This window comes from Mytilus galloprovincialis, chromosome 9 (genome assembly GCF_965363235.1).
Source record: "Mytilus galloprovincialis chromosome 9, xbMytGall1.hap1.1, whole genome shotgun sequence".
NCBI lineage: Eukaryota > Metazoa > Mollusca > Bivalvia > Mytilida > Mytilidae > Mytilus > Mytilus galloprovincialis.
Genome location: NC_134846.1, coordinates 36,697,643 through 36,821,968, shown reverse-complemented (window position 1 = coordinate 36,821,968; position 124,326 = coordinate 36,697,643). Strand labels below are relative to the sequence as shown.

The window sequence follows — 124,326 nt, the reverse complement described above, 5'->3', positions numbered from 1 at the left end:
ACATCTCCTTAATTTTATGCTGGATGCGTCCTCTCCTTTTTACAGATTGGTTGTGTTACAAAGTTTCAATTTGCCATATGTTCATTTATTGTCCTAGACTTTATTTTCATGTATTAACATCTGCTAAATTAACTGAATAGTGTTTTTTTTTTTGTCATGTAAAATTCTCACTTATAATGAGTAATAGGATAACAATATTTGGTAGATGCGATTCTTGCAAGGTCTACATGTCTAATGGACAGTTCACCTAATTATGGATCAGTGATTGTCAAAGTTTTCATTGTAAAATCAACAGTATTTGGTAGATACGATCCTTGCAAGGTGTACACGTCTAGCGAAAGTTCACCTTATAATGGATCAATAATCTTCAAAGATTTAGTTGTAAAATCCATATTTCAGATACTATAAGCAGTGGTTTACAGAATGAGGTGCATTTAGGTATGGCAGATTTTATCTTGCATTGAGGTAATTTTCATGGGTCATTTGGTGAAGTTTCTTTTGTTTTGTTTTCTTGGTTCGGTCTGTATATCGTATACTATCAGCAATGGGTTAACTATATTTGGGGACTTAGTGTATAGAATGGTTCATCTAACCTTAACCACATTTACATGGATCATAGATGATTTGTCAATTTTTTGTTATACATGTATAACCCTCTCGCAATACTTTCAGCATTAGTTCTGTCATGTTCAGTAAAACAGGCTCTGTGCTCTTCTTTTCTACATTTACCTGATTCATATGAGACCGACATTATACACGAGTAAGAGGATTATCATCTAACTTCACGTTCTGCTTGATGGATGAAGTTATTTTATCAAAATTTGCAGGTTTGTTGACGCTATTGCATCAATCTACCCATAACACTTAAAACTACATATATCACATATACAGTGAAGTCTATCATATATTTTTACCAAAATATAAAAAGTGACACTGAGGGTTGGTTGAGAACAAAAATTTACGATAAACGATATGATTTCAGTTAACTTTATAAGTCCTTTACAAGATGTTATTTCTGGTGTGAAATGCAATATAATTGACGTATACCCTCTTCAAAACAGAAGCAGCACCTCAAATGATCTGTTATTTAAGCACGTCTTTATTTTGTTACATTATAAAGATCAAATAACATAGCCATTTGCATATTATAATCAAGTATTGTTATATCATCTATATGACTTGCAATACAAGATTAATTTGTACTTGTTATATAACAGGAGTGCATATTACATTCGCCTTGTCAACAAATACACAAGTATTTGCTTAAATATGACTACTAGGCCAGAAGTTGAGTGACTGTGAGATCGTTACTATTACATTCCGTAAAAGGATACGACTTATGATTGAAACTTTTCTGAAGTTTAAAAATGCCTTCTATAAATTGACAAATCTTATTTAATAATTCAGTAACTATATCCTTCACACATAAATGTAAAACATTCTTGTATCTCAAAAATCTAAAACAGAACAGCTTTGCTCTGTATCATTTACCATCATTTTGAATGTTCTCTATTCATATAAAAGAGCATAGATTCCAAATATTCTATTTTAACGACTGTGGACATAATTGTTCATTTATACTTAAAATGTATACGAATGTGTGTGACTTAATAAGCGGGTTTAATACTTATAGTTCATGACATGCCTTGGAAAATATTCCAACAACATAATTAAGAGAATGCATGTCATTGGTTTAAAACAATTATAACTGATTAAACCCATTGGTACATATTTGTATAATGACGAGTTAAAATAAATAGAAATATATATATAAGCCAAACACGTCACCTTCTAGTTCATAGTAACGAACCAAAAACTATCCGAACCAATATGTTCGTTCTATTTATAATTGTATGTTTGCATTCATATATTAATTTGTCACAAACTTATTGTTAAGAGTTTATATGACCTTAGATATTTGATTTTAATTTTTTTTAAATTCAAATGATCCTATACTTATAAAAATAACCCTTCAAACTATTTTCAATTTTGATAACTTAAATGAGTATTGTCTGAAGTGTTATAATGCAAATTTATTTAACGTGAACTACAATACTGTAAACAAAAAATCTATAGAATTATTTTCCTGGAAAGCAGACAATAAACGTTCCAGAAAATGAAGCCGTGATAATCAAATGTCCACATATAACATAATAACATTTGTTTTAATATTTTTTTGTTCTTTATTTGGAAGGAATGCAATTTCAATTTCTAAAGTAATGAAACTGCCTTCAAGGTGTTTAGATATTTAAGCTGAAACTAGTAGATGCTTTTGGTCCCAGATTTGAGAGGGTTTATCGTTTTGTAAACATTATTGTAAATAAGATGATAAGTATGCATAACTTTACTTTGATATTGGTTTTATGAAAATAATATGAATTGACATTCAGAGGTGAACATTAAATTTTAGTAACGTTATTTTATTTTTCAAACACACCTTCTAGGAATCGAATCAAAACATCTGTGGATTTATGAATATACAATTTTTTCTAGTTTTGAAATTATTTGAACATACTGGATAAAAAGATATATTAAAATGTGTTAATATGGATCTGATCATTGTCATTCAAAACGTGACTACCTTGAAAAATTCTGTTTCTATTGTTTAATATCAAGAGTATATCAGCCTGTAAGGCAAATCACGTAAATACAATAAAATTTCATAAAAATGATTCATCTGGTACAGAATTGTAAATGGAAAAGAGAATAAAACATCACAAAAAGAGTTATACCAATATTTTCTGACCATCTGAATGCACGCGATGAAAATTTTAAAGCTTATTAGTTGACCTTAGGTGAATTTCTCCTTTTTAGTCAGTTAACTCATATTGTTTCTACGTATCATCAACATAATTGTCGTCCTCATCCTCCCCTTCCTCCTTCTCCTCAACTTCCTCCTCGTCGTCATCATCAACATGATTACCGTCAACTCTATATTCAATTTAAATCTATTCCAAAATATTTTCGTTCTATTTATAAAGGTTCATTAAATAATTTTCTTTTGTGCATATTTTTACTCACTTTTTAAAAATAATTATCAAGAGCCGGTGTTAATCAATTTGGGCAATTCAGTGCAATGCTATTATACCAGTTTGGCGATTCGAAACCCGAACTCTTACAACCACCAAACCCTGTTTTCCATGCTTCTTTACTTGGGGTTAAATTATCTGATGTGTAGAATTCAAACAGGGAGTTAGTCTTTGTAGGGTTTAAGTGATATTGAATATTTTCCATCGATTTTGCAGAGAAGTATTTTAAATTTACTTCACTACATGTTTTTAGGTTTTCAGAACAATCCTCAGATGTTATGTAACAAGCGTTATACTGTACATCTCCCATCAAACGATAACGAGTTGGAGTAAGGAACCGGAAATGTATCCATATTTCCACTACGTCTGTACTGTTAATTAAAGTTAGGCATTCTGATTCATCGACCTTCCGAAACAAAAGTTTCCTTGTTTCATTGTAGCATTCAGATTTGACATTTTGGAAATCAGCACTGTTATTTTTAGGTAGGAACGTTTGAATCATTAACCTCGTGTTTGTTTTCCTTTCAAATTTAATGTTCTGCAACTGGGATGGTTTATTTATTAAAGATGTAAGGTTGATCATTTTCAACCACGAGTTATTGAAATTTGATTGTGTAGATTCCTTATGTAGTTCTGCTACATTTATATATATTCCCGCGCTTCCAAAAAACCTTGAAGGGTCACTTCTTGTTTCAAGTTCAGTTGATGCTTGAAATTTAAAACTCCAACCATCATGTTTGATATTTGAGAAAACAAAAACAGATATTGCAAAAATGAGGGCTAAGATTGATCCTGCGACTAATATAAAAGAAGAAAATAAAAATAAACATGTTTTGGAATCCTCTTGTCTTCGTAAGCAGAGTCGTACACCAACAATGATTAAACGCAGTATGCATCCGGCTATTAACAATGATGCTTTTATTAACTGAACTAAGCTTGTACCTTCCTCACGACAACTTGCAATGTATGCATTCATGCCAATCTGTGGTAATTCTTCGCACCATAGCACTATGGTAGAAAGATAAACAACGTCAATGCAACAGTTGTTATCATGATTAAAAATGTGTAGTTGATTATAGACCATTTCCACTATGAAAGTCACAACGCCTATACAGCAAAAAGCCAGTATAGCATGCAAGAACATTGCGTCAATGGGCCCAAACACTATTCCTTTCTCTTGTTTACTCATTTCGGCGTAAAATAACCAGTCGAAAATTAAGTCTGCAACTTCTAATATTGCAATGAGAATAAAGACAAATAGCTTAAAACACTTTGTATCACACATTTTGATTTTCTGAAAAGGAAAAAAAAAACATATGAATAATTTAATATACAAATTAAGAAAAGTTAATTATTCGTCATTGGTTAGTTAGGTCAAGGTAGTGATGTCTGTATTAAAAAAAACAGGGAGGTGGGATGCTTGTCGATTTTTTCAAATCATTTTGTTGGCATTATGCCTTTTGCTTCATTCGTCAAAAATATTTTCGTTTTCAACTTGACAGTTTTTGAAAACTTTTGGCACAACTTTTTGGAAATTTGGATCCTCAATGCTCTTCAACTTTGTACTTGTTTTGGCTTTATAAATATTTTGATTTGAGCTTCACTGATGAGTCTTATGTAGACGAAACGCGCGTCTAGCGTACTAAATTATAATCCTGGTACCTTTGATAACTATTTACACCACTGGGTCGATGCCACTGCTGGTGGACGTTTTGTCCCCGAGGTTATCACCAGCCCAGTAGTCAACACTTCGGTGTTGACATGAATTTCAATAATGTGGTCATTTCGAAAAACTAAGGATTTTCTTATCCCAGGCATAGATTACCTTAGCCGTATTTGGCACAACTTTTTGGAATTTCGGATCATCAATGCTTTACAACTTTGTACTTGTTTTGGCTTTATAAATATTTTGAGCGTCACTGATGAGTCTTATGTAGACAAAACGCGCGTCTGGCGTACTAAATTATAAACCTGGTACCTTTGATAACTATTTTATGCATTTTTGAAATTTCTATTGGAGCATTCCAAGGTCGTTAACTTTCTGGTTCATCTAGCTAAAGATTTCAGGTCGAAACTGGTCCTTTCATATTTTACGCTATAAAATACTTTCTAGCAGGTGCTGGCCTTATCTAGAACATTTTAATGTATTGGTAATGTAAATTTCCCCACAAAATGGTCAAGTTTTCAAAGAGGCATGTAACATCATTTGATCAACGGAGATATAAGATGGTGATTGTTGTTTTGCAAAGTAACGCAGCTAAATGATACATGTAGAACGGGAGCTACCTTCACCTTCTTAGTACAGGATTTCCTACGGAATGTAACAACTAATGAAAAGAAATTGCGTCCTGGGTACCCAAGTAGTTGATAAAGCTTGACAACCTTTTTTCCTTGATTGTTTTAAAATTATGTCATACACACCTATATCCTTTGATTAATATTCTTCAACTTTTTTTAGGGGGAGGCTATGATGGGCCGATACGCATGATGTATTAATAAGCGGTAGTTATCTAAGATGGGACCCAATTTAGTTCCACATTTTTAATATAAAAATAAGGAGCCATAGTATGATTGTCAATGAGACAACTATCCACAAGAGTTCAACTTACGTCGATGTACGATTTTATATCAACCATACATCCTTCAACAATGAGAAAACTCCATACTGTGTAGAGTCAGCTATGAAAGGCCCAGACATGAAAAATATGAATCAAATTAAACGAGAAAGTAGCTATATAAATCTCACATAAAGTTATGATAATCGGAACCAGCAACGGATACAACATATCAGATTTATTTTACGTAATTAATAACTTTGAAATATTTACTTGCCTGTAATTCAGTGCTACACAGTATCAACCCTATAGACTTCTTGAAAAGAACATGTACCGATACTTTCTATTTAAAAGCCTTTATAAAGGTACACAAAGCGTTACGTTATTTTATTTTTAACTCTTTGGGATTTTTTAATTTGCCAGAAAGAATAGCTAATTATTCTAAATATTTATAGAGAGGTATTGTGCTATAAATACAGACATGCAATGGATCATACAAAATTGGAAGCGAACAAAAGGAACGTAGTTATTACTCTAATCTAACCTTATACTTTAGTATTGTTCAAATTCATTTAAAGTATAATTTAAAGTTAAGTGACTAAAACAGGATATGCTTCACCAATACTATGTATTGGTTTTATGCCAAAAGTTGAGTTTACCGAAAGCATATATGTATAAATGTTAATTAAGGCCTTTAAATATACATGGGCATAATAAACCGATGATACGTTTCGTCCCCGAGGGTATCAACTAGTATATACGAAGGTCCCACAAGGTCGGTGATATAATAACCTTTAACTGACGTAATGATGGAAAAAAATTCTGAACTCCAAGGAAAACTCAAAACGGCAAGTCCCTAAACAAGCTGAAAGTTTGTTTTTTCTTACTTTTGAAATTAAATTTGCTATACTTGATTGGTTTTGGTTTTACTTTGAGGTATATTTCATATTTCGGTTAATAATGAAAAGTAAATGAAAATTGGGTAAAATGGCATGGAATATTCAGTTAAAGAAAATAAATTGTTACACATTTTTCTTCCTCACTTATTTCATAAGAATAGTGAATAACTTACAAAAATGCATAGGATGTTTCACGTTGTTTTGATATCCTCGTTTGTATTTCGAAGTTATAAAGCAAAAAAACTCATCATATATACCAGTATTGAAATTTTATTTTTGCGCCAGACGCGCGTTTCGTCTTCAAAAGACTCATCAGTGAAGCTCAAATAAAAAAATGTCAAGGAGGCCATATGAAGTAACTGGTATATACACACACATAACAATGAACTTAAGGGCCTTTTTCAAAAAATGTGGATTTTCTTGTACAATCAATATTTCTAAAAAAGTATAAATATTTTTATCCAATTTTTAGATACACCATTTAGTTTTTGGTGTGTGTAACAAGTTCCAGCAAATTCAATATGAAATTTAGCTACAGAAATTGCTTCCAGTGGGGTTCAAAGGGTCCAAAAACCCCAAAATTGCTTGTACGAAATTGAAAAACTAGTCTTTTTTAAATGCTGGTTTTAATACCCAGCGGAAATTATTATTTTTCTTTTGTTATTATAAATATATAGGTATCACTGCAGGTATGTATACACAAATACAGGGAATTATTAGATTTTATTAGCATTTTTTTTTTACTTTTCATTTCGTACTTAAAAAAATGTCAACTACATAACACAAATGAAATAATGTTGCCAATAAACAACTGATTATATCCCTTGTAACTAAGGAAGTGCTCTCTACTTACTCTTCATCCTCTGATGACGTGCTTAAAGTTACAGGATGACATCATTGATTCATTTCATTATAGATTAGTTTTGGTGAGTACAAATTACTCCGTAATTTTATTCTATGTCAACTTTGTAACGGCAAAAACATTGATAAATTTTGGCATAAATATTTTTTTTTACATAAATCATTCAAAGTCTATAATACTGACTCTAATTCAATAAAAACCATTTATCTGGTAGTATTAGGGTCAAGAAAAACATCCAAAAACCACAAATAGGTCAACTACATAACGGTCAACTACATAACGTTATGTAGTTGACAAAAGGCGTTATGTAGTTGACAATGCTGAATTAAATTCACTTTAAAATATGTTTCTAAAAAGTGTTATTTTAACCATGTTAACTGTTTTGAAAAAAGTGTGATGATTTTTATGGAAATATATATCAAGCAAAATGTAAATATTATTAAAAAAAAATTGGGGACCGAAACTAAATCCGTTATGTAGTTGACATATGTCCCATACTTGTTTCTATGTTATTTTTTAAAATATTTTTGTAGTAGCATTTAAGATTGCATATTTTTATTTCAGGTTGTATTGTTGTTAAACTATTCAATTTCATATATTAAAATTGAAAATTGAATATTTTTTTGTATTGTTATTTCACAACTGAAATATCCACATTTTTTGAAAATGACCCTTAAAGAGAGGTGGAATATATCAAAGATATATTCAAACTCATTAGACCAAAGACAAAATGTATTGAAGAACTTCAATACAACGGTGTTACGTTAGTTTAACTACTAGTATACCATTATTAGATTTAACTTTGAACAGATAGCAATTGTATATATTACACATATTTGGGAGTGATGTTTGGAAGACCTGTGGAACTTAAGTATACTATTACACTACTTGAGCGTTAATTGAACTCATAAGTTGATGACGAATTCGAACTGATGACGTCATGACAAAAAATGTAAAACGACCAAAAGAAAATCAGCACACAAAACAAAACATAGAAACCTAAACCTGAGCAATACGAACCATTTAAAACCCCGAGGGGATACCAGCTGCCTCTGAAGGGTACACATGTTGCACTTGTTGCGTTGATAATGTAAAACTAGTTGAAAAGTCAAAAGAAGACCGGGAAATGTAACGGAACATATCCGTCGTCGTACGGAAAGAAATATTTCAAAAACGGTCAAACCAACTCATGATGGCATCCGGGTGACTTATTCTTTGGAACCCTTGGCTTAATAATTTTCTTGTAAGCAGCAATTCTGTTGATATGAAATGTAAGCTCTGGAATCTCGTATCATCTGGGAATAAAAATACTCCAATTGGAGGTGCTGCCAGAATGTTGCTACTTAGAAATTGAAAGTTGGGAAAAGGATTAATTTCGGTGGTCATGAAATTGCTCTCAAGTGGATCGGGACCCTTATTGTCTCATTTCTATATGTAAGTCATAATAAAAGGCAGTTTCAATCGTAATTGTTTTTCCTTTTTTCAGTTCGCTTGGATAGATGCGTTCAAAACTAACCAAACTTTGAAAACTTCAGTGAGAGGGTATCATCTTTTTAACAGAACTTGAAGTTAATGGATAATTTCAGCTCCTTATCATTCCTCCTAAGATACTCCTGTACGAAGTCAGCCTGATATGAATTAAAGACCCAGTCGACACAATAGACCACTTTCGTGTTTGTCATTCACCTGAACAAAAAAAACTCGTCTATTATGCGCGCCTTTATGACGTCATTTACCAGATAGAGGGGATCGCCTGTTTTCCTGCACTATTAACGATCATCAAGCGTCTTGGTGATATTCATTGTGCAGGATTATCTCGAAATAATTTTTTTTTTGTAGGTACTTAATCACAATTCCCTAATAACAGCAGTGCTGATTGTCAATTATCATAATTCAATTTGCCGAATAATTCATCATAGTTTTCCAACCACCTGCTCAACATTGGAACGGAAGTGACGACAACCCTAAACGTACGAATGATGTTTTTGACGGCAATGCACCGAACTCGAAAGTTGTTTGGTTCACATTGGAACGGCGAGTTTTTTGTGGTAAACACGTTCCCTAAACGAAACAAGTATGTTGCTAATTAGATAATCAAGCATCTTATTAACGTCAAGTTTTTTTGGTATCTCCTAGTAAATTGCATGAACAATCTACCAAAATGTCACAATCAGAAATAGAACACAATCAAGAATAGGACAAAACAAGTTTAAATTACAGATTAGATGACTTAATCAGTTGACACATAATACCGACGTGCACGGTGGTCTCAGCAGTTTTCAACTATGGTGAGTGTATTATAGCTGGCAGGATGTTCCAATGAATTATAATCTGTGGAGAAAATACTACCTTCATGTTTCCTTTGTAGTTGTCATACATCTACAACTTTTGTGTTGTTCTATAAATCTACAAAAACATTATTTCAAACGGTATGTATCACCAGCTCAATAGTCAGGAATTTTGTGCTTACAAGAATTCTTATTTACTAGTCATATATGTTATGATGGTATGATACTAAACCCCTAACGGGAAGGATTGTGCCTGATGTTCATATGATGAAATCATAATCTTTCAGTCAGTTAAATTGAAGTCTGGAGCTGGCATGTCAGTTAACTGCTAGTAGTCTGTTGTTATTTATGTATTATTGTCATTTTGTTTATTTTCTTTGGTTACATCTTCTGACATCAGACTCGGAATTCTCTTGAACTGAATTTTAATGTGCGTATTGTTATGCGTTTACTTTTCTACATTGGCTAGAGGTATAGGGGGAGGGTTGAGATCTCACAAACATGTTTAGCCCCGCCGCATTTTTGCGCCTGTCCCAAGTCAGGAGCCTCTGGCCTTTGTTAGTCTTGTATTATTTTAATTTTAGTTTCTTGTGTACAATTTGGAAATTAGTATGGCGTTCATTATCACTGAACTAGTATATATTTGTTTAGGGGCCAGTTGAAGGACGCCTCCGGGTGCGGGAATTTCTCGCTACATTGAAGACCTGTTGGTGACCTTCTGTTGTTGTTTTTTTCTATGGTCGGGTTGTTGTCTCTTTGGCACATTCCCCATTTCCATTCTCAATTGTATAGTATATAATTATAATTATGAGTTGACTGTTAACAAAACTTAAGTTTTATTTTGAATTTACAGGTTTACGTGTTTCGGCGTTTTTATATGCTGGAACAATAATTCCAATCTCAAGGTACCTATTGGTTTACTATTGGTTTACTTTATATTAAGTGTTGGCGATGTTTGCCTTTTATCGTCTGTAAGTCATACAATTAATTATTAGATCCACATCCAGACAACATATTTTTAAGTTATGTCACAATGATGTTTTATCTCGAAATTTGTTAATATCAAAACAATTATTTACATATTATCTATTAATATTAGAAAATACAGGTTCATTATATTAGTAACTAATAACACAATTACGCAAACTTAGCAATATAAAAATGTAACAGCATTAAAAGGTTGAATAATTATATTTCCTGACATGCCTTTTCAATGTAATCGAACAATAGATTTTAAAATTGAATGCATGACCTTGGTATACAATTGTTTTAAATGACATAACCCAATGCCATTGATACATATTTATTCAATTTGACAATATCTATATAACAAACATTTCTTCTCCTTTTACTCAAATACCCTGTTATATTCAGTTTTCTTCATAAAGAAACCCTTCTTAGGAACGAACCACCAATGATCTGAAACAATATGTTATGGTTTAAGTTAGTGTCTAGAGAAGTTTCTACTTCGGTATAATTTGTCTTCCGTTAAAAAAAAGTGACTTTAATAAAAAGGCGTTTTCAGTATAGGCTAGCTGTTTAAACAGAAGAATATAAAAATATATAAATTTAAAAAGGATAAGTCCATAATATATGACAATCAAACGTTTTCAACCAACGGAAATGGTGGAAAACAACTGCCATTATAAGAAAAGATGGGATTATCATGGTTTTATATCTAAACCAACCTCCCACTTAATTAACAAGTGGGTCTGTATTTTCTGCAATAATGTACCAAAATTATCGGTTGTTTCACTTGAACAAATTTGTTTGATTTCTGGAGATTACAAAATGTCATTTTTCAAGATAAAAATACTTTCACATTTTTCGATGCTTATATATTTTGATTTTACTAAAGTATTTTAATTTGAAATCATTTGAGTTGCTTCTCAGCACAGATTATTTTAGTTAAAACTTGAGACGGAAAATATTTCATAATGTAAAAAATGTGTGTTCGTTTTGCGTTAACCAAAGTAAAATAAACCAAACTGTGTGTGTAAATTTAAAATATGTGTACAAATAGAAAAAAATATTAAAATTGATTGTACAAATGAGAAATATATTATAACTGTTTGAAAAAATTAAAAATATATCAAAAGTGTTTGTACAAATTAAACATATAGCAAAACTGTGTGTACACATTAAAAATGTATCTTTACTCACGTTATTTGTAGCAAGTCAAAGAAGTCTCTGTTTATTAATTAAGACATCTCACTTCAATGTTATTATCCAAATTCGGCGCTTCGAATCCAGAACTTTGACAGCGAACCAAACCTGTTTTCCATGCTTCATTCGTTGGGGTTAGATTGTCTGATCCAAAAAAATCAAAGATAGAAGTATCATTCGTTGGTTTTAAATGATATTGATAATTCTCCCCAGATTCAATAGAAAAATATTTCAAATTAAGTTCAGCACATTTTTTTAGGTTTTCAGAACAATTCTGGGATGTTCTGCGACAAGCGTTATATTGTACATCTCCAATCAGACGATAACATGTTTGTGGAAGAAACCTGAAATGTATCCATATTTCTTCTACATCTGCAGTATTGTTTAGATTTAAACAATCTGATTCGTTGACTTGACTAAGTGAAAGGTTTTTAGTTTCGAAGTAGCATTCAGTGTTAACCTTTCGGAAATCAGAATCATTATTCCAAGGAACGAAGGTTTGAATTAATATCTTCAATTTTTCTTCTCTCTCAAATTTTATTTTTTGCAACTGAGATGGATTATTCATTAAAAATGTTAGGTTTACCATTTTCAACCATGCGTTATTTAGATTTGAATTTGTATACTCCGCTTGTAGTTCCATCCCATTTATATATATTCCCGCATTTTCAAAATACCTGGAAGGGTCAACTCCACTAGTTTCAAGTTCAGTTGGTACTTTGAATTTAAAATTCCATTCATCGTCGACATTTTTGAAAGCAAGAATAGCTATTGCAAGAAAGAGAGCCAAGATTGATCCATATACTAATGCAGTAGAACAAAATACACATAATCTTTCTTCTAAAACCTTCTTTGAACAGATTTTTATCATAGCCATGATTATTCGCACTATGCACCCAACTATTAATACAGAAGCTTTTGTTAACTGAATCAAGCTTGGACCTTCCTCTCGACAACCTGCAATCCATGCACTGATGCCAATCTGTGGTAATTCTTCAATCCAGAGTACTATTGCAGAAAGGTAAATAACGTTAAAAGATTTTTTGGGATTGCTTATTTCTAGAAAATCATCCACAATTTCGACTAAGCATGTGCAAATGCCAACAAAACAAAAGGCCAGTGTAGCAGATAATAACCTTTTGTCAATTGGTCCAAACACTATTCCTCTTTCTTGTTTACTCATCTCTATGTAAAACCTCCAGTCACTGACTAAGTCTACAACTTCTAATATTACAAAAATAGAAAAGAAAATCCATTGACAGGTTTTTTTTCGTCCTAAATTACACATCTTCATTTCTGAAATGATATATAATTAATCAGAGGCGCCCGAATCAAAACCGTTTGATGGCTAGATCAAATACAAATCCAAACTCCGGACAGTGATCGTTTCCGTTCCGGAACTGTTTTCCTTTACTCCATCAGTGTAGAGTAGTATTCGGGCCCGTATGCGGATCGGAACTGGAACTGCCGGGGAGTTTGATACAAATCATGAGACCACTGTATAAAAATCAAAAGTTTAAATAAGTGGTGACAACAACTGTTCGGGCCATCTATGTCTTGCTGTAGAAAAACCTTTGCGTTTAAAAGAATTCATTGTTATATTAACAGTAAATTAACGGAGGATAAATGTGTATCAATGACATTTCGTGTTAATACAGGACCACTGGAATGTTGATACATCGGGGACGAAACGACCACCATCAGTGGCATCAACCAAGAGGTTGAAAGAAACTACCAAATGTAACGGGCTTATAATTATCTGGAACACCAGAAACGTTATCGTGTTGTAGATCTCTAGATTTGAGATACGGACAATTGTTAATGTTAATAAAACTTAAAATGAGAATTTATATTTTCTCATCGACTTCTGGTAATGCACATACATTTTGCATTAGCATTGGTTGTCTACAATGGCTAGTGCAGGTACCGTGGTTTAAATGATACCAAAATTCGGTAGTTGTGGTAAATCGAACTTTGTGTATATTTATATTTCGCTTTAATATCCAACATACAATTTAAAAAAACGTAATTAATAAAACAAAATGGAAAGATTAAATACTTGCCTGCGAACCAATTCCAGCAGTACTCAAGGTATTAATCAGTTGAGTTTGTTGAAAAGATTGTATGCAAGTAGGCATAAATGTATATGTGAAGCATTGTGTCGCTTTATTTCAACGTGTCAATAAATGTTTAAGACTAATATAATTTTGTTCAACATGACCTACTGCGATAACATAGAACGGTTAAGAATATAAATATGTAGTGGATTATTCAAAATTAGTAGTGTGCAATAAAAATGTATCGAATTCCCCACTTATAACGTTACGTTATATATCCAAATAAAAGTTCAGTTTAAAAAGACCATATTGTTAAAACTATTTGAAAGTCCTTTGAAATTATCGTTGGAAAACAAGTAAAAAACATGGTTATTTTTGTTAGTTTTTAGTAAAAGAGGTACAATTAGATGGATTACATCACAGGGTGCAGCAGTTATGGAAAAAAACATTAGGTTATTGTTACCAATTCTTCTTCCTTAGCTATTCACATGTTCAGCGAGTATAGCAGCTGGGTCAATATTCGTTATTGTTTCTCAATGGCGGTAATGGTAACGTTTTCTTCTGTAGCTCAGTCCATATCACAAACTTAGATATGTATGATGGCTCGTTTCGAAGCTGAGACATTTTCACATATGTGGTTAAATTTCGGGGTACGGAGTGAGATTACTTTTTCTATGAATTAGAATACCCCGACAACCCTTTTTAACACAATAAGTTCTTTGGAAATTTTATACTTTGAACACAGTTAATTACTCCATAGTTTTTATACATTTATTCTATGTTCCCTTACTTTCCAAATCAACACCAATGGTTAAGCGCAGTCAATTGTTAAAATTGAAAGATAACCAATATAATTACACAGAGATCTTTTTTTATTTACACACAACTTTTAGGGATATTGACCAAGCTAGAGTTACCTATCTCAAATTGATTTTTATAAATTTGGTGGTGGTGTTCTCTTTTCGGTTATAATAGACCTTTCAACTTCAATTGATAATTGGCAAAAGAAGCATCATCACAGCCATACTTAAAGATGGACCAGTTCTCGGTATCAAGAATAATAGCTTGAATACATATGCAAAGTACATTAATGTTCAAACATTTCGGATGAATTTGTAACGACCTACTAAGAAGAAATATATTTGTTCAGTGCCAAGAGCAGGAGTATTTAATGAAACCAAGAAGAATATAAAACAAACCCAAACAAATCGAAGGTTATGGTAACACATGTAGGTAAGAAGAAATAAAGTCACATTCAGTTTTTATATTTATACTTCTGAAATAATAGAAAGAATTGTTTTCCTGAATATTAATATAATTGATCACTTTGTAAAGAAGACATATTGTCAACTTTTAACTGATAAAAAAATCAGAAATCCATTAACTATAAATTATCATTTCAGGAACAATAACTCTATCTATTGAATTTATTATTTCTGAATAATATCTGTATGTTAACACACTTTTGGCTGCTTGATCCCAATTATTGTCACATTAACCTGTTATGTTTGTTTAAATTGCTCACCCCAATTTAACGATGCAACAGAACCATACCCAACTGTCATTCTAGTAGGAGGTTCAGCTTGCTATAAAACCAGGTGTAACCATCATATTCTTTGGTCAGGAATGGAAGATGTTTTTCACTTATTCTGTTATTGAATTTGTCATTTTTATTGACTTCCTCTATTTTAATTTGCCTCAGTTTGGTATTTTTGTAATGTATTTTTACTTTTAACATTTAGACAAAATTTGCTGACAGTTTGATTGTCATACAATTAAGAGGTATAGCTAGCAATAAAACCAGGTTTAATCCACCATTTTCTACATAAGAAAATGACTGTACCAGGTCAGGAATATGACAGTTGTTATCCATTCGTTTTGAGCTTTTGATTTTGGCATTTGATTAGGGACTTTTCTTTTAATTTTCCTGGAAGTTCAGTACTGTAAATTCAGAAATTATTGCATGCATTTATTATTGTGATTTTGTCATTTTAGACTTAAATGCGATTTTAATCTTTACAATTTTGAGAAAAATCCTGTTAAATTCATATAAAATATTTCAAAATGCGAGTTTAAATTATTGCGTTTACAACTCAGTCGCATTTTTTGCAATAATAAAAACCTCGCATTAATTTCTGAATTTACAGTATTTTTGTGATTTACTTTGTATTCGAAACTTCAGAGAAGAAAATTTTGTAAAAGGTTTGAACAAAAAACAAGAAGTAATTGCAAAAGCTCACATGGCTACTAGACCATGTGTGTTTAAAAGTATCGACAACTGATTTTTCAAGCAATTTTCTATATCCAAGCGCCACAACTTCCACAAAAAGAAGGAACTTAATGAAATTTGGCTGGTGGTAGGTATCTATCGAAGTCCATGTGACAAAGAAAAATGGCATGCCAAAATCCAGACAGACAAAACTTTTGATTTTGAATACACTAAAATATCAAGCTAATGCAGTACCTTTAGGCATAGTACAGCAGTTTGTTGTATATCATACTGATCAGGTCAAGGAGTAAAATAATGCTAAATTTTCAAATAAACAATAGTTTATTTACATTTACACATAATCAATTAAACATTAACAGATAAATATACAGTCATTGTATGACCAAACAACATGATTCATATAATACATGTATTTATAATATCACTACAAATGATCATTTAGAATGTTGTTACAACCACAAACTGTGTAAAAATAAATAAGTAAATAAAATGCCTGGAATGAAGATTCATGTGTAAAAATGAGATTGCTTTTAAGGGAAAAAGATTAAGATCTCCTTTTCAAATAATAAATCACAAAGAAGAGCATTTAAAGATTTTCTTTTTTACACAATAATTGGCCTTTTCAGTATCTAAAAGACTATGGGTAATATCATTGTTGATGCACCAAAAACAAAATAAAGGTACATCATTGATTCAATTTCAATTGTTTAAGATGTTTTAACCAATCATAATGTTTTGGTGCAAGTTTTTTTGAAAATATTACCCAGAATGCATCAGACTCTGAAATGGAGAATTGTCCATCTGCATCAAGATTAATCCACACCTTTCAATAGAATGAAAAATGATAATTAACAATTATAACATGATATCCAAATACAAGATTAATTGTACTGATTGGATGTTATTGGGCATGTGATATTTTCTACTATTGTGTGAACTTTTCCTTAGGCAATTAAGAATAAAATAATTCATCTTCTTATGCTGTATTTACTTAAATAAGAAGCCTATTCGAAAATTACCTATCCATTTCCCAGTGCCAAATAAAAGCAATTTTTCATATAACCTTAAACTTTCTATTGGACTGTTGAAACTGTGCAAATTCTTTTAAATTGAAACATGTAAAGATAACATTTTTTCTTAGAAATTGTCCAAAAATGTAAATTTTGACACAAGATTTTTTTCTATATAAACATAGAACTTGGTAAATTAATAAGTTGGCACTCAAATTCAACTCTATATTTGTGGTTGTAAAATATATTTGAAAAAAAAATATATGTACTTTTTTAATAAAAACATGAATTTTTTATGACTGTATAAATACATTTATCCTGACATTTTGATCCTAAATTAAACTACTTGTTTTTAATTTTGTAAAACCTCAACCTAAATTACATATATATGAAAATCTTTGAATTAATGTTCAAATTTCTAAGACATATCAACCAAAACAAAACCTTAATCATATCCTGTACTTTTCTTTAAATCATTAGAAAGAATGTGAGATGCGGATACATAAACAGACACCACATTCCCTACAAAAGGATCTAAACATAGAATGCCTGGTTGTAAATCTGTAAAACAAGAAAAAAATGCCTTTCCATATAAAAATTCTTATTGCACCTTATAAATTGAGGTTATGGGTTATATTTGTTAACAAGATAAGTATATGTTAGATTAATTTATTATAATTAGTACTTTTTATATCTGATGGAATAAGTGACAAAAAATTATATAAAAAAAAAGCGATCTCAAGCTGAAATATTTGAGGAAATTGCAAATTATTATTAATCATTCAAATATCTGGCAGATCATAAAAGGCAAGCATAATAAAACATGCTACAAAAACAATTGATAGTAAATAACTGAACATGTTTGAAAATGTAAAATGATTTTTTGGGAGTAATTTTTCCAAAAATATAGACTTTATTTGAATGATTAATCAAATAGCAAAGAATTACTCCTTAAGAGTTACTCTACTAAAAGGGCATAAACTGCTGATTTCATTACCACCAAGTTGACTCAAACTCTTTCATAGTATTCATAACATACTAAAAATGCCAAATTTCCCTAGTTATTAATAATATACATGGAATAGTAATTAAATGTCAGTATTTAGTTTGCATTTTAGACTAGACCCCATCTAATTAACTATAGAGATGACAACCTCCAGCTAAAGGTAAAATTATAGACTACATTACAAGCAGATACAAATGAGATTGAATTTTTGTCTTGCAAGACAATAATATATCAACAAACTCAATTGATAACTAATAAATTAAACATTGACTTTTTCAAATATTAACAAACCAACTTGAAAATTTTTCAAATAAACAACAATTTCATGGAATGCTTAAAAAAAAAATAGTACAACATAAATAGATATACTTTATAGCAAATATCTTGTATTACTCTTTATATTATCACAGGAACAAGGAAGTAAAATAATTGAACGAGAGATTCTTGTTATGAACAGGGTATACATCAGTCTGGCAATATTACACTGAAACAACAACATTTATGGTAAGGGCTATTCCATTAAAATGTATTTGGGAGGGTAGGAAGGGAAGTTTAATTATTGAATGTGGGTCATGGTTCTTTTTTCAGTATGAGTTTGTTTACTTTGTTCCCATTATGCAAAATAAGCTTTAAAAAATGGTTTTCATGGTTGAAGGGATATTTTGAAAGTGTCTTCCTACCCTCCGCAAAATATTTGACTGGAATAGCCGTAACAGGTATGTAAACAGGCTATCTTTTATAAATTGTTTGCATGGAACTAGAAAAAATTGAAATGCCTTTGAATAAAACTGTATCATCTATAATATTTACTGATATTTAAACAGAAATTACAGAATAAATAAAAGTCAAATTATTGATCTTTAAGCTTCAATTTACGCAAATTCAACACTTAAATGCTAAATTAAAATATAATTCTAGTCAGTGGATAACATATAGTTTGCCTGTTATCCCCCCTTTTTTTAACAATTTACAGAACATTCTATGCAATTCATATGTAAGTTCAAAACATGAAAAATCAAAATAAATATCATCTTTGTATATAGCTATATATTCCTCAATCTATCAATATTAATTTGCACTGATTTCCCCAACATTTTTATCACTAGATGATTCATTCAAAGAATTTCAATTTAAAACATAACATCACATTCATAAATAATTTCCCCTCCCCTAAATGCACAAACTATAATATCAATATATTCATTTAAATTATTGTAGAAGGCAATATACATAAAAATAATAAGTGTCAGGTATCTACATTATATCCTTGAAAGCATTTAACTAGAATTCTTGATAAGCAATGAACAATGAGTTAATATGTATAACAACAATACTATTATATGAACATGTATATAAAGATGTATTTTATAATGAATTCTAGCACCAAGTTGTGCATTCTTTTTTCTTTTTACAAATATATCTGTACAATGTGTGTTTAACAGGTGGAATACAAATAACCTTTTTATTATGACATTTTTTGAATTCATAAATGAACAATTAATCAAATGCTGTCTTGAATAATAAAAATGAAGGGAGGCAATTCACTAAGTGCAAAGGGAGACAAATTACTAAAATGAAGGGAGACAATTCATTAAAAATGATTTTAAAACTATATCCATCTCATTGTTTTAAATAGTCATCTCTTTTTTGCTTCATAACATGTTCTATTTTACAGGGAATTAATGATTAACAACATAATATCAAAACAACTTGTAAAAGTTCAACCTTGCTAAAATATATTTCCGTTTCCATTCTTACCTCACGGAAATTAGTGTTGTAATTGAAATATACTAATAAGGCATTAAAAATAATATTGCACTAAAAATACCCTAAAATTAAACAAATATTGCAACATAATTTAAAAATGATGAACGAAAAACTTAAATTCATGTAAGAATAAGTCATGTTCCAGTAATGTTAGTCTCCGACAGGTGACTATCTGGATTTTTGGTCAACAATCACTGTCCTGGCATACTGTGTAAAACATGAGTAGGAGATGTTGGGTTGCTATGGTAAGGACAAATGCCATCGACATGGTTACCCGCACATTCCACAATAGGTACATGTCCACTGTCCCACATCCCAGGTCCACATAGAGAACAAAGTCCATGTAGTGTACATGGTATCTTTGGTATCTGACGGAAGTCATGTAGCAATCCTCTTGCCTGAAATTATTAATTTGAATAAATGGATAATCCATAGAAAACAAGAATGTGTCCCCAGTACACGAATGCCCCACTCGCACTATCATTTTCTATGTTCAGTGGACCGTGAAATTGGGGTAAACCCTCTAATTTTGGCATTAAAATTAAAAAGATCATATCATAAGGAACATGTATACTAAGTTTGAAGTCGATTGGACTTCAACTTCATCAAAAACTACCTTGACCAAAAACTTTAACCTGAAGCGGGACAGACGGACGAACGAACGAACAGACGGACGGACGCACAGACCAGAAAACATAATGCCCCTCTACTATCGTAGGTGGGGCATAATAAAAATTCAGATATGTATATCAAAGGGAATAGAACATTGTGAAATGACAAATAACAGCAACGATTTCAAATGATTTATAGCACAAAACAATTTGATAACCATTTTAATAAATTTGTGAAAAACATATGGAATGTTTGCCATTACAAAAAGATGAACTGTGAGCTGTTGATCACTAAAGATACTCCTGCTGGAAGTATGTGATTAACAGGAATTTGATCAGAAATGGATGTGAAAACATGTCACGGAGCAAGGCAAGCTCACATGAAGCTTAATTTAAACATCCTTGTTGACTATGTTCGGGTAAAACCCTGGACTGAATCAAATTAACAATATTTTTCAGAATTTATTCAGTTTCAGTTTAAAATCCAAATTAGGTAAAAACATTGATAAAATCTTAATAATTCAACTTAAATTTTATAATGTTCATGGAAAACAAAAGAAATCTGCATAAAATAAATCATGAATTTTAGACCTATAAAAGATATGAAAATTCACAAATCAAATTAATTTTTACCTTTCTAAGCACAAGATCCCCATTCATGTGCATGGCCAGACTACTGAAATGTAGAAGTATCTCGTCTGATGGAAGTCCTTGGTCAATGACATCATCGCCATAGATACTCACTATGGCAACACATATAAACAAATGGAAGTAATCCGTCTGATAATGTGACCAACAGGCCTCCCAAATTCTCAATGCATCAATTTCAGGAAATTCTCTTTTGAAACATAATAAAATCCACCTGTTGAATAAATAACTGCATAAATAAATTCCTTTTAAACTTAGTGACTTTGAGATGAAGAGCGGCAATAAAATTTCTGTTCCTTTGGTTTTTGTGTTTCTTGCTGTGCATGTACTGATTTTGTGCTATGGATGGATACCCAATATCTTTTGTTTTTCTATCAGTAATTTATACAAGCAAACTGTACAATCAATGGTAATCATTGCCAAGAATCTGTCTGGTTTAAGGGAGATAACTCAATTTGAAAACAATTATTTTTATCGACAAGGACGATAACCTTTCCTCACTCCATATGGGAATCATATGGGGTCACTTGTTAATTTATCATATGCGATAAGATGCACAATTAAGGGGTTGAACACCTGCTGTTTTGTAAAGATAACTTCAGTGAAAACCAATACCAGATGTTATCTATAAAATAATTTTGTATCATGTTTTCTGTATTTTGGTGCAGTTTGTTAAATTGATTGAAGGCGTGATTCCGATATTGGCAATTCTTCATCTTGACAATGTCTGAGCATTTGGGTTTACAATCTTGGTTCTGGTTGATACAGGTAAGATATTGATAAAAGCCATATGATATTCTCCTTTTATCCATTATTTATTGAAATCACTGTACTGTGACCTAAAGTTGTTAATATCTGTGTCATTTGGTCCCTTGTGGAGAGTTGTCTCATTGGCAATCATACCATATCTTCTTTTTTATTTGTACTGATTTGTTTTCCAAATTATACATAAATCTATTTCGTATAATGTGAAAGTGCTTTAATGGCAGTGTACTAATGTTCATAAAACTTTAAGTGAATCAACCATTTATTTTTATACCCAATATATGCATATTTTCTACTTATTTGTAATGTCCAGTGTTTGAAGTATGAGTTCATCTTTTTCTGAATCTATTCAATAGATTGATTGTTTGTGTTTAAGCACCATTGCCCATATTGTGATGGTCAGTTTTTGTAAGTAATGGATGCCAGAGTGCCTAGTGAGAACAACTGAGGATCAGAAGTCAAACTGACAATCTAAATTAATTAACATTGGAGTCAAAAGTACAATCAACGTGCAGAGTTTTGAAACACAAAACCTCTGTGTTCACAAGCGTAGATTTTCTTGCATATTTTAAAAGCTGTACCTGTGACAAAACAGGAGTTCCATAGCATCTTCACCAAGTCGGTTTAAGTGGTAATAAAAATCAGATTGCATCATCCGTAACAATTCTTTGAGGTAATTCTGAAATTCAGAAATATGAGATTAATTATTGGAATTTCAGAAAATGGTACATCAAAATCAAAGTGCAAGTTTGTATGATTGCAATACTTCAATAATGTTGAATATCTTTGAAATTTCATAAAAAAAAGAATTTCTAATATTTTACAATAAGCACTGTTTATCATCTCTGATATTTTTTACAAAAAATTACCTCTGCATAGTTTTTTTTACATTAATATAATTTTTCATGTACTGTGGATTCATTTATTTTCGTGAGTAACAATTTTCGTGGATTGAGGAAAACATGAATTTTCATGGATATCTAATTTCCTGGTTTTGCCAAAATCTGCATACATTCATTCCTATGGAAAAATTTTAATTTGTTGTACATTGGAATTCCTGGTTACTGGGTAATCACAAAATTCCAGTAACTTTGAAATCCACAAAAGTTTGTATCCAACGAATAAAAAATCAATCCACAGTATCAGTTTCTAAAGTCAATGACGAATCTAAATGCATACCAATTGTTTGTCCATGTCATTGTCTTTTGGAGAACTGACAAATAATGTCCTCTGCATCAATCCCACAAAGCACCAGTATGCATCAGCCTCATTCTGGATTTCTGCCAAGACTGGGGCCAAAAGGTCAGACATTCCTTGTGTGTAGCCAAGTTGTGGATTTGCAACTGCATAGTTCAATAAAATATTTCTGAAATGAAAAAAATAAACTATTTTACTCAAGCATGTCAAAGGAATGGAATTATCTCTCTTTGTATGAAAAATAAAGTTTCTCAAATGTGATGTGTAATTGCAAAAAAAAAAAGGGTTTATTTCATTTGTTATGATGAATATGGTACACAGATAAATATACTGTAAATTCAGGGCTTTTTTGTGATCTTTTCAACATTACAAAAATTGCAAATGGATATGTTTCGCAATAAAACAAAAACTCACATTTTAAATTTAGATAGCATTACTGATACACAGCATTACCTTGTTTATAATCAATCTAGCATTTTAGTCCATTTAAAATTGTACAACAATTGTAAAAATAATCACAAGATAAATGCAAACAAAATTTTCTAAATTTACAGTTATTGATGTAGGTTTCACTTCGTAAATACGCCTGTTTCACTAGCAATGCCTCTTTTTGGGGAGATATACTTGACTCCGCTGAGAAAGGAAATTATTAGTCAGTAAGATCAAAGGAAAATTTCGTAAAATAGCGATAATTTATTTTATTTACATACTGATTCCTAGATATGATCTCTATGTTTCAATTCATAGAGACATAACTTCGGAATGTAACCAGTATAAAAACACATGGTAGCAACGAAAATTGAATTCTGAGGAAAACCTAAAATGAAGGTAGGGGTGGTATAGAATTAAAGTAAAAGTAGAACATTTTAGAAATTTAGGGCATACATGTATGAATGTTGAAAATATGTTGCACATTCCTATGTTTTGAGATTTGAATAAAATAGTAGAGCATATTAATTTTCTTTTCTAGGATATAATTTTTATTGAAACTTAATAGTAAAAATTGGCGAAGTTTTAACCACAAAGGGAATTCTTTTTGAAAATTGCATTGTCTATACAGGTATTTACAGAAGTACAACCTTGAATATTAAAACCAATCATGTTTTTTGTTGTTTAAAAATGTCAAATGACTTTAAAACAAGAGGCCTAGGCAGCTACTTACTGTAAAACTTCTATGTTAGGGTTATCTTCCCCTTTGAAATAACTATGACTCCTGTCTGTACGGATTACATCCTTCTCTACGGTTGACTGAATTCTTCTCCAAAACTGTTCTTGTTCTTCATCATTCATTGATTCTCTATATAGTAAAATTGTTGAAAACATTATTTGTTTATATTCAATAACAACCCAAGTTCAAATGTGTGAATTCTTACCAATGATTTAAGGTCGAGTTGCAATAAACAAGTCATTTTATCATTTTTATAAGATTTTTGCAACTGTAACAGAGACGGATTTAGGGGGGGGCAGGGGCCCAGCCCCCCCCCCCCCTTTTTGAGAAAAAAATTTGGTTGCTTATATAGGGATTTACTGAAGCGTGAAGCAATCGGGCCCCCTCTTAGGCAGCCAGTTGGCCCCCACTTATGAAAATTTCTGGATCGGCCACTCTGTAATATGTTAAACCAGACCAAAAAATTTTGCATTTATTTACTCATGTTTCTGACATATTATTGAATTCCTTTAAAAATTAATGTACAATACTCAAGAACTCAATGAAAGATTTTCCTCAAATTGCCTTACTGGGTGAAGAGAAGGAAAGATTTTTAAGATAAATTTGACATAGTTTTTAACCGACTTTATGAGATTATATGAGCTGTTTCAAGTATCTTTAGGGTTTTCATCCAATAATATCTTAGCAAGTTGATTTTCAGTTCAATTTAAGAATGTTGAGCTCAACACTTTAAAAAAGTTGTATGCAAAATTGAACAATGTTATTAGACAATGTTAGACAATGTTAGATAATGTTAGATATGGTTTGATATTGATATATATATAAAACAAAGGCAAAACAAAAGAAAACCATGGAAAACTAATGTCCTAATTGAACTCTGACTGATGAAGAATTGAAAACAAGCAAACCATAAATTCACCAAGAAAATAAATAACTCTTTAATCAAGTTAAAAGATGGAAAAATTGCAACTATTTACTTAAAGGGGCACTAGCTACGAGATATATAAAAAATCTAAATTTTGATTTTTTTCTGTTCAATCAATAATGAAAGTGAAATAGTGAAATAACAATTCTCTTTTTGCAGCCAAAAAGGTTCAATTTTGTCAAATTACGCTAAGAAACATTGATAATTAGTAATTCACTTGCAAGTGAATGAGCCGACCTCTTTAAATCCGTATTCATGTGAACTTCAATTTAACCCCTAGCTAGAGATTGACAACGCATGCATTGTACGTGTACTGCTTATTTAAAGAAAAATAATGTCAACAATGAAAGTGAAACTACGGTAAATCATTTGATTACTAATTCGATGCATATAAAATCATTTCTTATACGGTTAAAACAATGAGAAACATCTATTTTTAATCTATAAAATCAAATCAAACAGACCTATAAAAATCCAATCGCACGTGTTGGTTTAATCTAGTCATATCTTTATTTATGTTTACATCGCTTATATGGTCATCTGAGGTCAAATCGATAGGTAATTAGATGGCGTCTGGACCAAAATACACAAGAAACGAACCTATATATTGTCTACCCCATGCTCTGTAAACTGTTTATTTTAGACTTTTGATAGTTTGGATAAATGTTTTACATTGTTATAAATCAAATATGAGAATTTTAGTCAAATCGGTGACCATGAATTTGACAGCTAGTGCCCCTTTAAGCTATGAATTTAAGTGTTTAGTGATGGGTTGGTTTTGTTATTTATATATATATCGAACGTAAATCTTACCAAAATAGTTAATAGAGAACATAACAATAATTCATGCTTAGTTTTCAAAAAGATGTTCTTTTATTCTACTAAAATTGACAGATTAACTTTGAAAAGAAAATGAAATATTATATTTCTTTCCAAAACACAAGTGATTTGTAGGCTCAAAGATTTCATAATATCTATCATTACCTTAATTAGAAACACGATTATTTGAAAATGGATCATTCAGTTTGAAGTATAATCTTGTTTTCCACAAAGAATTCTAAGGCCTCAAAAGGATAGTATGTCTTTTGATGAAGAGAAAACAAAGACGAAATCACAGCTGAGGATTACATAATAAAATATTTTTGTGACCACGTTTTTGAAAATCAAAAACAAAGCAGGTGTTACATTTATCAAAAGCAAATTTCAGCTTAAATTAACGATATGTTTCTATAGTTTGTACTTCGTATAAAATATGTATAAAGCTTTGCTAGTGTTTTTTATCATTAAAGCCTTCAGATGTTATTTAAATCTTAAAACACAATTAAATAAACTGTTGACACAGAAATATGTCTTGAATTTTGAATTTTCGATAGTATAATGGTGTGTTAATATATGTACATGTAGTAAAATAGTGACATTAAACATGTAAACTGTGCAATGTTTTAAAGTCAATAAACCAAGACTGAAAGTGCAGGGCCATATAATCCACATGGAAATGTGAAATGACAATTCTTATAAAACTGCACAACCGAATACCATTGACGTATCGCAAGTGGTTCCATTTAAACTAACCTTAACACAAACTATTGAAAAGTTTTATAGTCAACGATTCATGATGAGGAGGTGGGGTCATATAATTCCATGGAAATGAGACATGCAAATGCCCATACAACTGCATATAAAATACCATTGACTCATAAACATTAGTCTTTGTCTTAAACTGATCTAATCACAAACTTTAATTTGTATACTAAACAAATGTTTCAAGGTCAATAAACCAATGTGCCAATGCTAATATAACTGCATACCAAATATCAATAAGATACCACTAATGGTTCCCAATAAACTTCTCAGATATCATATATTCAACTGATATGTCATTTGTGCACAGAAGTAGGTTTGTGTGCAAGCATGTTCCCATATATCCCATGTTCAAATCTTGGTTAAAATAAAATCATACGCATGTATACTCTTGCTAGATTATGAATCAAATATCAAAGTTTTTTTTTCTCTATATATAGATCAAGGAAAATAATTGTATGAAAGTAAATCTCTGGATTTCAAGAAATATCAGAAAATTAATCAAAAATTCAATACCTTTGTTTTCTAATATTTTGGTATTCTATGTATCTGTCATTTCTAATGTGCTCTCGTTCATCAAAGGTTGAGTCGTAAGGATAGTAATGGAGAAGGAAAGGCCAAGCTTCATGTTGTAGACCAGGTTCTAAACCTCCAAAAAATATATGCTGAAAAATAAAAAAATAAAAATGACAAAATATGTAAGGATTTTATGAAGAAAATTAAATCACATATAAAATTTCACAAATATGGGTGTTATACCCAATATTGGGTATCAATTTACAGTGATAACCAGATGCTCCACAGGGTGCAGCTTTATACGACCGCAGAGGTTGAACCCTGAACGGTTGGGGCAAGTATGGACACAACATTCAAGCTGGATTCAGCTCTAAATTTGGATTGTGATTAAATAGTTGACACAGTATAGGTTTTGGACACAGAATGAATGTGGTCTAATGAACTTAAAATATTTTTTTTGTCTTTGAGCAATCACTATGCTGTTGAATATTAATCCTCTCAAAAAAATGTTTGAAGAAATTTTCTTTTTATTTAATGAGAAAAATTTAACACCCCCCCCCCCCCCCCCACCATTTTTTTTTCACATCCCCCTTTCCCTTTTTTCAAAACTGATCTTAATTCAAATTTCTAATGGAGTTTGCAACAATAACTACTCATTTAAATACATCATAAAATATTAAAATGTAACAAAAAGTGCTTGTTATCACTGAATGGTAAAGATTGTTTTGATTTATCAGTTGGTAGTAAAAGTGAATATACATTATGTATTGTATAAAACAATGATTTAAGTTGATTCAACTAATATTCTGGACAAAGAAAGATAACTCCAATCAATTGAAAATTTCTTGCTATTGCACAATATTGTGCAATTAGATATTTCTTGCTATTGCGTAATACTGTGCAATTGAAAATATTTGCTATTGCACAATACTGTGCAATTGAAGATTTCTTGCTATTGCACAATACTGTGCAATTGAAAATTTCTTGCTATTGCACAATACTGTGCAATTGAAGATTTCTTGCTATTGCTGAATACTGTGCAATTGAAAATTTCTTGCTATTGCACAATACTTAATATAATAATTTTGGATCCTGATTTGAACCAACTTGAAAACTGGGCCCATAATCAAAAATCTAAGTACATGATTAAATTCAGCATATCAAAAAAGCCAAAGAATTCAATTTTTATTAAAATCAAACTTAGTTTAATTTTGGTCCCTTTGGTATTTAATGTAGACCAATTTGAAAACGGGACTAAAAATTAAGAATCTACATACACAAGTTAGATTTGGCATATCAAAGAACCCCAATTATTCAATTTTTGATGAAATCAAACATAGTTTTATTTTGGACCCCGATTTGGACCAACTTGAAAACTGGGCCAATAATCAAAAATCTAAGTACATTTTTAGATTCAGCATATCAAAGAACCCCAAGGATTCAATTTTTGTTAAAAGCAAACTAAGTTTAATTTTGGACCCTTTGGACCTTAATGTAGACCAATTGGAAAAACGGGACCAAAAATTAAGAATCTACATACACAGTTAGATCCGGCATATCAAAGAACCCCAATTATTCAATTTTTGATGAAATCAAACAAAGTTCAATTTTGGGCCCTTTGGGCCCTTTATTCCTAAAAACCTGTTGGGACCAAAACTCCCAAAATCAAACCCTACCTTCCTTTTATGGTCATAAACCTTGTGTTTAAATTTCAAAGATTTCTATTTACTTATACTAAAGTTATGGTGCGAAAACCAAGAATAATGCTTACTTGGGCCCCTTTTTGGCCCCTAATTCCTAAACCGTTCAGACCTCAACTCCCAAAATCAATCCCAACCTTCCTTTTGTGGTCATAAACCTTGTGTTTAAATTTCATTGATTTCTATTTACTTATACTAAAGTTATTGTGCGAAAACCAAGAATAATGCTTATTTGGGCCCTTTTTTGGCCCCTAATTCCTAAACTGTTTGAACTAAAACTCCCAAAATCAATCCCAACCTTCCTTTTGTGGTCATAAACCTTGTGTCAAAATTTCATAGATTTCTATTTACTTAAACTAAAGTTATAGTGCGAAAACCAAGAAAATGCTTATTTGGGCCCTTTTTGGCCCCTAATTCCTAAAATTTTGGGAGCAAAACTCCCAAAATCAATCGCAACCTTCCTTTTGTGGTTATAAACCTTGTGTTAAAATTTCATAGATTTCTATTCACTTTTACTAAAGTTAGAGTACGAAAACTAAAAGTATTCGGACGACGACGACGACGCAAGACGATGACGACGCCAACGTGATAGCAATATACGACGAAAAATTAAAATTTTTGCGGTCGTATAAAAAAATCAAATTTTGTATTGCATCATGCATAAATAGCTGTTATTGAGCAAATATTCATATAAATGACATTGTCTGTCACATTTGTCCCTTTTTAAAAGACCATAGTTCTTAATGAGAACTTGATATAAAGATAATAATCTCCAAAAATACTGCATTTAAAGGCTGTTAATTTTTATCCTGATGATATTTCAGTCATGCGTCTTTAGGGAAAATGTTGTCCTTTGCCGAATGTTTAGGCCACGACATAAAAATTTCTTAAATCCAAAGTTTATATTTATATCACTGAAAATTAATACCTATTTTGGGCAATATTAGCTATAAATGAGAATAGTACCCATTTATGAGGATTCTACCCTACCTGGACACTTGTTTAGGGTCTCATCCACAAAGTTTTTCATAACTAGTATGACATTTAAAGTATTGAAGATTAGAGAACCAAAAAGTATAAGCTATATGCTTTGACCATGACACAAGAAAACTTCCATTTACAAAAAAACATAAATCATAAGAAATGCATACAGGCAGGGATCAAAAATCAAATTTATCTTTCTCAGAACTGAATATAAACATTTTAAGAATACATACACTCAAACAGAACTAATGTGTCAATGCAGCAATAATTTTAAAACAATGACTGTATAATTTGTCAGGTTTTATTCCTTCAGGGTAAACTTTAATGTAATATTCACACAAATAACGGTGGATTCCAATAGAATAAATTGGACATTGCTGTGTGCTGTTATCTAAGTTTGAGATAATGGTTTGTAGCACTTGTTGACTCAATCAAAGCGCTAAAATCTCATTTCTTCAGGCTATTTATCTGATTCCTAGCAGACGGTACAACAAAACTTTATTGCATCAATCTTTTTAGAATTGAAATTCATGGACTGAGCGTAGATTTTCAATCCGGAAAAGCTGTAAATTAAAATCTTTTATATAAAAGCACTGCAATATGAAGTATTTGTGCTTTTCTTTTTAGATCTTTTTATACTTGTTTACTAATTTTGTGTTTGTGAAATCATTGATTTTTAAAAGTGTGGATTTTATTTAGAGGTAAACATGTTTCCATGCATTCGTAAAACTAAAGGACTATTATAACTTTAAAATCAAATAACAACAAGTCCTATTGATTTCTATTATTATCTTTGTAAAGTTGGTTCTATCTACCTACATTGACCCTTTATTGCGGAAAATAGTGACTACAGCAGATCAAACCTCCTGTAATATTTCAAGTACAATTCTAAAGTGTAACCTAGCATTAGATTTGATCTACTGTGAATTCATTAATATACCAATTTTTAGTAGTAAAGGGAAATCATGAATTTTTAAAAATATTCAACAAAAAAATCGAAATTTTCTTGAAAAATTTGTACCCATGAAAATAAATGAATCCACAGTAAATTCAAATCATCTTCAATTTTAAACTTGTAGCCTGATCTTTAAAATACTGTTAACAAACTTAACTTTATTTCGTGTTAAGCCCCTTCTAACCCTTCGCAGCAATTTAATTTTGCATTTGAAAAATTTACTCTATGAAGATAAATAAGAAAAAATGCAAATTTTATTCATGAAAATTTTTTTCACGTTAACTTTCAACTCTCGTAAGTGGCAAAATTAAATTGCTCGCAAAAAATAAGTTAGTTTACAGACCCCACCAGAAACATCCTGGCAAACAGATTTGTAAATGTACCTTTCTTAATTGATAATCTTCCTCTATTTGTCCGTCTACAATCATATGTCTCTTCCACATCTCATCGTCGACCATACTATATACCCCTTCCTCTGGGTGGCACTGGTCATCAGTTAACTGGGGACGTACTATCAAAAACTGCTTGTATGGCCGCGATTCTTTACTCTAGAAAATAAAAACACTCAATCTAAACTCTTTTATCATAAGAATGTCAACCGTACTATCAAAAACTGCATGAAGGGGGCGGGATTTTTTACTCTACAAAATAAAAACACTCAATCTAAACTCTTTTATCAAAACAATTTCAACCGTACTATCAAAAACTGCTTGTATGGGCTGGATTCTTTACTCTGAAAAATGGAAAACACTTAATCTAAACTATTTTATCATAATAATGTCACTAGTATTGCCTACCAGATCACTAGGAAATACAAGAAATAAAGTCACTAGTATTGCCAACCAGATCACTAGGAAATACAAGAAATAAAGTCACTAGTATTGCCAACCAGATCACTAGGAAATACAAGAAATAATGTCACTAGTATTGCCAACCAGATCACTTGGAAATACAAGAAATAATGTCACTAGTATTGCCAACCAGATCAATAGGAAATACAAGAAATAAAGTCACTAGTATTGCCAACCAGATCACTAGGAAATACAAGATATAATGTCACTAGTATTGCCAACCAGATCAATAGGAAATACAAGAAATAAAGTCACTAGTATTGCCAACCAGATCACTAGGAAATACAAGAAATAATGTCACTAGTATTGCCAACCAGATCACTAGGAAATACAAGAAATAAAGTCACTAGTATTGCCAACCAGATCACTAGGAAATACAAGAAATAATGTCACTAGTATTGACAACCAGATCACTAGGAAATACAAGAAATAATGTCACTAGTATTGCCAACCAGATCACTAGGAAATACAAGAAATAATGTCACTAGAATTGCCAACCAGATCACTAGGAAATACAAGAAATAATGTCACTAGTATTGCCAACCAGATCACTAGGACATACAAGAAATAATGTCACTAGTATTGCCAACCATTTCTAGGAAATACAAGAAATAATGTCACTAGTATTGCCAACCAGATCACTAGGAAATACAAGAAATAAAGTCACTAGTATTGCCAACCAGATCACGAGGAAATACAAGAAATAATGTCACTAGTATTGCCAACCAGATCACTAGGAAATACAAGAAATAAAGTCACACAACTCTTTAATTCATTTGACACTCAGACAGCATGGAAAGGTAAAATTAAGAATGGAAATGGGGAATGTGTCAAAGAGACAACAACTCGACCAAGGGGCAGAAAACAACTGAACTGCCAGCAATGGGTCTTCAACACAGCAAGACTGAGCATCAGTAACTCCACAAAAAAGCAGGAGAAGTCTCCAGAGTTCTGGAAGGGAGGTACAATTAGAAGAAACACCATTAAGGAATTATGTCAAATGCATGCATCTAGTTAAAACTAAGATATTGTGCAAAATCGTAGATTCAAATATCTATCAAGTATGGAAGAAAGTCTTTGAGCATCTTGACCTCATGTCAAGGAAAAGAGACAATGCAAGATATCCAATAACATTTAATGACACATGGGAGAAAGTTCTATTAAAACTGTCTTATGACTGACATATACTGAATCCATCGTTTGTGTTATTACTGCCCATGACCCCATACACAATGAGTTTTTTAATGACTTTTTCTCAAATATTGTAAATAAGTTCCAGAAAAATTGTCAAAGTAACAGAACAAAATAACAGATCAAATTATGGTTAAATGATTTTCTAGGATAAGTGGAAAGTTCATGTGATTTACTCATTTCAAACTAAAGATATCTGTAATTACTAAACAATTGGTCTTAATGAAGCAATCGTTTCATACAATTATCTGAGTAATTTTTTTCTAACAACCGTCTTCCATAAAACCAAACACTTGACAAATTGAACGTGACAAGCAAATTTACTTGTAGTCATGTAATTAACAAAGGAGCTTCCACTGTCGTTTATACACTGACAAATTGGAAACAGCAGCGAAACGTTTTTCTTTGAAAAGATAAGCAATTAACTAAGAAATTTTGATTGTCAGTTGTTATTATCAACCCTTACCGATAAATTTCTGAGGGAAAACTAGTGTCAAAAGTGCATGTATCAAAAGAAGCGTCATTCAAATAATCGGATTATTTTCAGTTCCGCAAATAACAAAATTTAAACATCTTTTAAGTCTTTATTAACAAATATATATATATATATATATATATATACTGTGTATTTCATCCTATTGTATTGATTGATTGATTAGTTGATTGGTGTTTAATGCCACTTTCAACAATATTGTGTTATTTTGTGGCAGTCAGTTGTTGTAAGTTGAAGAGGGCCCAGACTACCTGCCTTTGTGGGTATAAGTATGCATATATGTAGATATAGGTTGTATTGAATTATATAACAAGAATGTGTCCCAAGTACACGGATGCCCCACTCGCACTATCATTTTCTATGTTCAGTGGACCGTGAAATTGGGTTAATCTCTAATTTGGCAGTAAAATTAGAAAGATCATATCATATAGGGAATATGTACTAAGTTTCAAGTTGATTGGACTTCAACTTCATCAAAAACTTCCTTGACTAAAAAATTTAACCTGAACGGACGAACGGACAGTGCAACGAACGAACGGACCCACAGACCAGAAAACATAATGCCCCTCTACTATCGTAGGTGGGGCATAAAAATGAGTATCATTTCACTAGAATCTTTTAGTATTTGATAGTTTTATGCTCTTACATATCATTTGGCTAAATACTTATATGAGAGTGTTTCATGTTTTTATATATTACATTGCTTTACGAAATCTAATGTTATATATCATATACAATGGATTATGCTGTGAACCTGATGGTTAAGTTAAGCTGATGATATATAGAAACCAAACCATAAAATGACAGTTATATCTCAATAAACCATAATACCCTATGATCCTATATATGATTGTAGTCAGCAGCTATTACTATGAGTTTAGTCATACTTTGATATGCTGCTCATCTCCCCAGGGAGGTAAAAATGTAATTGCATGAATTCAATTTATGGGAAAATATTTGGAAATCTCAATAACTTTGATCAGGGTTTTTTCATGCATTTTCAATATAATAACTGATTTTGGATACAAAGCATCTAGTGAATATAAGGAAACAATATTTCAGAGAATTTTCATTTGAAACTTTTTACCTTTTTTTTAAAAAAACTTTGATTGAATTGATATAAAATTGTAAGGGCTGAATTTTTACGATTTAAGACAGTTAATAAATAATAATATTGATAAATATTTAAAAATCTTTTGAATGGCACAATTTGATTGGACAGACAAGTTGGATTCTATTTACGAACCCTTTTATAATTAGGGATATAAAATGTGAAAAAATATTAGCTGCTGACAATACAGCTACATGTGTATACAAATACTACTTATTTCAAAACTATTCCACTTCATGACTAATAATAAAATAGCCTTTAAACAAAAGTGTAACCAACATGAAACACAACAGAGGGTAAAAATGGACACCAAACAAACTTGTATGCAGTCTTAATTTTAAAATTAATTTTCTATGTCACATTGTGTCCAAAAACTAACAAAACAGTCATAGTCACATTTAAAATTGAAGACAATTAAAGAAGTTCATGATTTTGAATTTAACATTTTTAAACTAATTAAGACTGCATGTTTTAACAAAACCAACCAGATGCTCCGCAGGGCACAGCTTTATACGACTACAAAGGTTGAACCCTGAACGGTTGGGGCAAGTATGGACACAACATTCAAGCTGGATTCAGCTCTAAATTTGGATTGTGATTAAATAGTTGACACAGCATAGGTTTCTGACACAGAATGAATGTGGTCTAATGAACTTAAAAATTTTTTTTTGTCTTTGAGCAATTCACTATGCTGTTGAATATTAATCCTCTCAAAAAAATGTTTGAAGAAATTTTATTTCTATTTATGAAATCTGAAATGAGAAAATTTGAACCACCCCCACCCCCCACCCCCCAATTTTTTTTTTCACATCCTCCTTTCCCTTATTCCAAAACTGGTCTCAATTCAACTACTCATTTAAATACACCATAAAATATTAAAATGTAAATGCTGCTTGTTATCACTGAATGGTAAAGATCAGTTGGTAGTCAAAGTGAATATACATTGTATATTGTGTAAAACAATGATTTAAGTTTATTCAACTACTATTCTGGACAAAGAAAGATAATTCCAATTGAAAAATTCTTGCGATTGTGCAATATTGTGCAATTAGATATTTCTTGCTATTGCGCAATACTGTGCAATTGAAAATAATTGCTATTGCACATTACTGTGCAATTGAAGATTTCTTGCTATTGCACAATACTCTGTAATTGAAAATTTCTTGCTATTGCACAATACTGTGCAATTGAAGATTTCTTGCTATTGCGCAATACTGTGCAATTGAAAATACTTGCTATTGCACAATACTGTGCAATTGAAGATTTCTTGCTATTGCACAATACTGTGCAATTGAAAATTTCTTGCTATTGCACAATACTGTGCAATTGAAAATTTCTTGCTATTGGTAAATACTGTGCAACTGAAAATTTCTTGCTATTGCACAATACTTAATATAATAATTTTTGATCCTGATTTGGACCAACTTGAAAACTTGGCCCATAATTAAAAATCTAAGTACATGTTTAGATTCAGCATATCAAAGAAGCCCAAGAATTCTATTTTTGTTAAAATCAAACTTATTTTAATTTTGGACCCTTTGGACTTTAATGTAGACCAACTTGAAAACGGGACCAAAAATTAAGAATTTACATACACAGTTAGATTTGGCATATCAAAGAACCCCAATTATTCAATTTTTGATGAAATCAAACAAAGTTTAACTTTGGACCCCGATTTGGCCCAACTTGAAAACTGGGCCAATAATTAAAAATCTAAGTACATTTTTAGATTCAGCATATCAAAGAACCCCAAGGATTCAATTTTTGTTAAAATCAAACTTAAAGTTTAATTTTGGACCCTTTGGACCTTAATGTAGACCAATTTGAAAACCGGACCAAAAATTAAGAATCTACATACACAGTTAGAACGACATATCAAAGAACCCCAATTATTCAACTTTTGATGAAATCAAACAAAGTTTAATTTTGGACCCTTTGGGTCCCTTATTCCTAAACTATTGGGACCAAAACTCCCAAAATCAATCCCAACCTTCCTTTTATAGTCATAAACCTTGTGTTTAAATTTCTTAGATTTCTATTTACATATACTAAAGTTATGGTGCGAAAACCAAGAAAAATGCTTATTTGGGCCCCTTTTTGGCCCCTATTCCTAAATTGTTTGGACCTCAACTTTAAAAATCAATCCCAACCTTCCTTTTGTGGTCATAAACCTTGTGTTTAAATTTCATTGATTTCTATTTACTTATACTAAAGTTATTGTGCAAAAACCAAGAATAATGCTTATTTGGGCCCTTTTTGGCCCCTAATTCCTAAACTGTTCGGACCATAACTCCCAAAATCATTCCCAACCTTCCTTTTGTGGTCATAAACCTTGTGTCAAAATTTCATAGATTTCTATTTACTTAAACTAAAGTTATAGTGCGAAAACCAAGAAAATGCTTATTTGGGCCCTTTTTGGCCCCTAATTCCTAAACTGTTGGGACCAAAACTCCCAAAATCAATCCCAATCTTTCTTTTATGGTCATAAACCTTGTGTTAAAATTTAATAGATTTCTATTTACTTATTCTAAAGTTATAGTGTGAAAACCAAATGCCTTCAGACGATGACGACGCCAACGTGATGCCAATATATACGACCAAAAAATTTTCAATTTTTGCGGTCGTATAAAAATTATAGAAATTCAACAACCAAATAAAAGGTAAACATCGAGTTATCTCCCTTCAAACCTTTATTCTTTTAGTAGGGGATAATACAAGGACCATAATACTAATACTCACTCTTTTGTGCTGTAAAATTCAAAACAAATGTATAAAAGGAAGATGAGGTATGACTGCCACAGGGAAAACTTTTCACAAGAGACAAAATGATCTTCAAACTTGTCTTAAGACATTGCTTATATAAATCTATGATATACCTTTTATAAATCTGTCAAGAACTTTCCACACATGAAAGTACTTACAAGACTAGATGGACGACAGTTAGACAGACAAAGCGTGTTTCTATGTTCCCTACCATGCATTGCACAGGGGAAAATAAATAAACTTATGTCTGACTTGTATGTAATTTATGAAAATTGGAGATACCAAGGCAATACAAAATACACCTCAATTGTACCTTTTAAACTGACTTATTCAAAAATTTTAACAGTTGTTCAGTCACCACTCACATTTATCTTCTGAAACAGCACAAAAAATAAAAAAAAAAAAACACTGAACTCTACGGTAAATTCAAAGTCCATAAAAACTACCAAAATCAAATGTAAGACTTTATCAACCAACGGAACAAATGGAAAGCAACTGTTATATTTCTGATTTACTATAATCATTGTCCAAAGAAAATGTTGGGTTTCACCTGGTTTTAAAGTTTGCTTAACCTCTGAACTTTTGCTACAGCCACTTCAATGCACTGACAAGACAACAACAACAAATATGACACATTTTAATATTGAATATGACACCAAATCTAGATAAATTATGCCATGGATCATAGTGTCACATATCAGTAGATTCAGTACTGTATTTTGTGTTCAACATAAACAAAAGACAGCATGAATAATGTTGGCCTTATTCACACTGTAGATTCAAATTACCTGTAAATGTAGTGATTTATATATCATATACATTGTGACACAAAAGCTTTATAATGCATTATAGAGAAATATCAGATATTGGTTGAAATTGTCCTTAATAAGCTTGTGTTTGCTAATAATCTACTAAACACATCCATTATCAATATTGATGCAATTGCGCTGAATTATTTACCGGTATATATATTTCAGCAAAATAGCAATTGATGTTCTATCTTCCATTTTTTTGTATTATTTCGATGGCACCAAAATACATTTGAGCATGAATAATTCATCAAAGGGTTAATGAAACAGAATTTCCGCAACACTACTATTAATGTAATTTGTTAAACAGGAAATGAAGATAATCAACAAAATGAAATTTATAAAAATTTACGATGTTTTCATATCATTTATAATGTGCCGATTCTATTGCAAAAAATTGATTTTTTGTAAATATTAACCAATCTATAGTATTGACAGCCATTAAACGTATAAATGAAATGCTTGTGAAGTGGTAGATATTAATTTGAGATTGGTTAACAATTAGTAATAACCATTCTGCTGCGTCCTCATAAAATCATTGTTAACATGCATGTGGAGATTATGAACAAACAGAATAATATTTCTATTGGGAAATTTGTTGATCGTTTAGATTACAAAAAAATAGACTGCTTTGCAATTGTAACTAAAGAATTACTTATATATTATTAAAACATGCTCAAAAACTTATAATCAATTCAATCATAAACATTTCTAATAAATGGTTCCCAATTGGAAAGTTTTCACCGAAAGGAAAAGAAATTGAAACATTTCTCTATATATAAGGCAAAGCCAAAATATGTATAAGCTTTTGCTTTCATAACAGATTTTAATAAGTTAAAAAAAAGCAAGTCCTAGGCCCTCTGTCATAAAACTTAACTTGGTGCTTGAAATACCAAATCCAGCATTTTGATTGGTTGAATTATGTGTTGTGATAACTATAATCATACTACTAATGTCAATAACCAGAAAATCTCTCGTTACAATTTGCTTATTTCTGACATTTGTTTACGTTTTATGTGCAGACCAGGGGTTGAAGTTATAAAAATTTGCTCAGTGCTTGGAGCACAAAAATCATGCTCGAAACATGAAATCCAGCATTTTGATTGGTTAATTTTAGAGTATGAGTACAAAAAAACTGACTTCAATGCCAGATCACTGCACCCTTGAACTGATAAGGTTGTTACGCCAGATTTATGTGTTCATGGATCTATCAAAAATCATATGTCCATTATATAACAATTTCTACTGAAATATATCCTCCATTCCGATATTTTTTTATCAATGTTCTGGCAAGGCTTTATGTACATCCAATACCAAAAAGACATAATATTGAGTCACTTTAAATAAATACAGAATCAAATCTTATAATATACTTTCAAGTATTGGACTTTGAGCATTTGTAATGAAGGTAAATTCAGAGAAGAGCACTACATTCACATTGAACAATTTATGGAGTGTTATTTTCATTTTTTCCAAGCAATACATGTACATGGAAATGGAAGATAAATAGTGTTTTATTGGTACACAATGAATGCAAATAGTACCCATTTTTCAACAAATCTTTCAGAAGGGTTAAGATTCTAATTTATGACACCTATCTGCCACATGGTAATGTTCCCACATTCCCTAAGCTTTTTATAGACTTGACAAATAATACATTAAATTTCAAAACTTTTATAAATGTTGAAAAATCTACGTTCAGACTTTAGTTTTTCAAAGTAAGCAATACTTCAAAATATAATGACTAGATTAATTATAGCGATGTATGAAACTGTAATAAGAAATTATAGTCTATTGATTAAGTGAAACTATCATTTATAACTATCAGTAACTATAATATTACTTGAACAAGCAAACTATAAATCATCATAGAATATGTTGTATTAGAGATTTTTTATTGCTGATTAATATGAAGTTCTCTAGTAGATTCCTGAATTAGCTGTATCTGAGTTTAGTTTGATGTGGCCATCTTAAATGCAATGAAATGTTTTTATAAAAAATGTTTTCTTTCCTGTTTGAATTTTACATTTGTCATTTATAGTTGACTATAGGGTATAGGCTTAGCTCATTGTTGAAGGCTGTACAATGACCCTATAGTTGTTAACTTCTGAGTCATTTGGTCTCTTGTGGATAGTTGTTTCATTTACGATTATACCACATCTTTTTTTTTCTATTGTATACAAATGTCATAAAATGGTTATTCCAACAAAACCAAAGTGTCAATTCCAAATCAGAAACCAGTTGGTGTCTCCCTTCAGTTGGTTCTTAATGTTCATTGGAGAATTTTAAGAAGAAGGCATATCTCTGCTAAAATTATAAACTTTTTTTTCTATATAGGCATTTGAGATTTTATGTTCATTTGTTTATTCTTGATAACAGTACTATGTTAAGGTGGTACCTAACACTACAGGGAGATAACTCTGTAAAGTCAGTTAAACGTTTTAATTACGTTGTGTTGTAAAAGGAATATTAAGCTTCTCAATGATCAAAATTGGTGTTTGTCAAACTGCTAATTAACCAGTGTAATTTTTCTGACAGAACGGTTGGTTCAAAATTTTTTAAATTTTTATATTTTTGTTAAAGGGTCAAAGTAAATAAATTGACAAAATTTTATGAAAATTAAACGAGCCAAATTAATTTTAGTGAAAGTGTTGGATACCACCTTAACTTATCATCAGATTGTCTTTTCTAGTTGTTGAGTTGCTGCTGTTGCATACCCTATATATTTTTATCATGTCTTAAAGATGCTTGGTCAAAATACCAGTACTAGTAAAAGTTTCAAATGTTTAAGGATTCTATAATACTTTGTGTACTACACCATACTGATAATCAGTAGAAAACAGAATTAAGAAATTATAGTTTATTGATCAAATGATGTTCTATCCTCTACATCGGTAACCACTGCTATAACAAGAGATCAATCATCATTATATACTGTCTATGTTTTATTAAAGAATCAAACAGTCAGTTTTGTTTACTTTCAAATTCTTCTCCGACAAGCCAATTATTCCCACTATGGGGAGTATTTTGTAATTTCTACCGAAAGTCAAATTATCTTTATAATTTCTTACATATCAGCTTGTGATGTAATTTTGAACAATTTTTCTTCCAATTATTTTCAAAAATAATTTTTTCTAAGCATGTTCGTAATTGACTTACAATCATGACAACAGACATATAATTGAAGTGGTTGTGAGAGTAATAGATCTAATTACACCTTTACGTCTGTAGACAAATTCTATATGCAGTTTCTTCAAAATGGGGAATTCCAGTTTGAATCATGGTTTAAACAACACGCTGTGGTTTATTTTCTATCCTTGGTGAACCCACATTGAATTAAGAAATTTAAATATTATAATTTAAATGAATAAAACTAGTTTTACCTTTTTCAGTACAGTTTTATAAAACAAAGCACTCAGGAGCATAGCAAACTTTGCCATTTTACTTTATATGCTTTAGTAGGTTAATGTAAAGATAGAAGCAATTCAACATGATATAAAAGGTAATATATAAACAAATAAATATAATAAAAAGAATAAAAAAAAATTATAGAGGTAACATGCAACATACAGACTACAAAATATGTCAAGCTAAAATATCCCCACATTTGAGACCAATTAATCAATACAATTTATTTTGCTACTACACTTACTCTATTCCCGAACAATGTTGAGTGATACATATAGATTCTACTACTGCATCAAGTGTGATACAATATTTATCCACTCAAGACAGGTAAATTTTCAAATTTAAAACGGGAGGCTCGCCGCCAAGCGTTTTTAAAAATTCAAAATTTAACTGTCAAGAGTGGATAAATATCGTATTACAAGATAAGATAAGATAAATTTTATTTCTAATAGTGGACCCATTATAGGTGTAATCAGTAAATTGATTTTTTACATGAGATTTGGTGGTGGAATCTGTTTCTCTAATGATTTTCTAACAATATGCAGGCAAACTACTTATTCCTTCTTTTCGAATGATCTGCAAAAAGATGTGCTCTTTCTATGTGACGTCATCAGACGTTGTAGCCTTTGTTCATGCCGTCACAATAAGAAATTTAGAGGAAAGCAAGAAAATTTGATGTCATAATAGAATTTTAACAAATGAAGAACTGAGATCAAACGAACCGCACGTTGATTAATTTTTTTTATACAATGGGTAAAGAAAGGAATTGACGAAGAGTTAGAGAAAGTTATTTATAACTGGTTGATCCTGTTGCTGTAAAAAAATCATACATACTTGATCCTGAGCAAACAGATTCCAATCCTTGAATATTTCTGCCAGTTTATCTAGTCCCCCGGTATGGAAATGTAAGATTTTATACTGACTCTCACGACTAGCTATCACTACTTGTCCTTTAGTGCAGTCTGGATCACTGTAAAACAACCGTAACGATCGCATCTGACCTGAAAATAGTAATGGAAATGTAAGATTTTATACTGACTCTCACGACTAGCTATCACTACTTGTCCTTTAGTGCAGTCTGGATCACTGTAAAACAACCGTAACGATCGCATCTGACCTGAAAATAGTAATGGAAATGTAAGATTTTATACTGACTCTCATGGCTAGCTATCACTACTTGTCCTTTAGTGCATTCTGGGTCACTGTAAAACAATCGCAATGATCGCATTTGACCTGAAAATATAGAACTCCTTGCATTATACATATATTCAGGATATTTCAGTTGCATAAGTTAGATTTGGAGGTACATGTATTTGGTCGACACACATAAAACCCTCAACATATTTTTTTTTGAAAGGGCAAAAACATTTTGACAGAGAAGATTTCATTTTCCCCTGGATCTTTGCAGGGATGAGGAGAAACAAACATATTTCATTTGGCCACAGTAGCAAAAATAGTAAGTTGCTCTTTGCAAAGTGTATGAAAGTCAGCTTACCATGCATATATAGTACAGAGATGCAACTAATCGTCAGACCTGTCGGACCTAAGGGGCAGAATTTATGCAGGTCCGGCAAAACTCGTTGCTGTGCAGGACCTGATGGCCGGCAATATTTTAGTCTGCTTGGGTCAGCCAAAACTTAATTCTCTGTCAGTCCCAGCAGAGTATTTTGTTTTTAAAATTGTGATTTTACAACCACGTTGCATGATTAGATAGAACAACATTCAAGGCTTCGATTACATAATAGAAATCGGGAGTTCAAACTGTTTTAATGATAAATATTATAGCCTGGCATAACTTTCTCCTTCCTTAAAAATAAAAAGTAAACCTTTTGCAGTATAAATTATCAGTTTTGAAATCGTATGTTTGACATCGTTAATTCATTGAAATATTTATATCAAACGCAGTTGATTAGTTGTAACAGAGAATACACACGATTGGTTTGAAAAAAATGATGTAACCTCCGTAGCAGAGTTCAAAAAATATATGGGTCACTGAGTATTCATAATATATTTCAGATCGTCTGTTGTTTTGATGTCAAAGATTATTTTATTTTTTAAACTTTTCTTTCAAATTAGTATTAATCCAGAAAATAGTAAAAACATTGCCTGACTGTACCTAAGTTGAATATCTATATCCAAATTCAATTAATTAAAGCTGTTATCCATGATCACAAATTGAATGCTTTGTTTACAATTGTTAAAGGCCATGTGCTTTTTGGCGTGAAAATTTGGAAAACCCCTTAACAGGAAACAGTTATATTTCATTGTTATTAATAAACAGTAAGAATTTTTTATTTTTATTAACTGCTAACATTTATATACTTTTTATACTCTATATAGAGGGGAGGGTGGGGGGGGGGGTGCTTTTTTTCATAATATTACGAAAATAGATTTTTGTGAGTGAAAATATAGGTCTGGCAGAAATGTGATGGGTCTGGCAATACTTGGTACCCTGTAGGCCCCAATGTCTGACAGGAAAAAAAAACTGTTTGCATCTCTGATAGTAAATAAACTCATCATAGATACCAGGACTAAATTTAGTATATACGCCAGACGCGCATTATAGGCTATCCAGTTTCCTCCATCAAGAAAACTACTTACCATAAGTATTCAACCCAATTAACCATGTGTTAACATGCATAAGCAAATAAATCTTCCTTTTACACAAAGTAAGACCTTTACTCACCTAGATCTACAGAAAAAACACCACAAACTTGATCCTTGCCATTTTTACGTAGACCCTTGCTTCGAGAGTATGTTACTGAATTATTTGGGAATGATAAATTATGTGAGTATAATGAAGAATCACAACTTGACGGAGATTCAATGAAGTTGGGATCTAATGATGGATAGTTCTCCGGTGATGAACTTAAACTTGGTGGTTTTGAGTCTGGTCCTGAAGTAGTTGTTGAAGACGTGGATTCTGACATTGTCCTATATCTTGTCACGGAAATATCGGGAGTAGTTCCAGAAGTTTCTATTGCATCTTCATCACTTTTCCTTCTATAATTTAAGTCCGTTGGAACTTTTGATCTTTCATGAGGTATTTTTTCATTGATATAATTTGTATCATTTGATTTTAAGTCACTAGATTCAGTCAGATGATCACAATGACCGTTTTCTGTCACATTTTTATGAACATTTTCTTTGAGTTCGTTTAACATTTGATTGTAATGAGCACCTGAAGGGCTTGGATGTGTTGAATCTGAACTGAGACTAATACCTTCCCCGTCTGTTGATTGTGACATACTAGAACTACTATTCGTTTCAAATTTACTCTCATTCTTGTTGATATTATGTTCCTCGCTATATTTGTCATGATCTACTATTGGATCTTTTTCTAATTCTTCCGTCACAATCACAATATTGTCTCCTTCCATCTCAATACTGACTGATTTATGTCGTATCTTGTTTTCTTTCACTTTTGCACGAAGTTTATTTCTATTTAACATGGCTGCCAACTGCTCTTCAGCCGTCAAACTATCACTTGTATCAGGAGAAGACAACTCCTCTGCTTCTGTTTTTTTAACCGAACTGCAGTTGTTTCCCTTACTGGTTTGTAAATTGTTTACATTCACCCCTATTTTATTCATTCTAACATATTCACCTCTGAAATTTTTCTCATTATTTTGAACAATTTCTTCATGATCAGGTCCTAGTCCTGAATCGGTTTGTGATTTACTACTCAAACTACACTTTCTCCCACTTTCATCAAATTGAGACCAGCTTTCTCCACTGGCAAATTCATCTCGAGATCCAACAGAAACTTCTGAATTAATACTAGAATTATCTAGACTGTGTTTTTTCTTTGACTTTACTGGTCCCCTGTCCAAATAATACTCATACACATCACTGTTAACAGATGATCCTCTGGGAGAACTGACTGGTGATGGTGTGGTGACCTTGCTAAATTCAGGTCGCGGTTGTCTGCGTGGGCTTGGTTTTAATATAGTATCATCTGTTTTATTTGGACTGTTTTCTATACTCCTTGGGTTTTTCTTCAAACTTGAATTAGGGATCCAGGTTAAAATAAGCGTTGGTCCTCTCGACTGTAAAATAAAAAAAGATAACGATGAATTGAAGAGAAATGAAAAAATATTGAGTACAAAGTTATTAATTAAAGACTAGTACTATCTAAAGTCAAATTGATTTCTATAGGTGGTGGATTTCATTCTTAATTCGGACTGCATCAATGCCTGCAAAATTTAAAACAGTTGATTCTTTTATAAAAAAAAATCTTCAAAAATATCTAAGAGATCCATGATTTTGTAAAACTTCCAACTATTGAAGTAATACAACAGAAATGGCTGACAAGATGTGTTATTCAGTATGTAATCTTCTGTTCTATTACTGAGTTTGATAACATATATATCAAAGTGATACAATTAGGTATTTGCTGGTTTGGTTGAACTATACCTCATTGATTTTTAATCACATTAATTGTTGGTTTAATATCTTGTTAACATCTCTCCATTCATATTTACCATATGCATGCATGCACAAACACAACAACTTGAACAAGTACAATATATAACAGGAAATTTTCATGTGTGTCTGATTTTTTATTTTTTCAAGATAGACATTTTATAGCAAAATTTACCCTACTCAAACTTTTCTATGTAGATCTTTTAAAATGCAATACATTTACAAGGTCATAAAAACCTCCAATTGAAATAGTCAACAAAGGACATATTTTCTGTAGACTTTGGATAAACAATAAAGTCATATATCAATGAAAAATTCCATTTTTCTTCAGTCAAATAAAATAGGTACCCACAAAAAAAAATTGAATCCATAATACATTATTCATCTTCTCTATCTGTGATTTAATATCAAACAAGAATGTGTCCCTAGTACACGGATGCCCCATCTGCACTATCATTTTCTATGTTCAATGGACTGTAAAAATGGGGGGAAATCTCTAATTTGGTATTAAAATTAGAAAGATCATATCATAAGGAACATGTGTACTAAATTTCAAATTGATTGGACTTCAACTTCATAAAAAACTTTAACCTGAAACGGGACAGACAGACAGACGGGCATACAGACGAACGAACAAACGAACAGACGGACGCACAGACCAGAAAAAATAATGCCCCTCTACTATCGTAGGTGGGGCATAAAAAGCTAGCTGTAGCACACCTCTAGCTGCAAGATTATCTCATTGTGTTGAAAACCCATTGGTGGCCTTCGGCTGTTTTCTGCTCTTTGGTCGGGTTGTTCTCTCTTTGACACATTCCCCATTTTCATTCTCAATTTAAAATAAGGAGTAATACATGCATAAACAATACACATTATTACCTTGTCCATTTGAGATCTTATATTCAGGTAGCCAGGATGATGTTCCGAGTCCATGGTCAGTGGTGCTGGTGGGTGAACACATACATTATTCTTACAATAAATAATCTCTCCATCAAGAGGAGGAGGCTTTAAATCACTACCTCCTATACCTAACAAGTTGGTAGCTTTCTTAAATATGGTACTGAATGCCATGACTGGATCCATGAAACTTGTCACTGTGCTATCTGTTCATGCTGATTCTGAAAAATAATAAAATAAACCTATGATTTAATGAAAATAAATCCCAAAAAGAGGCTCTAAGGAGTCTGTGTCACTCACATTGGTCTATGTGCATATTCGAATTCAACAACGGAACTCACCAACATTGTAGATGAGTACCATATAGAATTCTAAAGTCTCTATTTTAGTGATCTTGTATTGCTAATCATGTGAGCTAAAAAGGTGAGTTTATAGTCTTTTCCTCTTTTAATATCAGTTCTCATCCCCTTGTGTCTCTCAGTATTTCAAGACTGAGGCTTTCCTGCAGATGTTCTCTCTGGCTTCTACTTCCAATAAAAACTGGCTCTACTATCAAGGCATGAGTGGCATTAACACTTAAAATCTATCAATCCAGATAAAGGCTAAAACCTCATACATATCAGCTCCTAATACAAACTAAGACCTCATACACATCAGCTCCTAATACAAACAGATAAAGGCTAAAACCTCATACACATCAGCTCCTAATACAAACAGATAAAGGCTAAAACCTCATACACATCAGCTCCTTATACAAACAGATAAAGGCTAAAACCTCATACACATCAGCTCCCAATACAAACAGATAAAGGCTAAAACCTCATACACATCAGCTCCTAATACAAACAGATAAAGGCTAAAACCTCATACACATCAGCTCCTAATACAAACAGATAAAGGCTAAAACCTCATACACATCAGCTCCCAATACAAACAGATAAAGGCTAAAACCTCATACACATCAGCTCCCAATACAAACAGATAAAGGTTAAAACCTCATACACATCAGCTCCTAATACAAACAGATAAAGGCTAAAACCTCATACACATCAGCTCCTAATACAAACAGATAAAGGCTAAAACCTCATACACATCAGCTCCTAATACAAACAGATAAAGGCTAAAACCTCATACATATCAGCTCCTAATACAAACAGATAGAGGCTAAAACCTCATACACATCAGCTCCTAATACAAACAGATAGAGGCTAAAACCTCATACACATCAGCTCCTAATACAAACAGATAGAGGCTAAAACCTCATACACATCAGCTCCTAATACAAACAGATAAAGGCTAAAACCTCATACACATCAGCTCCTAATACAAACAGATAAAGGCTAAAACCTCATACATATCAGCTCCTAATACAAACAGATAGAGGCTAAAACCTCATACACATCAGCTCCTAATACAAACAGATAGAGGCTAAAACCTCATACACATCAGCTCCTAATACAAACAGATAAAGGCTAAAACCTCATACACATCAGCTCCTAATACAAACAAATGTACTGTAAACCAACTAGTTTTTGCGAGGATTTATTTTCCCAACTTTTCGCGAGTAGAAAATAGCGGAAATATAAATCGTTATGAATGTGTAAAACTTGGATCTTTTCAGATAATACTTCATCAAGTAAAGGAGTAGGTTCAGTAAGACCGCTTTTTAGCCCCAAAATATACCAGTTTTACAAAATTGTTAAAATGTAAACCTTTAGTTATTTATTGGACAGTAGAATGCTTCTGCTACATAAATATGGGCTGTTTTTGACAATACAATGCACATATATCCGGTACTAGCACCATTAAGTCATGCTAAATTACTGAAATCCTCATAATTCTAGCATTTTAGTTAAATTTTAGACGATTTTCGTGAAAACGAAAGTGGCCGCATTCGTGTTCATCCTTAATATTGAAATGTAAGTTGTATTTTATGATAATACATAACATATATAAAGGTTGAGGATGAACACGGATGCGGCCACTTTCATTTTTACCAAAAACCATCTGAAAAGTGACATTTTTCGGCATATTAGGTAGATTTTTCATATTTAAGCTTGAATCGGATCGTTTTTAAGACTAAATCTGTTAAAATCTTTCACATTAACTAATTAATTCAAATAAAATAGACACTTAAGTGTTTAAAAAGTGGTCAAAATCTTTCATCAGATGAACCTGAAATTTGAGGCCAAAATCGTTCCTTACCGGACCTACTCCTTTAAAAAATGTGAAATTAAATCGCCCTGAAATGGGCATATAGGGACAATTTAAAAGAAATAAAGTATCCGTGAAAATAAGTTGGTTTAAAGTAGTTTCTCAATGCTTCATATCATTGGCGGATCCAGGGGGGTGGGGTGGGTGGTTCCGTGGGTTGCAACCCCCCGTTTTTTTTTTGGACAATCAATGCATTTGAGTGGGAGCATATAGTTGGACCCCCCCTTTTAACTCTGAGTTGGGAACCCACCCTTTTTAAAATGGCTGGATCCGCCCCTGCATATAAAATTAGTACAAAAAAGTAGCCATAAGGCCAATCTGACATAATAAGTAAATTAGACAAAGACCAATTAGCTGACAGTCTGTCAAATAATAGAGCATAAATTTAGCAATGTACTCTTGAAGACCAATAAAATCAGATACAAAGCTGGGTTTAGATTTAAATGTATAGTACATGTTGTACTTTTAACAATGTAATAATGATAAATAGGATTATATGGAAATCAATTACTATACCCATTTATATATGAATTTTAAACATCCAGAATATCATAACAAAATCTTCTGACAAAGTAAGTTCTCAAGGACATCTAGATATATGCCCTTACTAAACATATGACAGTTGATGTTACTATTCCATATTCACAGTTACATTTTTGATCAACAAATATAAATCCAATTGACAAATCTGTTTTCTTTAATATCATAAACAGGTATACAAACAATATGTGTATCTGCAGCATCAAGTCCCAAAGCTTCTTCCGCACGATATTATAGGTTTTCTTACAAAATAAGTTTATTTTGATTGTATCGATTACTTTTTTTACAAAGCTGATGGATTTATCATTGATAGAAATCTCCTTTGCTCCAGGTAATATCAATATAAATCACATATTCTACTGACTTTTTGCCTTAGAATATAATTTCATGGTGACACGATTTGAAAAGTTAAATTCAATTTTACTGTTCATTTACTTTACTGTATTTTAAATATACATGCATGGGATGGAGAGATGTCTCATTGGCAGTCTCATACCACATCTTATATTTAATTACATGTTTGTTAATGTACTCTTTTTCTCCATTGTATATGAATTCATTGCTCCTTTGTAATTTCATTTTCCCTTTCATCAGCGATCTTACAATTTATGCCTGAAATCAAATTCTTTAAACATAAATATTTAAGTCCTTGATGTTATTTGAAAGTTCTAAAAAGCATGCATATATCAATTGACTAATATAATACTGGAAACCCCTTAGAAAATACCAGATAAAAAAATTAGATGCTGATAAATGAAAATAACATAATGAGGGGGCAGGACCTTTTTCGGGACGTCGGGATTGGTTGTTTTTAAGCTTGGGATTTCGGGATTTACCCTTTCGGGATCCGGGATTTCTTTTTTCGAATTTAGGAATGTCAGGATTTAATTTTCTATAAACTGGAGACCTCAGGATTTCATGTTTTTTAGCCCAGGATTTCGGGATCAGGACCCCTCAGGACGAAAAGAGGAAAAGAGAAAAAGATTTATTTTTTCATGGTTTTAGTTTTGCTAGGTTTAAGATTTTTTTTAGGTCATATTAACATGAAACTAGTACGTGTCATGAAGATAATTGTTAAAAATATATGTGTCAAATTTAGATTTTGACCCAAATTTTGTAGTTCATTGAACATTTTAAAAAATGTCAAAATGGGGGGAGGGCAAATATTCTTGTTTGTTATCTAAAATAGATTTTTTTACAGCATACACAATTGAACTAAAAAAAAAAATCCATTTAAGTGTTTCTTTTTGTAATTAAACATGAATATATGATCTCAACTACAATTACATTATAAAGTTCAAACCTATAATTATCATCATAAAAAAATATAAAAAAATATTTTTCTTGCTTTTTTATCAATATTCAATGTTCTACTGGATCCTAGTTAGCCATTTAGCATTAATCCAATGAACGGTGACAAATCATAATAGCAGATGGACAATAAATTTTTAATTTACATGTTTATCCCCGAGCCAGATGTGAACATAATAAAAAAAAAAACGAAGAAATCCTAATATGAGAATTAAATATTATACAATAAATGATACAACACACAATTACTCACATTCTAGATAAAATACACAATTATCCAAAAAAAAAACGTCAATAAATATAAACCACCATATGTGTCATTTGCCTTGAGAATATAAACAATGTAAACACAGATGAAATTTCTGTCATCAATACATATGTATTAAGCTGATCAATAAATTATAACAACAATGGACACGACCGTTTGACAGAAAAATTATTATACTCAATCACTAACTATGACCACTATATAATTGGTGGCAATTTTCATATGATGTATAAATAATCAATTACAATCAATTTCCATTTGTCATAATATTCCATAATAACTTTCATTACGACCAAATTATTTCCCTTTTTACGTCATATAACTATCATCCCAGAAACTAATATGGATTATTTACATGCAGATGATGCACACTTGAAAAGAAGTCGTATTTCTTTAAAAAGCAAAGAGTTCAAGAAAATTTCCTGTTGCATGCTATATTTCCTTTTACACTGTAAACTGAACAGATATTTATTGGTTTTAGTCACATCTATTTCTCCACAGTGACGATTACTGATGAAAGTTTAGACTAGTAAGGAAGCGTGCAGTGATCTTATAGCTAAGGATTCCTTAATAAGACACTGGGAACAATAAAGATGCTTATTAGGATAATTGCAGACATTTGCCAAAGTTCATGCATACTCCAATGCAATTACAATCAGACAAACTGCCTTGACACTTGAACAGCTGTTTTTTTAATTTTCCTAATTAGGGCCTTTAAAAAATATGGGGGAAGTAAGAACCACATAAAAGGCTTCCATTATTCTGGGTCTAACGATGTAGTATTACCATTAAGGGGCCATATGTAAACTACAAGATACATGTATTTAGCAGTCATGATCCCCAGTTAACTGTCATACAAGTGGAAGGTTTAGCTAGCTATAAAACTAGGTTTAACCAACCTATCATCCCAAAAACTACCAGTTATATGGTTTATTAACATGCAGATGATGCACACTTAAAAAGCAGTCGTATTTCTTTAAAACGCAAAGAGTTCAAGAAAATTTCTTGTTGCATGCTACATTTCCTTTTATACTGTAAACTGAACATATATTTATTGGTTTTAGTCACATCAATTTCTCCACTGTGACGATTACTGATGAAACTTTAGACTAGTAATGAAGCGTGCAGTGATCTTATAGCTAAGGATTCCTTAATAAGACACTGGGAACAATAAAGATGCTTATTAAGATAATTGCAGACATTTGCCAAAGTTCATGCATACTCCAATGCAATTACAATCAGACAAACTGCCTTGACACTTGAACAGCTGTTCTTTTAATTTTCCTAAAATGCCTATAATTAGGGCTTTTAAAAAAATATGAGGGGGAAGTAAGAACCACATAAAAGGCTTCCCTTTATTCTGGGTCTAAATATTTAGTATGACCATATTCATCTTGTAACATATGTAAACCAGAAGATAATCAGCAATGATCATCTTGAGTTGTCATCCAAGTGGGAGGTTTAGCTAGTTTTAAACCCAGGATTAACCCACCATTTTCTGTATAAAATGTCTGTACCGAGTCAGGAATATGACAATTGTTTTCCGTTTCTTCTGTTGGTTGATAATGCTGATTTTGTCAAAAAAATAATTCTAACTTTTCTTTTTTGAATTTTCTTTGAAGTTCTGTAGTCTTGTTATTCATTTTTAAATGGACAAACATACCAATCTTTTTCACTGAACCTACACCAGTGAAAATAAAAACTACTGACATCTATAATACAAAAGAAAGGGACTGGTTTCATTTAAAGCCGAAACTCCTCTGAAACCATACAAAATTGGAAATATTTATGAAATGTTGTATAAACAGTAGTGTTTTTACTCCCTAAATTTGTTTTTGAAACAACCTTTTTCCACAGAAAACATCAATTTTTGAAAAATAACCTAATTCAGAGACAGTTATCGATCTGTGTCTTCAACGCTTTTTTGTATGTTCAGTCAAGGTACTGTCCTCTAAATCCCAGTGAAAGTAAGAAGAAGGATAGAAAATAGGACAGTAAGGCCTATAAGGATCCTGTATTGTATTGTGAGGGCATCATTTTGCTAAATTCTTTGTTATTGGAAGAGTTTGATCACATTTGAATGATGTGTTCTTTATCTATTGGCAATACATATATCACTTTTAAAGTTTATAGTGCTTTAATTCAACTCATTTAAAACAAATAAAATAGCTGCAACATATTTTCAAATCCATTTATTTCAATAAATATAATTGATTAATATGGTTGATTAAACAATATTATACTGAGATATTTGACATTTTGTCCATATTCTGATTTATAGCGCATTAAATATCATGTTTGATGAAAACTTCTGGTGATACTTATACAGTAAGAATCTTAAAAGGAAGCCTGAACAAAAACTGTCTTTGTTATCCAATATTAAAGAACCATAATGCTTTTCATTCCCATGTGTTGAATTAATAATCATTGTGTAAATAAAGGAAGTTAAAATTCATAGCAGAAACATAATAATTTTACCCTGTAAGTTAACAAAGGCATCTTAGTCTTTGAAAATCTATGCTTCGTACGGTGACCTATAGTTGTTAATGTCTGTGTCAGTTTGGTCTTTTGTGGATAGTTGTCTCATTGGCAATCATACCACATCTTCTTTTTTATATTCATTTATATGTTAAGGAGTTTAGTGTGACATCCATTTTCGCTGAACTCCTACACATTTTTGTATAAGGGCCAACTGGAGTCCGCCTTCGGGTTCAGGATTTGCTCGCTGTGATGATGACCTTTAGTGACCTTGGGCTGTGTTTTCAGTGGCGGATCCAGGGGGTTCCGGGGTTGGAACCCCCCTTTTTTTGGACGATCAATGCATTTGAATGGGAGCATATAGTTGGAACCCCCCCTTTTTAAAATGGCTGGATCGGCGCCTTGTGTTTTGCTCTTTGATCCAATTGTTGACTCTTTTTCAAATTCCTTGTTTTCATTCTCAATTCTATATTTTATTACCCATTCTAGCCCACTAATCCCTCAATATCCTACAGTCCTATTATTTCCTACATCTTAATCCCAGTATCTGTCTTTCCTTATCTAATAATCCCTTCTCCTTCATCACTCCTTACCAACTAATCCATCCATCTCTATGATTTAACCTACATCTTAAACCCTGCATCAATCCTCCCTCCCCTTATAATCTCTCCCTCCATACCATCACCTAAATCATAATCCCTGCATCTGTTATAACCTACATCATAAACCCTTTATAAATCCTTCCTCACCTTATTATCCCTGCCTCTGTCATTACTCACATCAAATTCCTGGACCCTTTCATTCATTATAAGTAAATCCCATTCCATCCCTGTGATTAACTGCATCTTGATCTATACATTTTTCAATCCCCATATATGAATATTTGAGCTTAAGTATATCACTAAAATAATCAGTTTCAAGAATTTTTCATGTTTTATTCATACCTGAATCATTTGATAACACAAATAATAAATTTCTTTTCATATATAGCTTGAATAAAACACATACATATCAATTCTAATTAATAGACATGTAGGGTTTACTGTCTGTTGAAGGCTGTATGTAACTCCGTACGGTGTTGTTTCCTTTCAGTATATTCTGTACACTACAATACAATGACCTCTGCTGTAAGTCATATTTAGTGTAGTGATACAAAGTAAGTACAGAAAGGATGCAAGCTCTGCACTGGAGATTATAGGGCCGTATGGTGACCTATAATTTCATTTGGACTCCTGTGGAGAGTTGTCTCTTGGACAATCGTACCACATCTTCATATTTTTAAATTTATAAACATTCTAAGAAATTATAATTCATTTTAAGATATTTAAAATGCCAAGAGTTACATTGAGATTTTCATCCAGATTAACTAGAACAAAATTGTACTTATAGCAATCAGAAATGACAATCTATGTTAAAAAAAATGTGTAATTTCACCTTTTAAAATCAACTTTAATTGTTCTGTGGGCGTCAGCTCTCCCTGTTACAGTAATAACAAATGACTGAAATTAATGTTTTTATCTAGATCGTTCTTAAGAAAACCATAATAGACATAAAATTGTATGTCAAGATTTTTTGCTGCATTAATTCTGGAAGTTTAAGAAACCTGATAAAGCAGTGATTATAAATCATCTTTCTAAAAATATTTTTACTGAGTCTGTAAAATACAGACTAAAATTTAATCTTTCAATCTAAAAAATTTCAGAAGCCACATGACATTTGTTTTGACAGAATTTTATTTCCAGTAACTGATTTTATGTCGGTACTGTTAAGGATTTTTTTTAGTGTCAATAAAGAACGTGAAATCTGATAACAATGTTTGTCAAACTTATAAATTGAAAATGTGCTGACCCCTATCTTTTTTTATTAATTGCTGCTGTAATGTTGGTGTTTGACCAAGTGACCTCAAAGTCAATAACTGTCTTTTTCATTAAAATGGAAAATTAACAATTGGAAACTAGATTACCATAAGAAAGCCTTATACATATTTCATGACATAAGTTGTACTTTAAACCTCTATCCGACATGGCACACTATATAAAGTCACCTATGACGTAAAAAGTTACTTTTTCTATTCAATTTTCTATTGAAAAAACAGCAGGATATATTTCCTTACTGATCTAATATAATGAACTCTCAGACAGAAACAGAAGAGGAATAGAAAGAAATTCTTTTAGAAATCTGTTTCAAATTGTCTGGCTGCCATGCTGTAATATGTAAACCTGATTTTGACAACCAAGTACAGAATACTAATGAACTAATATGCCAATCTCCAAAGACAGTAAATAGAGTCCTTATCTAATTTGCATCATTTAAAGATAGAAAACTTGATTTTGGTCTGTGCTCAATGTTCATGATGTTATTGCATTCAGTCAATTGTCTTACAATGGAAGGGGTCAGCAAGTTAATGTAAAAACAGTGACAATCTATACCAGGAAGCATGCTTAATGGCACTAGGGTTCATATTTCTTTTCAATCCATAGCTCTGTCGCGTTTATCAGTCAAACTAATCAATTCCATGTAGCCTTGGGTTTTTGTTGTAAAGTTGTTCTATACTTCAGTATTTTTTTTAACTTTATGTAACAGTTACTGCGCTCATTAACTAGAGGCTCCATGGAGCAGATACAAAGCATATGGCATTTTTGCATAAAATAGTTACAATGCACAAGAATATTTATGATGATTTGCAGTGGCAGATCCAGAGAGAGGAGGGAGTCCTGGGGTTGGAATCCCCCTTCTCATTTTTTTAGGATCAATGCAGTTGAATGGGAACATATGGTTGGAAACCCCCCCCCCCTTTTTATCCTGGGTTAGGACACCCCCCTTTTGAAAATGGCTTGATCCTCCCCTGATTTGTACTTGTGTGGGCCAAAATCTTGCCTTAACTTTTTGATCATTTTCTGTTGTGCAATTTACTGAATCTTCAATGAATTTTTTTTTTTTTTAAATTGAGTTAAAATTGTGATTTTGGGACATTTCACAACTGTAAGTTGTTGATTAGTGGTAGTACATGCATTCATATCGAAGTGAATATTTTCATACAGTTTTAACTATCACTAACTTAATGCAGCAGATTAAAATGCATATATGTATCATAAAATTATTTTTTCAAATACCAAGGTTTTAAATTTATAAGTACATGTAAGTAGTATTGTTGAAGGTCATATATTCAATGGGTCAAATGGTATCATGAGTTTCCTTCACTTGACTTTTGTAAACTTCAGGGGCGGATGCAGGAATTTTCGAAAGGGGGGGTGCTAACCCAGGGCACCCAGGGCAAAGGGGGGGTGCAAAACATATGTCCCGATACAAATGCATTGATCGGCAAAAATAAAGGGGGGGTGCGCACCCCCGGAACCCCCCCCTGGATCCGCCACTGAACTTGTACTTTTATTTGTCAAATTCATAAATAACCTTGTTTAATTGTCAATTAGAATATTCTTAAAATATCTTCATTCATTAATATATCAAAAGTTCAGTCATATTGATTCGTAACTAATTAAATGCATCAACTGTAAGCCTTTAGTATGACAAATGCCTACCAAATCCTATAGATCAACTGTTTACACAACAATAGGATGATCAGTGAATCCCATTCCATGAAGTAAATCTATCATGCTGCTTAATAAATTATTATATTTAATAAATCAAGCTATGATGTGTATTGACATATATGATGAATATTTATTCAAATTTCATTTTTTTATAAATAATTAAATTTTATATTTCAAAGTTTTTTACATATGCAGGATACATTTTTCATTTCAAAGGTGGTTTATATATATATATATATATATATATATATATATATATATATATATATATATATATATATATATATATATATATATATATATATATATACAGGATTATACAAGTAATTTAGTAACTTAGTAACAAATTTGGCATCAAATCAAATAAAGGGCTGCGCTTTAGCGCATGATACGCCCGTTGCTCTTTTAACTTGTCTTTTATGCTTTAAATGAATTTATATGATCAACTAGAAATATATATACAAATTAAAAGGGATGTTACATTAATATATTCACCAAAGTTTCATAAAATCCCCCTTTTTTAAGTATAAAAATTCATTACTTAAGAAAACGTAAAATCTAAAATTTATAAAAATGGAAAGGGAGTTTATGTCAATAGATATAAACAATTTATCAAAGTTGCATAAAATTTTGTGAAAGTGTTAGTTATTGTCCCAAAACTGGAAAATCCCCCCTTTTTTAAGCATAAAAATTCATAACACGGAAATGTAAAATCTGAAATTTATAAAAATTGAAAGGGAGCTTACATTAAAAGATATAAACAATTCACCAAAGTTTCATGGACATTGGTGAAAGCCTTTTTGAGTTATTGTCCGAAGTGTTGAAAATCCCCCTTTTTTTATGAATAAAGCCCCATAAATCCAAAACTTAAAATCTGAAATTTATAAAAATTGAAAGGGAGCTTACATCAATAGATATAAACAATTCACCAAAGGTTCATGGACGGACGGACGGACAGACGGACGGACGGACAGACGGACGGACAGACAGACGGACGGACGGACGGACGGACGGACAACGGTATACCATAATACGTCCCGTCTAAAAGACGACGGGCGTATAAAAACAGCAAAATTTTTCATATACCATTTTTTAACCTAAACCAACTATGGTATTCTATTTTTACTAAGAAATACAACCATGATAACTGTTTCTCTAACAATATTTTTTTTTTGTAAATGATTAAATGTTTCCTGTAACTGCTGAACTTTTAAAGTCACATAATAATTATAATAAATAATGTATAGTTTTTACAACTGCATTATGTTAGATGTATTATTAAAAGTACCATATTTCTGTAAAGTTAGCTGTGTTTACAATATTTCTCCTATCAGTAGGCAAACATTGACAATATTTCTATCATTAGACAGAATTACCCAATACAAAAACTAATGAAAAAATGTGATTCATTACATATGTAATTGCATGAGTTTCAACTACTGAATAATTAACAACTAGTGATACACATTGTCATTATTAAACAATATAAACCTATAGAATATCATAAATCAGTTAGGAACAAATATTTTTTATATACATGTACCACCAAAGACAAAGCCTATTATTTAGTTGCTATGTTTGGTTGCTGTCTTTTACATGTTTAATGTTGTTTTTTTTTTAAATATTATGTACATAAATTGTTTTACATTTTGCCATGTGGGAACCTTTATAATTTACAATACAAAATGTGTTTTCCTCATTGTTGGAGGTGACCTGTACAGTAGTTAATCATGTTAAGGTGGTACCTAACCCTACAAGGAGATTATAAACTCTGTAAAATCAGCTAAACGTGAAATTTTTATATTTTTGTCAAAGGGTCAAAGTAAATACTTTGTAAAAATTTTATGAAAATTAAACGGGCCAAATTAATTTTAAATCTACATCAATTGGTTTCTAGTGGATGGTAAAGTGTCTCATTTTCAATAATAGTACAACATCTTCTTATTTCTATAAAGATTATAATTTTTTATCTGTCTTATACTTACTAATGTTGCTGTGAATTATCTATTACTATATATATATACTGTTAACCATAAAAGTATGTCTATTCCAAATTCATGTCTTTTATGTCTGAAACAAGATACATATTAAAAAAGTAAGTATTTCGACAATAATTTCAATATTTTTGAAGAAGCAAAGTGTAAAATCATGATCATTTATATGTTAACGTCCACATAAGGCACTGAAGAGTACTGGTATGTATTGCTCATTTGGGTCTATTATTTCTATGTTGATGTTGAACATGAATAGCATTAATATGTTTGATGTCCAGTGTGAATAGAAAATAAATTGGCCCTGCACTTTGATAGGCAAAACCTCTTTGGAAAAAAAAACTCAATAATAGGTAAAATAGTCACTATAAGTACAACAGTAATTTTTGAACATTTTCTGTCATATAACTTATTTGTTATCTGCTCTTTGGTCCGGTTGTTGTCTCTTTGACAATTCTCAATTTTATGCATCTTGCATTCATGAAGTGTTTTTTCATATCAACATAATAATGGGTAAAATAGTCAAAGGACAGCTTTAGTCATGTGATTTATTTGTATATTCTGCATTAAATGAGCATTAATTTTTTTGCTGTTTACAGTTTCTGTATATCTATAACTGATAAAAAATCATCGTTTAAGGGAAAAACTCCTATATAAAGTGTAAGTTGATGCCGTTTTAGAACTAGTGATTATGGCAAGATTTTAGATCAAGTATGGATCATTATTTTTGCAATTTACAGTTTCTGTTTATCTCTAGATTAAAGGATTATTGGTAACAAGAATGTGTCCAAAGTACACGGATGCCCCACTCAATCATTTTCCATGTTCCATGGACCGTGAAATAGAGTAAAAATATAATTTGGCATTAAAATTAGAATGATTGTACTAAGATTCAAGTTGATTTGACTTCAATTTCATCAAAAACTACCTTGACCAAAAACTTTAACCTGAAACTTCCATTTTCATTTTCTATGTTCAATGGCAGGGGAAATTGGGGTCAAAAGTCTAGTTAGGCTTTAAAATAAGAAAGATCATATCATAAGCAACAAGTGTACTAAGTTTCAAGTTGATTGGACTTCAGCTTCATCAAAAACTACCTTGACCAAAAACTTAAACCTGAAACATGCACTTTCATTTTCTATGTTCAGTGGACTGTGAAATTGGGGTCAAAAGTTTAATTTGGCTTTAAAATTAGAAAGATCATATCATAAGGAACATGTGTACTAAGTTTCAAGTTGATTGGACTTCAACTTCATCAAAAACTACCTTGACCAAAAACTTTAACCTGAAAAACTTTAACCTGAAACATGCACTTTCATTTTCTATGTTCAGTGGACCGTGAAATTGGGGTCAAAAGTTTAATTTGGCTTTAAAATTAGAAAGATCATATCATAAGGAACATGTGTACTAAGTTTCAAGTTGATTGGACTTCAACTTCATCAAAAACTACCTTGACCAAAAACTTTAACCTGAAAAACTTCAACCTGAAACATGCACTTTCATTTTCTATGTTCAGTGGACCGTGAAATTGGGGTCAAAAGTTTAATTTGGCTTTAAAATTAGAAAGATCATATCATAAGGAACATGTGTACTAAGTTTCAAGTTGATTGGACTTCAACTTCATCAAAAACTACCTTGACCAAAAACTTTAACCTGAAGCGGGACAGACGGACGAACGAACAGACGAACGAACGAACGAACAGACGGACGGATGAACGAACGAACGAACGGACGCACAGACCAGAAAACATAATGCCCCTCTACTATCGTAGGTGGGGCATAAAAACATGAAAAACATGTAAATTCTTGAAAGTACAAATTATTATTATACATGTTTCTCGTTTCTCGTTTTTTTATTTTATACAGATTAGACCGTTGGTTTTCCTGTTTGAATGGTTTCACACTAGTAATTTTGGGGCCCTTTATTGCTTGTTGTTCGGTGTGAGCCAAGCCTCTGTGTTGAAGGCTGTACATTGACCTATAATGATTTACTTTTTTTAAATTGTTATTTGGATGGAGAGTTGTCTCATTGGCACTCACACCACATCTTCCTATATCTATCTACTAAATGTATTCATTTAAGCTCACAAACTTAAATTATGTAAGTGATCTAATTGTTCCAGTTAAATTGGCATTTGTGTAAATCTTGTATTGCTGTTACAGTTTCTGTTTATCTAGTATCATATTTTTCAATATACTTTAGTAATTGAATGATAAATGTTTAATGCCACTTGTGCTATTTCTTGGCGATCAGTTTTAGTGGTGGAGGAAGCTAAAGTGCTTTGAAAATCCATTACATTTGTAATAGATAAAATCTGGTAAAAAAAATAATCATTCAAGGGACGTTACTCCTACAAGGATTTGTCTGATGTTCAGATTTCAGTGGAACTGGAAAGTATGCATATATGCATTCTGAGCATCTTTGTTTCATTTTTTTTATTTTTAAGAAAAGAAACATAGCTTTTTTAATTTCCTTTATTTCAAAAACTTGACTATTATATCATTTCTGTGAAAAATGTACAAAAAGATGTAATATTACTTCAACCATGCATGACATGATTACACAGAGTAGTTATGATTAAACTGTTGTTTACCAAATGGAAGGCATGGAAGGTGTCACAAGCTTTAAGATGATCACCACATTTCCAACATATAAATACATGTTTGTAAAGACGTAAAGTTGAATACATGTAAATCTATTATTCATGCTGTTGCAAATGTCAAGAAAAAAACATCACACAATAACCCTGGTACATAAGAAGCAAACCTACAGTAAGCATGAACAACAAAAATTATGTCTTCAGAAGTGCAATATATATAAAAGTAAACATAAGTTGTTTCTCGTTTGAATTGTTTTACATTTAATTTGTAATTTCAGGCCCTTTTATTATCTAAGCTGACTACCAGTATGCGGTATGGGCTTTTCTCATTGTTGAAGGCCGTACAGTGACCTATAGTTGATAATTTCTGTGTCATTTGGTCTATTGTGGAAAGTTGTCTCATTTCTTTTTTATATTAGTTACGATAAGTTTCAAAAGCTTCTTGAATTTGTCTTGAATCCTTTCCTTTCAAAGAAATTTTGAATACCAGAATTTGGTTGTAAAATCAAATTAAAAAGCATGTGGATCCATAACAAAAGTGTGAAAGATATCTAAAAAATAACATTGAAATCTAAAACATAACATTGAAATCTAAAAAATAACATTGAAATCTAAAACATAAGATTGAAATCTATAAAATAGTGTAGAGTATTAAATTACTGATGTGAGCTCCGTTTAAATAATTTATAAAATGTATTCAATTTTTGTCCACAAAATAAATTATAATCCATAAGTTTTATGTAAATTTTCCAGATGGAAATTCTAGTTTTTTCCCTTTTCTCTTTTTTCCTGATTATTCTAAAATAACAAAGGTAAATAAATTAACATACTTATCTTTTCAAATAAGTACTCATATAAAAATGTCCATATATTTTATAAGAGTTTTTCTAAGAATAAGAACTACCGTAATTGATCCTTAATATTACAGTGTAAACATGGTAAACAAATCAATAAGATTCCAACGTGTCTGTCAATTGAAGACAGTCTCCTCAAGAGACCTAATTTTATCTCTTAATCAATTTTTCTTTCACTACATCCTTCATAATTTTAGACATAATCTGATTAACTGGATATAATAGATCTGATTTTCAATATGGTATCCTTCATTTCCTTCGTTATATATTAACAAGTTCTTAATATGACTTCCGAGGGTTAAAAACATCTCTGTTATGTTATAGTTCTGTCATAAAACATGTGTAATTTTCTGTTATCAATTCAGTCGTTTTCATGAAATAAAAGGATATGCTACTGTCATTTTGTTATAATTTGAATGTTTTTAGATGAAAATCAAATTGGTAATCAAAAAGGACAGATGTTGGGTGGGTTTTCAAACATTGTCAAAGGCAATAGATCCCATGAAATAATAATAAAATGCTGTTCTTAATCTTGATCGAAAATCGAAGTTAAAATCAAAGATTTAGAATGGATTATACTTTAATAGCTGTTCCTCATCTTGAGGATAAGTCGTTGAATATTGAAAGATGACATCTTTAATACTTTAATTTGATTTTAAAGTACATACATGTACTGTGGATCCATAATTATTCGTTGCATCACCAATTTCCATGGGTTTCGTAGGTACACGAATATAAATGTTCAACAAAATACAAAATTTTCACGAAGTTCCATCCAGATTTTGGCATAACCACAAAATCACATATCCACGAAAATGAAAGGTTTCCCCATTTTCATGAAAATTGGTACCCACGAAAATAAATGAATCCACAGTAAATATTGTCTACACTATATATTTGTCAAGCTCTTAATTGTCTGAGCCTATAAAAATTCTGAAGTATTTTGCTATCTGGCAAACTTCAATCTCACTTAAGTTTGACTGTGATGTTTCTCAGTGACAATTTTCAATCTGAGTCAGAGATGGGTTTTTACTCAGTCAAATTCCAAATAGTGAGACTATGATCATTGATGATGATGCCATCAACCCAATATTATTAACATTTCCTAGAAAAAAATAGCATTTAGCAGATAACCTATATTTTTTTTTCAAACTAAAGGATATTTTAATCAAGAAACTTGTTCATTTTCAAAAGCAAAGGTAATCAATAATAATTTTCAGAGAATATATCTCCTTTTAAGTGCATACATAAAAATAAAATATAAACAATGGAAATATAGATGGCAGATCTTTTATAATCAGTCTATGTTTAATCAATTCATAACTTTTCTGAACAGGACAATTCTGAGCTAGACATATGGTATGGAAACTTGTCTATTGTTGAAAACTACATCAGTCTGGATATATCTAGAAGTCAATATATGGGTCTTCAACTATAGACAAATGTCTACACAGTACTTCCATTTCATGTGTCTATTATTGAAAACTACATCAGTCTGGATACATCTAGAGGTCAATATATGGGTCTTCAACTATAGACAAGTGTCTACACAGTATGTCCGTTTCATGTGTCTATTGTTGAAAACTACATCCGTCTGGATACATCTAGAGGTCAATATATGGAGATTTACTTTTAGTCGAGTAGCAAGTATCAAGTTGCAAAAAGCGAGTATCAAGTTATGAAAGGTGAGTATCGAGTTATAAAAAGTGAGTAGCGAGTAACAAAAAGCGAGTATCGAGTTATAAAAAGTGAGGAGCAAGTAACAAAAAGTGAGTAGCGAGTTATAAAAAGCGAGTATCGAGTTATAAAAGTGAGTAGCAAGTAACAAAAAGCAAGTATCGAGTTATAAAAAGTGAGTATCGAGTTATAAAAAGTGAGTAGCGAGTAACAAAAAGCGAGTAGCGAGTTATAAAAAGTGAGTAGCGAGTAACAAAAAGCGAGTATCGAGTTATAAAAAGTGAGTATCGAGTAACAAAAGCTACCATTTATATTTTTGGTTTTTCAACGAATGATCATCTCATGGTTTGTTTCCCTTTTCATTACTTACTAATTCTGAAGGCTTTCAATACAATTTGATACCTTGCTATTTTATATGAATTCATTGCAAAGGATAGTCGTTTTACTTTATTTATAAATTACTCTAAATCAGGATAAATGTTTTTATTTCGTCATCTAACCTGATTATTTGTTTATAGTTTGCTTAGTATCGACCCGATGAGTTAAAACTTAAAAGCTGTTCTCTTCAGAGTTTTACTTGGTTGTTCTTATGTTGTGCTGTACCGGTAATGCCACTGTCCTATGTTAGAGGAAAGGGACAGATCCTGCACATACTTTTAACCTCCCTAAATATATATACGGTTTCCTAACTTACCTGTTCCAAGTAAGAAATCTATGATTTTTGTTGTCTCTTGTTACTGTAATTCATATATACATGTTTTAACATTGATGATTTCGTATTTAAATCTGGGTGTTGTTTAATCTCATCTGAATTGTTTTACATGAGAAGTTGGGGGATTACAGCTTACTTTGCGGCACAAGCCAATGCTCCATGTTGAAGGCTGTACTGTGACCTATAATTGCTTACATTGAAGAGATTTTGTCATGGATGGAGATATGTCTCATTGGCAACCAAAGAGGGGAGCAAGGGGTTTAACTGTTATGCTGTTATGGGCCAAATTGATTCTTTGTTATCTGTTATTCTGAAAATATATTTGCTGTTAGCTGTTATTGTCTTATTCATTGTTAGCTGTTATTGGACTATTAGGGTTTTTGTTATCTGTTTTTGTGATAATATATTTGATGTTAACTGTTATTGAAAATTGGAATGTTAGCATTTTTTTTTTGACAGCCCATATTTGGTAGAAATTGAAGACTGTTGAACATTGGGGTCTACCACTAGTAATATTGTGGTCCCGTATTCGGTGAAGGATTTCATTAACATATATACCCATCACAGATCAACACATAAACATATTAATATCAGTGAGGTCAAAGGACAATTCCAGTATAATTCATGATGATTATCCTTTGTAATAAAATTCATCTTTTATGAACGTGTAGCTTGTTGTTCGGTGTGAACCAAGGCTCCGTGTTGAAGGCTGTTTTTTTTTTTACCTACAATGATTTACCTCTATAAATTGTTACTTGGATGGAGAGTCTGTCTCATTGCACTCATATACCACATTTTCCTATATCTATGTATTTAGAATCATTTTTTTTTTGTCTGGGGATAATGTTCCTTGTTTCCCGTACGTACATATTAAATTCGAGCATTTCTTTATATGACAAAAAGGAAAATATATGGCCAGGGATATCTGATGAGGATCTCAATTAAGAACTACATGTAGGTCCTTACTACCAATATTAATATGCATTTTTTAACAAAACTAATACAGATATAGTGTATGTTTCCTGGATTATTGCTTAACGTTTTGATAAATATTCCCATAATTAGCTAATTTGTAAATTTATTCATAAAAATACAAAGTGTAATTATGAAAAATCTTTTATTCAAACACCAATATACAAACTGAAATTATAGCCTCAGTCCTCCCCGGGGTTATGTTGTTTCGTTTTCCAATACAAAGCACTAGCATGTCAAGAAGAATACTAATTAGACTTGTATTATTTTTAATTTTTGTTTCTTGTGTACAATTAGGAGTTGAGTATGGTGTTCATTAGCAATGAACTAGTTCATGTAGTATAGATATTTGTTTATGGGCCAGCTGAAGGACACCTCCTGGTCTGGGAATTTCGCTCTGCATTGAAGACCTGTTTGTGACCTTCTGCTGTTGTCTGTTCTTTGGTCGGGTTGTTGTCTCTTTGACACATTCCCCATTTCCATTCTCAATTTTAATTCATCTCCAAACAAGCGTTATGGTATGGTTATAAAAGTATTCTTTCACAATGGAACAAGTAATGAAATTCATCACCTATATCATTACTAGAGCAAAAATTACAGTCATAGGTTTTGAATCCAAAAATTACTATTTAAAGTTCTAATTGAGGATAACATATTATAAACTTTGTCATAAGTTTACAAATTCAAAATTTAATTTGAAAAGTAAAATTCTTTCCTTGTATCTATTTTCAGTTCCTTAATTGTAAAGAAAAGGTGTATTTTACAGATAGGTTTTCACTATTATTTTCATTATTTTTTTATACTAATTGGAAATTTCAAGCTGACGTACTATTTTAATAAAGATGTCTCTGTTTATAGTTTAATATAGACACATGATCATCTAGGGGTAAGGTAGTTGGCTGTGACACAACGAAATGGGCGTAAGCAAACTTAAACACACATGGGGGTCTTGCACAGTCGTACTGCATTTATAAGAATGATATGTATTTTAGTATATTACTTTAACATTAGTTCTTTCAAAATGGCAAACAAAATATATCAATTTAAATTAATGAATTAAAATGAATATCCTTTGCAATGAACTATGATGCGCTGATATAAAAATGATAAGTACCTTTTGTTACTCGCTACTCACTTTTTATAACTCGATACTCACTTTTTATAACTCGATACTCGCTTTTTGTTACTCGCTACTCACTTTTTATAACTCGATACTCGGTTTTTGTTACTCGCTACTCACTTTTTATAACTCGCTACTCACTTTTTGTTACTCGCTACTCACTGTTTATAACTCGCTACTCACTTTTTATAACTCGCTACTCACTTTTTGTTACTCGCTACTCACTTTTTATAACTCGATACTCACTTTTTATAACTCGCTACTCACTTTTTGTTACTCGCTACTCGCTTTTTGTAACTCGATACTTACTTTTTATAGCTCGATACTCACTTTTTGTTACTCGATACTTGATACTCGACAAAAAGAAATCCTCCAATATATGGGTCTTCAACAATAGACAAATGTCTACACAGTATGTCTATTTCATGTGTCTATTGTTGAAAACTACATCCGTCTGGATACATCTAGAGGTCAATATATGGGTCTTCAACAATAGACAAATGTCTACACAGTATGTCTATTTCATGTGTCTATTGTTGAAAACTACATCAGTCTGGATACATCTAGAGGTCAATATATGGGTCTTCAACTATAGACAAGTGTCTACACAGTATGTCCATTTCATGTGTCTATTGTTGAAAACTACATCAGTCTGGATACATCTAGAGGTCAATATACAGGTCTTCAACGATAGGCAAGTGTCTACACAATATGTCTATTTCATATGTTTATACTAACCTAATATCTATACCATGTATACAGAGTACAAAAGAGGGAAAAAATTTGGTTGCTTATATAGGGAATCACTGAAGCATGACTGGAGCGGGCCCCCTCTTAGGTCAGTCAGTGGGCCCCCACTTATGAAAATTTCTGGATCCGCCACTGTACAATAGATACCACAGTTCAATATTATTCACTAAGTTATTTATCTTAATTGAACTCTCACAATGTGTCACGTGACAGAATTGCATTTTGACACATTGAACAGGTCAGTACTTTGGTCTTTACATTGTTTATCTAAACTTTGAACTTTCAAAAAAAATATCACTAGTAAAATAGCTTAAAGAAACTGTTTAATCAAACTACATCTTGTGCGGGTACCATGTTGTGTTATCTGGATTTATTTGTTAATTAATAAAATTCAGAATGGAAATGAGGAATGTGTCCAAGAGTCAACAACGTGACCAAAGAGCAGACAACAGCTGAAGGCCACCAATGGGTCTTCAACGCAGCGAGAAACAACCCCACCTGGAGGCATGCTTCAGCTGTTAATTGTCTTAATATTCATGAAATTTTAATGTCGCTTTTTTTTTCTGAGAGTTGGTAGTTGTTGTACATGTACATACATCTATTGTCAAGAAGTTTTGGTTATTTTATAAGTTTTATAAATATTTATCATTCAAAAATTGTTCTATGAATATTTTTCCACTTTTACAATTTACATTCATGACATTCATGACATTCATTTGACATTATAATACATTTGTAATATTTGTATTTTAAATTTTTGCTTTTTTTTTAATTTCATTATGGTGTAAATTTAGCATAAAAGAGGGGGATAGGACCTTTATTGGGACTCCGGGATCAGGTGTTTTTAAGCTCAGGATTTCGGGATTGACCCTGTCGGGATCCGGGAATTCTCAGGATGTCGGGATTTGAATTTATTTAAATTCAGGACCTCTGGATTTCGTGTTTATAAGCACAGGATTTCGGGATCAGGACCCCTCTTACATGTACCCCCCCCCCCCCCTCATAAAATGTTCTTCTATCCTATAACAAGGCAAACTTAAAAAGAATATGCCACATAAGTAGGATGATCGGTTATTTTAAATCATATAAACATGCACTATTGTAGACATTTAAAATTCAAATTTCAATGGTACAAATGTATATTAACCGCGTTTATAAAAAACAGACATTGTTCCTAAATATATCATGAATATATATTTATGGCATGTACATGTACAGGGTCCCACTCAATTTTTGATGATTTTTCCATGATTTAAAAAAGATTCCAGACCTTTAGACATTAGTTCTAGCTATGTTTATTAAATTAGGAAATTACATTTGCAAGTCTATTTTTAATATGTTCAATTTCACCCTATTCATAATCACCTGTTCTCACAGTGATTTTTTTAACATATTAAAAATAGACTTGCAAATGTAATTTCCTAATTTAATAAACATAATTATGATGAAGTTAATTAAGTAATTTCGTTCATCTGATTAGCATGATTAGCTTGTTCATTTCATCACCTAGTCCAAATAATTATGACGTCTAGAAAGGCTATTTTATTTTTTTGGCTTTGACAGTCACACACAGTAAAGGTTAGGCATCAAACAAAGTCAAAAATAAAATAGCCTTTCATCATAATTATTTGGACAATTCATTACCATATAAATGTTACATTATCTATTACCTTTTTTATGAAAATAAGTTTACTGTCAGGCGTCAAACGGTCATTATCAGCTACCGTAAGTGTCAAATTGGTTATTTTACCAAGTTTCGTTAAAAATATCTCAAACGTTATTTGTCAGAGGTCTCAAATAATTATTGTTACCGTTTAAAACCAGTTGATTTTTTTATTGTCCAAAAGAAAGCGTACATTTTATGGTCATGTACCAATTTACCTTTAACGCCATTTGGCAAGATTTTTACTGTTATTTGAGTGTTGGATATTGTCCTCCCTATTCTATTTAGCTTGTTAATCTATAAACATGATGAATCAGGTAACTAAATATGCTTATCCATCATTGTCCCATATAATGTAGAAAAACCATTCTACACTATATGATGGTTTAGTGTAGAATGAACGAAAAGCAATATCAGTGGAATTTTTTATCGTCTAAACATTCTAAAAGGAAGTGCAGTGGCGGATCCAGAAATTTTCATAAGTGGGGGCCCAATGACTGGCCAATAGGGGGGCCCGCTCCAGTCACGCTTCAGTGATTCCCTATATGAGCAACCAAAATTTTTCCCAAAAAGGGGGGCCCGGGCCCCCTGCCCCCCCCCCCTATATCCGCCCCTGAAGTGTACTTTTTTTTTGTCATGCACCAAAAATTACTATTAAAGTCATTTGCATTAACATGATTAACGTCATTTGGGTAGAATGATTGTTATGCGTAATGAAGGTACCCCCATTATGGAGTATATACAATGAAATTTGTCAAAGTAAATAAACAACATACTGACATATGAAAACAACTAAACTGAAGAAAGAGGGCCATGGTGAATGACACTATAGTTTTACATGGTGATAAAGTGAACAAACGCTATTCCCACATTTTGTAATTACTTACATGAAGTACCAATTATCAGTAAAATCAAATAGTGCAGCTCTTTGTTGTTGTAGATCTCAATGTGGTACACGAAAACATGACATTCTGTACATCTCATTACCTTTCTTTCTTTTTCATTGGATTACTTTCGGACCAAAAATCCGATATTATTTTACATTCAAATCAGTGAATAACGTCAGGAATGTTCCGAAAATACTACCCAGCATTCATAGCGAATTTGTGATTTCCGCATAGCAACAATCAACAATATGGCAGACCAAGAAGACAGGTAGCTAGCATAAATTCCTGTTGTTTTGACGAGTTAAGAGACACTGTCGAAATGACACATTTCGTCAGAGTCCAATATTTATCTTTATTCAATAAAATTAGCTAAGAATTTCAATTGGAGCTAAAACAAACTTGATTTTGATGCATAAATAAACCCTTCTTCCTCGGCCTATACACATAATTTTTTGCAACATTTTAACAATCTGATACCTACATCATAATTATTTCAAATACATAAAAATAGAAAAAATCATTTATTTACCAAGCTTACTATAGAAATCATTGAATATACCCTTATTTTCATGATTTCATGATAGGAAGCAAGTTAACTCGTACCAACGGAAACTCGTACCATGTTAACTCGTACCAAAAAAGTTAACTCGTACCAACGAAAACGTACCACTGGGAAGTCGTACCATTAAAAATATTTTCAAAAATACGAATGTTTTATGGTGTTTTTTCTTTGTAAACTTAATGAAAAGTTGAATTACTGGAATTTTATACTGGATTTTAATGAAAACTTAGACAAAAATACGTTATTTTCTTAATTACCCTGCTAATTAATATTACATGTACATATTCCTTTGTGAGCCTATAACTGGCCATTGATTCACAATACCATTATTCACAATACAGATGGACAGTCAAACTCGTAACTCATAAATAGAAATAAACTTAAAATATTATGCTGCCAACACTACCATTACGTCTACTGGCTATTCACAATACCATTAGAACCATAATTAACAAAAATTTACCGGATAGACAGTCAAACTCATAAAATGAAATAAACACCATGGCTAATAAATAAAAAGCCAAGCAGGCAAGTAATAGCACACAAGATCGTGACAACATAGAGAACGAAAGACTAAGCTGAGGATGATTTTAGGAACCATTTCATATATAAATAAGTTGGTACGAGTTTGCATTGGTACGAGTTTTTTTTTAGTGGTACGAGTTAACGTTGGTACGAGTTAACAATGGTACGGGTTAACTATAATTCTCATGATAGGGGTGGTAGGAGGTGTCCTGATACATTTACCTAAATTCTGGGCTTAAAAACATGAAATCAGAGGTTCCGTCCGGACTTTAATTAAATTTAAACCCAAAATTCAAAAAAAAGAATTCCCAGAGTCCTGATACACAGGGTTCTTGTTAAGGATTTTTGAAGGCGAGTCCAGGGACTCGTCATTTTTGGCCATGGTGAGTCCAACAGCAAGGAGAAGATATTGTATTGCAATATAATGTAATATTTAAGTCTCCATGGCCTAACAGAGCAATGAAATGACATTAAATTCAAATTACTTTTAAACTTTTGCTATAAAATGATGATGTTTGTATTTAACTGTACATGTTATACAAAATATCTAGCAAGGAGAAGATATTGTATTGCAATATAATGTAATATTTAAGTCTCCATGGCCTAACAGAGCAATGAAATGACATTAAATTCAAATTACTTTTAAACTTTTGCTATAAAATGATGATGTTTGTATTTAACTGTACATGTTATACAAAATATTTCTATCTTGATGCATCTGTGGACTCACTAGTTTTGAAAATGATGAGTCCAGACAGATTTTGATGAGCCCAGGACTCATGGACTCGCCTTAGTGAGAACCCTTGATATAGGTCCTATCCCACCTCATGATACTGAGAAAAAAACTATACACCTTATCCTTATTTGTCTGCCATAACATTTGGTTCATCTTCTTTTTCGACTTCCAAGTAAGGAACCAAATTCATATTGAATGTGTATGGTCCCGCTAAAACTTAGCGCAGTGCAGGGCAAGGCAGCAAGTCCTCTTAAAGTTATTTACAATTTTGGTTCACGTCATGATTCAAAATATCTTACGCCACATTGGAAAAGTGATCGTTGTATGACATGATGTCATCAATAGTTCAAGCCAGATTCTTGGGTCGGCGGGGAATAGTGATAAGGTGTATTGTTCATTTGTTTTAAAACAGTTGTTTTGTTATCAAGGATATATATTGATATCTATTTTTAAATGTCTAAACCTAAAAGGAAGTGCATATTTGTTTTTTTTTTTCCCTATATAAATGGACTTAGTTTTTCTTCACGTTAACATTACGTAGTCTGCAGTTAAAGTTTTTAAAACATTTATTAGGTTCATAAACTATCCTCAATTTTAACCAAACTTGGACAGAAGCTTCTTACATTCAAAAAATAGTATCAAGAGAAATATTTTTATTGATTTTTTCCTCATTTTTGTTGAGCCTGTGATTAACAGCAAAAGTAGGTGAGACACTGGGTTCTGCAGAACCCTTACAATTTTTTTTAATTCGTAACCAGAAATGTGATAACTTTTTTCTTTAATAGCATTACATGTATGTGAAAAGTTTTTAATTTCTCCACACTGCAGTTGTTTAATTTTTCTACCTTTATTTTTTAGACCAGAGTCACCATCTACCAAACCTAAAGTAGAAAATGTAGTCAGTGATGCCACAGTGGCAGCTCTCCAAGAGGTATGTTGTTTTCTGACTTCTGTGCAGGGATGGGATTGATTTCTTTAAAATCGAATCAACTAAATTAAACAACAAGAATTCTTTATTCAAATGAAAGGCACATGAAACACAATGAAATTTACTACAATGAATAACTAAATTGAAAAACCAAATGAATTTATATCATTAATATATATAATATATTTTTATATGAAAACATATATTACCATTATTTATAATATCTGAAGCCACAGCTAGACATGAGCAAGATAATTGAGATGAGACTCTTTTATATTGTTATCTGATTGATTTATTCCCCACATTCAGGTCAAACAAAAATGTATTTGAGTTTATTGTACCCCTTCCTACCATTATTTTTATCCCCTACTCTAAAGTTTTATTTACCATTTTTGATTAAGCACTGTTAAAGTCACAATGTTGCTCCCATAGACGCAATGTAAAAAAAATATTAAAAATTAAAAAAATCCCTGCCTACCGGGTAACTACATGTCCCCTATTTTTTTTCAACACATGACAGTAAACACACATACTCACCAACAACTGTCTCTCTAAAAAAAAAAAAAATACACAAATAAAGACTTACAAAGTTACATTTGTACAATAAGACTTGATCATGGTAGACTGACCGTGTTCAGGCTCAAAAACAATATGTTGAGAGTTAGTATTAAAATCTAATACGGTCTGAGTTTAGTATTCTAAAAATTTCTATTTCTATGAATTTCTTTTTTCAGTTTGATTCTGGACCAATGGAACAAGCTAGGCCAACTTCTGCCAAGTCTGGATCAAGACCGACTTCTGCAAAGCCGGGATCTAGACCAACATCTGCCAAACCAGGTATACATAGGTTATAATTGATAAGGAACATATATTAGTGTTTGTATTTGTTTTAGTTTAAACATAATTATATATATTATATATGTTTAATACATGTATATTCAATTGTTAAAAAAAAACCTGAAAGGATTAGAAACAATTTTTTTAACTTAGGATTTATAAATTATAAATCTTCTACAAGTTTCTTGTCTTTGATAAGTAGCTGTTGCTGTTTTGATTTGTTAGCCTATTTAACTGATGCATTATTTTACAAGGTAGGATTACCTCCCCTGACTCACTGCAATGTAAATGATTTATGAATAACCAGAGATATATGTTTAAAAATATTATGAGATTATTCAATTCATCTTGTACCTATTGGAAAGAAATTGTATAGGCTTTAATTTTTCTTTTGTCCAATCTCTTTGTTTAAATGTGTCTTTGGCATTTAAACAATAAATTACTTTGAAATTAATTATTCTATAACTGTCTACATGTACACAAATTTATGTTAGTAAGCTTAATGGGTGGTTGAAGATTTTTTTTCTGTAAATGAAGGTGTGAATTTTTTTCACCAGGAAATCACTAAATGCTGTGTTTAAAAGTTAAAACACCAAAAATCATAAAATCAGATCTAATATTGTGAATTTTTTCAGGGTCAAAAGAAGGATCAAGACCAACATCAGCCAGGCCTTTGTCTGGTAGAGTGTCAGCTACTGGTGAAAGACCAAGCTCTGCTGCCAGACCGGTCTCAGCTGCTAAAGATAAACCACTGTCTAGACCTGGGTCTGGAAAACCACCATCACCTGCAGGGTCTAGACCACAATCAGTAACTGGAGGGTCCAGGCCTCAATCTGCAGCTGGGTCTAAGAAAGATTCCAGACCTACAAGTGCAGCCAGAGGTAAACATTTGTCAATTTTCCTTGGAAATATTGTTCTCTAGGATAATTTATATATTGTCTTTCTGCACCTTTTAAATGTGTTTTTACCTAATTTTAACAATGTTTTATCAGCAAGAAAGCCAGTATGATTGCTACTTTCCTGTTGTTCCACTGATGATACTATCATTAGCTAGAGATATGTATTTAATTGTCAACTGGAATTTGAAAGCTCCAGTAAATGAAAAAAAAATCTTTTGGCAAATTCAAAGTACTGTGAAAGTTAAAATTTCCATTTTGTACAATTTTTCTAAACTATCTTCTATGAAGCCTCAAAGACACAAGAATGAAAGTATTCTAAGAAAATATTAATAGAAAAATGTATTAGATACATTATAGTAATAGTTTGAGAGCAAAACTGCACAATGTATATCTTTCTATTTTATTTTTTTGTACGTCTTTAAGAGACATATTCCATTTGATGATATCCATTTTATATAATAATTTCTTATTGTTTGTTTTGACACTTTTCTGAAGCAAAATAATAGGTAAATTTATAACAATGAATAATGATTTGCGTTTGTGGTCAAGTCATTTTGTTTGTAATTAAACTTGAAACCATGTGTAAGTCCTAGGTTTTTATATAAAAAAAAAAGTATAAATTTACTTTTTATTGTTATAGCTGTAGAAGAGGAACCTACTTTTGGTGTCAGTGATGATTTTGGTGGAGATGGTGGGGATGATGATGATTTTGACCAGGGAGAATACATGGCTCCAGAACAACCTCAGGAACCAAGTAATGCAGTTGCCCTTAACTCTCAAGGTGGTGGAGGTGGGGATGACGGAGATGATGGTGATGGGGGTGGGGACAGCGATGAAGATGAGGAAGAGATGGAAGACGAGGGTGGAGAATCTGATGATGGAAGTGAGGCTGAGACAGATATGATGGTCCTTGACCCTGACCATGTAAGTATGACCCCCAAAACAATTAAATTCTAAATTTTTAAATAATCATGTTATCATATCAAATTATTAAAAGGAATAAAAATGAATTTCATTACTGATTTTTTTTAAATGTGATTCTTGCCCGCAAATAAATGAAATGTTCCTTTTTATAAATATTGGTTAAAATAAATTCACATTAATGACATATTTTTTTTATTATACATGAGTATTGCTTGTATTAAAACTGAATGTAACAATTTCTAGTTTTTATACACATTTTAACTTATTTCTTTTGAATATTTCAGCCATTGATGAAAAGGTTCCAAAATGCTCTCAAAACACATTTGACGAAACAAGATGAAAAGTTCACCCTTGAAGTGAGAGAGTTGGTAAGTACATGTTTATGAGTTTTGAAGTTTGCAATTTCCCGCACGAAAATTTGAAATTTTTCAAAGATAGGCACAGAAAGTAAGAGACCCTATACTGACATAAATATGCACTGTTTAGAAAGGTTTTAAATGTCTTGAAGATTGTTATTTTTAGCTGGTTCAAATGATACTTTGATAAGAAAAAAAAGTTTTTGTTTTTTTGCATTGAAACAGGTATATATTTGTTATTACAAAAATAAAATAGATTCTATTTATACAAACAAACAGAAGAAATAAAACAAACAAACATAAAAATAACAGAATTATCCTCAGATAGAGGGAAAAAAGTATCCATTCAAAAAGTGGATATATGACTCATTTTCCCTGAGTAATTTTTTGTTGTTGTCTTCCTTGAAAAAATAATTGGAATACAAATCTTTCCAAATACATTTTGTATTATGAAATAGTATCTTCTCTTTTAATAAAACATCAACAAAGATTGAAAATCAAGAAAACAATTTGTTTATGTTGTTACTGGAAAGGTCTAACTAAAACATGAACAAAAATATCTGTGAAAATAAGTCATTTTGCTGTAATAAATCAATGCTTAGATATGACACATTGTCCACTTAAAATTAGGACGAAGCACTGAGAAACAGAAAGAAATTAAGGGAGGACCTTGGTGTAGATCTTTATGGAATACAGCAGGAACTAGCTAGATTCCAGATGTTACTGGAGAAAAATCATGATGAATATTCATCACTTCACCAAGGTCGTCAACAAGAGGAACAACAACTTGATGATGTCAGAAGTCTATACAAGGAAAATCAAGTATCTGTTAATAAGGAGAAAAAGAAATGTAAGATACAATTTTACAATAAGTCTAGTACTTTTATTTGATTCAATTAAAGAATCCTCTCTTCTTGTATTGAGTGAGTTACTGTGATATTGGGGATCGCTTGTGGTTGAAATTGTGAACACTCTGAATTACAACTGTAAGGCTTCAAATAAAACTGTTTATATTAACATAAACAAATTAAAACGATTTTGATTTCAAGTGATCAACATGCCATGTATCTATAAAAAAAATCACAGAACCTCACTTTTAAAATGTCTGGTGATTAAATTAACGTACAAGTTCAACAGTAAAAGACCACACTTGCTCACAATGTTGTGTTGGATCCAGAAATTTTCATGAGGAGGACTACCTAAGAAGGGCCCTGCTCCAGTCATATAAGCAACCTAATTTTTACAGAAAAGGGAAAGGGGGTCTGCCCCACCCCTTAAATCCACATCTGCAATGGTTCATAATTTTTTTTGAATTTTACAAAAGTGGATGAATAAATGATAGAAAAGTTGTATTGTAAATCTATAAAAGCCATTAGAATTATGAAATTACAATGTTATAAAAGCATATGTATTGCTAATATTTTCTTAGTTTTCCTAATTTTATTACTGTAAGTGCAAGCTTATTAATACATGGTTATTTAGAACTATAGCAAAAATTGTTATATATTATCTCATATGTTATCAATGTTGACAGGTTCTGAGTTACAAGCTGAGGTAGAGAATTTGGCTTTACGTCTGTTCTACATGCAGAATGCTAAGGAGGATGTTAGATCTGACATAGCCATCATGAGAAGAGCTGCAGAAAAAGCAGATACAGAAGTATCAAAGGCAGAAATAGAAAAACAAAAGCAGGTATGTCTGTAAGGTCATAAGGGTACTTAATTTGTTCATAGAAACAGAAACAATATCTGTTAAATTTACATTACTATATGTAGAAAGTATAATCACAAAAAAAAATGAACGCTAAGGAAAATTCTAAACAGAAAGTCCTTAATCATGTGTCAAAATCAAAAGAAAAAATACATCAAACAAATGGATAACAACTGTCATATTCCTAACTTGGTACAGGCAATGGTGGATTGAACCTTGTTTAATAGCTAGCCTAACCTCTCACTTGCATGACAGTAGTAACTCTTTTTCAGCTGCCTCATAGTACGGGATTGTGTAAAAATTTGTTGTTTTCATTACTAGGGAAGAGAAGAAAACAGAAACAAAAACAAAAACAAAATTATAAGCAATAAAGAAACAAACAAAACCATGAAGTTGAATCATAAAGAAAATAATTTATATTTGCAATCTTTAGAAGAAAACAAAATCATCGTTAATCTGTCTTTAATAAATCTGGCTTAAATGTCTTTGAGTTCCAAGAGTAACAATTACATATTGTATCTCATTTTGGCACTTTGAATATTATTGAAAGAAAAACAGAGACGTTAAATATAATCCATTAAATGTTTGATACTTTATTTCGACAGGATTTGTATGTAGACAGACTGGTAGAAACAGTAGACAAACTGAAAGAAGAGATAGCCATGTTTGAGGCTCAGATTACTGCCCAACTAGAAGAAACAAAGGCAGCCAAAGAAGCATTATCTGATGCCCATATGGAAATTGAGGTTGATTCTTATTTTCAATCGAAGCATTTTTTACCTATCTTGATGTCCATTTCATTATTGGATAAATTAACCTGTAGCAACTGACCAAAGATTATGTGACATACTATTTTACTTCTGATCAAAGCAACATATTTTTAATAGTTTAAGAATGAGTGTCACTTTACAATTGCATTATATTCTACCAGATAGCTAAAGTAATGTTGTGTTCCTTCTACATTACAATTGCATTATATTCTACCAGATAGCTAAAGTAATGTTGTGTTCCTTCTACATTACAATTGCATTATATTCTACCAGATACCTAAAGTAATGTTGTGTTCCTTCTACATTACAATTGCATTATATTCTACCAGATAGCTAAAGTAATGTTGTGTTCCTTCTACATTACAATTGCATTATATTCTACCAGATAGCTAAAGTAATGTTGTGTTCCTTCTACATTACAATTGCATTATATTCTACCAGATACCTAAAGTAATGTTGTGTTCCTTCTACATTACAATTGCATTATATTCTACCAGATAGCTAAAGTAATGTTGTGTTCCTTCTACATTACAATTGCATTATATTCTACCAGATAGCTAAAGTAATGTTGTGTTCCTTCTAAGAATTATCTTAGTATTAAAAAAAAGAATTGATCATGGAAATGGGGAACGTGTCAAAGAGATAACCTGACCAATGAGCAGGAAACAACCCCCCAAAAAGGCTGTTTTTTTGGCAAATTCAATCAAAGTGATGGAAATCACTCATGGAAAGATTGGAAGAGTAGTTTGAATAATTTCATATCCGTATGGCTTGGACAAACAAGAACATTAATAAAGCACTATTTCTGACAATTGCATTAACTGTAGGTCTTATAGGAAAAGTGTTTTTCCAGTATGAAGATAAAATTAGCTCAATTAAACTCTTAATTTGCACAATTTTATTTAAACTGCAGTTTATATCTTAAGCAAATAATGTTCCCTGTTTTGAACATGTTTTAAAAAAAAATTGCAAATAAAAAATTCAACTAAAAAATAAATTTTACCAACTATTCTTTTAAGGCATATTAAAGACCAACAGATAAACTTGAAGCTAAGAAAGTGTCAACAAAAATAATCTAAATAAGTTGTTTTGGGACATTTTCTAAGTGAAAATGTACATTTTCAATGTAAAACTAAAACAACTTCTTTTATTGAAATGTGGATTCTTTCTTGATTGCAAAATATATATTCACTCCTTAAAAATATTCAAATGCCTAAAATTGTAAATAGATATTTGACCAAAAAAATGTTTGATGGGGAATAAACTAAAAGTAATACCCAATGTATAAATCCTCCTTATATATCAAACATCTAATATACACATTTGTGTATTCAATTATAAGGTCAAATACTTGTGTATTAAAAATTAGATGTATATTGAATGGTATGTATAATTATGTAAGACTGATGTTGATAGGTAATGTGGTCAATATGATTGGCAGTTTAGGAGGTGGGGCATTGTAATTAAAGGTCCACCTGGTATCTGATTGTTCTGTGATAATGACAGTTGTCAATCATACTAGTATTGTATCAATACTCAATTAATTAATCAAACTAATTTAAAAAAGCCTGCACACCAAGATACATTCTTGAATGAACTGCTCCAAAAATATACCCATTTTTTTCACAGTTTATATGTGTATTATGTGCACATACATGAGAACTGAAAGGAACTTTATTTTAGTGTGAATACATAAATTTAGTAGATAACCTGTTGTGTTGTTAGGGAGGTCGGTGCCTTAAGAAAGATTTAGAACAAGTTCCAATCTTTCCAAAAACTTTTCCATTAATTTTTCAGGCTATACAACTAGAAAAGAAACAGTTATTTCAGCAATGGAATAGTTCTATCATTGGTATGAGGAGAAGAGATGAAGCTCACTCTGCCATGAACGAGGCTCTAGAGTAAGTCATTTCTATATTTTTTGTGAGTTTATACAGTTATATAAAAAAAAGAAGATGTTGTATGATTGCCAATGAGACAACTTTCCACAAGAGATCAAAATGACACAGACATTAACAACTATAGGTCACCGTAAGGCCTCCAAGAATGAGCAAAGCCCATACCGCATAGTCAGCTATACAAGGCCCTGAAATAACAATGTAAAACAATTCAAATGAGAAAACTAACGACCTTATTTATGTAAAAGTGAAAAAAGTAGTATACTTCAAAATTGATAATGTTTACTGCTGTCTTATATGTATTGTCAACTGTTTAACTTACCTTTATCCAATATGGCAATATGGTACTGTAAATTCAGAAATTATTGTGTGCATTTATTATTACGATTTTGTCATTTTAGACTAAAATGTGATTTTAATTTTTGCCATATTCAGAAAAATCCTGTTTGATTCATATAATAAATTTCAAAATGTGAGTTTTAATTATTGAGATGATAACCCAATTGCATTTTTGCAATAATAAAAACATGGCAATAATTTCTGAATTTACAGTAGTTATTTTTGGACAGTATTGAAAGTACTAAACCTACTCATACATGTATAAAGACTTGGCAAATTTTGTGTTATATGAATTAATAGCAATGCTAAGAAAAACCATTGTATGCTTCTTATGTTCATTGAAATAATAAAACAAAAAAGTGTACAGACAAATGGTTTGATATTGTGGCATCATAATTTCCATTATGTTTCAAAGATCAAACCTATTTGCTAGGTTTTACTTTCACATTTGTATTGTCTTTTATTTTCTTGTATTTGTATTGATTTTGAACTTCCTAAGAAAACAAACTTATGCAAGGGGATACCGGTATGTCCATGATATTATTTTGATTGCAAAATGAGTGGAAACTTTAGTCTATTCTTATTTTTGTTGCAGTAAGCTCGACATAGGGATACTGATCCAGCAGCGGCAGCATTAGCTAACTTCTTAAAAACTTTATATTTTAGAAGGTGGAAAGCCTGGATGCTTCAGACTTTGTATATAGATGTCTCATGTTACAAAGTTTCTGTCAGTTAATGTCCAATGTCCTTGACCTCATTTTCATGGTTCAGTGACTACCTGAAAAAAAGTTCAGATTTTTTGTAATGTTAAATTCTCTTTTATTATTAGTAATAGGATAACTATATTGGGTATGTGCGTAAATAGCAAGGTCCTCATGCCCGTCAGACAGTTTTCACTTGACCTAGACCTCATTTCATGGATCAGTGAACGAGGTTAAGTTTTGGTGGTCAAGTCCATATCTCAGATACTATAAGCAATAGGTCTTGTATATTCGGTGTATGGAAGGACTGTAAGGTGTACATATTCAACATATCCCCATTTTCATGGTTCAGTGGTTATAGTTAAATTTTTGAGTTTTGGTCTGTTTTTCTTATACTGTATGCAATAGGTCTACTATATTTGGTATATGGAATGATTGTTAGGTGTACATGTCTAGCTGACAAGTGTCATCTGACCTTGACCTCATTTTCATGGTTCAATGGTCATATTAAGTTTTTTGAGTTTTGGTCTTTTTTTCTAATACTATATGCAATAGGTCAACTATATTTGGTGTATGGAAATATTTTATGATCTACATGTCAGTCGCGTAGGTTTTATTTGACTGTGACCTCATTTTTGTTGAGCCTTCGACTTTAGTCGAAAAAGCGAGACTAAGCGATCCTACATTCCGTCGTCGTCTTCGTCGGCGGCGGCGTCCACAAATATTCACTCTGTGGTTAAAGTTTTTGAAATTTTAATAACTTTCTTAAACTATATTGAATTTCTACCAAACTTGGACAGAAGCTTGTTTATGATCATAAGAAAGTATCCAGAAGTAAATTTTGTAAAAATAAAATTCCATTTTTTCCGTATTTTACTTATAAATGGACTTAGTTTTTCTGCGAGGAAACATTACATTCACTCTGTGGTTAAAGTTTTTAAAATTTTAATAACTTTCATAAACTATCCTTGATTTGTACCAAACTTGGACAGAAGCTTGTTTATAATCATAAGATAGTATCAAGAAGAAAATTTTGTAAAAATAAATTTCCACTTTTCCGTATTTTACTTATAAATGGACTTAGTTTTTTTGCCAGAAACAAAACATTCACTCTGTGGTTTAAGTTTTAAAATTTTTATAATGTTCTTAAACTATCCTGGATTTCTACCAAACTTAGACAAAAGCTTGTTTCTGATCATAAGATATTATTCAGAAGTAAATTTTGTAAAAAAAAAAATTCACTTTTTCCGTATTTTACTTATAAATGGACTTAGTTTTTCTTCCAGTTAACATTACATACAGTCTGCAGTTAAAGTTTATAAAACATTTATTAGATTCATAAACTATCCCGGATTTTTTACCAAACTTGGAAGCTTCTTTCAATCAAAAGACAGTATCGAGAGGGAAATTTTTATTGATGTTTTTCCTCATTTTTGTTGAGTCTGCGATTAACAGCAAAAGTAGGCGAGACACTGGGTTCCGTGGAACCCTTACAAATTTTCATGGTTCGTTGCTCAGTGTTAAGTGTTTGTGTTTTGGTCCGTTTTTCTTAACTTATAAGCAATAGGTCAACTATATTTCTTGTATGGAAGAATTGTTAGCTGTACATGTCTGCCTGGCATGGTTCATCTGACATTGACCTCATTTTCATGTTTCATTGGTCAATGTTTACTTTTCTTGGTTAATGTTAAGTTTATGTGACAGTTGTAAAAAAGCTTTATATTTTGGACTATCAACATAGTATCAATTATTAGTAAAGAAGGCGAGACATTTCAGCATGTGTACTCTTGTTTTAGGATGTACTTAGGTGATCTAAGGTAAAATTAGATTAATCAAGAGTTCCAAATTGATACTTTAAGCTGAAAAAGTATATATGTTCAGGATCAAAATAAGCAAAAAATATTGATAGGTCATGGAGCTCCTTTGAGATATTTGATTTATAAAATATGGCGGGAAAAGGCTGACTCGAACTTTTTCCTTATATTGCATTGGTATTATTTGGGTCTCAAATCAAAAGAAAGACAATCAAGAATCTGCTTAAATTTTGACAAATGACCTTTAATGAGCTATTAAGTCTTATGTCAAAAGAAGAAAAGGTGTTATGGGGCAAAATATTTTACCTTGTATCACATGGAAAAACACCAAGGAGTCCGAACATTTGGCACTTATTCCATAACTTCACCTAAGTACATCCTTAAAAAAAATTTTGACTCTTTTTTACAGACAACAATTGCAGAAGGTGTTATCACTTGAGACAGAAATAGAGGGATACAAGAAATCAATCTTCAAAGAACAAGAACAGAATGAAAAATTAACATTGATATTGAACAAGACAGAGAGAGATATAGAAACTGTGAAGAAACAATTGACTCAATGCCAAGCTAAGCATGATGCATTGAAAGCTGAATATGCCACTTATACCAGAATGTTACACGAGACAGAACAAGCTCTTAACAGGGCAATGACAGTAAGCAGAAACTTTTATGTAGAAATATTTGCTAAATTTTTATATTGGGAAAATTGCAATGAGATAGATGTTGCAAAAAAAAATACACTTGCATTTTGAATTTTGTTTGCATGATTTGTATTCAGCATATTCAGAAAATGCAATATATAAACTCACATTTGTGTGGATTGTCCAACAAAACCAGTAGTTTATATCCTCAACATTTTCTGCATTTGCAATAGTTACATATACCCGAATTTACATGAGATAGATCAAGCTCTTCACAGGGCAATAATGGTAAACATTTTGCCAAAAGTTTTAAATTTAAGAAAGGCCTACTCATTAGTGCAACTGCTTGTTTAATACAAAAAAAACATATTTTGTTAATAATGATAAAATAATTTGCATAGTTTACATATAAAAATAAAGAAACCAGACAGCTTTCCAACAGAGTTCAAATGAAGTGAATGTAAGCAATTGCAGGCTACAATGAGAAAAATCCAAAATGTAAATCAAGTTTGTTATGTCAATTCATACACATGTGATTCAGACTTTGAAAAAAAAACAGGACAAAACTACATGTGAAAAAAAGAAACATTTGTCAAATGCTTGGATCTCTGTAAAAAAATACACTGTGTGTCAGGAAAATCAATACCTTACACTTTTAAAATGTGTATCATGTGACAAAATATCTTTCCAAAGTAACTGAGTTCCATGTATTTTTCTATTCCAGGACAAAACTTTGAGATTAAATGAATTGAATGCATTAAGAAAGCAGATAGAAAGAGAATATTTAGAGAAAGTTAATTTAGAAGATGAAATCATGGAGAAAATGAGAAGTCAACTGACAATGGATAAAGCTGCACATTACACAAAGAAATTGACAGGAAAGAGGAGGGATCTCACCAAACAACTTGTTAGTCTTTATCTATTTATGATTACAATTTTATGTCACAAGCTGACTGTGTTATTAGTAATGGCGATTTATATGTGTGATTCAGATGTTTAACTTTTTCATGAATCCTCCAGAGTTCAGTTTTTCTACCCAAAAAATATTGGAAAATACACAGAGTAAATATAAACCATAGAAAAAAAATATAATGCAAAAAATTGTTTTTATAATAACTTAATACAAGAATTCTGAACCTTTTACACTGACACATGCAATATGCAAAGATGTGAATGTTTTGTTGTCACAGTTCTGACATTAACGGTCAATCAACTCTATACCAAGTGGCCCCTGAAGAGAAAATTTTAATAGAAATTTATTCTGCTTAGCTATTTGTAAACTTTTCTGGTACTGAATTATCTTGTATTATTATAAGTTAAAAAAATACATACTTTAGAAATTCATTGGTTTTATAGTTGTAAGTTTTTATTTTTGTTTATAAACACAAAATTGTATATTCCTGCTAGATAGTAATTTTCTTTATGATACTGTATATTCAGAAATTATTGCGAGGTGTTTTTAATGCGAATGGTTGAGTATCACAATAATAAGAACTCACAATTTGATAACTGAAACATTGATCTTTATCCAGAGTATTTTGTAATTGCAATAATTAAACTCTCAATTTTGTCCATTCGTGAAAAATCCCAATAATAGATGCACGTAATAATATCTGAATTTACAGTACTTCAATTTAGATGTTTAATGTAAAAACTTAATCTAAATGATTCAATATACATAATCTTTTCAGGAAACATCAATGGCTGAGGTAGAAAACCAAATATCTAGAGATACTTTGGAAATCTCTAATGTTCAAACTAGAATTGAAAGATTGAATAAAGTAATGGAACAAATGGATGAAGAAATCGCACAGAGAAATGAAATAATTAACAAAAGTGAAGGAGAGATTATAAGGAGAAATGCCATAATTGAGAGGAAGCAGAATGTTATTGACCAATATAACAAGAAACTTGAAGTCCTCATTACCAATGCTGGAGTAAGTAGTTAGTTCCCTTTGTTTCAGATTTTGAAATGAATAGCTTTATTAAGTCTTCATTACCAAGCTTGAGTTATCAGTTATCCCCCTTTCTTCTGATAGCTTAATTGATCCTGTTTAAGCTCCTTAGATCAACTGATGACGACACCATGATTTGTGTTATTGTCTCAAGATCCATTAATAGTTTTTGACTGAATTAATAAAAAATTATGTAAGGATTAAAGTTTTTGTTTAAAAATTATCCCTATTCTAAGTTTCATAAAATATCTATGTTTAGTTTAGTTTAAACATATTTATTTATAGTGGATTGGGAAACAAGTTTTGCAACTTATATTAATCCCTTTCCACTTTGCGGGTGCGAGTGCTGCCTTGTAGCAGCATTAGCCTGCTCTTTTTCGAAATTTACAAGGGTGTCTTTAACGTGCAAGAGATATGGCTCTCTCTTAACACGGGTCAGCCATTTATCATCCCCTTCCGACGGACTATCATCGTTTCCTTAAGACCATACTCGCAAATGGTGTCAAGAGAGAGCCGAAAATTCAGTCCCTGAAATTTTCATCCCAGACGGGAATCGAACCAGGAACCTTTGTGTTAGTAGTCCGATGCAGTAATATCTATGTTAAGCTATGGTGTGAAATAAGGATGAGATTTCATAAAATATCTATGTTAAGCTATGGTGTGAAATAAGGATGAGATTTCATAAAATATCTATGTTAAGCTATGGTGTGAAATAAGGATGAGATAAAGCCTTTCAATACTGTAAACTAACTTTTTTGGCGAATACTTAGTAATGCAACAAAGCCTTTCTACTAAGCGAACTTCCCCACAATTCATATTCACAATTTTTTACTTTTCTTGATGTATTTACATACATGACAAAAGGGAAAACCCAAGTTTAACATATATCTATTTTCTCTTTACTTTTCCTACTCGCCAAAATTGTGAAAATTCATGTACAGTAGTCCTTCTCTAAATAAGACTAGAATTAGATTTATGACATTTTATTTTAATTTTCGCTTTCCTTTTTAACAATTTAGGGTGTAGAGTTAGGTCCCTTGGAGATCCAGATCAACTCTCTACAGAAGTCAATAGATGGCATGATTCAGGAGATAACAGAACTACAACAGATCTGGTTAAGACAACAAAGTGAACTGGTCAGACTGGCCAAGGACAAGGAGGATCAAATGGTTGATGTGGAGAAACTCAAGAAACAACTCACAATTCTCCTGCAAAAAAAAATTAGAACAGAGGGTAGGTGATATACTGTGGTTAATTATTATTTGTTTGATACCAATTTTCGTGGATTTTCTAGGTACAGGCCAACCACGAAATTAAATATTCATTGAATAACAAATAATATATAGAGGCTTGTATGTAGACTTGGCAAAACACAAAAATGCAAGTTTTCCTTAATCCACAAACATCAGTCCCCACAAAAATAAATGAATCCACAGTATATTGTAAAGTACACCTTATTTAAAAAAAAAATGAGACTCTGAAGTGGCAAAAACATACACATTTATTCAAATTAAATTAATTTGCATTTTAATTTTTTTTTGAGTAATTGAAAAATAATTTGAATTCTGTCAAAGGGAGATAATTGAAAAATTTCATACACTCCAAAGATAAAAATATAGATAACTTGAATAACAATGAATGCTTATTCCAAGTGAACTAACACTGTAAACATACTAATTTTGCAACAAAAAGAAAATAATGTGAATAAAAATAGTCACAAATATGTAAAACTTGTGTCTTCTATTATATAAATACTTCAAGAGAAATAAAAAAAAATAGGAAATCAAATTGCTAAGAAGGCAGCTAGAAAAGGGCAAATTGAAAAAATAAGTATTCCTGAAAAAAACATGGTTTACAGTTTATATTATAAAGTTCTGTGATACAAATATTTTCATTTAAATTCCTTAATCGCTATGCTTATTTAAAATGGTAAATGTTACAAAAGAAAGTCTTTTTGTTACCAAAAAATTTCTCATTTTTTTCCAGGCGATATCGATCATGAGAGACGTGAAACATACGACATCGAGCGTGTAATTAGCGTCATGCAGAATGATATGCTGAAATTGAATCAATTAATGCATAGACAATCTGGAACTCATCATGAACTGAAGCAGAATAATATCTTGTTAGAAAACGATTTCATTGGTGCTCTCAAGGTGTGTTTCATTAACAACATAAGTATTTTTTAAAATAAGAAAATATATCAGGAAAACTGTTGGTAAACTTTAATATGAGACAAGTTTGTATATTAAAAATTCTTATTTATCTGTAAAACACTGGTATGTAAGATACATGTATCTGAAGTTTTAACTATCAAGAGGTCAATTCATTTCTCTATTTCTTATCAACAAATTATTAAAGTAATGGTTATCTTCAGAAAATTCCAATGGATTGAAAATACATTTGCAAATAAATCAAAATTTGAATAAACGTACATGAAAAACAATCGAACATAATTGTGTAAACATAATTGATTTTATAAGCCTAATGTAAAAGTTGAAACAATGGAATCCAAGTCGGTTGTTAAAAATCTGTTCATAAATTATTTATTTGATTTGATTTTTGACAGGAAGCAGAGCTTGAATCAATAGAATTACAAACATCACTGGATGGTGTTAAAGAAGAGAAGGAAAGATTACTCAATAGTCTTGTGGAGTCAGAGTAGGTCAATTTTTCTATACCTATATAAAGCCAATAGGCTTAGGATTCTTTTTATAAGGGATTCAATATTAACTTTTTACTGACACAGAATTGTCACCAAAAATTACTTTTAACAATCTTATACTGTTAATTCAGAAATCATTGCAATGTTTTTATTATTGCAAAAAATGTGACAGGATTTTAATCTCAATAAGTTGAACTCGCATTTTGAAATGTTTTATATGAATTAAACAGGACAAAATTAAACTCGCATGTTTGTCTTAAATAACAAAATCACAATAATAAATGCACGCAATAATTTCTAAATTTACAGTACTTTACGATTGTGCTGCCCTCAGTTATACCGGTACCTAGTGGCTTTTTCTTTGATACTTTCAAAAAAATAATGCATTAGGATAGACCTAACATTTTATTTCTTTTTTTATACATGTTAAAGGTTTAAGAATGTACTTAGGTGAGGTAAGGTAAAAATTAAAAAAATTAAGAAATTAAAATTGATACTATAAACTGATAGAGAATCAATTAAGGATAAAGATAAGCTAAAAATATTAATAGGTCATGGACCTCCTTTTTGAGATATTTGAGATTTAAAATATGGCGGGAAAAGGCTGACTCTGACTCTTACCTTATATTTGCATTGGTATCATTTGGGTCTCAAAACAAAAGAAAGAAAATCAAGAATCATCTAAAATTTTGGTAAATGACCTTTCATGAGCTATTAATTCTTATATGAAAAAATAAATGGGTGTTATGGGGCAAAATATTTTACATTGTATTGTATGGAAAAACACCAAGGAGTCCGAACATTTGACACAAATTCCAAAACCTCACCTAAGTTCATCCTTAAGACTTAGAAAAATTATTGCAGTTACACTTGATAGTATTTTATAAGATTAGTTAAGATTATTTTCTTCAAATAACTTGGTAAGTTGGAACTGGAGTTCAAATATAAGGTATTTTTAATGACGTTCAAGAATTTAAATGATGTAAAATAAATTTGTGAACTTTCTTAATTTACTTATTTATTTTTCAGACGGCAAATAATGTTATGGGAGAAGAAAACTCAGCTGGCTAGAGAAACCAGAGCTGCTGTTGACTCAGAAGTAGGTCAAGGTGAAATCAAGGCCATGAAAGCTGAAATTCATCGTATGCAGGTCAGATATGCTCAACTGATGAAGAACCAGGAGAAAATGATACAAGAAATGGAGAAGGCTGTTTCTAGGTAAATTCAAAAATTAATGTACACATTTATGACGATGAATCCTTAACCTCTGGCAAAAATAAACAAATCTAATTAATGCGATTTTAATGCTATATAGAATAATTTTCTGTAATTATATATGCAAGTTTTTACTATTTACCCGATACTGTTTTATTTTACACATTAATAACAACATAAAAATGACAGAATTAACAGTATATTTTTCTTGATTTACCCTGGATTTATGTAATTTAAAGGCATTTTTTATCTTTAGAATAATGTATTGTTTTAGAATTAAGTTGTAAAATTCATAGCAAGTCACATAAAATATTAAATTATGATTAAGTATACCCTCTCAAATTTTAATAACAATATGGCGGACTGTAAACAAACCTTGCAAAATCAAATTATTCTCTTTTTTCTTGTCTATCATACTCTATAATTTCTTCCGTTGTCATTAAATTTATCATAAACATATTTTAAATTTGATCTTTTTCAGGAGAGATACCATAGTTACAAGAGGTGATGCTTCACAGAAAGTAAACAAGAAAGTATTGACTAAAGGAACATTTGAAAGACAGATGGGAGAATTGAGAAAGAAAATCAAAGTAACAATAACGGTATGACAAAACTTTGTATTAGACATACAATTTGATTTTGGATTGAAATCCCAAGTGTTAATGAATTCAATGAGAAAATATTGCAAATGTGAAAAAAAAAAGTTCTTCATATGAGTACTTATAATGTTAAAATGTACTTCAGAATTGCAGAGGATTTTTACAAATTATAGAAATGAAGCTCGTACAGTAGATTACCATCACATTTTTCTTTCTAAACTTTATGCATCCAAATATAATTTTCTATTGTTACCTTCCTCATTAGGTAGATATCTTATTTATTATTTCTAGCAATAGGTTTCAGTATGACTCTTTTGTTTTATATTTTAACATTTTTCTTAAACTGAAATGGTTTAAGTGGCATTTACATTTTATTTTCAAACATTTAACATGGAGGATTCTTATGGGAGTGTTTTGAAAACTATTTTTTCTCTCTCAGGAGGCTAATTCTTGCGATGGTGAGATAAATGAACTTAGAGACCACCAGACAGATCTGAGTCAGCAGTTAGAACAGAGACAAATTAATGTACAACAATTACAAGGGGAAGCTGATACATTAGATTCTGATGTAGAGAATATGGTGGAGCTCAAACAAAAGGTAGAATTATTCATTCTTACTTATTGCAATGAAAAACACATACACTCTTATGAATGCCTTCAACAATGAGAAATAAATATATCATAAAAATGGTTCTGAAAGGGCAGACATGAAAAATGTGAAACAATTTAAACAAGAAAACCAACACCCTAATCATATCAAATCGTTTTATGAAAAAAAAAATATGACAGACATGAACAAAAGACAACCTCAGAACAACAGGCTTCTGACTTGAGACAGGCATGTAAAAATTTGTCTGGTTAAACAAGTTTGTGAGCATTCAACCCTCGACTACAGTGGTGTAACAGCACAACATAAGAACAAACAATAGAATCAGTAGCAATTGACTTAACTCATGTACAGCCTCACATGTACATACATTTTGTACCATTTCATTTTCAATAACAAAAGATAGATGTTGTGGAGTCAAAAATAGACCATATGTGTATTACTTGATTTATTTCACTTGACTGGGCGAAGTTTAACCGATTCGCTTACAATACACCAGTCCATCTATAGATAGATGTTTTAGGATAAACTCATCAATGAAGTGTCCAGTTATTGTTTTTTAAATTCCTTTGATAACACTGATAGATGATTAGAAATCAGTAATAATTATTAAGGCTATCATCCTTATCACACACATCTTCAAATAGACTGTCCTTATGCAAATTAAAACGTAAGCTCTGCACGATCAGTTGAAATGACATTGGTAATACATAATAGTAGTTACTGTTGATTCATTATTTTTTTGTGAGTACAATTTTTGTTGATTATTGAAAAGTTGCATGTTTGTGGATGTTTAATTTAATGGTTTTCTGCATACAAGCCTATAGATTTTTTTTTGCTCTGACCATTAAATTTCTGGGTTCACCTGTACCCATCAAATCCACAAAAATTAATATCCAAGGAATAATAATGTATCCCCAGTATCACAAGTTATTTGATTTCTTTCTTTGAATTTACATTTATTTAACTTTTAGAATATGACTGAATTACTGGGCAAACAACAGAAAATGAAGTATTTCCAGCAAGCTAAAGACGGAAAATATACCATGTTATGTAAATCTGACTCCACATTGGAGGCGGAAAATTCCAAACAAGTTGACAGATTACAAACCCTCAGTGCTATAGTTGACAAGTTAAACCAAGAATTTCCACACGTTCAGCCTGCTCTTAGGAAGGTTACTCTCGCTCTGAGTTCAAGAATTGATGTTGCAGACGACTAAAGACAATTTTTGATAGTTTTTTTGATTATCTTCATCAAACTTTTGTCAAAGAGAAAAAAAGATTGAAAAAGCAAATTTAACACAATCTTTTCAAATATTTGTTAAAAAAGATTTATTTCTGAAGTTTTTCATAATTTTAACAATTTATGAATGTATTGACTAAATGTCACTGCCTAGGGGCCATTCTTTTTTTTTTTTTTTTTTTTTTTATCTGTGATGACTTTTATTACATAAATGTCTCTTTATAAGAATTTGTATGATACAAAATGTTTGTATAGTATTATTATTTATTATTTCACTATTAAAATGAATCATTATATCTTATTTTGTTGACTTCCTTCATAACTTTTTTATTTATTTCAATTTAGAATTAAATAAGTTTAACAGTTCTGTTTATGTATTATTATGTCACATTGGAGACTTTTTATAACCTATGTGGTCCAAAAAAAATATTTCAATGAGTTACTACAAAGAGAAATTAAAACCAAACTTGATATTAAAAATATTTACTACCAGTAGTTAAATAATGTATCAGGTTGCCTTTCAGTATTTTTTTTTAACCTTGATAGAATTGCTTGCTTGAAATATTTATTTTATATTTATGAATATCTCAGTGATTGTTGAACCATGAAATTTAACTTCAATGAAATACATATTTCTACCAAACACTAACTTTTGTTTTTAGACTGTTGCTTGTCTTTTTTTTGTTTTTTGTTACCTATTTCTGTTGGACTTATTGAATTTTTATTGTCCCTTTATCATTGGCCTGTTTTGTTTTCATACCTATAGGCTTGTCTGCAGAATTTAGTAATTATCTTTGGTATGACATAACACCAGTACCTCATATTCCAATGCAGGTTGTTAGCTAAATCTCTTGACAATTTGTGTCTTATGGAGGAAAGACTAATCTCTTGACAATTTGTGTCTTATGGAGGAAAGACTTAGGCTTGCAGTTTTCTATGATGGTACATATCTCTGTGTCTAAAGTTTATGTTCACTATGGTGTTGTTAACTGTTAAGTTAATTTGATCACTTATTGTTTAACTCTAAGGTTTTGTTTGCAGTCACATCTAGTTCAATCTGTCTTTTTTTTATGCCCTATATATTATGCCCCATTTATTGGCATTATTATTATGCCCATTTATGGGCATTAAGTTTTCTTCTCTGTGTGTCCGTTTGTCTGTCTGTCTGATTGTTCGTCCTTTCATTCCTTCATTAGTTCGTTTGTTCATTCATTCTTTCATTCTTCTGTCTGTCCATCCATCTGTCCTGCTTCAGGCTAAAATTTTGGTCAAGGTAGTTTTTGATGAAATTGAGGTCCTATCAACTTGAAACTTAGTACTCATGTTTCCTATGATATGATCCCTAATTTTAATGGCAAATTATAGTTTTTACCCCAATTATACAGTCCAATGAACATAGAAAATGATAGTTCGAATGGGGACATCCATGTACTATGGACACATTCTTGTTATCTATTATCTGTACATTGAATTTAAAATTATTATAAAACTAAAAGTTCTGCAGTTCCCAGTGTAAAATTTAATTCTGAAGATTATCAATGATCTTGTGTTTAATTAATTATGCAAATAATTAACAATTTTATCATACCTCATCAATAACCTAGTTATTCAGTCTGTCTCTAGATTAAAACCATCTTATATTTGAACACCGGTTGTGTTCTACCCTACAATCTTTAAAAATTATTTCAAATACTTACCAAAAAAATAAACAAACAAGAATGTGTCCATAGTAAACGGATGCCCCACTCGCACTATCATTTTCTATGTTCAGTGGACCGTGAAATTGGGGTCAAAACTTTAATTTGGAATTAAAATAAAGATCATATCATAGGGAACATGTGTACTTAGTTTAAAGTTGGTGTAACTTTAACTTCATCAAAAACTACCTTGACCAAAAACTTTAACCTGAACTTAATTCTCACTATCATTTTCTATGTTCAGTGGACCATGAAATTGGGGTCAAAACTATAATTTGGCATTAAAATTAGAAAGATCATATCATGGGGAACATGTTTACTAAGTTTCAAGTTGATTGGACTTAAACTTCTTCAAAAACTACCTTGACCAAAAACTTTAACCTGAAGCGAACGGACGCAAGGACGGACGGAGGCACAGACCAGAAAACATAATGCCCCTCTACTATCGTAGGTGGGGCATAAAAAAATAAGGAAAGCCCCTTCACGGTCGGAATGTAATACTTATTTATATACAACTAGCATAGGCAGATCCAGAGGACCCTTGGGTGCCTCCTTTAAGGGCAGTCAGTGGGGCCCCCATTGTGAAAATTTCTAGATCTGCCACTGGCTGGTTAATTATAAAATCAGGGATTTCTTTACTAGAAATAGGTTTAAACTGTTTCTAAATATCCCATAGACACACAGATTTGGTTTGGAAGTTTGGCTTTACCAGTAGAATTAAAATTGTTTTCTTAAGCCTCGGTCACACCTTACCGGATAGCTCGAATGGACGACTAACGGATAACTTTTTTTCAATCCGTTCATGTCTGTTAGGCGTTCGTTCTTATCCGTTAGACTTCCGTCCATATCCGTTGCATGTCCGTTAAGCGTACGTTTTATCTGTCAACGTCCGTTCTGTCCAGTGGAAAATTTTGAGCATGTTGAAAACTTTGAACAGACGTCCAATGGATAAAAAGTCCGTTGAACGTCCGTTAGGCGTCCGTTTTGTACGGTACTCGTCCGTTTCGTTTCCGTTTTGTATCCGTTACGTGTCCGTTATACATCCATTGGAGGTCTGGAAAATAAATTCACCAACGGACTTCTACCGGACGTTTAACGGATAAAACGGATGAGAAACGGACTTCTACCGGACGTATAACGGATAAAACGGATGATGAACGAATCTGAAACGGATAAATGCCAATTGAAAATTTCGTGTCAGAAATGCAAATTATTGGTATGTCAGATTTCTTAAGGTTCATGAATTCTTATTATTCTTATTCGATCTTAGAGTATAGACACGCCTTCACAATCAAGCAGTTCTTATTCAGGCCAGACAATGCCCTTGGGCGGAATTTTGAAGAACAAACCAAAACCAGTTAGACAGAGACATTTTGAATATTTATGCGATTTACATGTATTATTATTGTCGCCTTTGATTTTTCCGTATATCTTGTACATCCGTTTTATCCGGTACGCTTACGTTAGGTGTCCGTTTTGTGTGGTACTCGTCCGTTGGATGTACGTTCGACATCCGTTGTGTCCGGTACGTGTCCGTTTCTCGTACGTTGCATATCCAGTGTGTGTCCGTTATGCATCCGTTACACGTCCGTTTTATTCGGTCAGAACATCAACGGACTCCCAACGGATAACAATTTTGTCAACGGACAACTTTTATTTTCATCCGTTAGTCGTCCGTTCGTGCTATCCGGTAAGATGTGACCAAGGCTTTAAATAAACTGTGTTCAACCGAAAATCATTTTTGTACTCTTGACTTCCATTTTTTCTCATGATACCTTAATACCAACCACAAAAAATATATACTTATATGTCTCAGATATTTAACTGACAATGAAACTATTTCTGTATCAATAAAGACAAAACACATTATAGGGGCTGTCATGTGCGGTGTCACATCTTGCAAATCTATTAAACACATGACAAATGTCCTCAAATGTATGCACCAAAAATTATGGCGTTAGTTCCATTCAAATAACATACAATTTACAAAAAAGAAGTGCATAATTTAAATAATGCATAAACTGTTGTTTTGAAGATTAAACTTCCAATACAGGAATTAATAATTTTGTCATCACAACTTAGCCTGCTTTTTAAACTTGGAAATTCGTACGGCTACTATACCTAAATACATATAAATTTTATAGTGATATTGTTTATAAAGCCCGTAATGTTTAGGTGTGATTCGAGTTAACTCATTGATTCTTTGATTCAAGTTATTCCGAAAGGTTATAACACATTTAAATAACAATGACAAACATTCCCTTCCAAGATATGGGGAGGGTTGAACACTTACAAACATATTCAACACTGCCACATTCTTGAGTAATGAAAAACGGTCAAGTAACTGTTATTCAGGGGTGTTTTTGTGTCATGTCCGTCATGTTTGACTTACTTGACTTAATCCACTTCGTTCCAAGGGGGACATAGGGCGACTACAGTTTCTCTCAATTTATTCCTGTCCATGGCTATTCGTTTTGTCTCTTTCCAGATCACCCCAATTTTGCTCAGTTCAGTTGTTAGTCCCCTGCGCCAGGTGTTTTTTTTTTTTTTTTTTTGGCCTCCCCTTTTTTCGATGTCCTTGGGGGTTCCATTCTAGGACTTTCTTGTTAATGTTTGAGTCTTTTTTTCTGAGGGTATGTCCAATCCACTTCCACTTTCTAGTTCTTATTATCTGAGTTGTTGGCTGTTGTTTGGTTCTTCTCCATAACTCATTGTTATATATTTTGTTTGGCCATCTGATGTTGAGGATATTTCTCAAACATTTATTGACAAAAGTTTTGATAGATTTATTGGATGCAACTGTTTCTCTCCAGGATTCTGATCCGTATAAGAGTATTGATTTGACATTGGTGGTAATTATCCTTAACTTTGTGCTAGTTCTTTTAAAAGCATTACTCCTTCAAACAGGTTTAAGCATGGAAAATACCTGTTGTGCTTTGTTTTTTATCGCTGATATGTCTTCGTCTGTGCCTCCTGATGTACTAACAATACTTCCAAGGTAAGTGAATTGTTGTACATCTTCAACAGTAGAGTCGTTGATCTTAAGACAATCTTGCTGATTTGTATTTAGCCTCCTGTTTCCTGGGTGTTAATGTATAGGCCTATTTGTTTTGCTGCTGTTTCAAGACTTTTAGTCTGATGTTGTGCATCTTAGAAGCGATGGGATAATGTACAAATGTCATCAGCGAATTCTAGGTCTTCTAGACGTATTGTTGGGAGTCCTTCCAATGCCTTTCGGATCTTTGTAGGCAGTTTTACCAACCCAGTCAACTACTATTAGGAAATAGAGCGGAGACAGAAGACAACCTTGACGTACCCCAGTTGTAACAGGGACAGGAAAACTGGTCGTGTAGCAGTTTTATCATTTTGATGATCTTTTGTGGAATTCCATAGTGTCCAAGAATGTCCCAGAGCACCTGGTGGTCGATGCTATCAAAAGCTCTCTGGAAATTCACAAAATTTAGGTAACGTGTCGTCTGCCATTCTATTGTCTGTTCGATGATAATTCTCTATGTGGCTATTTGGTATACACATGATCTTTCTTGTCTGAAGCCAGCTTGTTCATCTCTTAGTATCTTATCCACTTCATTCTTCATTCTTCTAATGATGGTGCTACTGAGCAGTTTGCTCGGTATGGACAGTAAAATGATACCTCTCCCTTTGTTGCAAAGTGACTTGTTACCTTTTTGGGGGGATTTTCACTAAAAGTCCTTTCCGTCATGTTTGCTTTTTGTAAATTGAATTGTATAAATAAGGCCGTTAGTTTTCTAGTTTCACATTTTTCATTTTACAGCTGACCATACAGTATGGGTGTTTCTCATTGTTGAAGACCGTACAGTGACTTATAATTGCTTTTATATTCGTTATTTGAACTCTGGTGGATAGATGCCTCATTGGCAATCATACCACATCTCCTTATTTTTATGTTAATAAATGTCAGTCTATAAAATAAGTGTCAGTTTAAGATAAATTTTAGAGTTATTCTTACAACAATACACATCAATTAAAGAAATAGGCACTACATGACACAGACATTTATTCATATTTTTTTCTTCATCCGAGTCTTTACATTCAATACGATGAAGAAACAAATTATTTCAACCGACAAATGGGTTACTAGAATTACACAAAATGTTTCATAAGTTGTTCGTTGTTTTTTTTTTTAGGATATTTCATAAACAGAGCATAGATTTGTTTAACAGGAAACTATTTCTTTGAAACGGACTAAAGTGACTTTTCCAAATCGATCATACAATCTCCTTGTACGTGGACAACTTTTATGAATCTTGTCATTGAGCTAATTTGATACTGGTAATGGAAAGCAAAACACTGTATACAGCAAAGAATGAATAGAGTATGATCATTTCTTTGTAATTAAAACTTGTTTCATTGTTTCTTTAAGACGTTTTATTTACAGGTTTTTTTAAACAGGAAATTCATTTCTTTGAAATCGACCAAACTAAAACAGTCGGTCTTCATTTAACGGAGCCTAGGCTCAAACCGAACAGCAAGCTGTAAAGAGTCCATATTTAAATTATTTTTTTTTATTCGACAGTTTCCAATATTTATGAATGGAATACATGTAGTCACGTGCAAGCATATAAGCGGGAACACTTGAGTATTTGTTTTTGTTTGAAATCAATACGAGGTTAAAAACTAACTTGAAGTTAACTTTTGATATGAACATATTTAAACTTTTAAACAGATTACTAACAAAGAATTGACCTTGAAAACTTATATGGTATATATTTATAATGAATCACATTATCAATATTGATATACGTTTAGGAAACTATATAATTATTTATATCTATTATTCCGTATTTCAAATCTCCTTGCGTTTTTTTAAATCGCATTTCTAGATTTGTAAGAAATACAGTTTAAAGATTAAGCTTAGTGTTTTTTAAATGTGTTTCAAAATTGATCACGACCGTTGTTATCTATTTTATTATATTTAAAACTTATCAATCCATCCATGGAGAAACACACACAAAAGATGAACTCCAACCTATAACATATTCAACATGTCATATAGTTTTAAGTATAGTTTATAATTTTTGATATATACTTTATTCATTTATATCAAAATAAAGCCTTTCAAAAATTTTATATAGCATATTAGTCTACCCTTTAGTATGGAATGCTTTTATTTAGACCATATAATGAGTACATCCATTTGACTAGATTCATACCGTCCCCTAAAAGTCCAATTTTCAGTGCTGATGGGCGATCTTTCTTGATACAAAACTAAGATGTGGTACTATACTTCCCAATGAGCCAGATCATAGCAAAATCAAAGTTCTATATTTCAATAAATTGTGGTCGGGCCACTCAGATCAGTTTTAATCACGAATTTGACGAAAATAATTAACAAAATGATAAACGACACAGAGACTAAGACTAGAAATTAATCGCATTTACCGAAAGCTAGTTAAAAGCCACATTACATAGACTTAAAGTTTTACTCAAAAGAATAAACTTATGAGATCATAAACAAGAGACTCTCAAGAGCCTGAATCGCTCACCTGTTATTTTTTGGCTTAAATCTTTCATCAATAATTCTGTTTGCTTTTCAATGCATATTATTATGAGTGATTTAAAAATGCCATTTAAATGTTCATTGTATCAGTCATATTTTCTTCAAAACCAAATAAATACATTTTACCCATATCTTCCATTTTTGCCATAGTGTCTGTTTCTTGACGTACAAGGAAATACAATACAAAATTTACACTAGATTCATTTGAGAAGATTTTTAAAGTTAAAAAACAAACAACTTGTGTGTAAAATTGTCTTTAAAGGGCATTAACTCCTTTAGGGGTCAATTGACAATTTTGGTCATTTAAATTTTTTGTAGATCTTACTTTGCTGAACATTTTTGCTGTTTACAGTTAATATCGATCTATAATAATATTCAAGATAATAACCAAAAACTGCAAAATTTCCTTAAAACTAGAAATTTAGTGGCAGCAACCCAACAACGGATTGTTCGATTTGTCAGATTTGCTCTAAAAGCTTCAGTTTTTTTTAGAAATAAGCCAAAAACTGCATTTGCCCCCTATGTTCTATTTTTAACCATAACGGCCATGTTTGTCGACAGATCAAAACTTCGGTTTATAAAACAAGATACCCTAAGGAACATTCAGTTAAAGTTTGAAGGTATTTGGCCCAGTAGTTTCAGAGGAGAAGATTTTTGAAATAGTTTACGACGACGACAGACGACGGACGACGACGGACGCCAAGTGATGGCATAAGCTCACATGGAGCCCTTCGGTCCCCGGTGAGCTAAAAAGAGACAGTAAGCACACTAACAATAATTTAGGCAAGCAATTACAATATATATATTTATTTGTATAAGATAATATTATTAAAAATGTTCTTACAATAAGCTTTTTAGTTTCATGTTGACCCCGATTGAGACATATCAAGCACATTCCGTTTATTTTACTTCTACTTTCATATATGGGCACATCCAGTTTATCATTTTCACACAATCGTAACACTATGAAAACTATATTTAACTAGATTAACTGGTTGTGTTCAACTTCACACATACCTAAGATATTACATAATTAAATCGCCAACTCAATGTAAAGTGAAACTAAATTACTTTAACCTATTTAAAAAATGTTAAATACATATTTTTCACGTTACTTGAGAGCTTACAACATAAAGTGGAAAAAATATCATTAACTGACAAAATGTTTTTGGCAAGAATGAATCGTCTGCCTATGAATACCCCGCTCAAACGAATGAATCTTAATATGACAGTTGTTTTCCTTCGTTTAATGTGTTTGATATTTTTTTATTTTGTCATTTAATAAGTGACTTTCCGATTTGAATTTTCCTTGGAGTTCGGTATTTTTGTTATTTTACTTTTTAATGTCAAACACTTTGTATGAAATAAGAAGATGTGGTATGATTGCCAAAACAACAAATATCCACCAGCATTCAAATGTACTGGATATAAGCAATTATAGGCAAACGTAGAGGTACATCCTTCAACAATAAGTAAAACAATATCGCAAAGTCGATTGTGAAAGACCCCGAAACGAAAAACACGAAACAATTAATTGAGAGAACTAACGGTCTAATTTATAACAAACAATTTACCGGAAAAAACAAATATGACAGACAGGAATCAACGACAACCACTGAACTACAGGCTCCTGACTTACGAAGGCACTCAAAGACTATGACGGGGGTTAAGCATGCTTGTAAGCGCTCAACCCTCCCCATAACCTGGGACAGTGTAACAGCTCAAACTGTCAGTTATTTTCCTCAAATGCACCTAGAAATATTTTTCACATAATAGAATGTCCTTCTTTCTCCGACTAATAAAACTAGAGGCTCTAAAATTAAGAGCCTGTGTCGCTCACCTTGGTCTATGTGCATATTAAACAAAGGACACAGATGGATTCATGACAAAATTGTCTTTTGGTGATGGTGATGTGTTTGTACTGACCTTCAGGCCAGGTGAGCTAAAAAAATGTTGTTGCCCCCAGTGCAAAAAGTCCATTATAGGTGCTCTAGGATTATTGTATCGTTCTGACTTAGGTTATACTTTAGATAATATCGGGGAAAATATCTTGCACAAACGCTATGAATTTGATGTTTGATGATCATGAACATTTATTTTTGCTTTATAATGCCATGAACTCCATGTGTGCTCAGTTTTGATTTTAATTTTGAGTTTTTATATCTTTAAATGACAGACTGATTTCATATAAATTTGAAATTTTAATTGCAATGTACTTTTACGACAAAACCAATGCATAATGTGTTTAACGTAAATGTAATTATAAGACTTTCATATAACTTTAATCATCCTGTTACATGGTTTACTACAATTATATAATATTACTTTTACATACGATTTGATGATGAAGGTGTCAGTACCTATGGCAAGCCGTTCTCGTCAAAACTATGTTTAAACCCTTTTTTCGAAAAAATACACACTGAGAATTAAAAACCTAAAATAACACACTGAGAAATCGAAATTACACACTGAGATTTAAAAAAATAAAAAACACACACTGAGAATTAAAAATTACACACTGAGATTTTAAAAAGACACACTGAGATGAAATAAATTGAAAAACACACACTGAGAATTGTTAATTACACACTGAGACTTCAAAAATACGCACTGAGATTATTATGCAAATTACTAATGAATATTCATGAGATGAATAATTCAACAGATTTATATCTTGATCTCAAGAACTCTTGTCATTATAATGAAATGCGATTCCTTCAACCAACATTCGTAATAGATTTCAAGACTTAACATCGCTCATATTCATAAGTTTGTTGCCTATAATTCAGATCATTACTACCAGTAATTAAACATGTGTCCCTTTTCAAAGTCTTCCAACTGTTTCCCTGATTTCGCTAGTTAATCTAGTTTGCAGATTGTTCCAATGTTTTCTTATAAATTTTAATAAAGTTTTTCACCATTTGGTTATATTTTGTAATAAGAGTAAGTGGGTATTTTTCTTGTTCTTGTATTTCTAAAGTTTTTTTTATTAATAATTTGGAACCAAATCGAAGGACTAACGAGTTTTGTCCCCTTGTTGTTTTAAGCTTGTAATAGATTCAGATTAAGTATGCTAATTAGATATGTGCGCATAAAAAGTGCGCACAAATCTCAGTGTGTAATTTTAAATTCTCAGTGTGTAATTTCAAATTCTCAGTGTGTGTTTTCAGTTTATTTATTCTCAGTGTGTCTTTTTGAAATCTCAGTGTGTAATTTTCAATTCTCAGTGTGCGTTTTTCATTTTTGTAATCTCAGTGCGTCTTTATGAAATCTCAGTGTGTAATTTTTAATTCTCAGTGTGTAATTTTCAATTCTCAGTGTGTAATTCTCAATTCTCAGTGTGCGTTTTAAAGTTTTTAAATCTCAGTGTGCTTTGTTGTAATTCTCAGTGTGTAAATTTTTCGAAAAATGGTTTAAACATAGTTTTTTGACGAGAACGGCTTGCCATAAGTACCCTATCTGGCACTTGTCCCCGTTGGTTTAGTATCTCTTTTTTTTTTACAAAAAGACCTCGGTCACAAGATATTATCAACATAGTTTTATTGCTGTAAATTTTATGAAAATAACTACATCCAAATGTTCAGATGGAAACCCAAAACTGAGACGAAAGATACCAAAGGGACATTCAAACAATAATTCAAAGATACACTAACAATGCCATGGTAATAAAATGAAAAGCGAGCAGAAGACAAACACCAGTCTACAAAACTCAAAGTAGAAAACTGAAAACTGAATGAGACGAACCCCACCTTACAACCGGAGGTTATTGCAGGTGTTCAAAAAAAGCAGTTAGACAAGTTTTATTCAGGTGGATTTATGCGTTTTTTTGTACCTCCTAATATGTTCACTTTTCAAGGTTTTATGCGTTTTGGTAATATACCTCCTATTATGTATAGGCTTTGCTCCTTGTTGAAGGCCGAACGGTGAACTGAAGTTGTTATGTTCTGTGTAAATTGGTCTATAGTATAGAATTGTCTCATTGGCAATCATACCACATCTTCTTTTTATATTATCTGTTAAATAGTTAACAACTTTTTAGACTCGGGTCAATTTAGAGATTGTCAGGTTTAAAATATTCTGCTGTGATTAGGATGATTTGATTAGTAAATAAAGTAAACGCCGGTAAATTGTTTAAAAGTCTGTATGCTGACTTATGAATGCTGCTCACTTAATATATCATGTATATGTCTTTTGGTTATTTATGTTATCGTTTTTTTGTAACTTCCTTTCTTAAAGTTCACCTGCAAATTTATAGTTAATATGAATCCGTTTGATCTTATAGAATAAAACTTCAACGCCCATCTTTATATAGAAGTGTTTATTGCAAAATGGCGATTGTTGTTGCTAATACGAAATGTCATGAAGTACAAACATACCGAAGGTTAACGATAAATATAATTTTTAAATATATTATGCTTATGGGTGAGTATTACGACTAGGATTAATGTAGGATATATGGGTCATTTTCAAAAAATGTCGAATTTTCAGTACACCCATGCTATTTTTTTTATTTCTAATGGAAATTTCAGTTGTAATGGTTTAAATGAAAGCTTGTCGGATTTGTGATTCAGAACATTAATAATAAACACACCTTACATGTATTTTGAATAGATTAAACTGCATTTAAGACCGATTTTGGGGGTATTTGTCTGCGTACAGTGTCAGAAAAACACATTTCAAATGATTTTTTTGCGATTTTCTGATCGCCTTGATATCTGCAAAAGGGACTTTTTAAGAACGTTAAATATTACTGTAACGAAAAATCGTAGCTTCTTTATCATTGTATGTAACATATTATCTACAAACTAAATTGAATCAGCGTACAGGAGGTTCATGTCTTTCCTGTTACCGCTACTTTAATCAGCCGTTAAATTATTCTCCCTATGAATATTGAATCAGTCAGTGTTGGTCTCAAAAGTGCAAAGTAATCTTTACATTTAAAACGCCTCGTTTCTTGAACGACAGTGTAGAGAAAGGAAATTTCAAGACATTTAGTGAAAAAAAAGAGCGTAATTTTTTTCATGTCTATGCTGTTACCACCAATTTTGATTAATTACACCAACAGTATACTTGTAAAAAGTGCAATAACGTGTTGGAAACCAAATTCACAATAGAAAAACATAATCACTTCACCAAAGGGAGTAGTTATTTCACAACAGCAATCAAAAACGATGAAATTTGTCTATCCTGTTATGTCTATCCTGTTACTATGGTTGCTATGGTTACATTAACAGGATAGACAGTTGTAGAAAAAAACGTCGTTAATTTTTTTATCTTAACATATGGAACGCGTAAAGCACATTAATAGATAATCACAGTTTATCGGCGACAATGATAGATTATCGGTCGACCATTATAGATGTACGGCGTAAAGTATACTTTACGGTCGACCATCATAGATGGTCTAATTAATGTGACCCGCGCGCAGACAATGATAGTTACTTCTTTGATAATGCATTTACAGTCGACAAGGTGAATTGTTTCGACAATGATAGTTAACCTCGACCAAGTGAATTAAAACACAAGTCGTAAATTCGATAATTTTAGATAAAACCGGAAATGCTAGCCAATTATAAAATCGATTTTGATTGGCGGTCAACTTTTTTCTTTGGAAGTTAATTCCTTGAAGTTAATTCCTTAAAGCAAAAGTTACCCTTTCTAAAACATGTTCAACAGGTGTTTTAAAAAATAAATTTCGGACTTCACATCCTTGTAATAACTATGATGGTAAAGTGCATCGGACTATTCGTGCAACAGAATGGACACAAGAGGAACATAGTTTCCAATTTTCAATCCTCGAATATTGAAGCTTCTTGTAAAATTTAAAAGTTCCACACATAAATAAAGTTTTGTTTTCTCTATCGTTTACAAAGTAAAATACCTTTTATTATCATATACATGTATATTTGTATTTTTTCTCTAAAAGGTTTGATTTTTACAGGTAAATGCATATTACAGGTGGCTAGATGATCACATGTTTACCTGTAATATTGCTAAGAGGTGTCAGAAGTTAAATTTCTATAACAACTGGCCCCAATAAAGTAACGTTGACATAACAGGGAAAAAGTGTTTTTTTAAGAATTTTATAATCAATAAATTAATTCGAGACTGTTTAACAGTAAGAAACAAATTTTCAACATTCATAAACAAGAAATCTTTAAAGATTTATGCTCTATGGTTCTTTTTTTGTGTGTAATTATTTGGGTTGTTCTTTTGTTCAGAAATCTATATATCATTTCATATAATAATATTTTATGAAGTTAGTGTGTCTTAACACTGATTAGGACTCCTAAGTGCACTAAAAACTTATAATATGACACTCTTGACAAGAAGGAGTACTATTAAATGTAAAAAAAAATCATGTTATGTTAGAAATTGATATTTAATGCATAAACTCAAAATAATAAAATAAACAGAATAACAAATAAATGAAGTATTTAACAATGTTAATCTTGCCGGTTTTTCTTTGATTTTACCGAAAATCGATGAACCGCAAGATATGGGTCAAATTACATATCTGATTACTCTATTATCTTAAAAAAAAATGAAAATTTTAAACTTATTTGCATAAGAAAATATCTCAGACATTATATATGTTTAACATAGAAAATACTTTAAGATTCCGTGATTATTATTTTTAATAAGACATCTATAGATAAAAGCTTAAGTGTACCTTGGTGAATTCAATGTTGTGATGTCATAGCAGATCTTAGAATACAGAAAGTTGTTACTTATAACGATATTTTTATGAATTGACAAAAAAAAAGTTTGTCCCGGGTAACCGCCCTCCCCCACTATGATTTGGTATTGCCGAAGTGGGAGGCTAAAGTTTAAAAAAAAACCGCGACCTAACAGACTACAGAACAGCAGACAGTGGATACAACATTTGATATGTTTTAAAGACACAGTTGGACACAAAATGATTGCACTGGGTAATTTCAACTATCACATGATGCCCTATGAATTAATTGACATACTTGAGCTCGTCTTAGGAATATATTCTCAGTGAACAAAAACGAATTCAGTAAATGTTTACTATAAAAACAGACAACAGACTTGCTGTCTTGAATACAATTGTGGCTTGTATTGTTTAATTCATTTTTAAAGCAACATTTGATCGATTGTTGGTATGTGTTTTCTCATTTTTACGGCTGTAATTTGTTTTCAGCTTTGCCAAATTAATGGAGATAACTCAGATAAAGTATTTTTACAATTATAGAAATGACCTATTTTAATATGTAGCATTTGATTTTTTTTTTTGGGGGGGGGGGGGGGGGGTGTGCTATGGATTTTTTTTGGGAAAAAAGTTTGTTTCCAGGTTTTGGAGAAAAAAAATATTTGTTTTTGACCCTGAGAAAAAAAAGTGTTTGTTTCATTCTCAGCTGCCACTATATGTAATTCTAAAATTGAAAGAAAAAAATTGTTTTCGTCTTTTCGCCAAAAAAAAGTTAGTCCAGAAAAAAAAATCCTTGCCCCCTCCCCCGAAATTCAAATCTGCCTAAGAGCTATATACCGTTATTTTGATTACTTTTTTCTCAGTAAATTTTTAAATAGATATAGAATTAATGAGTGCAATTTAGAAAAAAGGAAAATTCATTTACATTTTTCAAAAATGAATAAAAAAAAATAAGTATTAAAGGTTATTTTCCAATATTCCCGTTGTTTGTGCATGACTCTTCGATAACTAAAAAGAAGAACCAGACTTTCATAAAAAAAATTAAGAAGATGTAGTATGATCGCCAATGATTCAACTCCAAAATAGACCAAATGACACAGAAATTAACAACTGTATGTTACCATATGGCCTTCAATAAGGAGCAAAGTCCATACCGCATAGCTATAAAAGGCCCCAAAATGACAAATGTAAAAACAATTTATGCACGAAATCATGAAAACAAATATGTTTTACAGCAACAAACGACAACCACTGAATGGATCCTGACTTCGGACAGGCACATATAGAATGTGGTGGGTTAAAACTTATTCGAAGACACTAACCCTCCTAATATCCTGTGACAGTGATAAAACAGTACAACATAAGAATAAACTATTAAATTTAGTGGAAAAAAGCTTATATCATCAGTTGGGTACAAACAAAAATACATCTAACAAACCAAAAAACACAGAGTGCTATGACTATAGGATATTAATCAAGTGACTGCTATGATTGTAGGTTATTCTTCACGTAACTGCTTTGACTAAAGAATATTCATGATATTCATCAAGTAACTGTTTCTACTATATGATTTAAATCAAAGTAATTGTTATGATTAAAGGTTACTTATTAAGTACATGCTATGACTATAGGTTATTCATCAAGTGTCTGCTATGACTATAGGTTACTATAGAATATTCGTCATTAAACTGCTATGACACTACGATATTCATCAAGTACCTACTTTGACAATAGGATATTCATAAAGTACCTGCTATGACAATATTATATTTCTTGTGAAACTGCTATCACAATAGGATATTCATTAAGTAACTGCAATGATTGCAGGATATTCATCAAGCAATTGCTATGACGATAGAACATTCAAAAAGAACCTGTTATGACTATATGATAATCAACAAGTAACTGCTTTGCCTATATGATATTCGTCAAGTAACTCCTATGACAATTTGATATTCAACAAGTACCTGCTTTGAGTTAGTATATGATATTTATCAAGTACATGATATAGCAATAGGATATTCATCATGAACTGCTTTGACTATAGGATATTCATCAAGTAACTGCTTTGACAATATAATATTCATCAAGTACATGCTTTGCCAATATGATATCCATCAAGTAACTGCTACGACTATAGGATATTCATCAAGTACATGCTTTGGCAATAGGATATCTTTCAAGTAACTGCTATGACTATATGATAAACTTCAAGTACCTGCTATGACAATAGGATATTCACCAAGGAACTTTTATGACGATCGGATATTTACCAAGTCCCTGCTTTGACTATAGAATATTTATTAATTCCCTTATTTGAATATAGAATATTCAACACGTAACTGCTATGACAATAGAATATTCATCAAGTACATGCTATGACAATAGGATATCCATCAAATAACTGCTATGACTATAGCATATTCATCAAGTACCTGCTATATCAATAGAATATTCATCAATTCCCTTATTTAAAATATAGGATATTCAACAAGTAACTGCTATGACAATATGATATTCATCAAGTACATGCTATGACAATAGGATATCCATCAAGTAACTGCTACGACTATAGGATATTCATCAAGTACATGCTTTGGCAATAGGATTTCTTTCAAGTAACTGCTATGACTATATGATAATCTTCAAGTACCTGCTATGACAATAGGATATTCATCAAGGAACTATTATGACGATCGGATATTTACCAAGTCCCTGCTTTGACTATAGAATATTTATTAATTCCCTTATTTGAATATAGAATATTCAACACGTAACTGCTATGACAATAGAATATTCATCAAGTACATGCTATGACAATAGGATATCCATCAAATAACTGCTATGACTATAGCATATTCATCAAGTACCTGATATGACAATATTATATTCATCAAGTAACTGCTATGACTATAGGATATTCATCCATTCTCGTATTTGAATGTAGGATATTCAACAAGAAGCTGCTATGACTATAAGATATTTATCTAGTAACTTCTATGACAATAGGATATTCATCAAGAACTTGATATGACAATATGATATTCCTCAAGTAACTGCTATGACTATAGGATATTCATCCTTTCTCGTATTTGAATGTAAGAGATTCAAAAAGCACCTGCTTTGACTAAAGGATATTCATCAATTCCCTAATTTGAATGTAGGATATCCAACAAGTAGCTGCTAAGAATATAGGATATCCATCCAGTACCTGCTATGACTAAAGGGTATTCATCAAGTTACTGCTATGACAATATGATGTTGAACAAGTACCTGCTTTGACAATAGAATATTCTTCATTAAACTGCTATGACAGTATGATATTCACCAAGTACCTACTTTGACTATAGGATATTCATAAAGTACTTACTATGACAAAAAGATATTTCTCAAGTAACTGCTATCTTAAGAGGACTTTCATCAAGTAACTGCTATGATTGCAGGATATTCATCAAGTAACTGCTATGACTGCAGATTATTCATCCAGCATCTGCGATGACAATAGGATATCTTCAAGTAACTGATATGACTATAGGATGTTCATCATGTACCTGATTCGACTATACGATATTCATCAATTTTCTTATTCTAATGTAGGATATCCAACAAGTAGTTGCTATGACTATCGGATATCCATCCAGTACCTGTTATGACTATAGGTTATTCAACAAGTACCTGCTTTGACTATAGAATATTCGTCATTAAACTGCTATGACAGTATGATATTCATCAAGTACCTACTTTGACAATAGGATATTCATAAAGTACCTGCTATGACAATATTATATTTCTCAAGTAACTGCTATCACAATAGGATATTCATTAAGTAACTGCAATGATTGCAGGATATTCATCAAGTAACTGCTATGACAATAGAACATTAAAAAAGAACCTGTTATAACTATATGATAATCAACAAGCAACTGCTTTGCCTTTATGATATTCGTCAAGTTACTCCTATGACAATATGATGTTGAACAAGTACCTGCTTTGACTATAGAATATTCTTCATTAAACTGACATGACAGTATGATATTCATCAAGTAACTGCTATGACTATAGGATATTCATCCTTTCTCGCATTTGAATGTAGGAAATTCAAAAAGCACCTGCTTTGACTAAAGGATATTCATCAATTCTCTAATTTGAATGTAGGATATCCAACAAGTAGCTGCTAAGAATATAGGATATCCATCCAGTACCTGCTATGACTAAAGGGTATTCATCAAGTTACTGCTATGACAATATGATGTTGAACAAGTACCTGCTTTGACTATAGAATATTCTTCATTAAACTGCTATGACAGTATGATATTCATCAAGTACCTACTTTGACTATAGGATATTCATAAAGTACCTACTATGACAAAAAGATATTTCTCAAGTAACTGCTATCTTAATAGGACTTTCATCAAGTAACTGCTATGATTGCAGAATATTCATCAAGTAACTGCTATGACTGCAGATTATTCATCCAGCATCTGCGATGACAATAGGATATCTTCAAGTAACTGATATGACTATAGGATATTCATCATGTACCTGCTTCGACTATACGATATTCATCAATTTTCTTATTTTAATGTAGGATATCCAACAAGTAGTTGCTATGACTATCGGATATCCATCCAGTACATGTTATGACTATAGGTTATTCAACAAGTACCTGCTTTGACTATAGAATATTCGTCATTAAACTGCTATGACAGTATGATATTCATCAAGTACCTACTTTGACAATAGGATATTCATAAAGTACCTGCTATGACAATATTATATTTCTCAAGTAACTGCTATCACAATAGGATATTCATTAAGTAACTGCAATGATTGCAAGATATTCATCAAGTAACTGCTATGACAATAGAACATTAAAAAAGAACCTGTTATAACTATATGATAATCAACAAGCAACTGCTTTGCCTATATGATATTCGTCAAGTTACTCCTATGACAATATGATATTCAACAAATACCTGCTTTGAGTGAGTATATGATATTTATCAAGTACCTGATATAGCAATAGGATATGCATCATGAACTGCTTTGACTATAGGATATTCATCAAGTAACTGCTTTGACAATATAATATTCATCAAGTATATGCTTTGCCAATATGATATCTATCAAGTAATGCTATGACTATAGGATAGTCATCAAGTACCTGCTATGACAATAGGATATTCATCAAGGAACTACTATGACGATCGGATATTCACAAAGTCCCTGCTTTGACTATAGGATATTCATCAATTCCCTTATTTGAATATAGGATATTCAAAAAACAAGTAACTGCTATGGCAATAGGATATTCATCAAGTACATGCTTTGACAATAGTATCCATCAAGTAACTGCTATGACTATATGATATTCATCAAGTACATGATATGATAATATGATATTCAACAAGTACCTGCTTTGAGTTAGTATATGATATTTATCAATTACCTGATATAGCAATAGGATATTTATCATGAACTTCTTTGACTATAGGATATTCATCAAGTAACTGCTTTGACAATATAATATTCATCAAGTACATGTTTTGGCAAAAGAATATCCATCAAGTAACTTCTATGACTATAGGATAGTCTTCAAGTACCTGCTATGACAATATGATATCCATCAAGGAACTTCTATGACTATCAGATATTCACCAATTCCCTTATTTGAATATGGGTATTCAACAAGTAACTGCTATGCCAATAGGATATTCATCAAATACATGCTATAACAATAGGATATCCATCAAGTAACTGCTATGACTATAGGATATTCATCAAGGAACTGCTATGATTATCGGATATTCACCAAGTCCCTGCTTTGACTATAGGATATTCATCAATTCCCTTATTTGAATATAGGATATTCAACAGGTAACTGCTATGACAATAGGATATCATCATGTACATGCTTTGACAATAGGATATCCATCAAGTAACTGCTATGACTATAGGATATTCATCAAGTACCTGCTATGATAATATGATATTCAACAAGTACCTGCTTTGAGTAAGTATATGATATTTATCAATTACCTGATATAGCAATAGGATATTCATCAAGAACTGCTTTGACTATAGGATATTCATCAAGTAACTGCTTTGACAATATAACATTCATCAAGTACATGTTTTGACAAAAGGATATCCATCAAGTAACTTCTATGACTGTATGATAGTCATCTAGTACCTGCTATGACAATAGGATATTCATCAAGGAACTACTATGACGATCGGATATTCACAAAGTCCCTGCTTTGACTATAGGATATTCATCAATTCCCTTATTTGAATATAGGATATTCAACAAGTAACTGCTTTGAGTTAGTATATGATATTTATCAATTACCTGATATAGCAATAGGATATTCATCATGAACTTCTTTGACTATAGGATATTCATCAAGTAACTGCTTTGACAATAGTATCCATCAAGTAACTGCTATGACTATATGATATTCATCAAGTACATGATATGATAATATGATATTCAACAAGTACCTGCTTTGAGTTAGTATATGATATTTATCAATTACCTGATATAGCAATAGGATATTCATCATGAACTTCTTTGACTATAGGATATTCATCAAGTAACTGCTTTGACAATATAATATTCATCAAGTACATGTTTTGGCAAAAGAATATCCATCAAGTAACTTCTATGACTATAGGATAGTCTTCAAGTACCTGCTATGACAATAGGATATCCATCAAGGAACTTCTATGACTATCAGATATTCACCAATTCCCTTATTTGAATATAGGATATTCAACAGGTAACTGCTATGACAATAGGATATCATCATGTACATGCTTTAACAATAGGATATCCATCAAGTAACTGCTATGACTATATGATATTCATCAAGTACATGATATGATATGATATACAACAAGTACCTGCTTTGAGTAAGTATATTATATTTATCAATTACCTGATATAGCAATAGGATATACATCAAGAACTGCTTTGACTATAGGATATTCATCAAGTCCCTGCTTTAACTAAAGGATATTCATCAATTCCCTTATTTGAATATAGCATATTCAACAAGTAACTGCTATCACAAAAGGATATTCATTAAGTACCGGCTTTGACAATAGGATATCCATCAAGTAACTGCTATGACTATAGGATATTCATCAAGTACCTGATATGATAATAGGATATTCATTAAGGATCTTCTATGACTATCATATATTCACCAATTCCCTTATTTAAATATAGGGTATTCAACAAGAAACTGCTATGACAATAGGATATTCATCAAATACATGCTATGACAATAGGATATCCATCAAGTAACTGCTATGACTATAGGATATTCATCAAGTACCTGATATAATTATAGGATATTTATTAAGGATCTTCTATGACTATCAGATATTCACCAATTCCCTTATTTGAATATAGGGTATTCAACAAGTAACTGCTATGACAATAGGATATACACCAAATCCCTGCTTTGACTGCAGGATATTCATGAATTCCCTTTTTGAATATACCATATTCAACAAGTAACTGCTATCACAAAAGGATATTCATTAAGTACATGCTTGCTTTGACAATAGGATATCCATCAAGTAACTGCTATGACTATGGTATATTCATCAAGTACCTGATATGATAATAGGATATTCATTAAGGATCTTTTATGACTATCATATATTCACCAATTCCCTTATTTGAATATAGCATATTCAACAAGTAACTGCTATCACAATAGGATATTTATTAAGTACATGCTTTGACAATAGGATATCCATCAAGTAACTACTATGACTATCGGATATTCACAAAGTCCCGCTTTGACTATAGGATATTCATCAATTCCCTTATTTGAATATAGGATATTCAACGAGTAACTGCTATGACTATAGGATATTCATCTAGCAACTGCTATGACTGCAGGATATTCATCAAGTAACTGCTAGTACTATAGAACGTTCCTCAAGTTACTGCTATTATAGTATGATATTCTTGAAGTGTCCACTGTGACAATAGGATATTCATCAATTACCTGCTATGACAATATGATATTTCTCAAGTAACTGCTATGACTATGCGATATTCAGCAAGTACCTGCTATGACAATAGGATATGCATCAAGTAACTGCTATTGCTATGGGACATTTCTCAATTAACTGTTATGACAGTATGATATTTATAAGGTACCTAGTATAACAATAGGATATTCATCAAGTTCCTGACATGACAATATGGTATTTTTCAACTAACTAATATGATTATACGATATTTATCAAGTAACTGCTATGACTGCAGGATATTCATCAAGTAACTGCTAGTACTATAGAAAAATTAACAAGTACCTGCTATTACAATAGAATATTCCTCAAGTAACTGCTATGACTATAGGATATTCATCAAGTACCTGATATGACAATATGATATTCATCAAGTAACTGCTATGACTATAGGATATTCATCAAGTACCTGATATGACGATAGGATATCCATCAAGTAACTGATATGACTATAGGATATTCATCAAGTACCTGATATGACAATATGATATTCATCAAGTAACTGCTATGACTATAGGATATTCATCCATTCTCGTATTTGAATGTAGGATATTCAACAAGAAGCTGTTATGACTATAGGATATTCATCATTTAACTGCTATAACTATAGGATATTCATCATTTAACTGCTATGACTATATGATATTCATGAAGTTTCTGCTATGATAATAGAATATTCATCAAGTAACTGCTTTGACTACAGGATATTCATCAAGTACCTGCTTTGACTATAGGATATTCATCCATTCTCGTATTTGAATGTAGGATATTCAACAAGAAGCTGTTATGACTATAGGATATTCATCATTTAACTGCTATGACTATAGGATATTCATCATTTAACTGCTATGACTATATGATATTCATGAAGTTCCTGCTATGATAATAGAATATTCATCAAGTAACTGCTTTGACTACAGGATATTCATCAAGTACCTGCTATGACTATATGATATTAATGAAGTACCTGATATGACAATATGATATTACTCAAGTAACTGCTATGACTATAGGATATTCATCCATTCTCGTATTTGAATGTAGGATATTCAACAAGAAGCTGTTATGACTATAGGATATTCATCATTTAACTGCTATGACTATAGGATATTCATCATTTAACTGCTATGACTATAGGATATTCATCATTTAACTGCTATGACTATAGGATATTCATCAAGTACCTGATATGATAATAGGATATTCATTAAAGATCTTCTATAACTATCAGATATTCACCAATTCCCTTATTTGAATATAGGGTATTCAACAAGTAACATGCTTTGCCAATAGGATATCCATCAAATAACTGCTATGACTATAGGATAATCATCAAGTTCCTGCTATGACAATAAGATATCCATCAAGGAACTACTATGACTATCGGATATTCACAAAGTCCCGCTTTGACTATAGGATATTCATCAATTCCCTTATTTGAATATAGGATATTCAACGAGTAACTGCTATGACTATAGGATATTCATCTAGCAACTGCTATGACTGCAGGATATTCATCAAGTAACTGCTAGTACTATAGAACGTTCCTCAAGTTACTGCTATTATAGTATGATATTCTTGAAGTGTCCACTGTGACAATAGGATATTCATCAATTACCTGCTATGACAATATGATATTTCTCAAGTAACTGCTATGACTATGCGATATTCAGCAAGTACCTGCTATGACAATAGGATATGCATCAAGTAACTGCTATTGCTATGGGACATTTCTCAATTAACTGTTATGACAGTATGATATTTATAAGGTACCTAGTATAACAATAGGATATTCATCAAGTTCCTGACATGACAATATGGTATTTTTCAACTAACTAATATGATTATACGATATTATCAAGTAACTGCTATGACTGCAGGATATTCATCAAGTAACTGCTAGTACTATAGAAAAATTAACAAGTACCTGCTATTACAATAGAATATTCCTCAAGTAACTGCTATGACTATAGGATATTCATCAAGTACCTGATATGACAATATGATATTCATCAAGTAACTGCTATGACTATAGGATATTCATCAAGTACCTGATATGACGATAGGATATCCATCAAGTAACTGATATGACTATAGGATATTCATCAAGTACCTGATATGACAATATGATATTCATCAAGTAACTGCTATGACTATAGGATATTCATCCATTCTCGTATTTGAATGTAGGATATTCAACAAGAAGCTGTCATGACTATAGGATATTTATCATTTAACTGCTATAACTATAGGATATTCATCATTTAACTGCTATGACTATATGATATTCATGAAGTTTCTGCTATGATAATAGAATATTCATCAAGTAACTGCTTTGACTACAGGATATTCATCAAGTACCTGCTTTGACTATAGGATATTCATCCATTCTCGTATTTGAATGTAGGATATTCATCATTTAACTGCTATGACTATAGGATATTCATCATTTAACTGCTATGACTATAGGATATTCATCATTTAACTGCTATGACTATATGATATTCATGAAGTTCCTGCTATGATAATAGAATATTCATCAAGTAACTGCTTTGACTACAGGATATTCATCAAGTACCTGCTATGACTATATGATATTAATGAAGTACCTGATATGACAATATGATATTACTCAAGTAACTGCTATGACTATAGGATATTCATCCATTCTCGTATTTGAATGTAGGATATTCAACAAGAAGCTGTTATGACTATAGGATATTCATCATTTAACTGCTATGACTATAGGATATTCATCATTTAACTGCTATGACTATAGGATATTCATCATTTAACTGCTATGACTATATGATATTCATGAAGTTCCTGCTATGATAATAGAATATTTATCAAGTAACTGCTTTGACTACAGGATATTCATCAAGTGCTTGCTATGACTATATGATATTCATGAAGTACCTGATATGACAATATGATATTACTCAAGTAACTGCTATGACTATAGGATATTCATCCATTCTCGTATTTGAATGTAGGATATTCAACAAGTAGCTGTTATGACTATAGGATATTCATCATTTTGCTCACATTTTTTAAAATTTTACCCCGAACATTTTTCTGAGTAAAAGCAGTTTGAAGTGAATGTCAAAATTAGAACATGACCTTGTCCTTGACCTAATTTTCTAAGTTGGGACCCAAGGACCTTTAATAAAGCGACTCTATGTTTATACGGCTTACGGTTTATGAGTTTATATGCATATCACTTATATCGAATGCATAAGGGGAAAGAACTTTGGTGCAATCCAACTCATCATCTTGAAGATATAGCAAGCACTTTGGTAAAATAAATTTGTCGTAATTTTTTACGGTTGTGAAGGAGTAGTGGACACAATGAAAACAGTGTTCGGGTAGATAACACTTACAATGTAAGGTGTACGGTTTAACAGGGTCAGTTTCAAAAGCGCAATAACTGTTCGATATCATATGCGAAAAAATCTAGGCGACATCTTGCGAAACCACAATACTACGTAAGAACAAAATGTGGCGGAAGAAAAACAATAAATCTCAGAACAAAACCAATAGGTCTTTCCACGGAAAAGTTTAAAGACCTAATAATCAAAACCAAATAAATAGGTCTTTCCACGGAAAGGTAGAAAGACCTAAGTAATATGATTGTCAATGAACTATGAAAGTTTTACTATTATTCTAGCAAATAACCTTATGTCATCTCCGTGCCTATATCATCGTCCTAAGAATATATGAAATATTTGCCTCTGAACGTTAATCAACCAATAATCGATAATTCATTAATATGTCAAACCATTGAAGGTAACATGGAAACTACGTACAAACTAGTATGATTGTCAATGAACCATAAAACTTATACTATTATACTACCAAACAGCCTTGTCTCTATATTATAGCCCTAAAAAAACATGAAATATGTGCCACTAGATGTTAAGCGACCACAATCAAGATTTCATCGCTATATCATTTCAAACCTTATACAGAACATGAAAACTAGTTATAAATCAATATGACTGTCAATGAACTATGGAAGTTATACTATAATACTAGCAAACAACCTTCGGCCATCACTATATCATCGTCCTACACATACATGAAATATTTGTCACTGGCATTAAAACAATCACAATCAATAATTCGTCGTTATTTCAAGTCAAACCTTAATTGGAAACATGGAAAATAAATACAAATTAATATGATTGTCGATGAAATATAGATGTTATACTATTATACTAGCAAATAACCTTAGGTCATCACTATATATATATATAGCTATTTCATCGTCCTAAACATACATGAAATATGTTCCACTGAACGTTAAGCAACCAACAGTCAATATTTCATCACTATTTCAAACCATTGAAGGTAACATGGAAACTAATATGATTGTCAGTGAACTATAGAAGTTATACTACTATAAAAGCAAACAACCTTATATCATCACTATACCATCATCCTACACATACATGAGATACTTGCCACTGGGTTTTAAGCAATCAACAATATATAATTCTTCGCCAATCGTATCAAACCTTAGAAGTTACCATGCAACCTGATTACAAATAATATGATTGTCAATGAGCTACCTATGGAAGTAATGCTATTATAATACAACAGATCGTTGGCGTTTTAATGGGCGGAGTTGCCTTCCTGGAAATATTTTATATTGCTATATTTGACAATGACCATAATAATAAACAATAAAATAAAGCAATATCTAACAAAAATAATATCAAATTGCACAAAAGAACGAGAAATAATGGATTTAATATATTCAAAGAAGACGGTGAACAAAAACTATTTGAATTTAATTCCTTTACAAATTGCGAGAATTATTAGAAACAATAGCAACATGTACAAAATTTGTTTCTGAATATATTCTGTCTATAGATATTCATTGGTTATAGTTCTGCCAAATTAAAATATTTTGATTCTTTCAGATTAAGCTGTCTGCCTGTGAGGCTTACTTTCTTTTACAAATGTTTCACCGTCTATATGATTCTTTTTTGTTTCTCTTGATAAACTTTATTTAATTATGTACAATTAGATATTCACTAGACAGTATTTGTCGGCCTCTGATGAGGGTTTACCTTGGAATATTCCTGAAAGAACCCGAAACATTGCATATTAAATTCTATAGAATTAAGCAATATAAAGTACGTAGTGTCAGGTCAGAAATATTGATGCCATACCATGAATAAGTGGATTTATGGTTATTATATACACCAAACAAATAAAAAGCTACTTTCTCGGCATTTCTTTTAATTTAAAAATTAAAATCTGGTAATGATCAGTTGATATTGCAAGAAACTTTGCTGTACCGCATTTATTTGCTAAGGTTTGCTTCTTAATTACACAGTAAAATTATATGTGTCCGATTTTCCAATAATTAGTTCTGTAGCCCGAGTTGTGACTGGATTTACAGGTGTGCGGTTGCGCAATTTATTGCCCTCCAATTAATCACCTGAAATTAAGCTGGAGGTGAAGTTCTAAATGGATTATCACTTGGTAATTGTTTTTACAACTAAACAAATTACTTTATTCATGTAAACAGAAGCACTGGGCAATACTATGGTATTCAATCCGGAAAAACAATATATGTCACGGTACATATATATTATATATATGTGTGTCTCTGTTAATGATAAAAAAAAATGCACGATTTTTTAATATAAAATATTTGATATAAAAAAAAATATTTTGTTATATTAAAAATGATAAATGATGCATTAATATAGAAATTAGAAAGTAAATTATTCTACAACGACTTGCCATGTATATGAAATTAGTACCAGTTATAACTTATTAACTTTGTCACGGTAAAATTATTATAAGTATAATAATTAATAACTGTAAACTTGCATGTAATATAATTTCGTCTCAATTTTTACAGATAAACAGTATTCTAAAATACTATTAATTGCCGGTTGTTGAGATCTAGCTAGACGATCAATTTGACTTAAACGCGTTGTCATTTGAATCGATGGATATGATTGGACAAAATTAATTAGCATTGTCGATAACCTATTGTGATTGGGTACATATGAATTGCTATCGAAAACAGGGCGTAAATGCATTTACGAATCGCCCGTTAAACTGTAATTATCCAATAATGTGGTTCCCGCGTTCCTTTATTATAGATTGTCGACTGTTAATGCATTTATGATCGATAATGATAGATTGTCGACGATAATTTCGTAAATGCATTTACAACCGTAAAGTATACTTTACGCCGTACATCTATAATGGTCGACCGATAATCTATCATTATCCCCGATAAATTGTGATTATCTCATTTATGTGGTTCCCGCGTGCCATATTAACATATAGGTGCAAAACGAATAAAATATTTCGTTGTTTGAACTCATCTTAAGGTTATAATGTCTTAATCTTTCTAATTAAGCATTCGCAGGTGCAATACTGATATCGGTAACAGGATAGACAAAAAGGTAACAGGATAGACTTTTATATAGTGATATATCAGAAACGTACGTTCCTGTTACCAATTAAATACAGAGAAAAGTAAACTAACTTATGAGGGATTTACTTGATGTTGGGTTTATTTGAAAGGGTGAAAAAATGCCGAACAATATGAATTTATATCTTAGACTTGCATTACTGGTGGTAATTTTTACAACCTTTGAAAACCAATTTTTAGAGGCATTTTTCAGTACAACCTGGAAAATGGGCAAATAATCTATTATATTACAGTATGAATATATATAGAAGTTTATTCTCTTGAAAACCATCTAATTGACTACGTAAAACAAGCTTAACATTTTATCTAGACCTTTTCTTAATAACCCAAAATTTCTTTTGAAAATGGTAACAGGATAGACAAAATAATGTACCACCGATCAAAAAATGTTTCAACATATTTTTGTTTGACATCATTAAGATTGCATCTTTTAATATGTTGTTCTTAAAGTACTGTTTGTTTTGATTTGCTTATGTAGAGGGTTGTTTGAATAAGTAACTTTTAATAATTTTTTCAATTTCAAAATTCGACATTTTTTGAAAATGACCCATATACATTATTTTTATTTATGTAAGTAGATAACGAGGTCTTTGGTGGAAGTTGTCCGTATGTACTTTTAAAGTACTTGACTGGTTGCCAGTTCTCAGGAGAAGCAACACCACGATGCTACGAGCTGTTATCTTAACTTCCATAGGCTTATATACATAATAAACTTGATAACAAAGTTAACTGTTAATACCCTTTATAATTAATTAAGGAATTTTATGAACTGAAACCTCAAATCAGCACTATCATTGGTCACTGAAACCCCCACTAGGAAACCCCGAACCAACATCTTCATTGGTCTAATATCTCCTAGAAGCGGAGTACGGTCTATACATAGTTTCAGCTGGATACGTAATCGCTTGCATTTGTGATCTCGGCGAGTCAACTGCATACCTGTAACCTCTGTTGTTACCCGAATGAACCATCGGACGCTCCATCATGTATTGTTTTTGGTTAGGGTTGTCATATGTCATGTATCTTGTTTCAGCTGGATAATTATCTACAATCTTTCTCTCATCGTAACTGACGAGACTATCTTCGTCATCGTCGCGCCATCTACAAAGAGCAATGACCAGTAGAATCAACGTGGCAAAAAGGAAGAGCGCTGCTACTGAAGTAACCAACATTGACCATGGAAAGTTGGTGGCGTTGTACTCGTATGTTTCGATTTTCTTGATGTCGTTGATATGGATGTAAATGAAAAATCCTAAACTCACGCAGTAAGCCACACCTGAAATCAGAAATGTCATTTTAAAATTAAATTGACTTGATTGTTTTTTTGCTTAACGTCCAGTGGCAAGTGTCACTCATATTCAAGACAAGTCATTGAAGACTTCTACAAAATATTTTTAAAAAGAGAGAGAAAAAAATGCAATAGGGCATTCGAAAATTATGTTCAGCAGACAAAACCATTGCAAAGAATGACGAAAGTACAACCACAATAATAACACATAACATAGAAATCATGACTCAGCAAAAAGAATCCCAAACATGTGTGAACGCATGTGCTTCAGATGTGTAAGCAGTTCCTGCTCCACATGTGTTACCCGTTGTGTAAAAATCCGTTAAAATTCGCATTAAAATTTAACAATTAAATGCAGGAAGGGGCTGGTGTTATGAAAAGTAGAACAAATCCGTTGACTTGTTAGACATGGTCAACTTAACCATGATGGCGTCCATAAAACCTTTAAAGGAACGACTTCAATATAAGCATGCACTTGGAACCCTTGGTGTATTAGCTTCTTTGTTATCAGTAAGCCTCGATCACGGAAATTATGATGGGGAACACAAGCCCTTGGATATCGTATCAACTTTGAGACTGAGATTTATACTCCGTATGCAGGCACTGCTGCAATGTTTCTACTCAAAAATGGAAAGTTCACAACTGGAAAATTAAAATCGTCTCTTTTGTCGTAAAGCTAAGTTTCCCACCGACCATCGTTTTCAATGTCTAGATGTTAGTCTAGATATAAGAAAGACTTAACTAAATGCGTATAGTAGCCTTTATATCAATTCATTGGAATAGATGAAGGTGTCATAGTTGCCAAATTTTGAGTAATTCAGTGAAACAAAATAAAAAATGGAAATAGGAAATTAGTCAAAGAGACAACAACTCGACCAAAGAGTAAAAAAAATGATACATTTATGTAGAGGAAGGCTAAATTTTAGCTACTTTTCATATTTTTAAGAATATGCATATGTAAAAAAAAAAAGAAGATGTGGCATGATTTGAAACGAGACAACTCTCCACAAGAGACCAAAAAACACAGAAATTAACAGCTATATAATGTCTACCTCATTAGAATTAAGGGATAAATATAAGCGGTTTCTGATAAATTATACCTGATCATATGTTTATACCACTGTCGTCCTTCGAGATGAAAAATAGGTTAAAAATACAATAATGAGGGTGGTAAAGGGTTATTTTCGTGCAACGTGATCGCCGTTTTTTATTTCACGTTCAACGTGTTTTTACTTTTTTATTTGACGTTCAGTCGTGCAAGACGGGTGCCTCGTTCAACGTGTTCTGCTTATTTAATTTTACGTGAATCGTGATTTTCAAATTCTTATTTTGCGTGCTCGGTATTTTTCAAATAAAATTCAAACACTTGGCAGGGATCGTCAAGAAATACTTTTTTAAAAGCCGTAAACCAATTATATCATAAATGTGTATACTAAATCGGGAATATCAAGTAAAACAAAGAGTTAATATATACAAGAAGGTCACACAAGGTTCAAATAAAAGTATTTATTTTTCGTGCAACGTTCATTACAGAAATTATTTCACGTTCAACGTGAAATTATGTCTTATTTCACGTTTTTTTCGTGCATGCACCCCCCTTTACCACCCTCAATAATTGTCTTGCTTTGAGATTTCTCAAGGTGAAATTCATACTAAAAATTCATAACAAAGGTAAACACCTTTCTTTTCAAATTTGTAATATATATTTCTCTCCCGATAAAGAATACAGAAAAAAATGTGTGTTTAAATATAAAGAATGGAAAATAAAGGGGGAAAATAGAGAATAGAGAAAAGAGAAAAATGGCCTTAAAAAATTTACGAATACAGAAAGATGGAACTTATCCAGACCCCCATTGATGTCCCGTTTTCTGGTATGGAATGAACATTTCTCTGCAATTGTTGGAGCTTTAAGAAGTTATCAATCAACCTTATTCAAAACCGTAAAGTTACAAATGTGTGATAATAGGGGCACAGTAAATCCACGTCGGAATACAAATAACTTGAAGCATGCTTTATCTCAAACGCAACGTATACACAAATCGTTAAACAACATGAGTGCACATATTGCCTGTTTAAATATTGATGTTTGAATATTATATGTTGAAAGTCATAAAGATTAAAGGATTACACAAAGTTGTTCTTAACTTTAAAAAAATATCAATATTCAATGAAAATTTGTCAAGATCAGATGAACACTGTCAGATACGCATGTTCAGCTTACAATCATTA

At 31.6% G+C, this 124,326-nt stretch overlaps 3 protein-coding genes across 3 annotated transcripts; 1 reads left to right on the top strand and 2 right to left on the bottom strand.

Moving 5' to 3' along the window:
* Positions 1–10,745: 10,745 nt before the first annotated feature.
* On the bottom strand, positions 10,746–13,505 carry LOC143046776 (uncharacterized). The gene is made up of 2 exons (XM_076219852.1): positions 11,797–13,505; positions 10,746–11,052 (listed from the first exon to the last, which is right to left on the bottom strand). The coding sequence occupies exon 1, from the start codon at positions 13,091–13,093 to the stop codon at positions 11,831–11,833; it is 1,263 nt and encodes a 420-aa protein (XP_076075967.1). The 5' UTR covers positions 13,094–13,505; the 3' UTR covers positions 10,746–11,052; positions 11,797–11,830.
* A 2,883-nt stretch (positions 13,506–16,388) lies between these two features.
* On the bottom strand, positions 16,389–70,569 carry LOC143044931 (uncharacterized). The gene is made up of 11 exons (XM_076217192.1): positions 70,456–70,569; positions 46,850–47,088; positions 44,232–45,594; positions 42,380–42,546; positions 31,303–31,467; positions 27,281–27,429; positions 24,253–24,387; positions 23,073–23,259; positions 22,475–22,572; positions 21,114–21,342; positions 16,389–20,267 (listed from the first exon to the last, which is right to left on the bottom strand). The coding sequence occupies exons 2-11, from the start codon at positions 47,051–47,053 to the stop codon at positions 20,061–20,063; spliced, it is 2,904 nt and encodes a 967-aa protein (XP_076073307.1). The 5' UTR covers positions 47,054–47,088; positions 70,456–70,569; the 3' UTR covers positions 16,389–20,060.
* A 58-nt stretch (positions 70,570–70,627) lies between these two features.
* LOC143044930 (coiled-coil domain-containing protein 40-like) lies at positions 70,628–92,680 on the top strand. The gene is made up of 20 exons (XM_076217191.1): positions 70,628–70,723; positions 73,137–73,209; positions 73,941–74,043; positions 74,679–74,924; positions 75,583–75,866; positions 76,151–76,234; positions 76,853–77,072; positions 77,757–77,914; positions 78,538–78,678; positions 80,500–80,603; positions 83,864–84,107; positions 84,820–85,002; positions 85,787–86,032; positions 87,070–87,283; positions 88,037–88,206; positions 88,620–88,711; positions 89,745–89,933; positions 90,412–90,532; positions 90,969–91,127; positions 92,111–92,680. Exons 1-20 carry the CDS (start codon positions 70,704–70,706, stop codon positions 92,354–92,356), a joined length of 3,297 nt encoding a protein of 1,098 aa, XP_076073306.1. The 5' UTR covers positions 70,628–70,703; the 3' UTR covers positions 92,357–92,680.
* Positions 92,681–124,326: the final 31,646 nt, after the last annotated feature.

Bases quoted from the DNA above. Each gene is read 5' to 3' on its own strand.
- LOC143044931 (XM_076217192.1), bottom strand. From the start codon at position 47,053: ATGGATCCAGTCATGGCATTCAGTACCATATTTAAGAAAGCTACCAAC. The intron at 45,595-46,849 runs GTAATAATGTGT...TTTATTTTACAG, and splicing joins TAAGATCTCAAATGGACAAG to TCGAGAGGACCAACGCTTAT. The intron at 23,260-24,252 runs GTAAGTAGCTGC...TTTTCATTTCAG, and splicing joins CCTAACATAGAAGTTTTACA to AAATATTTTATTGAACTATG.
- LOC143046776 (XM_076219852.1), bottom strand. From the start codon at position 13,093: ATGAAGATGTGTAATTTAGGACGAAAAAAAACCTGTCAATGGATTTTC.
- LOC143044930 (XM_076217191.1), top strand. From the start codon at position 70,704: ATGGCAGACCAAGAAGACAG. The intron at 75,867-76,150 runs GTAAGTATGACC...TGAATATTTCAG, and splicing joins TGGTCCTTGACCCTGACCAT to CCATTGATGAAAAGGTTCCA. The intron at 84,108-84,819 runs GTAAGCAGAAAC...TTTCTATTCCAG, and splicing joins CTCTTAACAGGGCAATGACA to GACAAAACTTTGAGATTAAA.